Raw genomic sequence first — 136,628 nt, 5'->3', positions numbered from 1 at the left:
GGTTGTCGGGATGGTCAGATATAAAACAAGACCTACTTTAACTAGAAGCTGCTGAAACACAGGTGACACTGTCTATGCTCAAGTGACTCATGGGGTTAAAGACTGCCATTCAAATTAAGAAGCTTCTGGTCTAAATCAGTGTGCGGGAATGGTTTAGTTGTGTGATGAAACAATATGTTATCTGGAAAAAAAATGATAATTGATGTCTGTATATTAAAAAAAGTTAATGTTCTGTCAGTAAAACTGGTGCATTGCAAATAGTAAACTAAGTTATAAAGCTTAAAAAATAAAGATGACCATAATATTCCTAAATCGTGGACACAATTGGGTTTTCCAGCAGGACAACTACCTAAAAACCAAAGCAGAATTGGTTTTGGACTAGCAAATATCCACTTTGTGTGGACTGTGTAAAACCATCAAACGTAATTAAAATCTTATCAATTTGTATGCTTAATGATTCGACTTTTCCTGGTGTGTGACATGGCGACACACATCACTACACACCATCAGGGGCCTAGGGACCCGGGATTAACATGACTGTTTGAACAGAATTTAGTATGTTCTTTCTGTATCTGCCTTTATGTCACTTTCCAAAAACAGGCAGAATAACTAGATAATCTAAATCACCCTATATGACACTAAATGAGTGAATGAATGAGAGATTTCTCCTGCATGTTTATGTTTACTCTTTATCACCAACCACTAATCAATAGAAATATTACTCATCATGCCAATACTAGCCAGAGTGGAAATAATGATCTCTGAGCTCCTCATTCATCATTGTGTGATTGATTGTTGTAATTCAATTTCACTGTCAGCAAAAAATCAATTTCACCTAGAAAATTTGAAAATCAAATTACAGCAAAATATTCTTCAGGGTTATTGGGTGAATGCATATTGAGTTTGCTTGCTGATATTAGGTTATGACTGGACAAAAATAAAATATGAAGTTGAGATCTTTACACAACTGACATTAAACTAAGTAGTTTACCCTATTCAGGAGATTGTAATAATGTCAAATTGTTTGCTAAGTGCAGTGGTTCAAAACTGTAAACAGCCAACAATGATTATGCAACACAGTACAAATTTTTATTTATGATGCTAATAAATAATGTACATTATTTTGTTCATATTTATAACTGTAAAATCATTGTGTGCAATTACAATGATATAAATTGGATACATTACATAACAAACACAAAAGAGATTACATACTTGTTTCTCCCTACTGCTACTTACCATGTGCAGTGCATGGTCATTAGAGTTTTAAAACATCATTTTCAATGAAAGAAGTCTTATTTAAAGTCTATTTTATTAACAATCCAGTATCCTAATGTTGTTTAGAAAGCAGCCTTTTGGTACTACCACCATTAGCTCCTTTTTTTTACTAATGTGCATTAACAACCAGTATATTTAAAACACGGTACTACTTCTGTGTTTGACCATCTTTGTTCTCAAAATAGTTACAATTCTTGCTGTAAATCAGCTGGTTGACCACATTCCAGTGATGCTTGATTGGATTTAGACATGAATTGTTGATGCAAAGCAGGTTGGATCCATTGATTCATGCTGTTTATTCCGAAGTTCCTTTAGACTGTTGTTTTTGGCTGGTAGAAGTGGAACTAAATGTGGTTTACTGCTTTTGTAGGTCATCTCTTTAAGGTTTACTGTTTTGGAAAGTCGACCTAGTGTAGCAAGCTGGCTTTTTCAAATGGACTGAACACTGAACAAAAAAAAGTCAAGAAATAACTAAATCACAACTAAAATAAAAGCAATAGCCCAAAGATGGACATGGAGGAAAGACAGGTAACCACATAACTGTAGCAGAAGCACTGCACTGAACGTGATCATCAGGAAACACAGAAAACACAAATATTTGACCAAAAAACAAAAAAGCACTTTGGTGTAACCCCGTCAGCTACTCAAGCCACCAGTGAGTTACCAACCAAAATGCTTGCTAGACAGAAATGTACAAAGTACCTTACTTACTCTCCCATTCACTAGCTTATATCCTGTGGCAAATTATAGCAGCCAGTCCACAGAGTGGAAGAAAGAATGAAGAAACCCATGAAACTATCTGTATTTCTCTTCCCATCTTTGCAGATGCTTCATTTTTGTGGGATGTAGGAATGGTGATGATTGTGGTGTTTGTAAGGAATTCAACATTCACTAAGTTTATTGCTTATTGTTCTCTGTACAGATGTAATTTCTGCTTTTGATTGTAACGCAACTATTTTGAACGTTGGCTTCTTTCTTACCTTTCTTATCATTAGTCTGAGAGCATGTTTTAAAACCTTGTGTGTTAACTATCCAGAGAACATTTTGGGTTTTATAAACTGACTACTCACAGATCCAACTAGTTCTTAGAGAGTATCACCTTGTCCATGATTACTACTAATTTTTTATTTGCAAATAAAGATCAAATATGAATGGGGCAAATAAATTTTCACGACAATAATTTGAAAACTGACTGCAATTATTCTTTGCCCAGCTACCATAAAGCACAGCACAATACATACACAGATACACTGCTCTGGATCATAAAGGAAATAAACTAGACCTCTAAAATTCATGAGAACAGAAAGCTTAATTCCTCACGGCAATTTATTTAATGAAAGTCATGAATAATAAATGAAAGAAGTATAGATTTTTTTGTTTGGAATGTTACAAAGGGTCCCTGTAGACATTTTCGGCAGAATATGACACTGAATCATAATGAGCTGAATTCAAAGCAGTTTATCATGTGATAATTTAGCATCACTTTTAAATTATTGACATTACAAAATTTGAAAAGAGGTTTGCTTTTGTCCAAGAAATGGTACTTCATATCTGTTAGCCTTTCACATCTTAACATAACATTGTTCTAATTTCATGCCTTGACTGTTACTTTTTCAGTGTTCTATATATTATTATTGTTAATAGGCCACCTGACTTCCTATGAGACTATGCTTTTCTGCAGGTGGGAATCCACTCATAATAGACTTTGACCTTACCTCAGAAAAGCTCAAGTCTTTCTGCATTTTATCTTCATCCCCAGTCCCTCTTGCTTCCAGGCCTACATATTTTTCCCACTCGCCTGGAGCTTTACTCCTGGTCTTCTTCCACCCTGTCATCCAACATCCTGACTTCCTATTTACACACTGACATGTTTTCTACCATCCATCTTAACACTGCTACTAATTCCTTCCTCTCCTTTGCTTTTGTCCAAGAAATGGTACTTCACATTTGTTAGCGTTTCACATATCAACATAACATTGTTCTAATTCCATGCCTAGACTGGTACCTTTTCAGTAACCCTAGATGTTATTGTTGTCTGTAGGCTACCAGACATCTAATGAGACTATGCTTTCCTGCAGGTGGGAATCCACTCATAATGGAGACTTTGACCTTACCTCAGAAAAGTCTTTCTGCTTTCTGTCCCTCTTGCTTCTAGGCCTACATATTTTTCCCACTCACCTGGAGCTTTACTCCTGGTCTTTTTTCACCCTGTCATCCAACATCCTGACTTCCTATTTACACGTTGACATGTTTTCTACCATCCATCTGAACACTGCCTTTTCTCTTCAATTGACCATCTCTGCCTCCTCTCCCTTAAACCAGGAAAGTCTTCCTGCTCAGCAACAGAAGAGAATTAAGAGCAGATGAGAGAACGTGGATAAAATCTAAACTTAATGTTGATCTCTTACCACATTTTGATCTTTTTGTCACTTCCGACACATCTCCATTACTGTTGATGCCATATTCCTTCAGGAAAAGATTATCAAAATTATGACCTTCTCCTATAACATATCTTACAATTCCTATGCTTTAAAGGAAAAGTTTGATGGTTTTTTAAAGCTTTAGAATTGCACTGCTTTTCCTGCTTTTAAAAATAGCCAAACATTACTGTTTTCTTTCATAGTCCTTTAGTAATTAATAAGTTTAGTTATTAGCGTGTGCTTTGGCTATTTCACATATTCTGGGTCAGGAAATGGATTGTTTCTTAAATTATGAATTTATAGAACTTTTAAGTGATGAAACAAAAATGAATGCATATAATGGATTATTGCAAATACAACAATATCCATTGTAATACAAATTTAATCATGATTTTAAACTAACAACAAACAAATACTGATGTTTTGTTCATTTGTTTATATGTTATTATATACACCATGCATAAGAAGTAAAGATATAAATTATTTTTATCAGAATAAAGATTTATTTTTTACATAATACATAAAATAAAATAATACATAATACATCAAATGTATTGTATACAACATGCATACATTTTATGTATTATGTAAAAAATTAATTTTTATTCTGACAAAACTTCCATGTATTGTATGATACGTATCTTTGTGTTATGTTAGCTGCAGTAATGATTTGCTTTAATTTTAAATTGGAGTTAATATATAGCACAGCCATAGAAAGATATTTTACCTCTGACTCTTAATCAATAAACACATTAAATAATTGATCAGTGTACATATTTAATCCAATAGACTTGTTCAATTGCAAACACTACAGAAAGATACTTTAACATTTTCTGATAACATGGTAAAGAAACTATATTTAAGATTAAGGTTATATACACTCATTAAGCATTTAATTGGGTACACGTATCTGGTCTGTACATTCACTGATTATTTTCATTATACAGATAAAGTTTATGGGCATACGCTTACTGATTGCATGCCATCTTTTGCTCTGAACACTTTGTCTCCATCACCCCAAATCCCCACATCCAAACCCCACCCCCACCTTGATCAGTCAAAAGGAAACCCTATAAGGCTCACACTGACCAAATCTTATTTGGATGGTGGACCATTTTCAGAACTGCAACAGCCCTAATATGGTTAGAACATAGTAGTATGTGTTCTTGGGACTTTAAACATCACATCGTCATTGCTGGGAGGAGACTAGGGCACCAAACAAAAACACAAAGCTAAAAGTGTCCTGTGATCAGAAATGTCCATCGATAAAAGATTAGAGTAAGATGAACACAATATGCATATATATACATATATGCAATATACCATGTCATTGTCACTGCAGTGCTGAGAATCATCCACAACCTAAATGATACCTGCTCTGTGGTGGTCCTGTGGGGGTCCTGACCATTGAAGAACAGGGTGAAAGCAGACTAAAAATTTATGCAGAGTAAAAGATGGACTACAGTCAGTAATTGTAGCACTACTAAGTGCTTCTATACTAAGTGCTTCTAAGTGGAGCTGATAAAATGGACAGTGAGGTTAGAAACAAGGAGGTGGTTTTAATGTTATGGCTGATCAGTGTATATATATATATATATATATATATATATATATATATATATATATATATATATATATGTATCAGATAAGTATATCTAATAAAGTGCTCTGTGAATGTAAGCTATGGTGTTAGAGGAAGACTAGGTTAAAGATTCTGTACATGACATTCTGTACATACAAATTTGTAAATCTGGCTGGATTTTGAGCATATGTTTCTGACCTTAAAACATCACACGCTATCACAGATTGACACTAAATACTTAATCACTACTTGATTTTCACTCAAATGTTTATTAATTTGGCATTTGAAACCATCTGTGTGGCATATTTATGCCTCTGACCATTGAGTTTATTTGGATCAACACATACTAACCAGAAAGAGTACCAAATCTTAATCTCCAAAAGTTACATACTGCTTATATAATTTCCAAACTACCATACGTTTACAGATTAAAAAAACACTTCAGTTCTATTAGGCTAATTACCAATTAGCAGTATGTATCTTATAAAAATTTGTAAGACTTTAAAGCAGCATGAGACAAGTAACAATAGTTTCAAAAGGCCAAATAGTGGGTTACAGAAACTAAAAAATTAAATGTTTTAAGAAAAGTCTTAAACATCATAACACGTAACACATAACACGTGGAAAAACAGAACAGTGGTTGCAGGTTAAAGCGCATGGAAAGGGATTGATGGTAATTTTAAAGCTAGGCCACAACTGTACACCACAATTGAATAAGCATCTCTACAAGCCAGTCTGAAAGTATACTTTACATCATGAGCTTCACAAGGTTGAAATGCATGATGAGGCTATCATTTGAAAACCATAGACAGTTGTGTAATGTGACATAACTTGGTATAAGAAACACAACACTTGGACGCCTGAAATGTAAAATAGTCTGAGGCGTAACAACATTTACCACGTGATTTACCAAGTGATTGGTCAATGTGGTTGTATACCAGGCAACAAATATGAGTGAGTATTACAGGATTAGATGCACCCTATTATGCAAACATTCTTATCTGATGATGTTTTTGTATTTCAGGATGACAATGCCCCCCATTCATACTGTTTAAATTATTCTGGTTTGATAAACACCAAGATGAAATCTTGCACCTTTCTTGGCCTCCCTATTCTCCTGATTTAAACATCATTGAGCCTTTATTGGATGTTCTAAAGCACAGATGACGGCGTAGTTTCACACCTCATTTATTCCTAAAACAACTGAAATAGTATGAAAGCTGTTCTGGAGCCAAAGAATGTCTCCTCCATTTATTGTCACAGGTTGCTGTTTTGTCCACCCCCTTTAGGCTTGTACTAACACAGGATCCATGTAATGTTCTTTTCCATTTTCAATAGTAATTACAATGCATGATTATGCAGCGCTATACAACTCTCAAAAACATGTGAAAGGTGGATCGAGTAGCCATCTGTATACAGCCTCATATAAATGAGGATTATTTTCCATAAATCATCCTCGCAAAGTAACCAACATGTTTGATATTTGAATTGTTGCCTCTTCAAAGAAACCACAGTACAATTCCACTCAAGAAAATTATCTAAGTAAGCTTTTATCCAGTACAATAAAAATCCACACTGTTTATGTTCCTTCCAGCATCAATCTCATAACTCCAAACTCCTGCATCGTTCAAAGTGTGGCTCTCTGAACGAACGGCAGTGCTGCATGGCGCCATTCCCCACCGAGTTCCTCAGCTGCTTCAGCACCAACCACAGCAGGAGTCCCATCAGCAGCAGCAGGAGGGTAAGAAGCCCTAGATATATGCACACATTCCATCCCCATCCCACCGCAAGGGGCATTGAGGTGGAGGTCACCAAAAACCTCCTTGGGACGGGCATCAGTTTCCAAAAAGCTGAATACAGCCTCTGCACGTCTTCATGGGTTTAAACTGGGATACATTTAGGTAAAAAAAAAATCCCAAGTCTATCCTTGAGCAGACACGGCTTGCATCTGTTGAGCCGTTTGCACAATGAGACCTGTTCTGCTTTATGATCAGCATCACTCTACATCTGATGTTCCCTCCCCCTGTGACTGGAGAACATTTCTCCCCCCTTATTTCCCAGCAGGTGCAAACACACACACACACACACACACACACACACACACACACACACACACACACACACACACACACACACACACACACACACACACACACACACACACACACACACACACACACACACACACACACACACACACACACACACACACACACACACACACACACACACACACACACACACACACACACATGAAGAGGTCTCAACATGAAGAGGGAGAAAATACTTGAATATTATGATGCCCTGGGCATCTAGTAAAAAAACAATTAAGCCATGATTGTGACTAACTAAGCATAATCAAAATGGCACAAAAATGTATATGCCAAACATAAATTGTGCATATTGTTCCATTTAAGGAATTCTTCAATACTTGTCTATTCTTTCTCAGTAACTCTGTCATCCTGACCAGGGTTGCAGTGAGTCTAACAACAACCTGGAAACACTGGGAGCAATACATGTTTGGACATGCTACCAGTTTATCACAGGGCATTAACTACTCACTAAAGCATAGCCTAAAGACAACCTAATCCTCACTTTGATAGGGTACAGTGCTGAGAACTTTGATAGGATGCATACTATCATCTTCCAGAAGTAACAGGAGATCTGGTTGCCCCAGCCAAAAACTGGGTCATGACTGCATTTTTAGCAGGACTAATCTAAAACACACATCCAAATACACACAAAACTAATTTAATAACAGAGAATTAAACTTTTTCCATGGCCATCATAGTCCTCAGATCAAAACCTCTTTACGAGAGGTTTCTGGAAGGATTCTGATCTTATGCTTATTGCTCTGGACTCCTTAAACACCTTAAGCATTATAAAAGAAGACTCAGTAATGTTGACAATGAAGACTTATTTTCTTTTTAATTTTAATGTAATTTTTACCCATATTCACAAAAGATGTTTGATGTTGACATTAATCAACAAATATAAAATTAACAAATAAAACCAGCATTTATTGTAGATACATTTATAGAAGACCACTGCCGCCCTCTGGGAGAGAAAAAGCAGCATTCGCACTAAGATGCAAAAACAAAACGCAGTTGGGAGCATGCGCACTGCACAAATGTACTACCTCTTACGCCAAAGCTAATCAACAGTAGTGGTGTGCGATAGTGCAAAAATTGGTATCGATCCGATACCAAGTAAATACAGGGCCAGTGTCGCTGATACCAATACTAGTAGTTTATTTACAAGTAGTTTATTTTCTTTCATGTAGGGGAGAGCAGTGTGTCTTGATTCATGAGTAGGCCATTTATTACTATAATGAACTGATAATTCAGCACGTTTCTCCCGTTTCATCAGAAAGTAAAGACCATAGCTGTGTCCGAAATCGCATACTTCCATACTCAATAGTACGCGAAAGCAATACGCGAGAGCGGTTAGTATGTCTTAATACATAGTATACATAAAAAGGTACGCGAGAAGTACCCGGATGATCTACTTCTTGGGCAGCCATGTTTGAGTATGCAAACGATAGCTGCGTCCGAAATCGCATACTTCCATACTCAACAGTACACGAAATGAGGACGCGAGAGCGGTTAGTATGTCCGAATACATAGTATACACAAAGAGGTACGCGAGAAGTACCCGGATGATCTACTTATTGGGCAGCCATGTTTGAGTATGCAAACGATGCACACTTGCGGTCCGCTAATGTATCCCATAATGCAACTGGAGCTGCGTAGGCGATCGAAGCGGAATAAGAAACAAGAAAGATGGCGGAAAACGGAGAGTCCTCTGTTTACAATTGTAAGTAAGATAAATAAAATAAAATTTTTTAAAGATGAATAAATAACAAAAAGACGATAAATATCCAAAATTTTGGCGAGTGGGGTTTGTAATGAGTCTGTAACTATGGTGACATTACGTCATCACGTCCTCACGTCATCACTTGACGTTGGTATTATGGCGGACGTAGTATGTACGGGTGTTGTGTGCATACTGCATACTTCTGTACTGAAAGTATGTACTTTTTTTACAGGTCGAGTAGTGCATACTTCCTCCAATCTAGTACATACTCTGTAAGTATGCGATTTCGGACGCAGCTGATGCACACTTTCGGTCCGCTAATGCATCCCATAATTCAACTGGAGCTGCGTAGGCATTCGAAGCGGAAGAAGAAACAAAAAAGATCGCGGAAAATGGAGAGTCCTCTGTTTACAAGTGTAAGTAAGATAAATAAAATAAAAATTTTATTATTGTGTACAACCCTAAATAACGTTAAATATCCAAATATCCATTTTGCCGAGTGGGGCTTGTAATGAGCAAGCGGTCTGTAACTATGGTGATATTACATCATCATGTCCTCACGTCATCACTTGACGTTGGTAAGATGGCGGACGTAGTACGTAGAGGTGTTGCGTGCATACTGCACACTTCTGTACTGAAAGTGCGTACTTCTTTACCGGCCGAGCGGTGCATACTTTCTCGAATCTAGTACGTACTCTGTAAGTATGCGATTTCGGACCTGAATGGGTTCAAATCTGCCAAGGAACACATTGACTGGTCCAAAGAGAAATGGCTCAACATTTTGTGGACTGGTGAAATCAAAATGGTTCTTTTTGGGTCTAGTGGCCGTAGACAGTATGTCAGACGACCCCTGAGCACTGAATTCAAGCCAAAGTTCACTGTGAAGGTAGTAAAGCATGGTGGTACAAAATGATGATATGGGGATGTTTTTCATACCATGGCGTTACGCCTATTTATCACATACGAGGGATCATGGATCAGTTTAAATATATCAGAATATATCAGAAGAAGAAATGTCCTTAAAATGGGTGTTTCAACATGACAATGACCCAAAACTACTTGGTTACAGACAAACAAGATTGAGGTAATAGAGTGGCCAGCCCAATCCCCTGACTTCAATCTCATAAAGAACTTGTGGGCTGATATCTGAAACGCGTTTTTTGAGGCAAAACCCAAAATTGCTGAAGAACTGTGGAATGTAGTCTAATCATCCTGGACTGGAATACCTGTTCAGAGGTGCCAGAAGTTGATCGACTCCATGCAACACAGATCTCGGAAACAATTGTTATGCCACTAAATATTAGTTCAGTAATTTAAAGTAAAGTGAAACCTCAAACATTTTCAGTTTATAGATACATTTTTTGAGTTTTTAAAGAAAAATGCTGCACTGCTATCATTTTGAACAGCCTAATATTCATTTTTCTTAACTTTCTGTAAAGGATTAACACAAACTGGCTAAATTTTGTGAATGTTCTGATTTAGAATTTAAAGTGTAGTATTTTCAGTGCATTTGCATTCATGGAAATAAAAGTTATTATAATGATTTTGCACTTTATTCACTTTTTTAGTATTACTGCTATTTTTTTGAACACCACTGTATATAGTAAATCTCCCCATCCAAGCTAGCAGCTGGACAAGTTACCTCAGCAAAAATCCACATGATGACGCAGAAACACCACAAACATTCTAAAAACGATTAATTTGGTCATATTTCCTTTTATTGTCAAAACTGTCATAAATAACAAGTACAAATTATTATTTTCATATATGGAACTGCAATAAATTATTTCATTTAAATGTAAATAAATGTCGGTTGTGATTCAATAGTTCATTACTAGTTGCTCATAGATAGCAAGGTGACCTCACCGACACGCCACTGTGTATTATGTATTGTTTTTGTCAGCGGTTTAATGAAAGTAGCAGCAAAGAGACTTGCATTAATTTTTTTATTCTTTCGTAGCAGTGAAAGTTGGAGAAGCAGACACGAAATGAGAGGAAACCATACCAGACAAACTCAGCTAGGATGCCAGGGATTGTTGTTTGGATAAATAATCATGTTAACAGCATTGATAAGCTAAGTTGGTTGTGAACGGGTGGAACAGCGACCATGTTGCGCTTGTAGCGGTAAATGTTTGTATTGTTCACGCTGCTTATTTTGCACAGAGTACTTAGTTTTTGTCTGTGTCTATTTACAAGTACAAATAAAGTACATATATTTTACATAATTGTACTTTATTACTGTCCTGATTTGCACACACTCTTAAAAGCAATGGTTCTTTAGTCGAGACGATGGTTCATTTGTATACTTAAAGGCTTCTGTGCATTATGAATTGTAGGCTTAATTATTATCAGAAAAACAAATAATGCAAACCACATGTAATGTTAGTTCAGATTTTGTTTTGTGTTCTTGATGCCACTTAAAGCTAGCAGAAGCGTATAACAATCTCCCTGCTGAAACTTTTTCTTGAATCTAATTAATATTTTTTCGTTCTTTTTTTTTATTTCTGACAGATGATGGTAAGTATTTAAATACTTTTCTTTGCACATACAGAAATATGGGGCAATTTTATGGAAATTATGGTGTAAATTGTACATAGCTAAATTCACGAAACGACCCTAATACGTAGGTCAGTTTCATGAATCGGAGCATGCGTAGTGAGGCTCTCATTCTGTCTGCGCATGCGTAGTGATGCTCTCATTCCGAGTTCGTGTTTTGATGAATAAGTGCTCTTTTTTGACTTTGTGCTTATAAATGTAAACAGAATGACATTTGTTTTTTATTTTAAATTAACAATGACATATATTTAGTCACGTTTAAAAATGTACATATTTATTCACCCAGCAAACACAACTCTGAGTAGATACTTTACTTATCCCGAAGGAAATAACGACATGAGGGTAACGTTGTATGAAAGCAAAGCACCCAGAAACAAGAAATCGGACAAAATGTATGTATTACAATAATACAATGCTTATACAAACAAAAATCACTGCTAGTGTTAGCTTAGTCGCAGCTAACACTAGCGACTAAGCTAACAAGTAGTCGTGTTGTTTTCTTTGGATATTTACTCACAGCTGTTATGTCTTTTGTATAGTTAGAATACTGCACACGGAGCACAAGTCATTATTGTATATCTTTCATAATAATAGTTATGTGTATTAGTTGTTTAGGTTTTAGTATATCAGCTGTGAACTAGTAGGCTAGGCTGACACTTTCACACGGCTGTTCTATAGGGCTGCAACGATTAGTCGACGTAATCGATAACGTCGACTATAAAAAATTTGTCGACGTGGAATTTCATTGTTGACTAGTCGTTATTGATGCAATGCACTAAAGGGACTGCAGGGGGCGCAGCATCGCTTCCATGGCGCAGCGGGGAGTTTATGAAGACAGAGAGGCAAAGATAAAGAGACTGAAACTTTCTAAAGTATTTCAGCCAAAATAACCCAAAGAAACGAGCTGGACGCAGACACTACAGAGCAGAGTTATGGTTTCACACCAGCAACACGGTGAAACACCTTGCAGCCGTGATGACCAGTGTTATTACGGTAAGTTTTTACACCGCTTTGTGCTTTAACCAACGTGTTAATGCTAGAGTACTTGTCGGAAAACTATCTAAGAGTTCGCTATTTTTCAGGTTTGTTAGCTAGCTAACGCATTAAGTGCAATAGTTAATCAGTCATTTATATGAGTAACGTTATATAACTTAACATTATAGCCTAACGTTACCCTGTCTCGTCTTCCATATTTTTTGCTCTCGTTAATGAGAGCATTCATTCGAAATAATAAGCATCATCCACTTAATGATAGCTAGTTAGCTCAGCAGATAATTCAGTTAAGATATTTAACCTGTTATGGTTTAGTTGGCATAGCCAGTACACTATTTGTAATAAACTATGATACATAGCCTTCAGTTTGTGATAATTAATATAGCTTTCTCTTTTGTGCTTTCTATTAATAGCACTAAGCAATGGAGTGGATGAGAAGAGAAGAGGTTCATGCACCCTTCAGATGGCTGAGATCTTCACAGACAGCATTCACATGTTTCTCAATATGTTATAAATGTTTTTGACTTCCAGTGATAACTTCTGAAACATAACAGTTTCTAATGCTGTCCAAAGCTTTATTTCATTGAATTTTTTTTATTGTGATTGTGTATTAATGTTTCAAATATATTTAATTAAACTATCAAGCTTAAGTTTCATATTGTGGCGCCGGCGAGTAGGAAGGCGAGCGTCGGGGCTGCGAGTGAGCTGCCCTTGGCAGTTCACTCAGTGGATTAGGACAGACACTCATTCATACACACAGACATTCATACAACAGACAAACATAAAGGCTACTTACCAAACCCTCACCGCAGCCACCCCACTCCCAACAACGGGATACACGGCTACGGTGAGCTTAGACACCACTGCCGCAAGGCTTTCTGGGTAAAGCCTGTGCCGGGCCCCCAGAGCAACGCTACACTACTCATGTTTCATGGGTCATTATTTTAATTTGATATTGGAACTTAAATAACATAACAGGGTTTCATGTTAAGGCAGAGATGGAGGGTATGACATAAATAATCGCTGACTAGTCGACTAATCGAAAAAATAATCGTCAGATTAGTCGACTACTAAAATAATCGTTAGTTGCAGCCCTACTGTTCTAACCTTATTACTAGAGATAAACGGATCGATCCAAATGTCGATAGTATCAATAGCTTTACTTTTTCTCTGCTACCTTCAGTACGTTTCTCCCGTTTCATAAGAAAGTAGAAACCATGTTTGTACACACGCCGCTCCTCTCACATCTTACATGCACACCTTACTCTTGTCCTTCTTTCGGAGTAATGGCAGTTGGCAGACCAACTTTAGGTGCATTACCGCCACCTACTGAGCTAGAGTGTTAAGTGAGACTTCAGAATAGTGAACTGTTGTAAAAACCCTATCAAGGGTCACCAACACTGGTCGCCCACAGAGACCACGTGAGTCGCCCGCAGGGCATGTTCTAAAATAGTCTCTAATGACTATAGAGCTCCGTCTAAAAATTGTATTTGTGTTGCTGATCTTTTTGAATCAATTGATGATGCATTGATGTAGATTTGAAAATGACAATAGTGAATATAACATTTTAAAAACAAAAATGTTTGATGTTTATATGAGCTCTGATCTCGTCTGGGTGCAGAGTTTTATATCTCTAGCACAGCTACGATGGGGAGCGAGATGTAGGTTTCGCCCCGAAAAAATAATGTAAAAAAATATAAAAGAAAAGCGAAAAAAAACGTAATATTTTCATAATGATTGGGAGGAATGTGGAGAGACACTTCAGTGCGTGTTACAAAAACTTCCATGTACATCGCAGCTTTTATTAAATCGTACATAACTGAAAATTTGTACAAAACATGGGACCAAGTTCATGATTTTTTCTAAAATATTGCAAAGGAAGTGATAAGTACAAACGGGACATGATTTGAAGATGTGACTGTTAATGATTTCCTTAAAAAATGGTACAGAAGATGATCATTTGTAAAAAAAAAAAAAATATTTGGTTGATAAAAATGCTACAAATGTTCTCATTCATACAAAAATAAAGATTAATAGAGATAAATAACGTTACATGTTGAAATATATCTGTGTTTCCTACCATGGTAAATCGTTGTTAATAATTTTTCAGAGGAATCGTTAATATTAACATCTCTTCATATATATGACTATTTATAATAATAATAATAATAATAAAGGAGAACCGTGCGACTTTATGTAATTCAGTAAGTTTGTATTAAACAAGTAGCCCTTCGTATTATTCTGTACCCGTGAAAAGGTTGGCAACCCCTGCCCTAGATGAACTGGTACATCCCTGCACACTTCAGAAACAAAATCATTTGTTTATGTACCAGACCCATCCCTGGCCCTTGAGACAGCAATCCCTTCAAAGAAAATTCTTTGTGACCTTTTGCCATAAGTATATCAAATATGGTTTGTCTGTCAGTAGAATGTTCCACACAGTGAAGTAGTATATGCACACCTTACTCCTCCTGCTCTGCTGTGTTTTGTTGTAGTACCGTCACGTGACTAAGGAGAGAGAGGATCGCTGTGTGGGGATAATTTCAGAAAAGTGCAATAAAAAGGATGAATTATGTTTTGTAATTATATAACTGTTTCTGAACAAAAAACTCTTATCGTACTCTTATAGTAATAAATGCCCTACTCATAAATCATGACACACTGCTCTCCCCTACATGAAAGTAAACAAACTACTTTTATAAGTAAAAAGTCGATATTGGTATCAGCGACACTGGCCCTGTGTTTACATTTATAAGCACAAAGTTAGAAGCAAAGAGAACTTACTCATCAAAACACAACCAAGCGGAATGAGAGCCTCACTACGCATGCTCTGATTTACGAACCTGACCTACATTCGTGAACGTTTGCGTAGGGTGCGCAAAGTACGTAAGGTGCGTTCTTACTTTACGTACTTGACTGAGACTCGGCTACATTGCGGCACCCCGCATCTGGCCCGAATATGGCTGCATGTCGGCTGACAGAGACTCAAAGCAACTTTTTTAATCCAATATAATAGTTGTATATGTATGTGTAGAATTATTTTAGAGTCGCTTGATAAGCTTGTTTGACTTGAACCAGATGTACGTACGCTAAGCCATGATAACTGTTTATAACAATGATAACTGGCAAGTGATTTTTAACTATTACCTTAACGTTAATACATGGTGGTGTCAGATAGAAGCAGTTCACTACTTCAATACGAAAGGTTCCCTGAACGCATGCGCGAGGAGCCTCGCGCATTTAGTTCAGTTTAAATAAGAAAACCGTTATCTTTTACACTTATTCACTGAGGATTTCAAGGTAAAGTTAACAGCTGCTCTTTAGGACTAAAAACTTTCTAAAACATTATATTAAAAATTCTGATATACTGTAGTAACAGAACAATATATATAGTCAAATAATTTCGTATTTTTGATCATTTATAAATATATTGTGGCGCCGGAGAGCGTCGGGGCCGCGAGTGAGCTGCCATTGGCAGTTCACTCAGTGGTTTGGACAGACACTCATTCATACACACAGACATTCATACAACAGACACACATATAAGCTGCCTATCCAGCCCCCACCGTAGCCACCCCAGCCCCAACACTGGGCTACACGGCCACGGTAAGCACGGACAGCATGGCCGCAAGGGCTTCTGGATAAAGCCCGTGGCGGCCCCCTAGCGGTGACGCTACAATATTATAGCTATGTTTTAACGTTAGCCAAAAATGCTAGCTTGGCAGGTACGGTAAACTAACTATCTAGCCAGCTATACATCAATATGGCAGCAAAAGGCTATCAAAATAAGTTTAATACATACACCTAAAGGAAACTTACACTGATATTATGAATACGATATAAACCATCAAACAGGTTTATATTACACACATAATATTTTAAAACGATTACATTAGTTACCTATACCTACAGCTGTATGGAGCTGGTGGTCCATCTTTTTTGAGTAAGGGTTGTGATGTATATAAAAGGTTGATTACATTAGTTCCCTCTTCCTGGCAGTTCACAATATTATAAAAACTTTTAGTCATTGGCTGGCATAAATAACCCAGGAAACATGTTTACAAAGACAAAGCACATTATTATGCCTAAAGCACATATTTACAAGTCTATACATTTCCTTGATTGAATGATTTAACTAATTAAGTGTTTATATTTCTGCAGTGACTCTTTGTGCACCCCTGAGTCCAGCTTACTCAGCCACCTTGTGTTATTTGGCCTACACTGATCTTGGTAAGATGTTTACAAAAGCTGCTTTTCTCAACATACAGTTTGAAAGACATTTTCAGGATCGATTAGGGATAATGTATATGTTCTTCAGCCTACTAAAGGCACTGTTTATTCTGCTCTAGCACTGTTCTGGAAACTGCTTTTCGTGATGCCACTCCTGCTGCCTGAGTGAATCAATAAACCATTTTTAACCAGGTAAACATATTTAAATTACAGTTACTTTTTTTCTAATTCAACATTTGTTGACCATTAAAGGTTACATATGGCTGGGGAAAGCCTTTTAAAAATCTACTGCAGGCCAGAACTGGGCCATATTTGGCCCGATAATGGTTGTTCTGGCTAGCAGGTTGTTAAGTGCTGGCATATTGCTGGCAGTCATGGCTGGGATCCGGGCAGCCGTATACGGGCCACAATCTAACCGTCATTCATTTTGACACCGGGCCAGATCCGGCTGCCGGATGTGGGCCGACACAAAAAGTTCCGGCATGCCGGATATGGTCCAGAAGTGGGCCATAAATTTTTTGCTAGCTGGGAAGACAGCTCACTGTTTTCTAGTGGACTAGGAAGCAGCTGGTAGTGTACTTTTTAGATACGCTTTTTAGCACAGAAGTATGTGGTTTGTTATACAGCCAAAGATTCTACACGTTTCTACAACCACAGAGAATGCTACAGTAAAACACTTTCTGTATTTATTTATATATTTTGCGTCGCAAAATATGGTCTTTAACCCTGTCTGAAACAGTGTCAGTCTACCCGTTTACACAAATCAGTACAGAATTACAGTACTGTTTTACCTTTTGTATTTTAAAAGGAATAACTAAGACAAACAGATTAAAAATATAAATAAATAAATAACGAAAGAAACAGGCATACAGATTAGCCTTTATATTCACTTATTTACACGAGGTGGATCTAATATCAAAAAGTGGCAGTACGTTACAGCCATCAGCAATTTCCTTCAGAAGAGTTTATTCATTTTTTGGAATTCTCTACTTCATGTTTGACTGAGCTTTGTAACCGTATAACGATATGTAACCTATATTGCTTTTATTAATTTGTTCACAACATGTATATGTTCGCGAAAGAACTTGAGTTTTTAGAAATCTTAGAAACCCTGGACGTCGTGTTCAAGCATTTGTAGTGACCCCAAAAACGCATTTTATTTTCTGAATAAACAGTCCACAATAATAATAAACATATGTATTTTTATTTATGTATGTTTGTGGACAGGGCCTACAAATTTGGAATTAGATCTCAACATATTGACTAAATATTTTAACACATTAGGTTACGTTAATTGTTTCAAATGGCCTTTTTTGAGATTAAAAGTCACAATTTTGACACTTTCCCCTTTTTCTCCTCTAGGTGGTGTGATCAGGCTTCCATACACGAATTCATGTGACGCGAGAAGCAAAACAGCCCCCGTGATAGAACCCTTTTTACTGGGACAAATTCCAAATCGAGCTCTTTTAGATGCAAAGTGCACTTAATGGGTGCTATATACTGTACCGTTATTTAATAGCCTATGTAGGGTCCTAGCGGTATAGTAAGTCGTAATACAGTTCAAATTCAGCCTCGTCGCTATGGAAACAGTGGACTCAAAGATGGCAACATAAGGAAAACGTTTGCTAGCTACCGGACCTAACTATTTTTATGTTAAATAAAGTGGATATATGTTATACGAAGTATCTGGATTGAAATATGTAGCGTTATAAGTTTTGATTTTTATTACGTACAGCTAGTTAACTGTTTAGCTACTTTAAAAGACAAAAGTGTTTTAATAGCTTTCTTGGAGGTTAGCTTAACTAGCAGTCCTGCATGGTAGGAGGAAAAATAAATCTGTAATCCCCAGTTAATTCACTCATCCGCGCTGATCTGCCTGCCTTCTTTACTCTGACAAATGAACTAGCCTAATGTTTATGTAGTAAATATCAAATATAATTAATACTGCGGGTGGTTGTGATTTAGATTTTAAATCAGGAGAAGATGGAGCTCAATTTAAACCATGTTGATTACCTGCAGGTAAGTTAGTTTGTTTTACATAAACCCAATTCCCTTTTTATCAAACCTACAGGTTAGCTTTTTGAGATATTTTGAGTGTAAATTGTTCCCTGTTTACTGTATAGTTGGTACATGTGATTTTATTTTGCATGTTTCTTGATTAAGGAAAAAGAACAGAAATAATAATATCAGAAAAATGTACTATATTACAACCAACTCTATTGTGTTTGTGTACATTCATCTTTTACCTACGTTTACTATTTAACCAGGTACACCCACCATACACATAGGGGTTTCAAAAAAAAGTATTGGCCCATCACAGAACTATACTGGGTGCATTTTACACATTTCATACAAACTATACAATTTTCCATCACTTTTGTTTTGATGATGTTGGTGATGGTAAGTCCAGTAAGTGAGATCTGGTAACTGAAGGCTGTAGCATTTGCATAATACTTATACTCATCAAACCTTTCAGTGATTCCTCTTTCTTTGTGGATGGGGGCATGGTCATTTCAGACACCCCTGCCATGACTGTATCAAACAGCCTCACCATATTAATCATGTGATTAAACAAAATAACTTTGTTTAAATAAATTTGCAGTTATCCTTTCCTTTAAGTGAGCAAGTAATTACATCATCTTTATAAATAAAACCAGGTGCACCAGGTGCTGTGTACAAAATAATGTTTTTATTGTTTGTCTTTTTAATATTTATCACTATTTTATATTGTTATGTAATCCGGGCTTATACACTATATGGCTAAAAGTCGGCAGTTATAATGTAACCGCCAAACATAATTTCTCTTATTTCTGCAAGGTTGGAGTGACTTCTCAGAAAACTATGAAGCTTTTACCTGCAGCAGGACGAAAATCAACACAAAAAGTAAGTTTTTAAACCTGCTAATTAAAGTTTCTAATCTATTGATTGACTATCTAACACTGATGCCTGCAAAATGTTCCATAAACAAAGTTCATTAGGTAAAACACTAAATATTTGTTTTGTTGTTGTTTTCAATCAGTGTTTATAATTCTTATTGACATTTCTCTTATTGACATTTTTTTTTTTAAACTGAGGTCTGTTAAAGTCTGTCTTACCCAGAATCTTTTTCTGTGTTGTAATCAGGTTGCTATTGCAGATCATAATGGTGTGATAAACTGTTTTGGGATGAAAAAGGGAGAGGCAGTTGTAAGTATTAAACATGCATACACTTTTACATACATGCAGAAGGATTCCAAAATAGGAACTGACAGGCCGTTCTCCAGAGCGACAGACTCCAATCCAAGCAGAAAGCATCACAGTTACAGACTGAGGACCTCTGGCATTAGTACACAAGAAAACAGCAAGCTTGAAAAGCGTACACAGTATTGGCTTACAGTATTGGCTTACAGTATCGGCAGTTTATTCACATGCAGTTTTTTAATGATAAGTATTTTAGTTTAAAACGAAAAAGCTCTGCAGCAGTCATCAATTGTGGGCGTGAGAAGTTAAAAAGGGTGCTTTATTGCAAATGACACATAGAGCTAAAACCACAACAAGCAATGACAGTATTAGTAAATGGGAGAGTAGTGTCTAAAATACAAACCCAGTCTCCCTATTTTACAAGTCACTAGTTGCCATGCCCGGTTCTGTTTGGGGTTTTGTGAAAGTGAGAATCAGTTTCTTCCCCCCATCTCTGTGCTTTGCTTCAGACTATGCCATATAAGTAGTTAGTCTCCTTGGTGGTGCTTTGGAAAGGTCAGATTGAACTTAGAGGCAAGTTTAACGACACCGCCTCACTTCATAGAAAACAATAGCACAGCCAGCACAAAAGCAGTTTTGCTGTGTATCATGTGAATGCAGCCTTAAAAATGCAACCTCTGCTGTATGGTCAATGTGCCTGCACAAATAAAAGATGATTCACAGGGGGCATAGCATAATGCTTCTTCAAGTCAAAAGAGCTGGCCAGCAACTACACACGTTAGAGAGGGACACATGCTAATCTGCCCTTATTGGTCAGCGCGGAGTGGTGCATGTGGCAGAGGTGTTGCAATCTGTAAATGACAAGATTGAAAAAAAAACACAGAAAGCCATTAGATAGATTAACAAATCAAATCATGACACCTATTCAGAACTAAATGTCTATGGTTTTTGTTTCAGCCAGTGTTTAAAAGTCTGCCGGGACAGAAGATCTCCAGGCTGGAGCTGGGAGGTGCACTGGGAACACCACAGGAGAAGATCTTTGTGTCTTCTGGCTCTGAGGTTAAAGGGTTTACAAAAAAGGGCAAACAGTTTCTCTCTTTTGAGGCCAATCTGACTGAGAGCATCAATGCCATGTGAGTTATAATTGCTGTCCCATCAAAAGCTGTTATCAGTATATTTTTAGATGGACGCATGACATAAATTTGAACTCTAATTCATGTTGGCAGGCATGTTTCTGGGGCAGATCTGTTTGTCTGTGCCAGCTACATTTACAACCACTACAATGACTGCAAAGACCAGAACTACTATCTGTCAGGGGACAAAATTAATGATATAGTGTGTTTACCAGTGGAAACAGTTGGGCGTATTGTTCCTATTCTTGCCTGCCAGGACAGAGTACTGCGCATATTGCAGGTAATGCTAATACCTACCTTTTATTAATATGGTAGCATTGCAAATTAGGGCTGCAACTATCGATTATTTTTGTAATCGAGTATTCTATCGATTATTCCAGCGATTAATCGAGTAATCGGATAAGAAATACTTTTGCTTTAACAAAGAGCAAAAACAAATACATATTAGATTAAATAAGACATGTTTCTTAAACCAAACTGTACATTTGTATTCCTTGCATACAGGACAGTTTAACATTTTTAAAATGCAAAAATAAATAAATCAAAAATAAATCAATTTACTTTTAAAATGTAAACAGGCAACCTGAAACATCAGGTCATCAAGTCATAAATGATAATAAACAAAAATACATGAACATAAGCCTGTAATTTGTGCAACTTTCAAAACTCAAAGTTTCAGCTACAGCTCACGCAGAACATATTTTGTTGGGAGGTTTTGTGGTGTTTGTAGGGGGATAAAAATCTGTCAGGATTGTGTCTCTAGATGAGGTAGATCTGGTGTGTGTGTGTGTATGTATGTGTGTGTTTGCCTAAATCTTCATAAAAGCCTGTGGTGGTTGAAACGAAGTAAAGTCAGTAAACATGAGTAAAGTAAACACGACGCTCTGATGGTGTGGATGTTATACTGAGTTTTAGTTTTATCAGCTTAAAATGATCTCAAACTTTCTGTGGTTTTCTCTGTCCAGTCTCCTCCTGTTCGCTATTTTCTCTCTATATTTTGCAGTCCGCGCTATCAAATCTCGGCTGCGTCCTAAACTGATACGTTCAGTTCGCAGGAGCGGCGAACGTGTCCAAATACGTAGTGTTCATTAAACTGTCCGCAAAAAGAACCCGGATTAAGTCCTGTTAAATTCTGTTTATGTGTAAGATATTTGGGACGCAGCCCTCAGATTCTTCACGTCACCTGCACACAGCGTTAAACACGCTGCGCAAAAGTGAAAGTCTATGGCATGCATTTGGGGCCAAAGTCGTCCGTGTAAAACACCGTGAGCTGTATATGGTTGTGCGGATTAAACGATTCCTCGATGCAAAAAATTTGAATCGATGATTTTTAGTAATCGATTTACTCGAGTTACTCGAGGAATCGTTTCAGCCCTATTGCAAATAACAACTACAAACTTTTTCAAATCATACACACACGCAAACATTTTTTTGAGGGACAAATCTGGTGCTCTTAGTAAACTTGACCAATCAGAATTATAACACCGATCAGAATTATAATTGAATTATAATTGTGCCACCCAGCTATTACAACTGCAAACAAACATTTGTGATAACTTAAAATAAGATTTTCACATAACTGTAGAGCAATTTTGACTTTTACTCAGTCACTTCAAAACCTTCATTTTGTTTCTTTTAAGCCATTCAGAGGTGGACTTGACTATGTGCTCCAGATTATTGTCCTGCTGCGTAATCCAGTTGCACTTGGGGGTTTAGGTCACAAACCGATGGGCAGGAATTCTCTTTTAGGAGAGCAGAGTTCATGGTTTTATCATAAGTTGTCCAGGTTCTGCTGAAGCAAAGCATCTCCAGACCATTACACTTCCACTATCATGTTTGACAATTGGTAAGATGTTCTTATCATATAGAATGTGGTGTTAGATTTATACCAACTGTAAAAGGACCAATCTACTCCAAAAAGATCAACCTTTGACTCAATAGTCCATAAAATATCATCCCAAGAGTCTTGAGGGTCATCTGTTTTTTTGGCAAACAAAAACAAGACAAGCCTTTGTGTGTGTGGAGGTTTTTTTTTTGCCCAATGTCTTTTTTATTGTGAAATATTGAACATTGAGTAAGGCAAGTGAGGCCGGTAGTTATTTAGATGTTTGTCTGGGTTCTTTTGTAAACTTATGGATTAGTTTTGTACTGATTTATGTTACTGCTCTACATTAATGCCATGTTAAATGCTTTTGTATTTTTGTTTTAATTCAACAAAACTGCCTTGCAATTAAACCCTTTAATCTGCTAAACATTTTATTGGGTTGGTTTAAATTTGTTGGTAAAATGTTATCTATTGTTTGATGACAGACAATGGTTAAAAGAGTTGCATACCTAATATATAATTGTTTAGTGATTAAGTACTATAAACCTTTTGGTTCATACTATGTTCTTTTTTATATTTGAAGGGTTCAGAGCTGCTGTATGATTTTGAAGTTTCTGGGCCGCCATCTGTCCTGGAGCTTCACAACAGAAATGGAGGTCAGTACTAAAATCTTTCCTGATGCAACATTTATCCAATATTATCCATTACACAGCTTATGCAAATGACCTTATGATGCTTTGCGATGGTTGGCTGCACAGATGGGTCAGCTTTCTCCAATTTTCTCTGTCTCATGCCACTTGTAGCAGAAACAAAAATTACAGAGTAAATTTACAGAGTGATTTAACCATAAACCTATAAACCATAAACCATAAATCTATCAGTTATCTTGTAATATCACACTTGAGATGAATGTATTCCTCCCTGATTTAGCCTTTAGCCTTTTTCAATTTTCTTAGCACAGTAAGAATAATGACTCATTTGTGTACAGGTAAAGATGGGGAGGAGATACTTTATGGAACTACTGATGGTAAACTAGGTCTAGTGCAGTTAACCAGTTCAGCTCCTGTCTCTAAATGGGTTGTGGATAATGAGAAGAAAAAAGGAGGTAAGACAAGTTTTTTAATCATTACTGTTTTGACCTCTTGTCTTTTACCATGTATCATGTCAAACATGTTGCAAACCAGCACTTGTCATTTATTGTATTTTTTGTGTATGTGATGACATTTTAGGTATACTGTGCATTGATACATTTGATATTCTGGGTGATGGAGTAAAAGAAATCCTTGTTGGGAGAGATGATGGTACAGTAGAGGTCTATGGATTGGACAGCTCCAATGAACCCACACTGCGATTTGAGAATGTACGTATGACAAGCCTGTGCAAAAGAGTTCAAATCTGCATTTACTGCTAAACAAAGTGTCTGTCCTAGGCTGTGTGTGTTATTCTGTGTTCTGCTCTGTTCACAAGGTGTTGTCTGAAAGTGTAACGTCAATCCAGGGGGGATGTGTAGGAAAAGACTCATATGATGAGGTTATAACAACTACATACACAGGTGAGCAACAGTTTAACAGGTCTCAGTTACAAGTGGGTCTTCTTTGCGTATGTTTATTTGAGTATAGCATGAAAGCATTTACATAGCTTTAGGCTGCACAATCTTAGAATTTGAATATACAGTATATTCAGCTGCGCATGTATTCTGGTTAGCAGTTAGACTTTTTTGACTGTTCCTGTTCCTGGCGTGTTTAGGTTGGGTGTCAGGTCTCACCACAGAGCCTCAGCAGATGGAGGCAGGACCAGGGGAGGAGGTGAAAATGAGTAAAGAAACCCAGGCCAAAGTGGCTGCTCTCAGGTATTGCACATATGCTGCAGTGCCATATAATTAATTACACCTAATTTTCTCAGTTTTAAAATTTGGCATACTAGTTTTTGACCCTTGGGTAAAGTTTTATAGGAAAGTATAGAAAAGAGAAAACATAAAGGACAAGTTCAAATAAACAATTTGTTTATTGAGGACAACACCTATATCATGACTTTTTTCAACAGATTCAACAGAACTAATAGTTAATATACATCACACATTACATCCTTGAATTTAGTATAAGGATATAAAACATTTTAGTGTGACATGCAGAAACAGAAGAAAGCAGAAAGGGGCAAATACTTTTTAATGTCATTGTATGCTTTTTAATTTAATGTCTGTTTATGTGGATAATTAGGAAGTCCATAATTGTCAAATGATTTTTAATAATAACAGCAGTGGAAGTCACAATTATCAAGGTTGTATCGTTTTATTTTCATCAACCGCCTCAGAAAGGCTGGGTAGCAGTGGGTCAAGTTCCACAAGGCAACATTAGGTGCAAAGCAAGAATACCCTGGACAGGGATTTAGCCATTTCTCCCCTCAGACATAGGCCACTCATGTCTGTGTAGATGCCTGGTCGGCTGATTCTAACCCGGATCTCAGCAGTGGTGGGTTAGCGTAATAGACTATTGCGCCATCTGAGCACCATATCAAGGTTGCTGTAGTTCATATTATTTCATCATAAAGGGCATGTACAATTCTGGAAAATGAATCTTCATTCATTGTACCTCTTACTTGATTCCACGTAACTGTTTAAAATGTTAACAACAGGAATTTCCTAACAATTTACTCTGTATTCAATAGTTTACATTTAAACCAACCAATATTTTTCCACCCAGTTTAAATGTATCTTTAAATGAGAAAAAAAATTAAAACTAGAAATCAAACTGCTGAATGAATAATGAAATTAATGAACTATTGTTGGACCTACCTATGTGATGGTCCTGGTGGTGTGTGTGTTTGCAGGGCTGAACTGGAGCAACTGCAAGTGAAGGTGATACAGGGGAGGGAGAAATATCAGCAAAGTTCTCAGTCCAGCACAGCTGTGTCTGCAGTACCTGTCTTTAGCATCAATGATAGGTTCACTCTGTGCCAAGATGATGCCAGTTACAGCCTTACGTTGGAAGTGCAGACTGCCATTGATAACTTACTGCTACAGGTCAGTGCAGGCAGAACTTTTTCAACACAAATAGTAACTTATTTTTTACGCATTTATTCATTAATATAAGTATTGATTATGTGTAATTTGTAGAATTTATTTGACAAGTCTGTCTAGAGAAGCCCATCAAAAATCATCAAAAAAATGTCATTAAAGTATTAATATGTGGCTTGTACAGGTTAGGCTTGGATATATTCTGATTATCTTGATTAATTATATTTTTTCCTCAGAGTGATGTTCCTATAGACTTGCTTGATGTGGATAAGAACTCAGCAGTGGTTAGCTTCAGCGAATGTGATTCTGAGGTAATTTATTGCCATGCTTTTGATCATTCATGATGCTTTAAGCAGGGTATCAATCTAACCAGGATTTACATAATCATTACTGTTTATTAACTTTCCACAGCCAAATGGTAATTTTCTCCTCGCCACCTACAGATGCCAGGCTAACACCACAAGGCTGGAACTGAAGGTATTAGATATTTGCTGTAAATAGAAAAAATGATTCCTTGATGATTAAATAGCAGATTTTGTGTAATTCCGTACAGTAAATTACATTGATGTGGTTTTCCAGGTGAGATCAATTGAGGGTCAGTATGGCACGCTTCAGGCCTATATAACTCCTCGGCTGCAGCCCAAAACATGCCAGGTGCGTCAGTATCAGATTAAACCACTCTCACTCCACCAGAGGACCCATGGCATTGATCAGGACAGGTAAGAATCCTATACATCACATACACTATATGGTGAAAGTGAGTGCACACTTGACTATGAATGTATTAGAAATTTCATTAAAATCATGGGCATTAATGTAGAGCTACCCCACCTTTGTGGCTAAAAAAGCATCCACTCTTGGGAAAGGCTTTCCAAAATATTCTCAAGTGTCTTTGGAAATTTGTGCCCAATGAGTCAAATGTTTCAGAGGTTTTAAAAGAAGTTTAATGGGCTTTTTCCAATCTGTTGTCACAAATGTATATAAGTTATATTATTTTAGAATATAATTCGTTTTATACAAGTGGTTACAGTTGATTATACACCATTAGCAGATGGTGTGGCGGAAACACCCGAACACAATAATTAAAGTGGTGTCCAAATACTTTTGGCCATGTAGTGTAGGCCAGGCTTTGGTGAACTGTAAAAAGACACACTTTCCCTTTCACCCACTCGCTCACACCTAGATCAGTTACAGTTGCACATACTTGCATTTTGGGCAGTCAGAAAAAAACTGAGTAACAGGAGGAAAGCTATGTGAATGTGGGAAGAACATACCAAACTTCTCACAGTGACCAAAAGCATGATTTGAATCCAGATCCTCAAAACCTTTAAGGTGTGCAGCAACCACACTGTCTGCTGTGCCATAATTAAATATAGGCTTTTCTGTTTTTTAATTTTTAAAAACGAGGTAAATTATTACTATTCTTGCTCACATGGAAATTTTACATAAAACTGTAAAATTTACATTTACAGCAGATTTCATTTTCATTACCTACTTTATCCTGGTAAGGGTTGCAGCGGGTCCAGTTCCACTTGGAAACACAATACAAGCATAAGGCAGTAATACCTTGGACAGGGTGCCAATCCATAGCAGGGCTTGAGCTATTCCGACTTTTTGTGACAGCCAATCATGTCTGTGTATAGCCCGACCGGATGCATTTATCAAGGCAACTTATGCTGTGACAAAATACAATCCAAGCAACTGAGGGTTAAGGGCCTTGTTCAGGAGCTCAGCAGTGGCAGCTTGGCAGTGGTGGGTCTTAAACCAGTGACCTTAAGATCAAAAGTGCAGTAACTTAAACTGAACTAGGCTCTGTTTTGTAATGATCTGATGGACACCATCTTTCCTGCTTAACTTACATTCTTTTAAAACCTGTGCTGTGCTGCAAGTGTAAAAAGTTTGGGAACATGTATTTTACTTCTTTATTTCTGACTCCAGACCCATGAACACTTTGAAGCTAGTGGGACAGTTTAGCTTTGCAGAGATCCACTCTTGGGTTGTGTTCTGCCTGCCTGAGGTACCTGAGAAAACCCCAGCGGGAGAAAACATCACCTTCCACTTTCAAAACACCTTCCTGGGAACACAGCTTGAGGCCAGCTACTGGTAAGAAACTATTCTGTATTGTATTCTGAAGGATTTTACTAACACCTGTTTACACGTGTTACACTTGGGAAATCATTTGTTTAAATAGTTGAATGTATTCAAACTTTTGACTAAAATGTGTGATACACTATGCAGTACTTTAAACGATGATTAATCTTGGGTGCAATTAAACCTGCATTTGTATTGTTGGTAATTGTAATAGGCCGGTGTAAACGGGGTCATGCTGTCATGGCCAACAATATTGGCAGCCCTGCACTTCCTTCGAAAAAAAAGCACCACTTCTCTCAGAACAATGATGCATTTACAAATGTTTTGGTATCCACATGCTTATTTCTTTCTTCTATGTTAACAGGTTGCAAGTGTGATTTTTTTTTATTACCAGCACCTGTGACTTACCACAATCACATGAATCACATTTGATTTGGAATCATTTCTTACAGTTTTATAACGGTGCCAATCATTTTGTCCCGACCATGTCCAGAGTTTTGTGTAGAATGAAATCAGACTTGACTTATTAATTTTTGTCAACCACTTTTTCGTAAACAGGATCACGGTGGGAAACAAAGTACCGAACATCTAAGCAATAGTGGGCTGCCGTAATAGACTACTGGACCACCCAAGTGCTCAGAAATAAACGTGTGAATGGCAAAGGCTTTGTAATTGCAATAATTTTTAGGGACAAAAGTTCAGGGGTGCCAATATTTTTGCCATGGCTGTAGAAGCTGTTATAATGCTTCGAAATCATAGATTTAAAATGCTAATGGGCCAGCATGAATTGATAATATAATTTGTATATGATTACAGAGATGTGAAGCGTGATGTTTAATTTTAAGGTTTTATTTTCTACAGCAAAGGTGAAGGCAACTTTAAATCAGACAACATTTCCACTATATCCATACTTAAGGATGTACTTACTAAGGAGGCCACCAAACGCAAAATCAACCTGAACATTTCTTATGGTGAGTTTTTAATACAAGTAATTTAATGTTTATTTTTTTGAACATTTATTCATTCTAAAACCTTTTTGTCTCAACAGGAATCTTAAATGCTATAACACGAGTGTATTCACACAACCCTCCACTTGTTTAGTACCTAGTTAAGCCACCTTTGGCATCTATTACAGCAGTGGTGTTTGTTCCAAATGTTTTATTTTGTTTTGCCTAATGTGATTACAAATTCTTAAAAAGAGCCAAAGGTTTATGTTTTGAAGCCATTTAAAGGTCTAGTTAAAAATGTTTAATAGGGTTATGATAAGCCAACCAACCATTTCAGCGTTGTTCTTGGTCAGTGTTTAAACTTTCTTCCTGGTTTGAGCATTCTGACCAGATTACCAGGTCCTTCTAAAAGAAAAATTTATGATTTTACAGAAAATAATAGGCGGCACGGTGGCTTAGTGGGTAGCACTGTCGCCTCACAACAAGAAGGTCCTGGGTTCGATCCCCAGGTGGGGGTGGTCCGGGTCCTTTCTGTGTGGAGTTTGCATGTTCTCCCCGTGTCTGCGTGGGTTTCCTCCGGGTGCTCCAGTTTCCTCCCACAGTCCAAAGACATGCAAGTGAGGTAAATTGGAGAAACTAAATTGTCCATGACTGTGTGCGATATAACCTTGTGAACTGATGAGCCTTGTGTAATGAGTAACTACCGTTCCTGTCATGAATGTAACCAAAGTTAAACATGACGTTAAAATCCTAATTAACAAACAAACAATACAGAAAATACTTTTTGATGTAATTTTGACTTTGATTGGACACTCCCATCAGTACTAATATAATTTGCAATAGGTGCTCAGGTTGTGCAGTGGTCTATTACTCTAGCCCTCCAGTGCTATTAGCTGGCCAGCATCTACACAAAAATTATTGACTGTGTCCCAATTGGGGGGAGCCCTTTCGATGTATTAGCACACTGTTGGTATTCCTTGCGCCAGCCCCACTGCAACTCTGACCAATAAAAAAAAAGCAGTTAATGAAAATGAATGAATGAAATTAGCTATTTATCTTTTTTAAAGTAATTTAAACTGCTGAGCCACAAACTTCAGGTTTTGATTACCAACAAATTGAGTATCTAGGCAGGGTAATAGGTTGTATGATTTTAAAGCAAGACCTCTTTTTAAATTAAATTATTACTATTTTATTATGGTTTGTAGATCTGCGCACTGTTCAGTGGGATAAATATTTATCATGGCATTGTAATGAATTGATTTTTATAAGAATGATATATTGATATAAAGAGCACAATGGAAGACTTACTATGGTAAACTTTTTTGTCCTCCTGTAGAGGTGAACGAAGATTCAGTGAGACATACCTTGAGGATGATTCATCCTAAGCTTGAGTATCAGCTTTTGTTGGCCAAAAAGGTTCAGCTTATTGATGCTCTGAAGGTAAGCTCTTATAAAGTCTCCTAATTTAGACTGAAAAGTAACATGGGGTACAAATTTTGCCTTAGTTGTTTCAAGGTGAACTAAAATAGTAAATTATGTTTCACACCCTGCAATCACAGTATCATAAGTTCCTGGAAGAGGCAATGGTAAATGAGCAAGGTCTTTAACTGCTTGTGTTGCTGTTTGTCACTGACGCTTTTGATAAAACTGTCTGCTAGATGCTTTACACGTAAAATGTAAACAGATATAGTGGTTAACTAAAGGGCTCTTTGGATGGCTTAGTGGCACTGTCACTTCACAGCAAGAAGGTCCTGGGTTCCCAGGTAGAATGGCTATTTTGTGTGGAGTCGGCATGTTCTCCCCATGTCTGTGTGGGTTTCCTCTGTGTGCTCCGGTTTCCTCCCACAGTCCAAAGACATGCAATCAGGCTAATTGGAGATACTAAATTACCTGTAGGTATGAGTGTGTGTGTGTGTTTTCCCTGTGATGGACTGGCAGGGTGTTTCCTACCTTTTGCAACCCTTTGAATTGTACTGCATCCTAATTAGGATAAAGCGGTGGTAAAACAAACAATAAACAAATGAAATGAATAAAGGGCTCTTGAAAACTTGTCAGTTGTGTGACTAGAAGGAAGAATGGAAACAAGCCAGCCCAACTGTTTTTTAGATGATGTTTTTTGATGTTATACACTGGCTTTGATAACATTACATTATTTTAAGAATTCTATAATGTTGTGGCACATTAAATATTTAGTTTTCTTTGATTCCGTATTTTAAATGCATATACATTGTGTACAGAAGTTTCTTCCCTATGAAGTCTGTAATCACTTAATTGTTTCTTTAAACATGAAAATAGAATAGAAAATGTGTCCGTGTTGTCTAAAGTATTTGTCTTGTAAAGGAGCTGCAAGTGCATGAAGGGAATGCAGATTTCCTGATTCCTGAGTATCGTAACATCCTTGATGAGTCTGCACGTCTCTTAGAAGAATACAAGAAACAGCCAGCCCACCTAGAAAGACTGTATGGTAAGCAGTCTTTATACTGTAGATTGTGATCAATTAAATAAAAATTAAACACCAAAAATATCTATAAATTAATTCTTATATGTTCTTTTACAGGCATGATCACTGATCTTTTCATTGATAAATTCAAATTTAAAGGGCAAAATGTTAAAACAAAGGTTTCACAGCTTCTTGAAATATTAGACAACTATGATCTTAATTCACTGATGGATTTTTTCAGAGATGCTTGTTGAAATTTACAAACACTGTCTATAATCAAGGTCAACTATGCCTGTTTAGCATTTTTACATGCCACAGATTAGGTAAGGTGTTTCTTATTGTCTTAAAATATTGTATGTAACTTATATTATTTTACTCAGCTGTGTGTATACAGTTATTGCCGTGTTGTGTTGTATCAAGTAAGACTAAGATTTCTGTTCTGAAATAGTTCAGCTTTTTTTAGACATTCCTTTGCACATTTTTATAAAATAATATATGTCTTCTAATAAATGTTCAATATGTTTTCATTATTTAATGTGTTTCTAAGTGTCTTCATTTATATGGCCAAAAGTATGTACAACCCAAATCAGAAAAAGTGGGGACAGTATGGAAATGCAAATAAAAAATGCTGTGTTTGTTACATTGACTTTTATTTAATTGCAGATGGTATTAACCCAAAATATTTTATGTTTCTGGTCGAATATCATTTCATTTGTTAATACATATCCATTCTTAGATTTCAGGCATGCAACACATTTCAAAAAAGTTGGTACGGTAAAGCATTTACCACTTTGTAATGTTGCCATTTTTTATCACAACACTTAGAAGATGGTTGTCACATGCCAACCGACTAATCTCAGCAATACAGATCCTTAAGTTCCTCAAAGTGCCATTGGCCTCTTGGTAGCTTTGCTGATCAATATCCTCCTGGCTCAGCTATTCAGATTGGCAGGACTGCCCAATATTGGCAAGATGTTGGTGGTGCCATGCACTTACCACTTCTTGATCATGCTCTGAACGGTACTCAGAGGGACAGTTAAAACTGCTGAATTTTGTTTTTATCCTTTTCCTAAACTGTGCCTTTCCACAACTTTATCACAGTGCAAATCACCTGTCAATGGTGAACTTTGGTTATTATGCAGGTCTAGTAAAGGAATCCCCAAGAACAGCTGGTTTTGTTCTGACGTAATAACAACCAAATCAACCACAACTGATGTCCATTTTGGTCCAGTTAGCCTGGAATATGATCTGGAAGGTAATTGGTTGTACCTAGGCAAGTTTATAATAGGTAGCCTAAGGGCCTGCTTACTTATCCAAACCAAATATTTTACTAATTAAATTATAATAATTTAACAGATTTTTAAAAGTGTAATTTTCACTTTGATTTGATTTTATGAGGGCTAAAAGGTGTTAATACACCTGGAAAATGTTAGACATTTATTTTCTTTTTAGGGTTTAACATGACAAAGGCAAGGATTTTGATAGGGATTTTGATTTTGATGCCTGTCTATAGGCAAGCCGCAGCCTAGTGGTTAAGACACTGGACTAGTAACCAGAAGGTTGCTGGTTCAAGCCCCACCACTGCCAGGTTGCTGCTGTTGGGCCCCACCCTCAATTGCTCAGACTGTATACTGTAATGTAAGTCGTTTTGTATAAATGTGTCTGCTAAATGCCGTAAATGTATAGGCAATGCATGTTGTATCTATGATTTCCCTCTACATTGTTTGTAACAGTCAGTTTTAACCTCGACTTTAAACGGGTACGTTTTAAATTTTCCATTCCCTCCCTTCCCAGAGTGCCATTTTACCAGCCTGTTTGATTCTGCAATCTTTATATAGTTATTAAAACTTAGTAATTAATAGCATTTCAGAGCTACATGAGCTACAATAAAGTGGTCGATGACCTTACAAAAAGTGGTGGCTTTAAACCAAGGAAATACAAGTAATTTATTTTGACATTTTCATAAGCCAATGACAGGCACATTAATTATGATCGTTAGAAGCATCCAAAAGAGGGCAGGTCCTTTCTGTGTGAAGTTTGCATGTTCTCCTCGTGTCTGCGTGAGTTTCCTCCAGGAGCTCCGGTTTCCTCCCACAGTCCAAAGACATGCAGTCAGGTTAATTGGACCTAAAAGAAAAACTGTCCATGACTATGTCTGACATTAAATTTGTGAATTGGTGAATCTTGAGTATCAACTGTTTCTGTCATGCATGTAACCAGTAAACCAGTGTGTAAAACATGGCGTTGAAATCCTAATAAATAAATAAATAGAGCATATATTAACTTAATTTAACTCCATAGCGTGACAATAAATATGCATTTTTAATCATTGGTGCACAGTTTCTGTTGATATGCTGAATTAAAGCAAAAATGCTACGTTTTGTTTCAGTTATTGCTTTTATATGGTAAATGTAGCAAATAAAGATTAATTGTATATTACAATTTGTAGAAGTTTGTTCCCTCTAGAGGAACTGTTAATAGATTTTACTTAAAGAATCGGGGGGCTGGATCGTACATTTATCTATTGTTGCTCCCCACATCACATTTTAAATTTTCTCTGAGCCAATGACGTGACCTCAAACAACGACTTCGAGAGATGAAGTCGGGTACTTGCCGACCACCGTAGATTAGTGACGTAGTATGTGACCTGAGCGCTGATTGGATGGTTTCAATAGTCGCGGGCTACTTGAACTGAGAAAGTAACAATAGTGAATGAGGGTGTGATAGAGCAGCGTTGTACTGCTTCTGCGGCTTTATAATCACGCTATTATTCTTAGTGCTGAACTATGGCGCCTTCTGTCTAATTTACAGCTTGGATTTTATTGTTTGTTTTGCTTTGTTTATTTTTATATTCGTAAGACGCTGCTGTAGATTCTTGTTTTGTTTTGTTAGCAACAGTTCAGCTCTGTGGATTCACGGTATGTCTTCACAGTTTATTTAATTCTGCTTTGAGATCGTATAACATTAAATCACGGTGTAAGAGAAAAAATAATATGTTAATATAAAACAGCTTGGCTTTGTTTGTATCTTGCAGATCGAGTTAAAATGTCTGCACACGGAAGCGCGCTTGAAGGATCAGAGGAGGTTTATCGGGGCAACCAGGAGAACATGCCTGGTCGGTTGCGAGCTGTTCACAAGAACCGGGTGGAGAATCAGGAAAATATGAACCCCAAGCCGGCTAACAGGACTGTACTTGGCGCTCTTGTTAACAATCCACGCCGACAGCCGGGTCTGCGCGGTACAAAACAGGTTCGTTTCACTGTTTTTACAGCATGGTTAGGGCTGAAATCCAAATGCTAGTGTGCGCCCTGTAGTAGGTGCACTACACCATGTAGCTGTTGTAGCGCTTATTCACTATGCAGTGGACTTTGTGTATGGGTCCTCTCTGTTTGAGAATTGACCCGGATTTGCTAGACTAGCGTTATCCTGGCGGGATGGTTAAACTCTTAATTGTTCAGTTCACATCAGTTCTCCATTTTCCTCTCTAGTAAAATCTTACAATGTCTTCGGTTTTTCGACTTGGAGTCTGAATTAGTTGATTTTGAGAATAAGAATTCACTACGTGATTTACGCTTGCTTAATTTATATATGCCTCATAAGAAGCTTAGTATAAGCTTAGTATTTTATAGTAATAAAAATATAGCGATAAAATTGCGAAATATATTCAAATAAAAAACATAGCACATAAGGTGGACAAATTGGTAATTGCAAAGCCAGAATATAATACAATGCGTCAGATAAATAAAGCCAAACGCTCTTGCAATTGTAAAATGTAATAGTTTGTCTAAGCACATGAATAACTTGTTTTCCCCCACAATACCCTTTCACTTCAGTTATCTCGTTATACATACTGGCGCAATCGTTGTCGAGAGAGCTGTCAAACAGCGACACCCGAATCTTTTCTGTTTGCAGTGTAAACTGAATCAGTTTGTGTGAAACCGACTCCTTACTTTCGTGGTCCAACTGGATTCAGTAGAAGAGTCGGTTCACTTTTGATATTGATTTTCTTCTACCCGACGTGCTTGTTTAGGTTGGTACAACTCGAGTCCACTTCGTTAACCTGTCTAACGTTTCCAAGCATTAACCCCGCCAGCGAAGTTGGTTTACACTTTTTAAATTGGCAAAGTAAAACGTGTCAGTTGTGTTCGTTAAGATTAGTTTGTTAGAATGACTAATAGTCAGTTTTAATCTCGACTTAAAACGTTAAATATTCCCTTCCCTCCTTCTCTCAGTGCGCAATTTTTACTAGCTAGCCGGTTTAATTGATTCCCTGACTGCAACAAACCCATCTAATTACTTTTACTTGTGCAAATGTACATCTTAAAAGCAATAGGGTTTAAAATACTGTGAAGTACCCCCCAACACACACACACCATTACAAAAGACAATCACAATGTTTAAGCTGGCTTCAAAATCTGTTGTACAGAAGCTTAATCATGTAGGTGTTTGACTCTGGAAATCTATCACTTTCCTTGGGTGTCATTGTTTACCTGACTGCCTAATTGTTAGCTACTTGTGTAAATGAGTCTTAAGCTGGTGCTTTCATTATTTAAGCAGGTCCTGGGTTCGATCCCCAGGTGGGTCCTTTCTGTGTGGAGTTAGCATGTTCTCCCTGTGTCTACATGGGTTTACTCTGGGTGCTCCGGTTTCCTCCCACAGTCCAAAGACATGCAGTGAGGTGAATTGGAGACACTAAATTGTCCATGAATGTGTTCAATATGACCTTGTGTGTGATGAGTAACTACTGTTCCTGTCATGAATGTAGCCAAAGTGTAAAACATGATGATAAATTCCTAACAAACCTTGCTTTTTTTTTTTTTTTCTTTCTTTTTTTTAAAACAAGTGAGAATTGAAAACAAATGTTGCTTAAGTAAAGTTACTCTGATACAATTCTAACATTGTACAGCAAATAGATTTTTTTTTTTTTGTACTGCTAACGCCATTTGTATGTATGTGCTGCCAGTACGTTTACACTCAGCTAGTACATTTTAAAATGCTTTTGTTAATGTCTTCAAATTTCCTCTTCTAAACCTTGTATCAGTATTAGAATGTTAGAATACAGGGACATGGTGATCTTTCAGCTTTCTTCTTAAGTGCATTTAGTTCATGTTGGATTATAACCTTTACAATCTTCACTCTTGCTCATTTCCAGGGTGCGGCAACCCAACCACTAGCTTGTAAGTCTGAAGACTATGGGAAAAGCTGTACAGGAAAGCCCTCAACCAAGCAGCCTGCCTTTCAAATTCATGTTGATGAACCTGATGGGGCCTGCTCCAAAAAACAAGCATCAGCCAAACAAGCCACCGTAGACTGCTCTCCTCTAACACTTAACCCCACCGTGACACGGTTAAGGCAACCCCTCGCTAGTATTGACCTTCCCATGGATCTCAGTTTTGGTAAGTGGTGCATGGTTGTCACCCCCTGCTCTGCCCCTTTCCCTTGAATGTGTATTCTAATATGTAATGTCTTTTAGATTCTCCCATGGACATGTCTATTGTTGAGGGTGAAGACAGGCCTGTAAATGTAAATGAAGTTGCTGTTTATGCTGCTGAAATTCACACACACTTGAGGGAGATGGAGGTATGGTATGCTTTTTGTTGAATACAAATGCTTGCATTTTGTTACTTGCATGTGAATTTTCTCTTATTTTTTCCTGTTTTCTTTCCCTGTGGTGTAGCTTAAATGCAGACCAAAAGCTGCCTACATGAAAAAGCAACCAGACATCACAAACAGCATGCGTGCCATTCTGGTGGACTGGCTAGTTGAGGTCGGCGAGGAGTACAAGCTTCAGAACGAGACGTTATATCTTGCCGTAAACTACATTGACCGCTTTTTGTCCTCCATGTCGGTCCTAAGGGGTAAACTGCAACTTGTTGGCACAGCGGCTATGCTCTTGGCATCGTAAGTGGTTTTTTTTCTTTTCTTTTTTTTTTCTTTTTTTTTCCCCCCACCCTGAAGTTTGTATTTTTCTTGTTGCCATAGGTTTTTCTATACATGTTTTGTGTGTAATTACAGGAAGTTTGAAGAGATTTACCCTCCAGAGGTGGCTGAATTCGTTTACATAACAGATGACACCTACACGAAGAAACAAGTGTTAAGAATGGAGCATCTGGTACTAAAGGTCCTCTCTTTTGATCTGGCAGCACCAACGATCATGCAGTTCCTCACCCAGTACTTTCTTAAGCAAAGAGTCAGTAACAAAGTTGAAAGCTTGTCAATGGTAAGTAAAATTGCTTGTCTAAAGCCTGCTTGCCTGAATGGTCAAATGTGTGCTAATTTTAAGTCTTTCCCTCCTTGTAGCTTCTTGGTGAGCTGAGTTTAGTAGATGCAGACCCTTTCTTGAAGTATCTTCCATCTCAAGTTGCTGCTGCAGCCTTTATTTTGGCAAACTACACGATCACAGGGGGATCATGGGTAAGCTGTTATAGCATTTGTTTTGCAACGTGTTTAATTGCACTTAAATGCACTGCCAGTTAAGATCTCATGTACATGCCTGGATCTTAATGGAAATTAATTTTGGGTGGCTCAGTGGGTAGTGCTATTGCCTCACAGCAAGAAGGTACTGGGTTTGATTCCCAGGTGAAGAAGTCCAGGTCCTTTGTGTGGATTTTGCATGTTTTTCCTGTCTGTGGGTTTCCTACAGGAGCTCCAGTTTCCTCCTAGTCAAGACATGCAAGTGAGATAAATTAAGGATAGATAATTGTCCATTACTGTGTTTGACATTAAAACTTGAACTGATTAATCTTGTGTAACATGTAACTACCTGTCCTGTCATCAATGTAACCAAAGTGTGTAACACGACGTTAAAATCCCAATTAAATTGAGTAATTTAGTGTTAAATTGCTAGTGCCTAGATAAAATAAAGCAAGGCTTTGTCATGAGGCATCTGAGTGGTCTTTCTGCAAATATTGGTATAAACATGGGACTTTGGTCACAATGACTTGATCACACTTGGTCAAACTTTAATGCACTTTATTAAATAAGACCCTTAAACCATTGTGTTAAATTTGCAAACTAAAGTGGTTTCTCTGCAATATGTGACTTTTTTTTGTAATTAAAATATTTCATGTCTCAGTAAGTTGGAGATTTAAGCTTGGAATTTAAGTTGGAAAATCTTAATTGGAGAATTAAGAATTTAAATTTTTTTTTTTTTACTAATTGTTTTATTGGTTATACTTTCTGCTACTATATACAATCTACCTTTTTGAATGTAGAAGGTTTTTTGTTTAACCTACTTTTTCCATTACCACCCTATGCTATGTACTTTTCATTCTACAGTGAATGAAGATGTTTTCAAAACTGATTTACTAGGAAGCTTAAAGCTTCTCTTATTGATTAACTTAACTAATAATTAGTCTTTATGCCTAATAAACTCTTCCTGTTTTAGGTCAATTAGGATTACCACAATTATTTCTGTGTGCTAACTGCTAGAATAATAATTTAAGGCAATTTTTATTACTTTCTTCAAAGTCAAAATTTTACATACATTTCATTAGTATTTGGTACTGTTGCCCTTAAACTGTATGACTTGGGTCAAACGTTTAGGATATCCTTCCACAAGCTTCTCACAATAGTTGGCAGGAATTTTGGCCCATTCCTCCTGACAGAACTGGTGTAACTGAGCCATGTTTGTAGGCCGCCTTGCTCGCACCTGCCTTTTCAGCTTTGCCCATACATTTTCTATAGGATTGAGATCAGGGCTTTGTGATGGCCACTCCAAAACATTGACTTTGTTATCCTTAAGCCACTTTGTAACCAGTTTGGCAGTATGCTTCGGGTCATTGTCCATTTGGAAGACCCATTTGCGCTCAAGCTTTAACTTCCTGGCTGATGTCTTGAGATGTTGCTTCAGTATTTCCACATAATGTTCTTTCCTCATGATGCCATCTATTTTGTGAAGTGCACCAGTCCCTCCTGCAGCAAAACAACCCCACAACATGATGCTGCCACCCCCATGTTTCACAGTTGGGATGGTGTTCTCAGGCTTGCAAGCTTCCCCCTTTTCCCCCAAAAGTAACGATGGTCATTATGGCCAAACAGTTCAACTTTAGTTTCGTCAGACCACAGGACATGTCTCCAAAAATTAAAGTCTTTGTCCCTGTGTGCATTTGCAAACATTAATCTGGCTTTTTTATGTTTCTTTTGGAGTAATGGCTTCTTCCTGGCAGTGGCCTTTCAGCCCATGTCGATACAGTACTCGTTTCACTGTGGATAATGACACACTCTTACCAGCTTCAGCCAGCATCTTCACAAGATCTTTTGCTGTTCTTGGGTTGATGTGCACATTTCGGACCAAAGCACGTTCATCTCTGGGACACAGAACCCGTCTCCTTCCTGAGCGGTATGATGGTTGGACATTCCCATCTTGTTTGTACTTGCGTATAATTGTTTGTACAGATGAACGAGGCACCTTCAGGCATCTGGAAATTGTACCCAAGGATGAACCAGACTTGTGCAAGTCCACAATTCTCTTCCTGATATCTTGGCAGATTTCTTTTGACTTTCCCATGATGTTACACAAAGAAGCAGTGTGTTTCAGGTGTGCCTTAAAAAACATCCACAGGTGTCTCCACTTAACTCAGATGTTGCCAATAAACCTATCAGAAGCTTCCAAAGACATGACATGATCATATGGGCTGTCCCAAATTGTTTAAAGGCATAGTAATCTTAGTGTATTTAAACTTTTGACTTTGAAGAAGGTAGTAAAAATTGCCTTAAATTCTCTCTTTCATTATTCTGGCAGTTAGCACATAGAAATAATTGTGGTAATCCTAATTGACCTAAAACAGGAAGAGTTTATTCTGATTTCATGTGAGACAGTGAGGAAAAACATGCACATGTGTCTTTTTATATACTGTATGTAAACTTCTGGTTTCAACTGTGTCAATTTATTTAAATCGTGCATCTTTAAACTTTCAGTCCAAGGCAATGGTTGAACTGACGGGCTACACGCTGGAAAACCTCATGCCATGTATCCAGGATCTCCATCAGACATACCTCGGTGCTTCTCAACATGCACAGCAGTCTGTCAGGGAAAAATACAAGAACTCCAAGTATGTGAAACTGCATCTTTACACTTATTAAACAGTGAGGGTGAAATGTAAATTTGACTAATGTTTATGTATTTATTTATTTTTATTTTTTTCTTGTAGGTACCATGAGGTTTCCTTGATTGAGCCACCTGAGAGACTGGTACTGAATTAACCCTGACTTTTTTTGCACATAGATTCCAGATTCTAAAAGGGAATGTGTAAACGTACCCAAATGTTGCACATTCCGATATCATCTACTACTGGACACCATAGCCTTCATGTCAAAAATATGGACAGCATGTTGTATAACCTTTTTTTTATTTACAGTCCTGCAGGATTGTTTTATGCTTGATGTAACCATATATTTTGTACAGTTGGTAATCAAGCTTTTTTTTTTTTTTTTTTTTTTTTTTTTTTAATGAAAACAGTGGTATCTTTACACATTTCAGTGTAAAGACTTTATTCCCTTTCCAAGACATCTAATAAATTTTACCACTGGTTTTATAATACTGCCTTATGAAGTGTTTTCCTTCTTTCTATTAAATGATTAACATCTTGGGGTTGAAATAGTAGTAACATGCACCAGTGCATGTAGCTTTTGGTGAATAACTTTGGAATTCTACTACATTTAATGTTTGTTTGTAGCTCTGAAAATAAATGACTGGATTCGCAGTTCCTAAGAGGTATCGCTTATAACCTTTAAGTTGCTACTAAATAAACACTAGTCTTATTAGAGTTGACTGCTGGTGGAATCCATGAAGTTAATGTTTTCCTACTTGGAATCAGTTATATTTAGGATTTATTAATGCAGCACATGACCTTAGACTTGATACCCTAGCTAAAAAAGTGTGGTGGCTCTCTGAGTAATCGGCATACACTAGCACTAATGATTATCCTTGCATATTTCTGAATGTTAACTAGTCATTCAAGCAAATGGGGAACTATATTGCTTGTCACGTGGGCCATACTGTTGTCCAGAGTCGTTCATTAGTTTATGGGCTTTTTGCTGGGTCAAAAATGCATACAGAGAATTTTGAACTTGATTTATCATGTAATTGCAGCATGGCATCCTGATATGACAAAAGGTAGGGCTATATTTACTACACTTATTGTAAAGATGTAAATTTGCCGGGGTGTAAAATAACCAAACAATGAATCCATGACTTGCCAAAACAAGTTGCTCATGGAGTAGTAAATACTGCAGCATGGGAGGGTGACTTGTAGGTCTGAGGATTTTGAATAGCTGTAGATTTGGACTTTGGCAGTTTTGGTATGTTTGCCCAATTTCAACATGGAATTCTCTGGATCCTCTGCTCTTCCATTTTCAAAAACATGCAGATGATTACTCAAATTCATCTGGGTGTGACTGAACAGTGGTGCAGTGATATGTAGTATTAAGCTAATTGACATGTCAATTTTTGGGTTTTTAAGAGTTCTTGGATCTTGGAGAACAGAACATAAAGGTTAGAGCCAACTGTCGTCACAAAGATTTGTCATATTAATCTTGTCTTAAAGGTTCATAGGTTCTCTTTTGGACTCTTCCTGATTAAGCTACAAGTTTTAAATTGCTCATCTTGTTACTTTTGCCACTGTTCCTTGGGGGCTGACTCTCCATACTTGTTTATACATTATACAGAAAGTGATGCCACTGGTCTAGTTTTCACTTAACAGCTTTTTTACTTTCAGCATTTTTACATGCTACAAAGTCAGAAACATAAAATTAATTTTATATCTGTTAGCAATAGGTGTGGTGGAAACACCTAAACTCATTGGTGTTCACATACTTTTGGCAGTATAGTGTGTTTTGCTCAGTAAATATGCTACCACTAAAAATACAGAATACTCTAACTTCACTGCTAACACTGCGCAATGTGCCACACCACTTTGTGAGAGAATAGTCAATCTATAATACTTTATTGCTTTGAAAACTGATTGAAAGAAAAAAATATTTTAAGGTCTTTCACCATGTACAATACATCTTAGTATGTTGAAAGCAAGGCCAGAAACCACTGCTGAATGTGTGACCTTCAGGCCCTCAGTGAGCACTGCACAGAAAACTCATGCTTCTGTGATTATAGCCACATGAGCTCAGTAATACTTTAGAAAACTATTGGCACATACCTGTATGTTAAAAATGCCTATGCAAAGAGTAGCCAGGTATCAGTTCTATGCAGAAACACCACTGACTTCTCTGGGTCCAGTCCATCTCAGCTTGGCTAAAAGACAATCATGTGCTATGGTCAGATAAGTCAATGTTTAAACTCCATGCTTCATATTTCAGCAAGGCAATTCCAGATCTCATTTTGCATGCTCTACAAAAGCATGGCTTCTTAGAGCACCTGTGCTCGACCTGCCTGCAGTCCTTATCTGTCTCCTATTGAAAAAACATGGTGCATCTTAAGAATAAGACAAATGTGACATGGAGTGTTGAGCCGCTGAAGTCTTGTAGCAAACAAGAATGAATATATAAGGATTTATATCTTAATGCAGAGCTAGGTTTTATTTTAAATAAAGTCTTTATCAGTTAAATTATTCAGCAGATGTACAAAGGAAATGATTTTTTTTTTTTTATTAATATTTTATTAACACTGCCATGTCACAGTTGTTCAACCTCTACATAATACTGCTAAATTTAAAACCTACTGCTACTGTAAAGTTGGTTTATAGAATGATTAAACCATTGGGAATTGTTTTAGATATGATGTGGTGTTCAAAAAAATAGCAGTCCAACACCATTAACTTGATAAATCAAAGTTTTTAGTAGAAATGCTATTTCTACATAGCAAAAAATTTACTTGAAAGTGTAGTAGAGTATTGAAAACAAAACAAACCCAACAATTAGGAATAGACATGCATGCCGTTCATTCTGAGTAATCGAAGCATTGATTGAAAGGGGGTTGTTCAAAATAATAGCAGTGAGGAGTTCAATTGGTGAAGTCATTCATTCTGCAGAAGAACGGGTGTCAATTTTGGCCCTTATTTAATTTAGGAGGGTGGCAAATGTTGCACAGGTTGGTCATAGCACATTTCCTTTTGAAATACTGGGGAAAATGGGTTGTTCCAGACATTGTTCTGATGAACAGTGTACTTTGATTAAAAAGTTGACTTTAGAGGGAAAAAACATACAGAGAAGTGCAGCAAATGATAGGCTGCTCAGCTAAAATGATCTCAAATGCCTTGAAGTGACAACCAACACCTGAAAGATGCAGAAGGAAGCGTGAAACTACTGTATGAATGGATCAAAGAATAGCCAGAATGGCAAAGGTTCAGCCAGTGATCACCTCCAGAAAGATCAAGGAACATCTGAAGTTCCCAGTGAGTACAGAAGATGATTAAGTGAAGCCAATTTACCAGCAAGAACTCCTTGCAAAGTCCCGTTGTTAAGAAAAAGACGTGTCCTGAATGGGTTCAAATTTCCCAAAGAACACATTGACTGGTCCAAAGAGAAATGGCTCAACATTTTGTGGACTGGTGAAAGCAAAATTGTTCTTTTTGGGTCTAGTGGCCATAGACAGTATGTCAGATGACCCTCGAGCACTGAATTCGAGCCAAAGTACACTGTGAAGACAGTAAAGCATGGTGGTACAAAACTATGATATGAGGATGTTTTTCATACCATGGTGTTACGCCTATTTATCACATACGAGGGATCATGGATCAGTTTAAATATATCAGAATACTTGAGGAGATCATGTTGCCCTATGTCGAAGAAATGTCCTTAAAATGGGTGTTTTAACATGACAATGACCCAAAACATCTTGGTTACAGACAAACAAGATTGAGGTAATAGTGTGACCAGCCCAATCCCCTGACTTCAATCTCATAGAGAACTGGTGGGCTGATATCTGAAACGCGTTTTTTTGAGGCAAAACCCAAAATTGCAGAAGAACTGTGGAATGTAGTCTAATCATCCTGGACTGGAATACCTGTTCAGAGGTGCCAGAAGTTGGTCGACTCCATGCAACACAGATCTTGGAAACAATTGTTATGCCACTAAATATTAGTTCAGTAATTTAAAGTAAAGTGAAACCTTAAACATTTTCAGTTTATAGATAAATTTTTTGAGTTTTTAAAGAAAAATGCTGCACTGCTATTTTTTTGAACAGCCTAATATTCATTTTTCTTAACTTTCTGTAAAGGATTAACACAAACTGGCTAAATGTTGTTAATGTTTTGATTTAGAATTAAAAGTGTAGTATTTTCAGTGCATTTGCATTCATGGAAATAAAAGTTATTATAATGATTTTGTGCTTTATTCACTTTTTTAAAATCACTGCTATTTTTTTGAACACTACTGTATATAAATACTACACAGGTGTGTTGCAATCATAGTATAAACTAAGGAGCTGTCAAAAAAGCTAAGAGGAGATTATTTTATTGCATCAAAAGGGCAATAGGAGATTTACAAAACCAGAAACATTCCTAGAGACACCATTGGAAGTATTATCTGGAAGTTCCAAACCTACAGCACAGAAGCAAACCAGCAAAAGGTAGAAAAACAAAGTACTAAATCAGGGGACTGATCACTTTTACAACACTTATTCTACAGTATTTGTTTTCTAGAAGCGTTTAATTTTTTTCTTATTACTTAAATGTTGTAAGGAAAAATGTGTAAATAAAGCTGGAGAATATATAATTTATACAGTGGTGCAAAAAACTGTAGACTATAGAAACACACATAAACTGAAAATTAGTATTACAGTATTGTGTTTTGGGGGGGGGGGGGGGGACTAAATCCTCACAACCTTCACATTAGATCAATTTTATTAATTAACCTTACATTCACAAAAATGACTGTTAACAGAAAATGGACCAACTAAAATTCTCACAGATAATAGGTGGTAATGCAGTAACTTTGATCAATTCATATTCAATGCAGCATTTCATTAAATGACAGCAGGTTTGCACTACAAGTGAGTAGTCAGCAGTAGATCTATATTAAACAATCATTTTTAATTGATTTAACCTGTTAAAAAAGTAAACTACTCATGTAATAAAATCATTAACAGTTTCCACTTTTCCTCAATTGCATTATCAACTTCTCACAAATCTACAAAAAAATAAAAATAAATCAACAAGTTACAAGATTTTAATCATTCAGATCAACAAGTAGAATTGACACAATATAAAAAAATATTAAGACCATTGAAAGAAAACTAGTACACACACATAACAAGAAATCTCAGTTCCCTGCATGGCAAGATCTAATAAACTAGCAATTATTTACTTAAATAGTTTTGAGTTTTATTTATCCCCATATGAACAGCATCCACACATCACTAGTTTATAAATAATCCTTTAAAAGTACTGAATAAAGAGCTGCACCAATTATTTACTACACTTGGAGTACATCGTTTTGAATGTTAACGCATCTTCGCATTTTAGCCTTTTGAATTCGAGTTCCTCCAAAAGCAAGTGATTTCCATGCAGAAAAAGATCAGCAGTGAAGCCAGTTCTGATCACTGAGACACCATCAACCTGCTAAGGAATCAGGCCTGGAGTAACTCCCTCCTAGTCACTGTGTAGGAGCATGTGTATGGAAATGTTTGCACGAGTAGATCAGTGCATCAGGTTGTGTTGGATTGGTGAGATGAAAGTACGAATATTTAAACTCCTGTGGGAGCCAGACGGCTAATGAAGGCGATACTGTTTTGGCACATCCTCCTGAGGAAGATAGGGCAGGCAGGCTTCATCATGAAGTGCTCCAGCAGGATCCTTAGCTCTGTAAACAGGGTTCTAAAAAACAACCACAAACATTAGACCAACTATTTTTATAGTCTACATTCATACACTACAGTGTAAATAGCCTGATAGTGAAATTTTGATGCTGCTTAGCCTCATTGTACACAAAAGATGATTGGGCTACTTTGTACAAAAAAACCTCTTTGGTATTATTTTACACAGAAGGGAGCTCAGGTGGCGCAGCGGTCTATTACACTAGCCCACCACCATTGAGATCGGGGTTCGAATATCTATGGTGCTATCGGCCGGCTGGGCTAAAGAAAATTTTCGAACATTTGGTGGTTTAAATCTACAGCAAATACAGAGCCTCAATGTTTTAAAGCAAAAATGTACCAAAAAGAGTTGAACTTTTATTCTTTAATCTTTTTTTATTATGTTTTTTATGTTACAATAGCTGTGTTCTAAACTAAAGAAGCACATTGAACAGCAAACTCCCATGATAGATTAAGCAAATTCAATGTGCCGATATTTCTTATGTTTATATTCAGGGAAAAGCACATGCGTACTTCTAATCCAAGTTCAGAATTAAGAATTTTGATGGTCAATATTTGTCCAATGCTTGGAGTAATAATTATTAAAATGTCAAAAACTCTGGTATGGAACAAAAACCCAAGTTTGAATTCCAGTTTAAATCTATATCTGCACTCCAGATACAGATTCTTGAGTCTCCTGAGGGCCATTAAAGATAACTTGTAAGTAGAAGAAAATGCTTACCGACAGTAGGGGTTTCGTCTAGAGGAATAACGCAAAGTGAGGAATCGGTAGTAAATAAAGGGCTGTAGCAGGCTGCCCTGTCCACTGTAAAGAAAACACACAAAGGTTACTGTGATTATTGTGCCAAAATAATCTTAAGGCTGCAACATGCTTTTTTTTTTTTAGAAGTTCAAAACCACTGGCAACTAATTCCAGGCAGCAATCTCACATTTACTAATCCTAGAAACTCACATCTGAATGAATACCATTGCAGAGTTTGTTTTAAACTAAAATGCATATCATACAAAACTGCATATGACTCAACTGTCAATACTGTCAGTGAATGTTGTTTACTGTTTTCAAGCTTGGCGCTCAGTGGCACAGCCAGCACAAAGCAGTTTTACCATGCAGTGTAAACACAGCAAAAAGAAACAATATACGGTCAGCCTCGCCATTAATGAAGCACTAAACACTCATCATGTGAATGCAGCCAGTAATTAAAATCTCTGCAGTCTATCCAACAAGAGAAACTGTATTTGCTTAACCCATCTGATTACACTTTCTTTTACATGAATGGCCTTAAACCCCAAAAGGGTAAACTGTTGCACTGTTAATATCAAAAATAAAGACATAATCAGAGCTAAAGCTACCTTAGAAGCATAAAGACAGTGGCTGGCATCAGAAAGATCTCATTGCAGGCAATGAACTTGAGAATGTTTTGCTGATTGGCTGTAAGCTTGTTTAGGAAGTTTCTCACGAACTGCAGGCTGTTGGGTCCCATAGTCTATAAAAAAGAAAAATGTAAGTTTGATAACTGTATGGTCAAAATATTTGATGGAAATTTCATGTAAGATAATTAAACAGCATATGCACTTACATCAAGAACCTTTTTGGTGTAGGTGGTTGCATGAAGTAGTGAGAAGAGGAAGACTGGGAAAATGCTCACTGCAAACTTCTATTAAGGACAAATTTCATTTCATAAAACAGGAAAATCTGTTGCACTTTTTTTCTGCTATTCTAGCATCAAGAAGAAGAACATATGACTTGCATGCACTATATTTAAAAACAAATCAGCCACATAGTAAAAAAGGATACTGGTTATGGGGTAGGAGTTAACCAGGATCAGTGAGTAGAGAAGATAATGGCAGCTGTCCTCCTGCAAAGCCTGAGAAAGAAAAGCTCTGCTAAGCTGGAAGTGGGGTAGCCTTTGGTGAAGACGCAGAGCACTTGTCAAGGCGTTGGCCAAGAGTGCCCTCTGGTAAAAATTAGCAGCAGCCATGGGCCTAAAAAACAGAAGTAGTTTCAGGTTTAGCAATGTTGGATCATAAATAGCTTTAAAATGCACAATCTCTTTTAGTGGTTAACATCAACTTCTATTTAAGTATGTAAATAATTAAACAACAACCAAAAAAATTATTTGTTTGATAAATGCTGTCAGGTAAAAAGTGTCACATAAACTAGTTATCTGGTCTGGTCTGGTCTAATCCCACAGAAGAGCTACTGTGTCATAAATTGCTTCAAAAAAAGATAATGCTGGCTATGTTAAAAAAAAATGTCAAAATACAGATTGCACTGCAGCTGGTGTGAATATGGCTTGCTTAGACACAGTCAAGTGCCCAAACTGACTACTGTCCACTGCTGAAAGCAGCTACAATGGGCATGTGAGCATCAGAACTAGCCATAGAGCAATAATAGAAGGCACGCTAGCCTGATGAATCATTTTTACTTTGACATTATGTTGTCGACTGAGTGTGAGCGCATTAGATAGGACAAGTGTCAGAGAGAGTGTATAGTGATCCGGATCAAATCAAGGGTTGTGCAATCTGCAGTGGATTCACAATCAAGGAACTTGAAATTAACTGATTTAAACAAATTTAATAAAGCAACAAACTCAATAAAAGTTCAGGTAGGCAAATAATTACTAACCCGAGCAGTGGAAGAATGAACATGATGGAGCAGTAGACTGTAAAAAGACGTGAGAGCCACATAGCCGTCTCTAGTTTGTTGCTCAAAAGAAATTGCTGGAAGACAAAAAAAACATTCCAAATTTAACAAAATTAATAGTAGACTATTATAATAAGGCTGGATTTCTGAATCAGTCTTGATAAAAATTAAATTAAGTTAAATATTTCCTCTTACCACAGGCCCTGTTTGTGGGGGAGGAGGGGGATTCTGCTGTTCTGTGTCTGCCATCTTTTAGGAAAAAAAGGAGTGTCACAATCTTCCCTCTGACAAAAGAAATACTATAATTAAAATCAAGTAGCCCAACAGTAACTAGCATCTGGCTTTATCAGAAGTGTTTCACACGGTTTTCATGTAGCTTTCAAATGTAAGCTCTCAAGACATTTTCTTTACAGCAAATTTTGGTACAAATTCTGAAGCGGAATTCATAAGACCATGGCTTATACTGAGTCAAAACACTCAGGGGGGTTGCTGGAGCCTATCCCAGCTTTCAATGGGCACAAGGCACACAGTAACACCCTGGATAAGGCGGGGCGGGGACACACACACACACATTCACCAATAGGGCAATTCAGTGTCTCCAATTAACCTGACTGCATGTTTTTGAACTGTGGGAGGAAACCAGAGCTCCCGGAGAAAACCCACGCAGACTGGGGAAGAACATGCAAACTCCACACAGAAAGGACCCGGACCACCCCACCTGGGGATCGAACCCAAGACCTTCTTGCTGTGAGGCGACAGTGCTACCCAGCGAGCCACCGTGCCGCCCTGAGTCAAAACACCTAATGCATTTTAAGGAACAAAATCAAAAAAAAAAAAAAAAAAAAAAAGGTTTAACATTTTGAGTCTGTACAAACTTTGCAAGAAAAAGTGGCACACTATTTCAGGATGTAATGCATCTGTAAGGCAGAATAAATGTTGTTTTTACAATTAGAAGAGGCTACAAGCAAAGAATATATACTAGGATAATTGTCTAAGGAGGCAAATCTGGACTTAATCATGGTATATATTAGCAGATTGGACATAAAGGTAATGGTAAAACCTGATCAGTACTGGCCACTTCTTTATCATTATCCAGTTAAAGACATTGCATATTGTACCTATTTAGACAAAGTAATTTGTTGTTTAAACCTAATTAACTTTGTAAGCATACAGTGCTGTTAGTATTAAGACTGAATAACCAATGTAACTACTACCTGTAACATAAGTTGATTGATATGTATTTGATCTTTATTTGATGAATGTTGATCTGTACACCATATTGTTTAAGCCTCGTCTCCAACCACCCCAGGCCTTAGTTCATAATCTTATTTGACCATAACTTTTAAAATACAGTTGTGGCATTTGATTGATTACACAACGACTTCAGACTTAAATGTTATAATTAAAGATGCTGAACTTACTGAAGTTACTTATATGGATTGTCTGTAGTTAGTGTAATAATGATCTCAAATATACAACGTCCAGCTAGGGCGTAACGTGACGTTGTTAAACCACTTACATCTCATATAGTGTCTCATATAGTTGCTTTTTTTTATACATAGTAAAGCACTACAAATAGTTTAAAATAAAGAAATGCCTCGCCTTACGTAATACACTTTATGTACAACAAGAACACCTTAATGTACAATGAAATCAAGTCAGCCGTGTGAACTCTCTATTAAGGTGGCTTACAGCACTGTCATTTACTATCATTGATTATTTCATTCGCCATCAAACAAAGGCTCTGATTAGATGAACTCTGTTTCGTTTAACAAGTTAAAACCATAAATAATAAATCGTAAACGCGCTTTTATCTATTTCCAACAATCTGAATACAAAGATTTCTACGTGGTCGAAAGAACAGACAGAAACATCTAGAAACCATCACGGTTGCTAGGAAGCTAAGCTTACACAAATGAGCATGCTAGTTATCTCAAAACAGGAGATTATTTCATAACACATCACTACAAACATTCGGATTACATAAAGAGACATTATGATATATAAATACCTGTAATGTTTCCGGTGGTAATTTAAATAATACACATTCAATAATACAAATTCACTCGTTACTATATTAGTCACCGAGAGCTCAGTCACAGTGAAAACGACGCATCAGCTGACCTTGCAACTTCAGCTTCTTCTTCGCTTGTTTTAGAGCCTTTTCAACCAAACCTCGTGCTTTACCGCTTCCTACTGATGGTATTTATATTGCAACAACTGTATGAGATGCTTGCAGCTTGCAGACAAAGGGAACACTTACTCATCCCAGTATAAAACCCAATCAATTAAACTTCAGGGATATCAATCTGTCCATTTATGAAGCATTAAGTTGTGAATCAATTTGACCTGTTTTGATGCAAATAAAAGTGACAACAAGTGTACTGAAAAAGAAAACCCCCCAAAAGTGAATGGTTTTACAGGTGGTGACCACACTTTTCATCTCTAGTTGTGCATTTTGCTAGAGTTATTGTTACTACTAATAGTATGAGGCGGTACCTGCAGTTTATTCAAGTTTCAGATAGTCCATCTCCTCCAGGATGGCACATCCATACATTCGCCGCAAGAAGTGTTGCTCTGTCTACCACACAACCTCACTGAAGCGTGTCACTATCTGGTCTTTCTTTTCACCAGCCAGTGGTGGACTCCTACATACAGAAGTAATACACACAGAGGAACAGTCTATACTAAGTACAGTACTGTGAAAAAGTATTACCCACTTTCCAACTTCTATTTTGCGAATTAGTCACGTTTAAATGTTTCAGATCTTCCAGCTAATTTTAAAAGACAACACAAGTAAATATAAAATACAGCTTTTATGATTATTCTGTTAATTAAATATACAGATTTATGCAGAATGTATATCACTCAGTGAAAATATAAGTGTCTCTTAGATGCTAAATCAACCAGTAAAGCAAATTCAAATTACCTAGCACAGTTAGGTTATGCAGCAGATCATTGAAAGCACATAAGCATGCCCACCTCTGAATGGCTCAAAAGTAACAAAATTTAGGTTTTGATGTAAAAGTTTTTGCTAAATTCAGTATGCCCTACGCTAAACAATATATAACTAAAATGCTGTATATTTTTAAATGGGTTTGCATAATTTGGTTTATCTGCATAGATAAAATGTATGTAATATTTATTTATTAGAATTTTAACATCATGTTTTACACACTTTGGTTACATTCATGACAGGACAGGTAGTTACTGGTTACACAAGATTAATCAGTTCACAAGTTTAATATCAAACACAGTCACTGGCAATTTTGAATCTCCACTTCATCTCACTTGCATGTCTTTGGACTGTGAGAGGAAACCAGAGCTCCCAGAGGAAACCCACGCAGGAATGGGGAGAACATGCAAACTCCACACAGAAAGAACCACACTATATGTTCACTGGTAGCATTAGATATTTTAAAATACTTATTTCAGTCTATTTTATAGCTGTTGGCTTTTAGTGTAAAGTGTTGAGCAAGATCATTTAAAAAGTACATCAGAAATGTTTTGTTTCTTTTATAGATGTCAAAGGTAGACTTCTACATGTGAAAATAATATAATGACAGGTAAGTTTTTCTTCCCTACATAAAATATTAAAACTTAGGAATTTACCATGCAGTGTAAAACCCCCTGTACACACACATACAGGGGTTGGACAAAATAACTGAAACACCTGGTTTTAGACCACAATAATTTATTAGTATGGTGTAGGGCCTCCTTTTGCGGCCAATACAGCGTCAATTCGTCTTGGAAATGACATATACAAGTCCTGCACAGTGGTCAGAGGGATTTTAAGCCATTCTTCTTGCAGGATAGTGGCCAGGTCACTACGTGATGCTGGTGGAGGAAAACGTTTCCTGACTCGCTTCTCCAAAACACCCCAAAGTGGCTCAATAATATTTAGATCTGGTGACTGTGCAGGCCATGGGAGATGTTCAACTTCACTTTCATGTTCATCAAACCAATCTTTCACCAGTCTTGCTGTGTGTATTGGTGCATTGTCATCCTGATACACGGCACCGCCATTGGATGCACATGGTCCTCCAGAATGGTTCGGTAGTCCTTGGCAGTGACGCGCCCATCTAGCACAAGTATTGGGCCAAGGGAATGCCATGATATGGCAGCCCAAACCATCACTGATCCACCCCCATGCTTCACTCTGGGCATGCAACAGTCTGGGTGGTACGCTTCTTTGGGGCTTCTCCACACCGTAACTCTCCCGGATGTGGGGAAAACAGTAAAGGTGGACTCATCAGAGAACAATACATGTTTCACATTGTCCACAGCCCAAGATTTGCGCTCCTTGCACCATTGAAACCGACGTTTGGCATTGGCACGAGTGACCAAAGGTTTGGCTATAGCAGCCCGGCCGTGTATATTGACCCTGTGGAGCTCCCGACCGACAGTTCTGGTGGAAACAGGAGAGTTGAGGTGCACATTTAATTCTGCCGTGATTTGGGCAGCCGTGGTTTGATGTTTTTTGGATACAATTCGGGTTAGCACCCGAACATCCCTTTCAGACAGCTTCCTCTTGCATCCACAGTTAATCCTGTTGGATGTGGTTTGTCCTTCTTGGTGGTATGCTGACATTACCCTGGATACCGTGGCTCTTGATACATCACAAAGACTTGCTGTCTTGGTCACAGATGCGCCAGCAAGACGTGCACCAACAATTTGTCCTCTTTTGAACTCTGGTATGTCACCCATAATGTTGTGTGCATTGCAATATTTTGAGCAAAACTGTGCTCTTACCCTGCTAATTGAACCTTCACACTCTGCTCTTACTGGTGCAATGTGCAATTAATGAAGATTGGCCACCAGACTGGTCCAATTTAGCCATGAAACCTCCCACACTAAAATGACAGGTGTTTCAGTTATTTTGTCCAACCCCTGTATATAGAACCTATAGTCAGGTAACTGAACATGGTTCTTCAGTCTAGACTGAGAGGTTGAGTGGAGAACACCTATAGACTTGAAGTGACTGAGTATTTTGATTGACTTATTTGTTTGTATTTCTTTAAATTGGAGTTTGTTTATTTCTTTCTTAATTTTTTTTTATTATTATTTATTGATTATTGAATAGTGGGGTTTTTTTTTTACCAAAGTGTGGCTAATAAAAGAGGGTTATCCCTCATCTGTGGCATCCTGACTAAAGTAGCCTCCTTTACCATCACCGCACGGACGGCCGTCCATTAAACTCACACACACACTTTAAAAAAAATTAATTACAATATTACAATATTACTTCGTGTAAAAGCCATTGTATATACACACACGTCACGTAGTTTTTCTTATCTTTATAAAATAAAAAAAAGCTATTAGGATAAACGTTTAACCATGCAGGATAAAAGAAGCCCCTATACACGTGCACACGTAAAGCGTTAAATATACTTTTAGTGGGTTTGTAATTGTCCAACTTGTATTTTATTCAAATAAGGTACTATTTACCTACTGACCGTTTCCCCCGAGGATTTAGCGTGCTGTTTTTTATTTGTAGACAGCCACCTGGTTGAGAATAGATAGGTTGTGTATATAGACGGTAGTGGAAGACTGTCTGTGTACCGTGTGTAGTGTGAGAAGCTCAGAGCTGCAGAGATGCAGAGATGCGCGCCACGTTGATTAGCACAGCACAGGTTAGACTAAACCCAGCTCAACACACGCTTACTGTTCATCTACTGCCTCATGTACCAGAAAAACCAGCATTTACTCTTTATACAAGCCGGAGAACGACTAAGAAGGTTAGTGCTTTTAATCTGATTAAAACACGGTGAACTATAGTTACTTGGTTAGACCAAACGCTTGGAAGTGAATCCTGATATACTGTGATTGTTTTCCTAATCAGTTCTTGTGGTTGCCATTTATTGCCCCTAAAAGTTCAGCTGGTTGTCTGAATTCGATTACAAAAGTCTTAGTTACTAGTCTCTAGTGTTTTTTTAAAGCGCTCTCATTATCTGTCTTTTGGACTCGTATGACATGCACTTTCAATGGCTGACTCCTAGTATGCAAAGGTGTCTATCAGCTAGCAGTTTGCTCATATTCAGTATGTTCATTTATTTTATAGCTGATCTGTGTGTGTTAGAAATGTTTCAGTTCGAGACACTGCTGCTAAGAGAGCTGCAGAAACAGCAAAACAGAGATGAGTTCTGTGACACTGTCCTGCAGACACAAGGTGAGGCTCTTCATTTACACTTGTGGTGTTGTGCCTGACATTCAGTGGTTAGTACCTATCAAAAAGGGCCTAAGGATGGACAGTTGTTGGTGACCGGGTCATGGCTGTCCAAGGCATATTAATATGCAAGGGGGGTGAAACAGGGGCGGCTCGTTCCTTAGGGCGATCGGGCGACGCACCACCGAAGGGCGAAAGGGAAGACATTTTTCTATCACATCACAGCTGTGACTGTTCTGGACAGTCTGTCTTGCCTTGGAATATCGTAGTCCAATCAGCGTCGAGTTGTGTTCCGTACAGTACCGCCCCTTTTTGGGGCGATTTCAGTCTGACTGAAAATCGCCCCAGATTGCTCTCATAGACTCTCATGTTAAGGCTCTTTTTTTCTAACTGCAGGTGCTGCAATACATTCTGAATGAGTTCCGGGAGGGCTCGCACTTACGTGCTTGCGTCACACGTAACCTGGTGTCGCGATCTCGCCACCATGATTACCTCAGTTCGGAGCAACTCCATCGTGTTATCAGGATAAATTAGCAACTTAAGAATTAGGGCCAGAATGTATCTCCCCAATTGTTTAACTGTACTTCTTTATTCATTGCACATTAGCCCCGATGTGCCCCCCCCCTTCCAAAGGGATTTGGCAGGAGCCGCCACTGGGGTGAAAGCTAGCCCGTCTGGTCCGATCCCAAAGAAAGGCAGTAGTACCAATTGTTGAAAAGACTTAATGCTGGTTAAAGGTGTTGACCTGACCTAAATTATCCAGATCGTAATCTGATGAAGCATCTGTGGGATGTGCTGGAAAAACAAGTCTGATCCATGAAGGTGCCATCTCACAACTTGCACTTGAATGAATTGCTGCTAATGTTGTAGTGCCAGGTACCATGTAGTATGGTTGAATTATATACTCACCTAGCACTTTACTAGGTACACCTATCTCTTATGTAAGTTTGGGGCAGTTCGGTGGGTAGCACTGTTGCCTCACAGCATGCCTGGGTTTGATTGCCAGTGGAGCGGTCCGGGTCCTTTTTTTGTGGAGTGTGCATGTTGTCCCTGTCCTCCGGAAGCTCCGGTTTTCTCCCACAGTCCAAAACATGCAATCAGGTTAATTGGAGATACAGAAATGTCCATGGCTGTAACCAATAGCTACCTGTCCTGTCATAAATGTAACCAAAGTGTTTAAAACATGATATTAAAATCATAATAAAATAAAACTTATGTACATTCATTGTTTTTTTTTTTATAAGCCATGTAATTGTATGTGTACAATTAGGCCGCTGTTTTCATTATTTGCGTGTATTTATGTGTGTTAAAGACATTAATTCTGTCATGTACAATTACAATAGAGTAAACTACATTGTCAGATCAAAATGTCTAAACTATTTATCATTTAAGTAATACAGTATTCATACCCCATTGTAACTGTAAGACTGGCTTTCAGTAACACATCACCTTGCCAACTTATTAAATTGGTTTATAATCACATTTGTTTATAATCAGCACCTTCATATTCTATGGAAACACTATTTTCAGTGATTTACAAGTATAAATAGAACATCTCTTTGTGAGGTTTACCATTATGAAACAAACAGAAAATATGAGGTAAACACCCTAATATTCAGTCATAATTTTTACATCTTGTATGAATATTAATAAACATCTTAAATTCTATTGAATTGTTGTTTAGAACTGAGATCTGAGATGCATAAGATATCAGATGCACTCAGTGTTTAGTCGGTCATAAAAAGGTGAATAAAATATTAGACCAAATCCACAGTGTCTAGGTCAGGCCACCCTCCTAAAGTGGGAACAACATAGAAAATAAGTATTTGTAAATTGGACAAATTGGTCTCATCATGTGAATAATATTATAATAATGAGACATATCCAGAAACACTGGATGGGCATGGTGGCTTGGTGAATAGCATTGTCACCTCACAGCAAGAAGATCCTGGGTATGATTCCCAGGTGGAGTTGTTCCCATGTTCTCCCTGTGTCTGCGTGGGTTTCCTCCGGAAACTCCGGTTTTCTCCCATAGTCCCAATACATGCAAATGAGGTGAATTGGAGATACAAAATTGTTCGTGATCATGTTTGACATTGAACTTAAACTGATGAATCTTGTGTAACCAGTAACTACCTGTCCAGTAACTAGCTGCCCAGGGTGGCTCAACCAAGTACCCAAAAAACAACTTATGTTGACACTACTAGGGCTGGATTCCCAAACAAGCATGATCATAGACTAAAATGTATAGTTTGTTCTAGAACTGGCATTTATTTGTCTCACTATAAAACTGAGGACACACATATGAAGATAGACAAAACAAAAACAGAACATTAAAGACAATGACTTGATTTATATATATATATATATATATATATATATATATATATATATATATATATATATATATATATATATATATATATATATATATATATATATATATATACACATATGTACACATATATATATATATATATATATATATATATACACACAGAAATGTCTACTCTCTCGTTCTGCAGGTGTATCAGTGCCAGTACATAGCTGTGTGCTGTCTGCCTTCAGCCCTAGGCTCTGTGGCACTTTATCATCCAAGCCAGTGCCCATGGCTGGACAGAGATGGCTAATTGAGCTCCAGGCTGTAGATTCTCATACATTGCTCAGCTTGGTTAGCCTGATCTACTCAGGTCATTTTAATGGAAATCAAGAGCAGGTCTTCTCAGCAGCACAATCACTGGGAATTGAGTTTCCTCAGCAGCACCAAAAAGAAAGACAAGCTGGCAATAAAGGGCAAAGACAATACAGAGAGGATGCTGAATACACCAAGGTGGATGTTCGAGAGGGTGATGAAGGAATGGCAAAGAGAATGCAAACAGGCAGTGTAAAAGAAATGAGAGAAAGTGGCACACAGACCGAGGATGGGACACAAACAAATGAAAGAGAGACACCAACAGAAATGGAATGTGTCGACACTCAGAACTTTCAGACTATTCCAGTGTATTTGATTGATCAGTCAACACACTTTGTAAATCAAGAGCCTTTCATTTATACCAATGCCCAAGATGCCACACTGGAAATACAGACAATCACTGGCCATCCAGAGAAGATACCTGCTACCTACGATATCTTAGCCATGGCCCCTGAGACGAGGGTCTGTCACACAGTGAGCGAGTCTGCTTTCCAAATCAATATGTATTCCTCAGACTACCAAGCTTGTACCCCTGTTCCCTCCAACCCTCCACCCACTTGCAGCACCTCTGTGGACTTACTAGAAATAGGGGGCTTGCCAGCCAGTGCAATTATGGAATTTGAGCAGATTGAAGGCAACACCACAGGTGTTAATAACAATTTTCTGCACTCTTCTCACAGAGGGAAAAAGGAGCAAGGTTGTTTAAGTAGAGGTGCTAAAGAGTTCAAGAAAAGCAGAGCAAGGTCAAGAGGTGGTGGGAGGGTAACAGAAGTGGGAGGGAGAGGATGCAAAAGGCAAAACCACATGGAAAGATGGGGGTGGGTGGCAGGATTGGCATGGATGGGGCAGGGTGGGGGTAGAGTTGGCAGAAAGATGGACACCAGAACCACAGTGAAGCAAAGAATGAAAGTGTTCCAGAGGCGGCGAGGTAGAGGGGCGTTGGTGAAGGGAGGAGAGACAAGAGGCTGGACAGGCATACATGCAAGCAATGAGGGAAAGGTAGGTTCATGAAAACACGTTAAGAAGCATTAATTGTAAATTAAGGAACATTGCTACTGTCATTAAAAAATACCAAGACGTGTATTCACTAAGCAAATTGAAAATATCTCTCATCTGCCATTCCATAAAATAAGCAGCAGGTGGTGCAGCTGTTTGAGTGGGTGCCGTGCATGATTTCTGAGGTTCAAGTTTCCTTTTACCTCTCAAAAACAACTCCATATGCCGTCCAGAGACTTGCTAAAGTCTTTGTACATGCTCTCCTGTACATCCAGTTTGGAACGGCTGTGTAAGAGAACAAGCAGAGGTTAGAAGCAGCTTCTGGACAGTCTCTGTCACATGGTGTGATTAGCTAAGTATCACCTGTCATTGTATTTGTGATACCAAAATACAAGTGCTGGAAACGATGGTGTTGCCCATCCTTTCAAGAAACCACCTGTGCCAGAGCTTTATTGAAACCAGTGCTTGTAAGAATTGGCTATTACCAGTGCCGGGCGTGGCTTTTCCTAGTGCCATGAGCAGTGACACCACCAATGCCTATGACCCCATGCTGCAGGTTATCCCCTGAGTATTGATTCCTCTGTTTAAAACAGATGTATGATTACATCTTGAGGGATGCCTTTGTCCATGTTGCCACCATAGATGGAACGGTGGTGCAGCCAGCTACACTACAACCCCATGGTGGTTCACCCAGGGATGAATAATTCATGATAAAGACAGTGGTAACTCAGTGGTGAAGGTAATAGACTAGTAATCAGTAGGTTACCAGTTCCAGCCATTCCCCCTTTGTGTGTTTATTTATGTGTGGGTTTTGTGAGCAGGATCAAGCAACAGGCTTGAGAGCTGACCATCCTAAGCTTTTTGAAACTGCTGAAACCTGTTGTTCAGAATTATTGTAAATAAAAATTACAATGACTGAAATGTCTTACAGACTTAAATTTATTTTGTGTCACACTGTGATGGATTGGCATCTTGTCCAGGGCATTTTTTTTAGAGTGTTTCCACCTTGTACTCAGTGGTTCCGGGTGGCACCACCCTAATCAAAATGAAGCAGTTAATAAAAACCTAATTTATACTTTAATTTTATTGTATTTTTTTATCATGCAAATAAACTGTTCATTTAAAATCTTTGTTTGGATTGAAATTTCAAATTGCTAATATACAGCAATACAGTGAATCTTCACTAGTGGCCTGCATACTTAAACATTTTGGGGTTTTTTTTACAGGATGACCCTAGTCGTCCACGCAGGCCAAGAGGTCGTCCTCGTTTACGCCCTCTTCCTTCTGCATCTCGTAGTTTGTATGATCAGAATCTGGTTCAGTCTCCAGACCTCACTCTGTTACATACCGTGCCATTTCTGCCAGCTTCTCAGGTGGAGCCCACTCCACACATAGACTCGTTTCTGGATGACATTATGGCAGGACTCCACTCTCTTCCTCTCGTCCCTGCAGAAAATCAACACGGCTTTATGAGCTCCACAAATTCCAATGTTCAATCTGTTTCGAACATCGCATATTCAGTTCAGTCTCATTCTAATTCTGCTGAACCTTCAGAAGTCAGACCTCCTGAAGGTGAGTTGGGAGATATCCTGGATCATTTTCTGAGGACGTTTGAGCAACATGTTGGTGGATGTAGTTTGGATATGGGAACGGAGACCTCACAGGAGCAGTCAGAAGATTTGAGTTTGATTAAAAAAGTGAATGGCATTCAGCTTGATAAAGAAAGTGAAGACTCACACCCAAGCACAATTCCATGTAACAACAGTTTTAAAACATGCACTCAGCTAGAACCTCCCCAGTCATCCTCAAATCACCAACAGATTCTACATGCAGATATTTCGCAGACCTCCATTACACTAACACCCAGCAATCAAATGCAGTATGGGTCTAGTTCTGTAAATCCAACTGTACCAGAACAAACACAGTCTTCAGGATTAGAGCAGCAGGTTTCATCTTGCCCCAGTCAGGGTTTAGAACTTGAGAAACCATCCGAAGATCAGAACATCAAGAAAGAACATCAATTCCGAATGATGACCAGAAGTCAAAGCCTGAAGAGAAAACTTGACACAGATTTAAATATCTCTAAGGTTTTGAATGAGAAAGAGTGCAGCAACAATACATCAGACCTCACAGAAAAGAAAAGCCCAAGGATGGTGTGCCTTTGTTGTAAAGCTAAACCATGCAAGAGCAAAGAGAGAGTGAGTGATCCTAGCATGGACAAAAACAAAGAAAGGCAAAGAGAAATGCATTCAACAAGGAACAGTCTTAGAAAGAGGAGTCATAGGGAAGTTAGATCTGAACCAAAACCCGACAAGAGGACAAAGAGTCTAGGAAGTGGAAGAGATGGAGTAAATGGTGATGGCAATAAAAGGATTATTGAAGATAGAAGACATGGGTTTAATAGTAGGATTTTTGAAGAAAAATACAAAGGAAAGAGTTGTAATGAGAGTCTGAAAGAAATAGGCTTCAAGAGTTTAAATTGTGGTAAGAGGACAGGAAGACTTGAGGATGATGTACAGGTGGGATGTATCACAGCTGTGCCCCAGACTGGGCAGTTACCCATAAAGAACACCATAGAAAAAACCTATGGTGAGTTAGCCACTTCAGCATTGAAAAAAATGGAAATTCTCCTACAAATCCAGAATGAGAACGAAACAAAGCAGAAAAGAGATAAAAAACAAATAAAAAAACATGTGAAAAAAATGGCTAATAGACCAATCCTGGAACTAGGACCTGAAAAGCGGAACATACCCTTCCAGTTGGATCAGCCTTTAAATTCAGGTAGGATGAATTTTTATCTTTTAAAATAAATAAATGTAATACAGAGAAGACACTCTGTATTACATTTATATTGAGTGCATCTATTAGAGTGAAACTGATGCAGAGTTTTTACTTTTAAAGCAAAACCTGTTATCACAACCAGTCATTATCGACTCTTAATACATCTTCGTATCACAGTTGGTTGTCTTTTTAGATCTGTATTACTTTTTTCCACTGTATCAAATTCTGCCAAGTTAGTTGGTGGGTGATGGTGTACACCTGATGTACATTGCTATACTATCACATATGGGAGTTACGGATATTTGTTTTCTCAATTTTATGGCAAACATACCATTTTAATATCACTGACTTCTGCAACAGCTCATTTTTTGTGGTCCTTGTAGTAACATACTGATAGACCCAACAAAGAAATAAGCTGTATATCTTTGTGAAGTTATTAAAAAAACACACAAAAAATTAATTCACTAACTGAGTCAGTTTGCAAAATAACATGTTATAAATAATAATTGTTATAAATTAGGCCATTGAAAAACCCTAACCTTAGCCTGATATGGTAATTCTACATTCAGTCCTTACATATTGAAACCAGTCTTTTTCTTTTGGCTTTTTCTGTATTTGAGGACACCGGATGCCTATCCTAACACAACTCTTCTACTGGCACTGAGAGTGCAATGGCTTGTCTGTTTTAGCTTAAAAGGATATTAGCCAATCATGTACGTGCAGCTGCCCGATCGACCCAGGATCCCTGGATTTTAGTGGTGCTGGGAAGACTTTAACATGCAATTGTTTTACATATTTTTTTCCCCCAAATAAATTCTAACTTACTTAATTCTGTTCATAATTTTTAACTTTGTTTTACTGAACCAAAAACTCTCCTTCAAACAGAGTACTGGTTGTGCAGCGTTCTATTGCAATAGCCCACCATGTAAAGTTTACAAGTGTTCATTTGGTATTCATTTACAGTGTGTCTGTCTTTTGCAGCCAGAGAGGAAGTAGACATCAATGGCAGATCTTCCCTCTGTACTTCAGAATCATCACAAAACACAATAGACTCATGCCTGAGTGAGCTTGTTTCACCCCAGAATGCACTTTCACCCTGCAGTGAACTTCTTGCATCCTCTTCCAAAAACTTGACGCTCAAAATGACTGATTTAACTCTGCTCCCAGGGGCAACACCTCAGCCCACACCAGCAGCACAAGTCTCAGACTCACTCCCTGATCTTTTGACCTCACGTACAGAAGAAATGCTCCAAGCTTCTGAAAGTTCAGACGGGGATGAACTGGATGTGCTGGCTGTGTCCAGCCCAATGTCTGAGCTGGCGTCAAGGTCAGCTGTAATCTGGGAGGCTGGGCTTAGCACAGAGGAGGAGGAGGATGTTGAGATTGATATAGTTGGAGTGGAATTTAATTAATCATTTACTTCTCTGGTAAGTGCCATTTTAGTTGTGCCATTTTTTGTGTATACACCAGTATTAAAAGTATGTGGACACCTGACTATGAGCTTGTTGGAGAGCTTAATTCCCAAACTACTGGCATTAATATGGAGTACCCCTTTGTTTCTATAACAGTCTTCATCATTCTGTAAAGGGTTTTCCATTAAATTGTAAAATGTGTTTATGGGGACTTGTGCCTGTTTAGTCAAAAGAGCAATATTGAGGTCAGGTACTGATAATGAACAAGAAGGCCTGGCTCGTAATCGACATTTCAAATTATCCCAAAGGTATTCAGTAAGATTGAGGTCAATCTGTGTAACCTGTCTGGGCTAACGGAGTTCCTCCATATCAAGAATGTCAAACTATGTCTTCGCGAGACACACTTGGTGCACAGACCAATAGTCATGGAACAGTTCTGGAACAGAAAACAGCCTCCTCCAAACAGCATATCATTTGTCATTGATTGTATGCACCTGTTTGGAGTGGTTGTGGCTAAAAAACCTAAACAAAAATTAGAGGGGTATCCACATACTTTTGGCCAATGACCGTATGAATGGTGAACACAAGGACAGTGGGTAATTAGTTCAGCCAAAATGTCTTTGATACTCTCTAACTGTTTTCTTTAGTAATATTTCAACTGTACACAAACCTAAAAAGGTAGCATAACACAACTGACAAAATTGTACTGTGTAAATTAAATTGTTTGTTTGCTTTATGTCAGTTTCTTTATAAGTAGTATATAAAAATTGATTGGATATTTTTTTAGTTATTCAGGTAGCGCAGCAGTCTTAATGAACTAGATCACCACTGTTTTGACCTATACACTGATCAGCCATAACATTAAAATCACCTCCTTGTTTCTACACTCACTGTCCATTTTATCAGCACTTTGTAGTTGTTCAATTACTAACTGTAGTCCATCTATTTCTCTATATACCTTTTAAGCCTGCTTTCACCCTGTTCTTCAATGGTCAGGACCCCCACAGAACCACCACAGTGTAGGTATTATTTTGGTGGTGGATCATTCTCAGCACTGCAGTAATGACATGGTGGTGGTGTGTTAGTGTGTTGTGCTGGTATGAGTGGATCAGACACAGCAGCACTGCTGGAGTTTTTAAATGCTGTGTCCACTTACAGATGGACTACAGTTAGTAATTGTATAACTACAGAGTGCTCCTAAATGGTAAGTGGAGCTGATAAAATGAACAGTGTGTGTAGAAACAAGGTGGTTTTAATGTTATGGCTGATCAGTGTATACTCAAGTTGTTGGAGATATTTTTTTCTGTTTCTAGTGCATTTAAATATCTTTCCTTTTTTTACCTTTCAGTTACACACCATAAATCTGCAGTGGTCAATTTTTTGAAGTTACCAGGAGAATGTAAGTCCGTCTTTCCCTGCATGTTAATCTGAATCATCACTTCTAAGTTTGAATGTTCCACATCTCATCGTGTCATCAAGTTTGTTTGGTTTTTGTAGTCTGGTGTGCTAAATAACTCTCTTTATTTCATCTTGTTTGTTTTTAAGACCGTATTAACAAACACAGAATCGACTAAGTTAAAGATGCACATGGTTTGCTTCAATTTTGGACATAGTAAGAAAAGTAAAAGAATGTTTTAGTTTAACATTGATTTTAGTCGGTTTTGAACTAATTTCAAAAAGTCAAAAGTTTACACATACTTGTAAGGGGCAATTATTCCATTCTTTTTGGTGACAAACTAAATGAAACACTTCTATATTCTAACATCATTTTACAAGAAGATTTTTTTTCAGCATTGTGGATTAATTTTAAATAATTCCTTTGGACAGGCCTTGCATGCACTACTACAGCAAATCATGCACTGTTTTTTAAAAGTTTTACATTTAAGTTCTAATTTAATTTGGCTTCATTAAAAATGTAACATTTAAAGCAACTTATTGGTTTGGTGGTGAATAAAGGTAATAATTTTATTTAACTGTGCGTATAAATGCATGTAGTTTGACTGCACCTGTTACAACGTACATAAAACAGTGATTTATTTGCCAAACAGAAAGTAAATTAGTGTGAATGGTCAGATCCAAGAACCACCAAAAACAGCTCTGCCATAAATTATTAAATTATTGGAACATAGGTGACACCAACAGTCAAGCAGGCTTTATAAAAATGGTGCCACACAAGAAAGAAGACTAGATATTCCAATCACTCAGTCACAGGGAAATAAGTTGCATAAATCATAAAAACAGAACTGACTTGCCATGCATGCTCCTTACAAATGTATGTAAACTTCTGACTTAACTGTATGTGTCTGTTGCATGTCTGTTGATGTGCCTCTTAATGTAAAAATGTTTAACAGTTATTACCTCATCATTTGATTTGGTTGTGTTTAAGATTAAAATAATATTTTGTAATTTCATCATTGTTGTGTTAGTAAATGGGGTTAAAAAGTAGAGTACAACCTGTGTTTACACCAGCAACAACATTTTCTACAGGGTACTAATTGAACATTACTAGTACAAATGGTTGCCAGGTAGTTGCATCATCAGTGTCTGGTATTCATCTTAGTTACAGATCGCTAATGTGTAGGTGCAGAGTTGTCAAACATTATTACATGAAGCTATTTTGAAAAAGTCAGAGAAACAGCAAAGCACCTAATGTCTGCTTTACTATGTAATCTGGCAACCCTGCTCATGAAGACAAGCAAAAAATGGCAATTTTAATGTTTGCCTACTTCAAAATCGAAAATGTTGTTAGACCACATAAGTATTGATTGCCAGAGTGTTTGATCACTGTGCAGTATGGTTACACTAGCCATCAGTTGATAAACTAGTATGACTAAACTGACCCAAGTACTGTATTTGTGTTTTAATCAACAGAAGTTGGGTAAGTGTAAAAACCACCTCTGTTACACTAGGCTTACATATTGCTTTTATACAAAAAGGTAGTCAGTAGACTTATTTTTTTTAAACCCCGGTTACTTGCCAACCCCATTAAACACTTTCAAGATAAATTGAAGCCATTGATAGTGAGCCAGGTCTTCTTGTCCAAAATCAGTGCCTGATCTTAATAATGCTTGACTGAATGTCCACGAGTCCTATAGACACATTTCCTGAAGAATTGAGACTGTTATAGCCACAAAGGTGAAGCCAACTTATAAACAATATCAATGTACATGGTTTTAGAATGAGATGTCCTACTAGCTCAGTTACAGTGGGGTCAAAAAGTATTTAGTCAGCCACTGATTGTGCAGGTTCTCCTACTTAGAAAGATGAGAGAGGTCTGTGATTTTCATCATAGGTACACTTCAACTATGAGAGACAAAATAAGAAAAAAAATCCAGGAAATCACATTGTAGGATTTTTAAAGAATTTATTTGTAAATTATGGTGGAAAATAAGTATTTGGTCAATAACAAAAGTTCAACTCAATACTTTGTAACATAACCTTTGTTGGCAATGACAGAGGTCAAACGTTTTCTGTAAGTCTTCACCAGGTTTGCACACACTGTAGCTGGTATTTTGGCCCATTCCTCCATGCAGATCTCCTCTAGAGCAGTGATGTTTTGGGGCTGTCGCTGGGCAACACGGACTTTCAACTCCCTCCAGAAATATTCTATGGGGTTGAGGTCTGGAGACTGGCAATGCCACTCCAGGACCTTGAAATGCTCTTTACGGAGCCACTCCTTCGTTGCCCGAGCGGTGTGTTTGGGATCATTGTCATGCTGGAAGACCCAGCCACGTTCCATCTTCAATGCTCTCACTGATGGAAGGAGGTTTTGGCTTAAAATCTCACGATACATGGACCCGTTCATTCTTCCCTTAACACGGATCAGTTGTCCTGTCCCCTTTGCAGAAAAACAGCCCCAAAGCATGATGTTTCCACCCCCATGCTTCACAGTAGGTATGGTGTTCTTGGGATGCAACTCAGCATTCTTCCTCCAAACACGACGAGTTGAGTTTTTACCAAAAAGTTCCATTTTGGTTTCATCTGACCACATGATATTCTCCCAATCCTCTTTTGGATCATCCATATGCTCTCTGGCAAACTTCAGACGGGCCTGGACATGTACTGGCTTAAGCAGGGGGACACGCCTGGCACTGCAGGATTTGAGTCCCTCTCGGCGTAGTGTGTTACTGATGGTAGCCTTTGTTACTTTGGTCCCAGCTCTCTGCAGGTCATTCATCAGGTCCCTCCGTGTAGTTCTGGGATTTTTGCTCACCGTTCTCATGATCATTTTGACCCCACGGGATGAGATCTTGCGTGGGGCCCCAGATCGAGGGAGATTAACAATGGTCTTGTATGTCTTCCATTTTCTTACAATTGCCTATTGTAGATTCACTCTTCCCAGCCTGGTGCAGGTCTACAATTTTCTTCCTGGTGTCCTTCGACAGCTCTTTGGTCTTGGCCATGGTTGAGTTTGGAGTCTGACTGTTTGAGGCTGTGGACAGGTGTCTTTTATACAGATAACGAGGTCAAACAGGTGCCATTAATACAGGTAACGAGTGGAGGACAGAAGAGCTTCTTAAAGAAGTTGTTGCAGGTCTGTGAGAGCCAGAAATCTTGCTTGTTTGTTATTGACCAAATACTTATTTTCCACCATAATTTACAAATAAATTCTTTAAAAATCCTACAATGTGATTTCCTGGATTTTTTTTTCTCATTTTGTCTCTCATAGTTGAAGTGTACCTATGATGAAAATTACAGACCTCTCTCATCTTTCTAAGTAGGAGAACCTGCACAATCAGTGGCTGACTAAATACTTTTTGACCCCACTGTACGTGGCAAAAAGTGCATCAGATTAGTATCCCCCACCACTCTTCAGTAGATTACATGCAGTCAGCTTTTGAAATGTAAAGATTACTTTGTCTGTGCTAATTGTATCTGCTTGCTTTGACATCGTCCTGAAATTTTGACCTTAGAAACTACTCAAATTATGAATAGCACTGCAAGCATGTAAAATGCTGAAGATTATTTGTTATGTTGCATATATTAAAAATAGTACTTTATACCATTTTTAAAGGTCAAAATTACCATGCGTTATTTTTATCCCAAGCACTTAGTAGTCTTAATTGCCGTTTCAATAACTAGATGATGCAATTTAATGCAATGTAACTTAATGGAAATGGTTTACAAACTCTACAGTTCTTTTATCTATTTGTTATTTCCAAAAATCAGTTTTGGCCTTTTTGTTTTGACTGTGTGAATGAATCCTAGGCTTTGCATCCTGCATCTTTAATTCATGTGGTGCTTCTGCTGATGCTGTGCACACAAAAACACACAATCATTTAAAAGAAATGACTTTGATAAATTTGAGGTAACATGCCTTTATTATGTAGGTGTTGTTCATTATACTTTATTCTCCTGTTACACATCACATTTGAGCTACTCTTAACCAGTGACCTATCTTCGATAAGCACTGTTGAGTGCTCCACCTCAGGAGATGTAGTTTAGCACCTGACATTAAACTGTGATTGACACTTCAGCGCAGAACAGTATGGCTGTACAGGGTGTGGTTGTGTGTAGTGGTGTGTATAGCAATGTGCATGAGGTTGTGCTGCTGCCATTAAAAAACACTGATGAGATAAAACCGAGAGTGTATAAGGTGTGGTGGTCGGTGATGTCGGTCATGTAGACTTTGCACTGTTAATGCCGGATCCTACGGATGGACTGGATCTGAGGAGTCTGACTGTGAGAGCCCCAGTTCTTCCAGTGCTGGTAGTCTCCATTGTGCCTCTCGCACTCCATGATGTACTGCCTGCCCCGGTAGCCTGGGAATTCGTAACACACAAAACTACACAGAGAGAGAGACACATTTCAGAGTGTGACTGACGAGGTTAACTGGGGTAATATAGTCATAATATAGAGAAAGTAATATAGAGACTATAGAGAAATACATTGTAGAATAAGAATGTCTGCTTTTTTTAGTGTTTGTGTTCAACCTACGCGCCACACTGCACATGCATGGAACCCACTTCCATGCCACACCAGCCCATAGCCTGCAGAGATGGGTAGTCATCACACAGCTCAGCACTGCGACCCAGAAAGTTCTCCTTTTCAAAGATCATCATACGACTGCTTTGGTGAGCCTAAGGAGGACACATGGGTAGAGTTGCATTACATACGATGGTTTTTAAAGCTGTAGTATGTACTTAAAGATGTTAGGGATTCTCTCTGGTGGACATATAATATTGCACACTGGTCTCATTTTACCATCCTTTAAAATATGTAAAATGTGTTTTATTCTATTATGATGTAAACCGGCAGTGGTAGCTTATTGGTTAAGATTTTGGTCTAGTGATCGGATGGTTGCTGGTATTAGATCCCACCTGCCCTTAAGCAAAGTCCCTAACTCTCAGTTGCTTGGACTGTGTTTGTTCACAGTTTTAAGTTGCTTTGGATAAAAGTGCTGAATGCCATAAATGTAAACATCAAAAACCAGTGTCAGTCTGATCCAGCATGTATGGCTGCATTAATATTTTAGACTTTCCAGTGTGCATAAATACTGTATATTAGGATATATTAGTACATACCAATGAATATGGGGTTTTTTAATACAACATTACATACCAAAGTATTACATTTTAGTCTGGCATATTATATACAGTATAAGGAAAACCACTGTTCAATCATTTTTATTGAAGATACAACCCCAGAAAAAGTTGGGACAGTATGGAAAATGCTCATTAAAAAAAGCTGTTTTTCTTACATTTGCTGTGACTTATATTTAATTGTGGACAGTATAAACCCAATATATTAAATGTTTTGTCTGGTTAACCTAAATTTATTTCTTAACTTAGTGGTGTTCAAAAAAATAGCAGTCCAACACCATTAACCTGATAAATCACTGTTTTTAGTAGAAATGCTATTTCTACATAGCAAATAATTTACTTGAAAGTGTAGTAGAGTAATGAAAACAAAATAAACCCAACAATTAGGACATGCATGCCACTCATTCTGAGTAATTGAAGCATTGATTAAAAGGGGCTTGTTCAAAATAATAGCAGTGAGGAGTTCAATTGGTGAAGTCATTCATTCTGCAGAAGAACGGGTGTCAAATTTGGCCCTTATTTAATTTAGGAGGGTGGCAAATGTTGCACAGCTTGGTCATAGCACGTTTCCTTCTGAAATACTGGGTAAAATGGGTTGTTCCAGACATTGTTCTGATGAACAGCGTACTTTGATTAAAAAGTTGATAGTAGAGGGAAAAACATACAGAGAAGTGCAGCAAATGATAGGCTGCTCATCTAAAATGATCTCAAATGCCTTGAAGTGACAACCAACACCTGAAAGACGCAGAAGGAAGCGTGGAACTACTGTTCAAATGGATCGAAGAATAGCCAAAATGGCAAATACTCAGCCAATGATCACCTCCAGAAAGAATTAGGAACATCTGAAGTTACCAGTGAGTACAGAAGATGATTAAGTGAAGCCAATTTACCAGCAAGAACTCCTTGCAAAGTCCCGTTGTTAAGAAAAAGACGTTTCCTGAATGGGTTAACATTTGCCAAGAACACATTGACTGGTCCAAAGAGAAACGGCTCAACATTTTGTGGACTGGTGAAAGCAAAATTTTTCTTTTTGGGTCTAGTGGCCGTAGACAGTATGTCAGCCGACCATCGAGCACTGAATTCAAGCCAGAGTACACTGTGAAGACAGTAAAGCATGGTGGTACAAAATGATGATATGGGGATGTTTATCATACCATGGTGTTACGCCTATTTATGGCATACGAGGGATCATGGATCAGTTTAAATATATCAGAATACTTGAGGAGATCATGTTGCCCTATGTCGAAGAAGAAATGTCCTTAAAATGGGTGTTTCAACATGACAATGACCCAAAACATCTTGGTTACAGACAAACAAGACTAAGGTAATTGAGTGACCAGCCCAATCCCCTGACTTCAATCCCATAGAGAACTTGTCTTCTGACATCTGAAACATGTTTTTTTGAGGCAAAACCCAAAATTGCAGAAGAACTGTGGAATGTAGTCTAATCATCCTGGACTGGAATACCTGTTCAGAGGTGCCAGAAGTTGATCGACTCCATGCAACACAGATCTCAGAAACAATTGTTTTGCCACTAAATATTAGTTCAGTAATTTAAAGTAAAGTAAAACCTCAAAATTTTTTTCATGTTATAGATAATTTTTTTGAGTTTTTAATGAAAAATGCTGCACTGCTATTTTTTTGAACAGCCTAATATTCATTTTTCTTAACTTTCTGTAAAGGATGAACACAAACTGGCAAAATTTTGTTAATGTTTTGATTTAGAATTGAAAGTGTAGTATTTTCAGTGCATTTGCATTTATGGAAATAAAAGTTATTATAATGATTTTGTGCTTTATTCACTTTTTTAAAATCACTGCTATTTTTTTTAACACTACATCCATTTCTGCATTTCAGTTATCATAATGATGTAATTTTAAACAAGTGATATCAACAATTTGGTGATTTGGTATAAAACAAGTATCCAATTAAGTCTTTGAGGAGCAAAGGAGGATCTCCAGTTTATCAACAAACGAGATAATAAATGTTTACAATGTTCCTCAATAAAAAACACAATGTTTTTTCCAGGGACATTTATGTATTTTTCAACAAGACTAAAAATGCAAAACTACATGCTGCACACATTACAAAGACATGGCTGAGGACAAAGAGAATAGGGTTACTGGACTGCCTGCAGTCCTTACCTGTCCCCAGTATGTGAATGTGGAAAACTTTGGAACGAAAAATGTGATGACAGTCCTGTACTGCTGCACAGCTTAAGCTGTGTTCGCAGCAAGAATAGGACGAAATAACAACTGAAACACTTAATCACTTGGTATCTTAGGTGACAAAATGTTTTGTAAGTGTTGTGAGAAGAAATGACAACATTACAAGTGGTATAAGTGGTAAATGCTTTACCATCCCAACTTTTTTTGGAATGTGTTGCAGGCCTGAAATACAGGAATGGATGTACACTGATCAGCCATAACATTAAAACCACCTCCTTGTTTCTACACTCACTGTCTATTTTATCAGCTCCACTTACCATATAGAAGCACTTTGTAGTTCTACAATTACTGACTGTAGTCCTTCTGTTTCTCTGCATATCCTTTTAGCCTGCTTTCACCCTGTTCTTCAATGGTCAGGACCACCACAGATTAGGTATTATTTGGGTGGTGGATGATTCTCAGCACTGCAGTGACACTGACATGGTGGTGGTGTGTTAGTGTGTGTTGTGCTGGTATGAGTGGATCAGACACAGCAATGCTGATGGAGTTTTAAAATGCAATGTCCACTCACTGTCCACTCTATTAGACACTCCTACCTAGTTGGTCCACCTTGTAGATGTAAAGTCAGAGATGCACGCTCATCTATTGGTGCTGTTTGAGTTGGTCATCTTCTAGACCTTCACAGGACCTGGTCACAGGACACTGCCCATGGGGCGCTGTTGGCTGGATATATTTTTGGTTGGTGGACTATTCTCAGTCCAGCAGGGACAGTGAGGTGTTTAAAAACTCCTGCGCTGCTGTGCCTTATCCACTCATACCAGCACAACACACACTAACACATCACCACCATGTCAGTGTCACTGCAGTGCTGAGAATGATCCACCACCCAAATAATACCTACTCTGTAGTGGTCTTGTGGGGGTCCTGACCATTGAAGAACAACATGAAAGGGGGCTAACAAAGCATGCAGAGAAACAGATGGACTACAGTCAGTAACTATAGTACTACTACTTACTACTATAAGTTCTCCTATATGGTAGGTGAAGCCGATAAAATGGACAATGTGTGTAGAAACAAGGAGGTGGTTTTAATTTTATGGCTTATCGGTGTATATTAACAATTGAAATGAACCATGAAATATCATGGGTTCATGCTGCCTGCAATGAAATGAAAGTTAAAGTAAATGTAAGAAACGATGCGTTTTTATTCACAGTTTTCATACTCTCCCAACTTTAGTGTGGAATATAGGCATTTGTGGATGTACTTTCATGGCTCATATCTACTTTAAATTTACTCACATAATATCTTTTAACTTTATACTTATAATTATGTATTGGCATGCACAAAAATTCTAGTTTTTTAGGCTTTATATTTGGTTTTGTTGTCTGGTTAAAACATCTGCATTCAGTGTTTTGGTCAGTAAAATGTTCCACTAATATGTCCATGTACATCACCATTTGTTTTCTTCAAAAAAGTTGTGATGCCAGTTTTTGGTAGTGAACATGTATGTTTTAAACATATTCAATTTAGTAAACTTGAATGTTTTGAGCATATTGAATGTATGTTTAAAAACACTTACAGCACAGTATATGGGCCTGAAAGACATGAACCTCTCGATGTGGTAGGCCAGGTTTCCACAGTAGGAGTCCCAGTGTGGGTACTCTCCTCGCTCCAGGATAAACTGCTGCCCCTGGAAATCATGATGCTCATAACCCACCCATCTGGGGTGAGCAAGAGCCACTTTATTAACACCTATGTTTTTTTTTTTAAATGCTTTAGGGAAAGTCATGTTATGCTATTTTTTATTTGCAGGAAATACTGTGTAATGCCAATAACTACTTTAGTCCCCATCCAGCCTCTACAGTTCTTGGGAGTTTAGTTCTTCCCCTTATGATACAGACACAATTAGGTTTCTCATCTTGCAAATTCTGTATTTTTAAGCTCTAACATTACTCAGCCTTTTCTGCTAATAAAAAAGTGACTGTCCCCTTCAAATATTAGCCAATGCTAGACTGTCTAATATCTTTTACAATAAGCAAATCAATCGAATTGTATTGAGTACAAGCTCACTAACTACATGTCTGCACACACTTACACGCCACTCTCGACACGGATGGAGCGGATATTGTCGAAGCCGCACTGCTGGATGTTGCAGCACTCTGAGGTGAACTCCTGACATTTACCCTGGAAATGCTCCTGCTCAAACACGGTCACCTGCAACACCACAACTACAGAGGTCAGGTATGGATAAATGTGTGTGCGGTGCACATAACTGTAGTGTGATGTCATGTTTATTTTACCTTGAAGAAGGGAGTCATGCCCATACCAGAGTTCACCATTGGGTTCATCATTGAGGATCGGCTGAATCGGTACATCTTTATTTCTAAAAATGAGGAAAACAGCAGTCACTAAGAGAATCTGTCATAAATACACATTCAAGTGCAATAAATTATAATAGAAATTTAAATGTTAATAATTGTATTGATATAAATATCATTAAGTAGAATCAGCTTATTACAGTGAATCAATTTTTTGTTAATTGATTCACTAGTGATCAGCAGGTACCTGGTTTAAGTCCTACCACTGCCAAGATGCCCATGTTGGGCCACTGTTTAAGGTCCTTAAACCTTGATTGCTTTACCTTAAATTATTTGTCTATCTTTAATATTTTGACCATTGTAGGGTGGCGAAGTGGAGGAACTTCAAAATCTATATTTTTCTTTTGGACCACAGGTTGGTCTTTTTACCAGTAGGGAGTAGTCTACTTATGAACAGTAGTAAGTCAGACAAGTTTGGTGTTCCTAGGTCATTGTTTAGGTACATTAAGCCACGTTAGGATGTTTTTCACGTTAAGCATTTCAGATTCTCCCCTCAGATTCGCTGACTGCATGGCCAGGGTCCCTTTATTTACACATATACACTTAAAATACAAATCACATATAAATATATAATTAAATAAAGAAATGATGTCTAAGAAAACATCATTTAACAGAAAGAACACAAAAATAACAATAATAGGCCTAGTATAAAATATTATAAAAGGGCTAAACAATATAAAATACAAACAAAACAAGATATAACAGCAACTTATATCCAACACACAACTGAAATTAACTTTCAAACATTAAAGAATTGTTTTACACACACACACATATATATATATATATATATATATATATATATATATATATATACTGTATATATTAGTAAATGTACTATATTTCTATGCACCCCTTTATTCATAATTTATATCATTTTAATGTATTAAACCCTTTATTCGTGTCTTTTAATTAACTAATTAATTAATTATTTTACACTTTAAATGACCTCTGTGGGGGGAAATATGTAACAATTAAATATGCATTGCTTTGAAGAACATGAGGATTTCAGCATCAACTCAAATGCTTCATCTGAAAAAAAACAAAATCTTCCAAGCCAAATATAATAAAAAAAATAAAAAAAACGCATAAATTCTTTAAATCTTAAAAAAAAGACCCATTTACAACACCTGAGCCTTCAAATTAAAGCCATATAATTAGAATTATTAATTATTATATTAGAATTAACTAATAAACTATACTGATAAAGCAATTTTTAAAGAAGGTTTTTATGAAAGTGTATTAATTTATCATTGGAATTAGGTGTGATTTAAACGCAGTTGATGTTGTTTTGTAAATAAAGATCAGTTTTGCTGTACTCTGAACTACAGTGTGGTACTGAATCTCAGTTATAAGTGAGTTCTTGGTTGTTGGCACTCTTACCGTGGGTTTTGCTCACACCTCGCGCCTGAACCTCTGTATCTCGCGTGGACTTTGCAGAGCACCTGGCGCGCTGGTTTTATACGGAACTCGGGAGCGCGCGCTGGACAGTACGTGCGCGTTCTTGCTTTGTGCACGCGGAGCAGCACCTTTGCCACAAGCTCAGCACATTTTCTATAGAGAGCCATTTCCACAGCACAGCATTCCGGGTTAAGCACAGAGAAGCGGGCAAAGCGGCCACACAATGGCACGTTAGCTCCATACACGTTTACTAGTATGTTCTCGCAGATCAGCACTAATGCAAGTGAAGTTCAAATAACACAAATGAACCTGGCTTAAGTTTGGAGTTGAAGTTTGGAGTTCAGGGTGCAAACTGGTACAGGTGTGTAGAATTCAGCTTAGTAAAGCGTTCAGCCAGAGCATAAATGGATGCAAACATTTTATATAGGTGGAGCTGTAAGATTTTATAAATGAAAAAGCAGTCCAAAAACAGTGTGACACCACAAACTTTGGTATTATAACAAATATATTGGGCAGTTATAGCCTAGAGGTTAAGGGACAAGACTAGTAATCGAAAGGTCACTGGTTCAAGCCCCACCACTGCTAGGTTGCCACTGTTGGGCCCTTGAGCAAGGCCCCTAACTTTAAATTGCTAAGACTGTTTACTATCACAGTAGTGTAAGTCACTTTCGACAAGTGTCTGATAAATGCCGAAAATGTAAATAAAATGTTAATATATTGTGACGTACACGCACAATATCAGTCACTATATTAGGGACATAGCGCAAATACGGGGGTTGAAATTTCTTTGCTTATGTTTGTGGCCTATATTGTACACTGTTAATATAATCATTTTGGTCTATGTTCACAAATGGGTTATAATTATAAGTGAAACGTTAAATTTGATGACTATTCTAATTAAATTGTATTGACCAAAAGCCAAAACTGACTGTAAAACATTGTTTTGTTCATTTCATGTTATGTTTATGCTTAAGTATAAAAACATTTGTTAAAGTTAAAAAAAAGAAAAGAAACTAATTACAATGGGATGAAAGAATAATTCAATTTTGATGTCTATCCCAGTTCCAAAACCAAGTACACATGAGTTACATTTGAAATCAAAAGTTTATATGCAATTGTCAGGGACATACCTGTTATGGCAGTCTTGGACCTTTAATGAATTCTGCAACTTATAACTTATAAAAAATTGAAACACACTTCTTTGTGTGGGAAAATAATCATTTAAAATGTTCATTAAAGTTAAAAAAAAACATATTTATTTGGTGGTGTAGAATGTTCTATAGTGAAATGTAACACTTATTATTATCGCTAGTTTGACTGCACACATGAAAAAAAGAACAAAAACTCTGAACCTGACCTTAGCAAGAGACCACTGTGTTATGTTATTTTTTTATCGATGCAGTCAAACTAGCCCGATTTATATGGACACAGAAAAAGGCAACAGCTGAAGTCAATCATATTTATTAAAAATATAAACATAGGAGGTTATACCACAAAGTTCAATGACGGTTTATAACTTCTACACCACAGAACTGATCATTCAAATTGTGTGCATTCATTCATTCATTCATCCATTCACTGTCTGTTTTACTGCTGTTTTATCCTGATCAGGGTCGTGGAGGGTCTGATTTATTATTTGAACACCCTGGAGGGAGGGCGGCATGGTGGCTCAAAGCAAGAAGGTCCTGGGTTCGATCCCCAGGTGGAGTGGTCTGGGTCCTTTCTGTGTGAAGTTTGCATGTTCTCCCTGTGTCTGAGTAGGTTTTCTCCAGAGCTCCGGTTTCCTCTCACAGTCCAAAGACATGCAAGTGAGGTGAATTGGAGATACAAAATTGTCCATGACTGTTTGACATTAAATTTGCGAACTGATAAAACTTGTGTAACAAATAACTACATGATGTTAATATCCTAATAAATAAATTAAAAAAAAATAAGAACGCCCTGGACAGGTCACCAGTCCATCACAGGGCATTGTATGCATTGTTGTAGCTATCCTCTTAACCTGTTTTGTTTTTCCTGTTTGTTTCAAAAAGTATGTTTTAATTATGGAGTCACAGATTTTCTATTTAAAATACAATTGTTCAGCATTTTAACACAAACAATTTAGTGCTGAGAATTCCAAGAACTATCTATGCTATACTGAGTGCAAAAATGAGGTTAGATTATATTAGCTTAGTGAAATTATACATTAAGGGGTCTTTGTTGTTTTGTCCACCGCTTGTACTAAAAGCATTTCAATCATATAATTAATCTAATCACTGGTTATATTGCTTATATAATTATATAAGCCTGTTTTAGCCACTATGTAATACAGTGCCTTGCAAAAGTATTCAGCCCCCTTGAACTTTTCAACCTTTTGCCACATTTCAGGCTTCAAACATAACGATATGAAATTGTAATTTTTTGTGAAGAATCAACAACAAGTGGGACACAATCGTGAAGTAGAACGAAATTTATTGGATATTTTAAACTTTTTTTAGAAATAAAAAACTAAAAATTGGGGCGTGCAATATTATTCAGCCCCTTTACTTTCAGTGCAGCAAACTCACTCCAGAAGTTCAGTGAGGATCTCTGAATGATCCAATGTTGACCTAAATGACTGATGGTGATAAATAGAATCCACCTGTGTGTAATCAAGTCTCCGTATAAATGCACCTGCTCTGTGATAGTCTCAGAGTTCTGTTTAAAGCGCAGAGAGCATCATGAAGACCAAGGAACACACCAGGCAGGTCCGAGATACTGTTGTGGAGAAGTTTAAAGCCGGATTTGGATACAAAAAGATTTCCCAAGCTTTAAACATCTCAAGGAGCACTGTGCAAGCGATCATATTGAAATGAAGGGAGTATCAGACCACTGCAAATCTACCAAGACCCGGCCGTCCCTCTAAACTTTCAGCTCAAACAAGGAGAAGACTGATCAGAGATGCAGCCAAGAGGCCCATGATCACTCTGAATGAACTGCAGAGATCTACAGCTGAGGTGGGAGACTCTGTCCATAGGACACAATCAGTCGTACACTGCACAAATGTGGCCTTTATGGAAGAGTGGCAAGAAGAAAGCCATTTCTCAAAGATATCTATAAAAAGTCACCTGGGAGACACACCAAACATGTGGAAGAAGGTGCTCTGGTCAGATGAAACCAAAATCGAACTTTTTGGCCACAATGCAAAACGTTATGTTTGGCGTAAAAGCAACACAGCTCATCACCCTGAACACACCATCCCCACTGTCAAACATGGTGGTGGCAGCATCATGGTTTGGGCCTGCTTTTCTTCAGCAGGGACAGGGAAGATGGTTAAAATTGATGGGAAGATGGATGGAGCCAAATACAGGACCATTCTGGAAGAAAACCTGTTGCAGTCTGCAAAAGACCTGAGACTGGGACGGAGATTTATCTTCCAACAAGACAATGATCCAAAACATAAAGCAAAATCTACAATGGAATGGTTCACAAATAAACGTATCCAGGTGTTAGAATGGCCAAGTCAAAGTCCAGACCTGAATCCCATCGAGAATCTGTGGAAAGAGCTGAAAACTGCTGTTCACAAACGCTCTCCATCCAACCTCACTAAGCTCGAGCTGTTTTGCAAGAAAGAATGGGCAAAAATTTCTGTCTCTCGATGTGCAAAACTGATAAAGACATACCCCAAGCGACTTGCAGCTGTAATCGCAGCAAAAGGTGGCGCTACAAAGTATTAACGCAAGGGGGCTGAATAATATTGCACGCCCCACTTTTCAGTTTTTTATTTCTAAAAAAAGTTTAAAATATCCAATAAATTTCGTTCCACTTCACGATTGTGTCCCACTTGTTGTTGATTCTTCACAAAAAATTACAATTTCATATCGTTATGTTTGAAGCCTGAAATGTGGCAAAAGGTTGAAAAGTTCAAGGGGGCTGAATACTTTTGCAAGGCACTGTATATACTGTAGTTCTGGCCATTTAGTGTATGGATCTCTTTTTCCATTTCTGTTTCTCTGTATCTCTTACCCACTGGGGTGCTGGTGAGAGGTTTGGGTGTTAGTGAGAGGTTTCTTTTGTGTGTATGTGCTGGACTCTGCAAGTTTTATTGTTAACCAGTAATCCCCATACACTCAGCACCAGGGTATAAAAGCTGAGAGCCTGACCTGGTATGTACACTGTCAAAGTGAACTCGTGCATCCCTACACACTCACTGAACACACAGGTAAGACAGCAACACACACGACGAACAAAAATACACACATTTATACATTACACATTTTACACATTTATAAGCCAACAGCTTTAAAAAAAACTAGGTTAATAATAGAATGTTAATTATATGGAGTTAATGTACAACAATGAGCATAAGGCAGGAGTGTCACAGACTGCTGTGCTCATAACATAACAAAATTTTTCAATGTAATTATTTCTCTTTACTTTTCCCTTTTTATTTCTTGGATCTTTTTCTCTTTTTTTTATTTTACATTTTGGATATATCAAATTTTCTTGTGCATTTGTGTTTATTTTACCTGAGGATGGTTACTGGCTAGCAACGGCCTCCTCTGACTGTGTGAAGCCACCGGTTTTATCTGTACACGATCAATTGAGTCTGTTGAGTCCAAATTTGACATGTTTAAATTAATTTACAAATCAATTTATGCTGTGAACTAGATGATAACCATTTGGCTGCTTCTGTTGGGGGGTGCCACAGCAGATCATTTGTCCACATTCATCAGTATTTGAGTTGGCCCAGTTTTTACACTGGATTTCCTTCCTGATGCGAACCTACTATTGCACTGATATGTGTCCCACCAATGGCTAGGTTCACATTACACCAAGCACATTGTTCAGTTCATTTGTACTGCTGTTCCTTTCTAGGCATCATGTCATCCAGTGGAGATAAAAAGAAACCCTCCCAGACTGACGGCAAGGCCGGCCCGAACAAGAAGTCTGACATAGGCTTCGGCATGATGGCCTACAAGGCAAATACCACACACATACTTGCCTTTACTCACACACTCAGTCTTGCAAGCAAAAATACATACTAACAGATCTGTGTCTTTGTCTATTAGATGTATGTTTTTGACCAGGAGAACTTCCAGGGCCGCATGATCGAAATCAACGCAGAGTGCATGAACGTATGTGAAATGGGCATGGACAGGGTCAGATCTCTGCGCGTGGAGTGTGGCCCGTAAGTGTACTCTAAATCTGTGGTGGAATCTTCTAATTTGACTGATTTAAAAGTATAATGCATATGCCAGTGCACACACACTAACTTCAGCATACAATCATGTTTAGCTACCTAATCCAATCACAAAAGCACAGTTAATGCATAAATGAATGCATTAATTACTTCTTTTACAGTGGGGCCAAAAGTTCTCTTACTTAGAAAGATGAGAGAGGTCTGTAATTTTCATCATAGGTACACTTCAACTATGAGAGACAAAATGAGAGAAAAAAAATCCAGGAAATAACATTGTAGGATTTTTAAAGAATTTATTTGTAAATTATGGTGGAAAATAAGTATTTGGTCACCCACAAACAAGCAAGATTTCTGGCTCTCACAGACCTGTAACTTCTTCTTTAAGAAGCTCTTCTGTCCTCCAATCGTTACCTGTATTAATGGCACCTGTTTGACCTCGTTATCTGTATAAAAGACACCTGTCCACAGCCTCAAACAGTCAGACTCCAAACTCAACCATGGCCAAGACCAAAGAGCTGTCGAAGGACACCAGGAAGAAAATTGTAGACCTGCACCAGGCTGGGAAGAGTGAATCTACAATAGGCAAGCAGGTTGGTGTGAATAAATCAACTGTGGGAGCAATTGTAAGAAAATGGAAGACATACAAGACCATTGATAATCTTCCTCGATCTGGGGCCCCACGCAAGATCTCATCCCGTGGGGTCAAAATGATCATGAGAACGGTGAGCAAAAATCCCAGAACTACACGGAGGGACCTGATGAATGACCTGCAGAGAGCTGGGACCAAAGTAACAAAGGCTACCATCAGTAACACACTACGCCGAGAGGGACTCAAATCCTGCAGTGCCAGGCGTGTCCCCTGTTTAAGCCAGTACATGTCCAGGCCCGTCTGAAGTTTGCCAGAGAGCATATGGATGATCCAGAAAAGGATTGGGAGAATATCATGTGGTCAGATGAAACCAAAATGGAACTTTTTGGTAAAAACTCAACTCGTCGTGTTTGGAGGAAGAAGAATGCTGAGTTGCATCCCAAGAACACCATACCTACTGTGAAGCATGGGGGTGGAAACATCATGCTTTGGGGCTGTTTTTCTGCAAAGGGGACAGGACGACTGATCCGTGTTAAGGGAAGAATGAACGGGGCCATGTATCGTGAGATTTTAAGCCAAAACCTCCTTCCATCAGTGAGAGCATTGAAGATGGAACGTGGCTGGGTCTTCCAGCATGACAATGATCCCAAACACACCGCTCGGGCAACGAAGGAGTGGCTCCGTAAAGAGCATTTCAAGGTCCTGGAGTGGCCTAGCCAGTCTCCAGACCTCAACCCCATAGAAAATTTGTGGAGGGAGTTGAAAGTCCGTGTTGCCCAGCGACAGCCCCAAAACATCACTGCTCTAGAGGAGATCTGCATGGAGGAATGGGCCAAAATACCAGCTACAGTGTGTGCAAACCTGGTGAAGACTTACAGGAAACGTTTGACCTCTGTCATTGTCAACAAAGGTTATGTTACAATGTATTGAGTTGAACTTTTGTTATTGACCAAATACTTTTTTTCCACCATAATTTACAAATAAATTCTTTAAAAATCCTACAATGTGATTTCCTGGATTTTTTTTCTCATTTTGTCTCTCATAGTTGAAGTGTACCTATGATGAAAATTACAGACCTCTCTCATCTTTCTAAGTAGGAGAACTTGCACAATCAGTGGCTGACTAAATACTTTTTGGCCCCACTGTAAATGTTTTCAGCCAACTTTAGATACAGAAGCTTGTGCATGGATTTAACTGCACTTGCTTTATTTTCATTTCACTGTGGTACAAGCTAAAGCAATTTTTTATAATATCCACTTGAAATTGTACTTGCAGTGTGTCTGGATTCATCATGGAATATGTCTTTGTGGTATATGTTTCTATCAGTTCTGTTAATATACATTTTATTTGCAGTTTTGTGGGCTGGGAGCAGATGAATTTCTGTGGTGAGATGTACATCCTGGAGAAGGGTGACTATCCTCGCTGGGACTCCTGGAGCAACTGCCAGAAGAACGATTACCTGCTGTCATTCAGACCTGTCAGAATGGTGCGAATACAATTGCAAAACACATTTTCATTCATTTGAATGCTTTTAAGAAACAATTTAATTAAATCAGTTATTTTCAATGAAGATATAAGGCATGAGCACTTATGGCCAACTGAGTGTGGATACCCTTCCTAATTATTGAGTTCAGGTGTTGCAGCTACATCCATTGCTAATGTGTGTAAAATAATTTATATTAAATTCCCCAACAGTTTGGGGAAGGCATTTCAGAAAAATGATGAAATCAGTGTCCAACCTGGCGCCTGAGAAGATGGAGCAGCAGTCGCACCAGGGTCCTCATAACGTGATGTTAATGCAACTGGCCTTAAGATATTTAGCGCACTAGGACCCTCTTGGACACAGAAATGAAGCATCCCTCTTTTTTGTCATGAGTTAAAAATAGTACAAATTAAATCTACTTTAATATGTATACTTGGGAATTACTTCTCTGTGTATCCAGGACCCTGAAAAGCACAAGATCTGCCTGTATGAGGTGGGTGACTACAAGGGCCGCAAGATGGAGATCATGGATGATGATGTGCCTAGTCTGTACTCCCATGGCTTCACTGACAGAGTGGGCAGCATCTTTGTCAGCTGTGGAACGTAAGTGCATAGCCATCAGGTACACTACACAATGTCAAGTTTGTAATGTAACAGCCATAGAGTCTAATTTGTTATACAGTAAAAGAGAAACCCATATTTTAAATATTATTGTTATTTAATATATGTTCATATATTTTACATTTTTAATAGATTTATTTTATATATTTGAACACATTTGACTTTTACGTTAATAAAAAAAAATCTATTAAAAGTGTATAAAATAAAAATAAAAACTATCAAGGCATCACACATTAATAAAATGAGTACTGTTGCAATGCTGCTGATGGCAATAACACATCTGAGATGTTTCTGGTAGAAAATAATTCACCTTAATAGTTTCCTTTAGTTGTATTCAATTCCTAGAAGTTGGGAGTGTTCCTCTGATTGTTTTGAATTTTAAACCCCTCAGATGACCAACCAGAGAGGTTGAGATATTGGTTAAACAATGCAAGTATGATTTTCTTCCTTTTAGAAACCAGCTAAATTAGGCCTAAGCTGTATTAATGTTTGGGAAGACCAATGGCTCAGCAAGTACTGTTAGTACAGCACACCTCTGCCTTTGCTTCTTTTCCCCTATGGCCTAAAAACATACCAGCAAATGAACTGACAAATCTAAATTGCCCTTAGGTGTGAATATGTGAGTTAGTCTTTGCCTCCTACTACTAGACAGGCAACCTGTCTTGGGTGTATTATCACTTTATATCCAATGTAGGCTAATAAAGTGGTTACCAAAGATGAATGAATGAAATGAAATTAATAAATATTTAAATTACTGAAGCTGTTAGTATTGTTGCTGCACAGCTCCAGTAATCTAGGTTTGATCCCTGTCTTGAGTTACTCCATGTATCTATTTGGTCATGGTTTCCTCTTAACTCCTGAACATGCCAATAGGTGGAAAATGCCCCAAAGAATAAATAAATGGGTAAGCGGGTAAGTGGGTGATGTGCTGCCACTAACTTGTACTCTCTGAACTGTACTATCGGCCAGTCTGGTGACTACATACAAAGATGATTGGCTAATCCATGGCATCCCTGCAATGGATTGGTGTCCTGTCCGGGACACTACGAACCCACCATGACCATGACCAGTAGTGGTAAAACATGAAATGAAAATGAAAGTTGTAAAATGAAGTGTACACAGTCATGAAGTGCACTGTTCTTTCTTTAGTTGGGTGGGTTACCAATACCCCGGCTACCGTGGCAGCCAGTACCTGCTGGAGAAGGGTGACTACAGACACTTTAATGAATACGGTGCTCGATGCCCTCAAATGCAATCCATCAGACGCATCCGTGACATGCAGTGGCACCCACATGGCTGCTACACTATGGCCAGTAAGTGATGCTTAGGCCAGGAGCGGAAGAGACAAAGTGAAAGAGAACCCGAGGGCCGTCGGAGGAAGGAGAGGAGGAAAGACATCTGAGGACACTGTGCCCCAAAATATGTTTTACGTTACTGGACCGTGTTTAAGGGTGACATACTCTCTGGTTTAGACTCTGCATTCTGGTGGAAAGCATCAAGATGATGGAAAACACCCATGGTTATATTCTTTAATTTCCTGTACAGAATCCTGGACACATTTTGAATAATAAACACAATATTCATACCAACTACCTCTCTCTTTTTAAATGAAATCTTAAATAAAATTTTTAATCAGGTTTATTAAACCTGGGTCAATTTGATGATTTTTGTATTTTTCTATTACTTTCATATGAAATAACGTATTAATTAATTTACCAGCATATATTTATTATTGATCTTTAATAACTTCTTCATCCTGATCAGGGTTGCACTGGGTCTAGATCTCCCAGAAATTTGGTGGAGGGCAGGACTACACTCTAAGCAGGAAAACATTACATTGCTGGTCAACTTTACTAATTTGATAATTTACTCCCTCACCTACATTATTCATGTTAATTGTGTTACTATTAAATTTTCTTGACAGGGATCTGAAATTATTATAAAAGATAATATTACAATAGTAATAATAAGATAATGATAAAATAATACCAATAATAATACCACTGTAAACCAAAAGCTTTACAAAAAAAGTATACATTAGAATATAAAATAGCATGCATCAAGATTAAGAGAAGATTTAAGAGTAAACAGGTAGTTATTTTGCTATTTAAAGCCTGTTTTCTTTAAACGTCTGTGAAACTATGGGCTAGTTTCAGCCTCTGAAGGGCAGAACTTTGGGATGGATATTTTTGCTGGACCTGGCAACCTTATGCTAATGCTACTTAATGCTGTCTTATCATGAATGCATTAATCTCTAGTAACCATTGACTTTATTATTATTATTATTACTGTGTGATGGTTGAGTAACCAGAATAATACAGAAAAATTATTTATTAAGTGTTTTTAATTACAACCAAACAAAATACAATTTACAAACCCTATCAATTTTAAATTATCCTAGCAAAAATATTAACAATTAGACAGTTAATTTCTATATAACAGATCATTTAGAGAAGATCACTCATGGTGTCCTGTCAACGTGACATCATTCTCACAAACTCTGAAGAAAAGAAAGAGAAAATCAGGTAATTTTAAAAATAAATATCAGCACACAAAGTTGTGACATTGAATAGGCACTCAAAGATGTTTTGGGCACATGTATAACAAAGGGCTGGGGTAGTTGGCAGGACAAGTGTGCAGATGTAATAAACATATTTAAGTGTATTAAATTAAAGAAAAGTAGTAAAAATACAGAACTAACAATGGGGACAAGGATGGAACACAGCAGGAAAAACTATGAACGTGAACACTGAAATAAACTAAGCCCTACGGTAAGCTATGCTAACTGCTAATGGCATAGCTGATCGGCTTGTCCTTATGCTAAGCTAACCGCTAATGTTAAATGCTACAATGAGCTGACCTAAGCTAACAGAAACTCGGAGGGACACAATAAAATTAACAGGACAGTGAAAATAAAGTTGGAAATAATAAGGAAGATCATGATCAAGCAAAGCAAACATTTGATCCATGTCTTCTTACTGTGAGGCGACAGTGCTACTAGCAATTCATTATTATTATTAGCAGAAGTAGTAGTAGAAGTGATAATAATATTTATATACAGTATTCCAATTTGTACTCAATTTCCCTGTATACTCTGCTGCGACCTCTGCTGGTTGAACGACAAACACTGAGAAGCACCGCAGGCTAGCACACGCGTCCTCTGACATATGTGGAGACTCCGGCTGCATCTTTACACCAGCTGCATCTTTACACCAGCAGCTTCATACAGTAATACTGAGCACGAAATAAAAACCATGCAACCATCCACATTTCTCCACTGCTCTAGTCAGATTTCTGACCAGACAGCAGGAGTTGCTGTAGCAGTAACAAGGAGGCAATTGCCTATTTCGGTCTTTCCTCCTGTAGACACAACAAGTTGGCACTGCCAAGGCTGGGTATGCAAGTTCATTTTTTTTTTATGAAAATGCTCTGGCTATGCAAGTTTAAACCTTACAAACCTAAATGGAAGGATTTTGGTTGGTTAGAAGAGAGAAAAATATAGGGCTACATTCCTTTTAAAAATAAAAAGGTTTGACAACCTTTTTACTTTTGTCTTAGTTACTTCCTAGAACAGTTCCGTTATAGAATTGACAAGGTATCTGTATGCTTTTAAGATTCTTTTTTTTATGCAGTCTGACCTTCAAAGTCCACCTGACCATCTCCGTTGAGGTCCACATCTCGGATGATCTCATCAATATCTCTCGGATTCAGCTGTTCACCCATCAGTTTCTTCATGGCCTCCCTAAGTTCACTAAGGCTGATCTGCCCGTCGCCATTTGAATCAAACTGCATACCAAGACATCACATGCAAGTAAAAAAGTAAATATACTTTTTGAAAGAGCTGATCAAAAAAAATGCTGCTATTACAGAAAATGCTTTTTTACCAACAAAAGAATCTTCTCTTAGCTGCTGTTACAGGTGCTAAGTAATTAAACCCTCAATACACAGCAGCACTGTTATCAGTAATCTCATGTCCTACATGACTTGTTGATGTTCTGCTGTGAAAAAAAAATCCCAAAAGGGATGTTATGTCTAATTTGTGCAAAATGCTTATGGTGCAATTGCATTACAGTCAGGTGTGACAGCATATTTTGGTGACAGCACACAACAAGTGGATTGTAGATACCATACACTGTCACAACCTTTGGCTTGTTTTAAGTGTGAATATCTGCCAATGATGAACAGTCTAAAAAATGTAATGATGCTAATGAAATAAATAAGAGATGTTTAAGAGATGTAAGAAGTAGAATATACAAACTGTTTAATACTGTGCATAATCAGGACTACACTGTCATTCTCATTATCTATATTAACTAGTTTTGAATAATATACCAAAATATTTCACGTTGAGTTATTTTATGCACCCTTTAAAAAAGTCCTATTTTTTAAGGATATGATTTAGATTTTTTTGTTGACAGTTGACAACTGATGCTACAACTGATGCCCCCCCTCCCAAATTATATAGCAAACAAAATGTTGTTCTGGCCCCAAAAGACGTAAGCTCAGTTAAGATAAGGTATTTGGCAACTGACAAGTTCTCTGTGCTACAGAACCTTTACCCTAAACATGTGCAGTGCAAGAATGTGAGTGGGACGTTGGGGTATGTAGGAACCTCTTTGAAGGCATCTTTTAGCTCTTTGATTCCAATCATGTCTGCTGTTTCCGCAAGCACTTTAGGTCCCATTAGTTCCACAAAGTCCTCAAAGTCAATTTTACCCCCACCTACAGGACACAGACACACAAACATTTAATCTGGACATAACAATAGTAACCACCTTTTTTGGCTGTGTTTAAAACCACATTCAGCTTTACTTAAAAGTGTGTCAAATTCAAGGTCGTAATCACTATATATGGGGGAACACATACCCCAATATACAAATATGCTCAAAATGCCCCCCAAGCCGTAAGCCGTAGCCTAGTGGTTAAGGTACTGGACTAGTAATCAGAAGGTCACAGGTTCAAGCCCCACTACTGCCAGGTTGCTGCTGTTGCGCCCTTGAGCAAGGCCCTTAACTCTCAATTGCTCAGACTGTATACTGTAACTGTAATGTAAGTTGCATAGGATAAAGGCGTCTGCTAAATGGCAAAAATGTAAATGTGAATGTAAATGCAATATACTGATGTAAAAATAACAAAGCCCATTTTCAGAAAAGTTGGTCAGTGGTGGTGATGCACTTCCATATCATACAGATTTTGCATCTTTCACTGAAAACAGACTGGATGGTCCTTTTCATCTTTGGCACAGAGAATTATTTAAGGAATAGAGTTCAGGGAGTTTCAGGTTGCATTTCCTTATGCATTGGTGGGCTGTGTTAAGTGTGTGAAGTACTTTCAAGCCCATGTGGCTATATTTATAAATGAATGAGAGCTCAAAGGTCCCGCTCATACAACATTGATTTCCGGCTTTGCCCATCTTGGACTGAGATCTCTCCAGATTCCCTGAATCCTTTCACAATATTATGAACAGTAGATGGTAAAACTAAATTATTTCCAATATTAAGTTCTTTTTGAACTGTTTGGCAACTCTCCCCTGAGGTTTGGCACAAAGTGGTGAGCCATGATTCATCATTGCTTGTAAAGACTAATCCTTCGGTGGATCCTTCTTTCATACCCAATCATGATTCCCTCGACTGTTACCAGTTCCTGCTTGCTGTGAAACGCTATAACATGAATATTCTATAAACGTTTCACTCTTACTCTGTCCCTTTCATCAAATTTAAAATGTGTTTATATTCACAAAGTACAGTGAAGTTGATCAGTAAAAATATTGAAAATCTACGTTTCTACATCTACTAATTGTACTTTTATCAGTTAATAATTGTGGGTGTTAAGTCTCTTTTTTAAGTGAAAAAAGGCCTAATTTAAAGAGATAAATATTCTAGAAAAACCTAGAATGTCTCATTCTACAGGGTGATTCTGTGTGTTTGTCTGGTCACTCACCGATTTCCTGACTCAGTTCAATAAGTTCCATTTCTGTTGGCATGTATCCCATGGTCCTCATGCATTCGCCCAGATCCCTACAGCTGATGTATCCTTTGTTCTTATCAAACTCTTTAAAAGCCTCCTGCAGTTCTAAACACACAGATATACACACAACAGGGTTATTCTGTAAAGTAGTAAGTTTATGCTGCAACAAAATGATTAAATACACAACTCTCTCAAGTACCTTCTATTTCTTCTGGTCGAAGCTCCCTGTCCTGTTGCATAAAGGCAGAGAGACAAAAAAAAAAAACATTATTAAAGCCTTGTAATCTTTAAAGTAAGCTTTTATTTACCTTTTCACCATTTCTCACTCTTTAAATTATAGTCCAGCACAGTGGTGCAATGGATAGTGCTGTTGCTTTAAAGCATGAAGGGTTTTTTTCTTGTGGAGTTTGCATGTTCTCCATGTGGGTTTCATCCAGGTGCTTCGGGTTTTCTTCCACATGTCCAAAGACATGCAATCAGATCAACTGGAGCTACTAAAACATTGCCCTGTGTGTGTGTCTGCGAGGAACTTGCGACCTGTCCAAAGGTGTTTCCTGCCTTTTCGCACTATAAATCAGACCCATGGTGGTAAAATGTACAATAAATAAATCAGCAAAAAAGCAAAAATATATGTTTGGAAGTCCTAGGTGGTTTATTTTGAACCAGTTTTTTCACCTATGCACCATGCATTAGTTTTGTAACTCAGTAGATTAGTGGGATGAAGTTGCATGGCAACAGCCTTAGATAAAGAGGTTTAGCTGGTTAATCTTGAGAAAGACACTAAAAAACATCATATATCAACATAATAATAATGCTTATTCCTTTTTCCATTAACAATTTTACTGTATATTCTCATTCATACTACTTACAGTGGATTACTCTTAGTTGACCCCCCATTCAATCAGCTGTGGCTAAATGATGTCTACTGTCATTTATTATGTAATTGTAATGCGACTTTATTCACATAAAACAAATCTCTTTTTAACACTGGCATTGTAAACAGTACATGAGTAACATCCTCAACGCAAATGAAATTTTAATATATTTGATACATCTTGTGTAACTACACAATGGGTAGTTCTAATTAGACAGAGTACCTAAAGTTTTACTTCAACTGTATGTACGACCATTTACATACAAATAAATGTTTGCTTTTTTAATTACGTTCTTATTTGTACTGATATAGGCACATATTTATAACACATTGTTAGAAATTGTCAAACAAGTCCTTACCTTTTTGAGTTTGTGTTTTGCTGGATTGGTGCAGTTTCCCATACCTTTTGTCCTCTGAGATCTGTACTTTTCTCCTTCTTTTTTGCCTTTTTATATTATATATTTTTATACTGCCTTATACAATAAACTAGTTACATGAAGCAGACCTTTTCTCGTATAATGCAATTTAAAAAATCTTCATTTTAAATTGTGGTTAATGAAAGTAATGAAAACATCATTACTGACTATCTCATCTCCAACTAAAAATCTCCAAGACACTCCAATTAGTCTCTGATAAAGCAAATATTATAAACTATAATGGAATCTGCATTTTGTCACTCCCTGTCTCGTCCTTTGTGCTCTTATTTGTGCTCTTACTACAGATTGCAGGCTATACAAATGACGTACAAGCTGAATGAGATGTTGCTAAGGGGCTGAGAGCAAGAGTATTAGACCGGAGTATTAGAGGAGAGTATTAGATGTATCCCTTATTTTAAAATTAAAGATGCTTAAGATGAAGATGTATGGGTAAGAAAAGGGTAGGAAGTTAAGGCAAGGAAAGTGTGTGTGTGTGTGTTAAGGTGTAAATGTGTTTGTGTGTATGTCTGCCCTGTGATGGACTGGCTTTCTGTCCAGGGTATTTCTGCGTGCCTTGTGACCACTGAGAGCTGGACTCCAGCACCCCCTGCGACCCTGATTATGATAAGAGGCTTAGAAAGTCGCCTCAATTATTAATTATCCCTGTTATTAATTATATTAACTATTAACTAATTAAATTAACTATATTAACTATTAACTGACCAGTACCTGCAGAAATATTACACCTTCTTCAGCTTCACAAGAGTTAGGCGCATTCCACAATGTAACATTCTCCCGGCAGTACAGTTTGGTTGGCAATGCACTGCACTTTCACGCTTTGCATTTGGGCCCATTAGCGCAACAGCTCCTGGGGTGCGTAGTCTATTTTGGATTTGGCTTCCTGCCACAAGATGGGGCAGACGAATGTAATTGACCCGTTCTATCAAAAGTCTCAAAAGATTATACAATAAGAAATATTGTAAGCTTCCTCTATACCCAGCCTAGCTTAGCTTACAGTAGACTAGGTAAAACCTAAACTGTTTCAGTTTACAATAACACTTATAGTTGTCTGGGGCAGCTCTTGTAGGACAGACATTTGTTGAACTTTGGGAATTGTGGCATCCTATGACAGTGCAATGTTGAAAGTCATGGAGATCCCAAGTAAAACCTAATATTGACAATGTATGTGATTTTTATTGCATTCTTGTTTTTCAGTTACAAATATATAAGGCTAAATAGCCACTCATTAAAATGTGTGTCTTTGCACTTTTGGTAATTTAATGTATATTTCAATAGGATTTAAAGTCATATGAGTATTATTGTCCATTATGTTTAATTACACAAAAACTGATCAGGTCACAGTTTCTACCCCCTGCTAGAAGTAATAGCTTTCATTTGAACTAGAGTAGATTGGCTCATAAATTTGGGGAGATGCCATTAAATAACTATGAGGAGATTATCTTTCCTAGCAAGGTGAGTGCTTGAGATTAGATTTCTGTCCGCCTGTCCCAATGGTGATTAACAGCCATGTGTGTTTTTGTTTTAGATCATTCAGTCAACTTGACTGAATCAGCTTTGTTATAAAGTATTTAGATGGACAGATCAAAGCAAAAACATGGTTAAAAAGTGCTTTGCAAACTTGCACTATTTGTGAGCATGTGTAAGGTCAGGTACTGGTGTTGGGTGAGAAAGCCTGACACAATCAACATTCTCGTTCATCTTAAAGGTGTTCAAAATGTTGAGGACTGCAGGCCATTAAGTTTCCTCCACAACAAACTTAAAATGATCAAAATAGGTTGTCATGGGCTTTTGCCAAGCAGCATAGTGCTGGAACATGAAAGAACCTTCTCCAAAAAGCTGCCACAAAGTTGGAACCATATAATTACTTGATTATTTGACACACCTTTTAGCTGCAGGCATGGCTAAAGGTGGGGGCATCCACATACATTTGGTTATAGAGTGTATATATCAACCATACACTATTTGGACAAAAGTATTTGGCTACTCGACCATGAGCTTGTTGGACATCCTTGTTCAAAATCATGGTCGTTAATTTGGAGTCCCCCCGTTCACATTCATAACAGCCTCCCTATCCTGTAATAAGACTTCACAAAATTTGAAGTATGAATTCTTGTGTGGCCCACCTGTGTAGAAACAATTATCAAATTATTTTTACTGTCAGAGGTGTTTGAGGTGTTTGCTATGGATCTTTAGCTTTGTTTAATTATGTTTTGTTGACATATGTAGTCCTTGAGAAATTTGGAAAGCACCTTTAACAACATCAATGACCTTTTTAAAAATGAAACCACCTGTTCACTATTTATTAACCAAAAGGGATCCCATTAAAACCCCACTGACCAGACAATGTTTGGGTGATGAATCTTTCTCAGAACTTCATTGACACTAATATGGTAGTTACACGGTAGTGTGTTGTGCTGCTCTGTGTGTTTCAGGTGCAGCAGTGTTGTTGGAATTTTTAAATACTGTTTAAATCTAGTGGCCTCTGTGTTAGAAACGCATACCCTATTAACACCCGTAGTAGGTATACAGTTATTGAGACTAGTCTGTACTTTTATCAGTGGATACTTTTTGATCACAGAATATTGTTGGCTTAAAATATTTGGTTAGAGCATTATTCTCCCTTATTTTTCTATTGTGTGATCAGTGGAAGGCCTGTGTGAGACATTTTGATTGACAAATGGGATTTAGGAGGGTAGATAGATGTACCAAATTAAATGCTCGAGAAGTGTAAACTTTATTATAGTGTCTCAAAACTTTTTTTACCTATCAGTTTTATTTTTGTTTATGCTTATACATTTCTACTTTGTTGATTATATTTCTAAGCATATATTTATATGTATGGTATGTATTTAATATGTTATTTATAACTGTACATATCACACTAGCATATTAAGTACAAATAGCGTTAAATATGTCTTGTTAAATCATATCAACTCCTTACAAGCTGTTACCAATGTAACCCTACCAGTTGCACCATTCTGCCAGTTTACATTTATATGTACAGAATGTCATGTGCATGCATCTTAAATTAAAAAGGTTGACTATATCCTTATAATCCTACCTGGCCAAACACTGAATCCACAATTGGTGTTAGGTCAGATTTCTTGTTCTCTAGCGGTTCCTCAGTCTCAGCAACCACCACCTCGTCCTCCTCCTCCTCCTCCTCAACTCCTCTTCCTCTGGACGGAATAGATAAACTCTGTCTCCATCCTTTACCAGATTTGTCATTGGTTAATGTGTCAGACATGCCAGTTTCAATAAGCTTCTTCTGTTTTTCCACTGTCTTTTTTATAGCAGCTTGTACCTAGAAAGAGGCAGTCACCATCAAGTCAAAGAACTTGATCATTTTTCTCCAAGTTCAAACATTTATTTTTTAAAGCATTTTAAAGCATAGTGACCCTGCAGTTAAAACTAATTAGATTAAATGTGCAAAAAGTAATATCATTACTCATATTAGCTACTTTAACCTGTCATCGGAATATGATGCCTTTAGAACAAATTTCAAATATTTAGTGAACTACCGCTCTTGCAGTTTAATGAAGACAAGTTCTTAGTGAATTCACATTTTAAAAAACACTAAACTTGAAATCCAAATTCTTATAGCATTAATGCTATAACTCTGGGATACATGATCATTGTATTGGCAGAACATCAGCTTTTGGTAAAACTAGTGTTGGTGTAATGAGAACACTATAACAGTATAACAATATGCCTGCTGACCTGAAACTTAAGTTCACGGTACAGGGATACATGATCCATTGAGACACACAAACTTGGGTGTTGGTTAAACTTGATATCTCAAAATTGGTTTAATGTGAGCACCCACTACTGGCAGAACTCACGATTTAGAACTCGCTGAAGGTCTAAGTAAAATTAATTATCTCTAAATATGCTCATTCCTTTTTTTTTTTTAGATTACTAAGAGAACAAGTGTTGGTAAAACTTGAGATCTTAAACCAGAGACAATTTGATAGTTCTGAGTAGGCTGAGGATAAGTATCCAGTTTTAATTTGACATTTACACATTACCATAATATCTCCAGACAGATCTCCAGACTGGCTTTACATGAGTATCCATTATTGTAGAATTTTGTCAACTCCATATTTAATTAACTAAGGTACACATTATAAAATTTAAGACTTTAGAATTTACCTAAAGTAAGTACTTATTGGTGGTAGATATAAAAATTATTAGACTGGTTCAAAATAATGATGCAATGTTGGTAACACTTAAGATTACACTTTTTACACATTACTTTTTTGACATTACAACCATACCATTAAAAAGTAACACCTTTAAAATTTAAAAGTGTAAAATTAAATTGAAAACTGTCTATAAGACCTTTAAAAAGCACAAAAAAACATAATCATACAGAATTACTGCATTAAACACAAAATATGTTCGCACCTGTTTTGGTGATCTCTCTGGTACAACAGTCGTTCTGTTACAGGCGCCTCCACCTCCCTGTCCTTCTCGAATAAAAATGAACATCGCCTCAGTCTTGGCACTGCCTCTCTATTCGTGTAAGCTAACACCTCTCCCGCCCTTCCCTTACTGTACCTATCTGAAGTTTTTGTGAAAGCTGCTGTTTTCTTGTGGATATTGTTTTTATGCCTTTAAATACAGAAACATTTTTTTTTTGATTGTTAGATTGTTATTTTAGAATTTTATTTGTTGTTTCAAATGTTCTTTCTTTTGCCATATTTTTTATTACTTATTCTGCATTTTCTCAGCTATAAATTTATTTGCTTAACAAGAGTTGTCTTTGGTCTGCTGCCATTCTCTCCTTCTCTCTTTTTCTGTCCTGTCCCTCTGTCCAGGTTTTTTATCCTGTAGGGCTGAAGGATTAAGTATCTGTTCCTCCCAATATTTACTTCTTCCTGTGACATTGTATCCATCAGATACCTGCTTCTCACTTTCCTTATCTTCTATACTGACTCGCTGTTCGTCAATCATTAGAATGAAGTGTTTATTTCAGCTGATGTGGTGTACTCAGTGACTTTAAAGTCAGCTGTGGCATCAGTGGCTGATTAGCATTTTGGATCCAATTTCTATGTTAAAAAAGTTAATAATAAGAGCAAAAAATACATCTTCCCTTCTAATAGTAGATTATTCAGGTCTTTGTGGTGTTTTTTTCTAGGATCTTGTATTGCATGGATGATATATTGTTGAATGTTTCAATTTGCAGTGATGACCTTCGGATAATTTCAGCAGTAAGCATCTTTGTCACACTTATTTAAAACCCTACCATGACATTGTAGATTTTTACTGATTAGAAGAGCAGTGATTACTAATTAGGCCTAATTACTAATTATTGCTATTGACTTTGACTGTACTTATCTAATTTAGAGGACAAACTGCCTTTATTCCTATTTTTGACACAAACAGTTACTATTTAATGGTTAATAAAATAATGTGGCATAATAAGGTGATGTCAGAAATGCATGCACAAATCATCAAACAATTAAACATGTATAAAATAATATGACGCTGGCATTTTCTTTGGAAAGGGGCACTTAAAATTAAGGGCAAGTTTATCCCACATTGTAAGTAAAACATAAAATTGTAAATGAAAAGGTAAAAATATTAATGACAGAACATGCGTTACACCATAATGATATTGCCACGTGTATCCCTAAACCTTTTTCAGAGCAACCCCCATCAACGTTCACAAAGAGCATTTCAGCAATTACCACATCCTATTGAATAGAACTGTTTAGAATTTTTCATAATAATGTAGCAGAAAAGAAGGACAAGGTGCCTAAGTGGCTCAGTGGTCTCCAGGTTCAAATCTCAGCGGTGCTATTGGCAAAAGGAAAAAAATATAGATATTTGCTATCAAGAGGTAGATCAAATGAAAGTATGCACCTGAATTTACAATTAAACAACAACCTGTCATAGTGATCATATATAACTCGTTTCACATTTCAGATTTCACAGTTTCAATACAATGAATGGAAACTGTGTTATGCCTCAAAATATACTGCACTGAAAGAGTGATTATGCATATTAAAGATATGTTATGCTAGAAGCTTTAATGTTGGAGAGCCATTTGGACCAATGCATTGAAGAATACCACACACCTGCCCAGTCATTTACTTAATTACATCAAAGTGCAATTTAGAGTTACCACACCACTTTTTTCATGTTTGCAACCAAAGTACCCAGAGGAAACACAAAACAACCTGGTGCAAAACAACCCACTCTGCCTGCACTCCTGTGCTGCCCTCCCTGTTCCATGTTAAAGAGAGATGAAGAAAACAACTACTTGTTTACTTGACAATGCTATTGAATTTCAATTAGAAAGAAGGGGGTAGCTAAGAAACGAATCAAGAAGATGGTTAAAAGCACAGGATATTAATGAAGAGAAATAGGAGCTTGTAATGGAGACAAGGTCAGTCGTTAATTAAATGTGTTGAAGATTTCCACATCAATGGCTTGCACATTCATTAATGCCATGGCATTTTAACTGCCAAGTTACTTTAAAGTAATTGGAAATGTATTATGCCAAAGCTGCTGGAAAAAATATTTACTCCCAAAACCATTGCCAAGCCAGTATTGTCATGTTATCTGTTTTATGCTCTACTGCTCCACAACAACATTCACAACAACAACCAGCCTGTCCATCCATTTGGGCCTAAAGTGCCAAAGATTAGTGATATTGAGCATTTAAGTTTCTGTGCTCGGTGGGTAACAGTCGCCTCACAGCAACAAGGTCCTGGGTTCGATCCCAAGGCAGGGCGGTACTGGTCCTTTCTGTGCAGAGTTTGCATGTTCTCCCCGTGTCTGCGTGGGTTTTCTCCAGGAGCTCCGGTTTCCTCCCACAGACCAAAAACATGCAGTTAGGTTAATTGGAGACACTGAATTGCCCTATAGGTAAGTGTGTGTGTGTGAATCCATTACACCTGCCTTGTGTCAACAGTTCAGGCTGGTAGATTAATGAAGAGGAAATGTGTTTTTAAACAGACACCAACGCAGAAATGTTTGAATGCACAACCTACCTTGGACCAGTTGTTGAGTATGCGGATACCTTTATGACCATTTGCTGATCTTAAAATGTTTGGTTTCATAAACAGTGTACTTCAATTCACAGCATGTACTGTATATGAAGCTGACAAATCTAACATGATGCAACAATGCAATATGGATGGAAATCTAAAAGGAATGTTTTCAACACCATGTGGAATACAATACACACGAAGTATTAAAGGTCCTACCAAGTATTAAAATGGTGATTCTAATAATGTGGCCAGAAGACACCAAAAAAACTATATCTGTATCCCTGTGTGGTTCTACTAGGTACTTTGGTTTTCTTCACCTTCCAAAAACATGCCTTTTGGTGTCTGGAATAAATATGTAAAGTAAGTACAGTGGTGTTCAAAAAAATAGCAGTTTGTGTTCATCCTTTACAGAAAGTTAAGAAAAATGAATATCAGGCTGTTAAAAAAAATAGCAGTGCAGCATTTTTCTTTAAAAACTCAAAAAATTTATCTATAAACTGAAAAAAATGTTTGGGGTTTCACTTTACCTTAAATTACTAAACTAATATTTAGTGGCATAACAATTGTTTCCGAGATCTGTGTTGCATGGAGTCGACCAACTTCTGGCACCTCTGAACAGGTATTCCAGTCCAGGATGATTAGACTACATTCCACAGTTCTTCTGCAATTTTGGGTTTTGCCTCAAAAAACGCGTTTTAGATATCAGCCCACCAGTTCTCTATGGGATTGAAGTCAGGGGATTGGGCTGGCCACTCTATCACCTCAATCTTGTTTGTCTGTAACCAAGATGTTTTGAGTCATTGTCATGTTAAAACACCCATTTTAAGAACATTTCTTCTTCGACATAGGGCAACATGATCTCCTCAAGTATTCTGATATATTTAAACTGATCCATGATCCCTCGTATGCCATAAATAGGTGCAACACCATGGTATGAAAAACATCCTCATATCATAGTTTTGTACCACCATGCTTTACTGTCTTCACAGTGTACTCTGGCTTGAATTCAGTGCTCGGGGGTCGTCTGACATACTGTCTACGGCCACTAGACCCAAAAAGAACAATTTTGCTTCCACCAGTCCACAAAATGTTGAGCCATTTCTCTTTGGACCAGTCAATGTGTTCCTTGGCAAATTTGAACCCATTCAGGACGCGTCCTTTTCATAACAACGGGACTTTGCAAGGAGTTCTTGCTGGTAAATAGGCTTCACTTAATCATCTTCTGTACTCACTGGTAACTTCAGATGTTCCTTGATCTTTCTGGAGGTGATCATTGGCTGAGTATTTGCCATTTTGGCTATTCTTCGATCCAGTCGAACAGTAGTTCCACGCTTCCTTCTGCGTCTTTCAGGTTTTGGTTGTCACTTCAAGGCATTTGAGATCATTTTAGATGAGCAGCCCATAATTTGCTGCACTTCTCTGTATGTTTTTTCCCTCTACAATCAACTTTTTAATCAAAGTACGCTGTTCATCAGAACAATGTCTGGAACAACCCATTTTACCCAGTATTTCAGAAGGAAATGCGCTATGACCAACCTATGCAACATTTGCCACCCTCCTACTCTAAATAAGGGCCAAAATTGACACCCGTTCTTCTGCAGAATGAATGACTTCACCAGTTGAACTCCTCACTGCTATTATTTTGAACAACCCCCTTTCAATCAATGCTTCGATTACTCAGAATGAGCAGCATGCATGTCCTAATTGTTGGGTTTGTTTTGTTTTCATTACTCTACTACACTTTCAAGTACATTTTTTGTGATTTATTAGGTTAATGGTGTTGGACTGCTATTTATTTGAACACCAATGTAAATGCATAAATGTGTGTTTCCCTGCAATGAACTGAAGTTATTTTTGTTTGCCCAGCATTTCCAGGTGGTGCTGGACCCACTGCTACCTTAAAGCAGTTAAATAATTACTCGAATGCAACAAATGTTCTTACTTCAACTGGCTTACCACCAGAGGGTGTGCTTCACATACCACCAGAAATACAACACTTTAAGATGGAATGTAATAAGGAGTACTGCTGGAGAGAAGCTGGTCATTAGCAAACTCTGTGAAAGCTTTACTCATCATTAGCCACGTTTAGCCTGAGAATATATTAATTATCTAAACAATAGCTTAGTGGGAAAAGAATATGTCCGAATACAACTCTGAATACAATTTCTATCTGATTGAAACAGGTGGGTAGTCCTTTAAACAAACCGTTTATAAATAGAGGAATAATAGCCATGTTAACACCTGTATCCAATTACATTACCAATCAGAAAATATAAGTATGTTATGTGCATTTCATTTCTGACCACCAAGTCATACAAATCTTTGAATTCCTTCAGTATGACTCTCTTCCACCAGTCTTTACTTCACACTTTCATCCACAGGTTTTGGGTCATTTGCGGTGGGACTGGCATCCAGCTTGTGTGCCTCAGAATGATGCAGGACATGGCATCTTTCTCTCTCCCCTTCTTTAAATAGATGTGAAATACATTTTCCTGAGTCCACCATAACTTTAAAGCAATTAAAAAACAAACACACCAACTGAAAAGTCAAACATACTGCTGCTCCTCTTACTCTGACTGGACTCATATACATGTACATGTACATGGTTTTGGATCGGATCACCTGTAGCATGCATGTAAGCAGCAGAGGTTTTCAACAGACAGTTGAGTATAATAGCTATAATCTATGATCGGAATTAATTCAATCAGATTGAACAAAATCTCTGTGTGTAAACACAGCCACTGAGCACATACATTATTCCACTTATCTTATAAACTTTATATGATGTTGGTCAATTATGCAGGATTATAATAACATGAAAACCAAAAGTCATTTGCACAACACATTTACTTCCACATATGTAGAAAGAACATTGATAAATGCTCTACTGTTCTGAATCAAGACCTTACAATCAACCAAAATATGCCTTCAATTGCTAAAAAAAAACCATCTTCTTGTTTGGTACTAAAATTTAAAGCTGCAGTAGGTAACTTTTGAGTAATTGGAGACTAAATTCTTTACAACTGTTCTCAATGACTTTCTAATACCAGTCAAGCATTGCAGATTTTTGCTGGCCATGTGCACAATTTACTCATCTTATAATTGCTAATTTCAAGACAATGTCATAGCAAAAACAAATGATTTTAACTGTTTCTATGAACTTAAAAATACGTTTAGTGGGCTTCTTTGGCTTTCACAGCCAACAGATCCAGGTTTGAACCAACCTTAGCTGTGCTACCAGCCAGCTGGGCAGCCACACAGACATAATTGGCTATGTCTGTGGGGATGGCCTGCATCCCTGCAATGGATTGCTGTCCTGTCCAGGGTATTCTGCCCTGTGCCCAGAATTTTGCAATGGAAACCAGACCCACTGTGTTCCTTACCCGGATAAAGCGATAATAAAAGCCTCTGCTATTTTTAAGGCAAAAGACAATTGCAGATGATTGCAACATATGGTACTGTTTGAACAGGAGGTTGAACAGTCATTCTTTTTGCTCAAAAATTTTATAACTAAAATTTAATTTCCGTTATGCTATTTGTTTCTAAGATTATTTTGCTTATCTTTACAGGGGTGTCAATAACTGGATCTGACTGTGTTTTATTGTGAGCCTGTGTTGCGAGATGGACTTTAGCTATTTATCAGAAAAATTAGATTTCGCCTTTCGAGTTACATACTGCAGCATAAAAAACAACTATAACAAGGTTTAGAAATTAAAATAGATGCATGTGTTATATGGTCATCACAAGTACTTGTGTCAATCCCTAAAGTGTCTAATACAGAAAAAATATCAAATTTGAGGATGCAAGAATATTTGTGATTACTGATCTTTGAAGGATTCACTTCATCATTACCCTGTTTTTTAGGCGCTGGAAAAGCACTGCTGGCGCTTTACCAACTCAGTGTCACAGAGTGTCTGATTTTCTTCTCCTTTTTCACCATTGTGGATTTGCTGATGACGCTTCATATACTCGATGCGACTGAATCGTTTGCCGCATGCTCCACACTCATATGGCCGCTCACCAGTGTGAATGCGCTGGTGCCGCTCCAAGTTGCCCAGGCGGCTGAAACTGCGACCACACTGTGGGCACCGATGTGGCCTCTGGCCCGTGTGCACCATCTGGTGCCGTTCAAGGGAGCGTGAGTGTGTAAAGCATTTGCCGCAGAGTTCACAGCGGTGTGACTGCTCACCTGCCTGCACACATTCATGGCTTTTCAAGTTCCAAGCATGACTAAAAGCTTGGCCGCATGCCGGGCACTGAAAACGTTCCTCTACCAATGAGCAAACATGTTCAGCCAGATCAGAGGCGGAGTTAAAGCCACCACCGCACTGTGTACAGTAATGCAGGAGGTCAACCTCCGGACCCGACTCTACCTCCTCCTCGTCTCCCTGGCTCCCACTGGTTGATGTGAGATGTAGTTCAGAAGGGTCGGCTTCACGATTTAAGGAAGCGGACCCTTGCTGAGAGCTACACAAACCATCCAGGCCGATGAATTCCACGCCTTCAGCTCTAGTTCCAGAATGGGAGTGGCTGGTCTGGGCCTCCTCCCTCTCGCACTCTGTCTTTAGGGCAGTCTCTAACCCACTGAGATCATCAGCACTGTTCGTAGGTTCTGCTGAGAGAGTGGGCTGCTGGTGCCACACTTCACCCACAGCTAAACTAGAAGCAGCAGCAGAGACAGCATCCAGCTCTCCTTAACACATCAACACAAAAACAACTTATCAGTAATTTATAAACATCAAATGCACATTTCAGTATGTAATATGTTAAAACCATGCATAAATTAATGTTAAAATTGTTAATAAAACAATAAAATTCACAATTAAAAATGTACTACCTAAAGATATCATTTGCTGCTTAACGAATCCTGTGAACAGAACTAAATTACAGATGCAATCGGACCCCCCCTTATTAAATGAAGTAAACAGAAAAAGAATAGTAATACACACAAGCAATTTTGATAACCTGACAATTTTGAGTTTGAATGAAACACATCTATTTGTCATGACAACTGCTATCCATCCATCCCTCTATATTTCCATCCATCCATCCAGCTATAATCTGTACAACTGAACTGAAAACAAACTAAAAATCTTTTAAGGAGGTTATGTGGTTACATAAATATCAATACCTTTAAATTAACACTTTGTTGAAGCCTCTTTTGATTTTATGACAGTGTTCAGTCTTTTTTGGGTAAGAGTCTATCGGCATGGCACATCTTGACTTGGCAATCTTTGCCCAAGCCATAAAGTCCAAGGATCTCTCTGTGGAACTCCTTGATCAAATTGTGTCAAGGCATCAATCAGGACAAGGATATAAAACAATACATAAGGCTTTGAGTGCCTTACAAGGAGCACAATGGCCTATTTAAGAAGACTTGCACCTGTAAGAATTTTCAAAGGAGCTTTTACAAGGTATTGAATAATGGGTCTCTATACTTAATATGTTCTCAGTATCACAGCATTATTTGTAATGTTTAGTTTACTCATCTCGCATATGAACTCAAATGGTCACAAACTGTTATGAATCACAAGGATGAGATGTTATGAATCAGAATTAATGAAATAAGTCATCTCTAAATGCTACTAAATACAAAATATACAATTTTTTTTGGATTCCTATTTCACAGAAATTGACAGCTACAATAACAGAAAAAGGGAAGTGCTTTTCAAGAGGCAGTTGATAAGCACTATAAAGAAGCAATAGCACTACATAACAGCTGTTAGGTTGAATTCAATACAGGAGACATGATTACTGGCAGGGAACTACTTCCAAAAATTGGTGAAAAAAAGAGTTAAAAAGAGTTAGCTTTATGGGATAATAGTACCTCACTGCTTCTCCATCACACTAGTCACACTCACCATGTGCTGAGCTGCTCTCACTGATCTGTAGCGCCTCCTGCAGCAGCCTCACTGACTCGCTCCTATAGCCTCCATCCTGCTCACACTCGAGCTGAGAAGAACAACACAGTACATGCATTACACACAAGTTACAGTCTATGCTGTTCACTAGGTTACAAAAAAAACTGTCTGTTTGTCTCTACAAAAATGGAGTGGGTACAGACACCAGGGGGGGGGGGGGTCATTTTAATTTTCGAATTAAAAATACTTTCAGTGCATTTGACCACTTTCAATTTTTAAATGTATGTATTATCAAAGACCGATATTTTGACACTCTAACATTTTGATTTTTGCTAAGCTTTTGTTGCCAATTACAGCTTCAGTATGTCTTTTTTTGTTCGGCTGCTTCCGTATTTAGGGGTCACCACAGCAGATCTGGTTTTTTTTTATGCTGGATGCTCTTCCTGATGCAACCCTCCTATTTCTATCCTAGCTTGGGATCAACACAGAGTGCACTGACAGGTGCACCTCCCAAAGGCTTGGCCTGTTTCAGCCACAAATCTTTACTTAATTTTATGACACTACAACGTTTATAAGTTTGACTGTGGCATTTAATCACACAACAATAATTTCACAATGAACATATTAGAAATATGGGCATTAATATGTATTAACTGTTCTGGGATAGCTTGCCACAAGATTTTGTAGTGTGGCTTTTGGGAATTTGTTCACATTCAGCCAAAAGAGCATTTGTGAGGCCATGATGTTGGAGGCCTGGCTCACAACCAACATTATAATTAATCCCAAAGGTGTTTAACAGGGCTGATGTTAGGGCTCTGTGTAGGCCACTAAACTTTCTCCACATCATACACTCCAAACCATGTCTTTATTGTCTACTGTCTTACATTTTGCACATGTAACTATACTGTCTGATTGCAATATATCTGCTCTTTTTTTGCACAATGTACATACTTTTATTCATAACCGATTGCAATATATCTGCTCTTTTCTTGCACAATGTACATAACTTTTATTTCTTAATTTGACTTTATATTATTATTACCTATTTGTACCTTGTTACATCATGTGTGGACAGCAAAATAAGAATTTCATTGTACAGGGAAACACGTTTCCTACTGTACATATGACAATAAAGCTTTGAACCTTGAACCTTGAACCTTATTGACCTCACTTTGGAAGCATTAAATTTATTTTCAATACTGACAATGGGTGTACCAAACTAGGAGGGGAAACACATACATAAGCCCTATTTAACTACTGGTGTTTGCTTAATTTTTGTCTGAATAAAATATTGGATGATATTACTAGTTTTATTTTCATCAGTAAGTCCCTATTAAATATCAATTAATTCATTTTTGCTCAGTAGTTTCAATTTGGAGTTAGCACAACAATCTTATTTTAAATGGTCTATTTAGGGTCTTTCTAATTATAATTTCCATATGAACATTTTGGTTCCTGCTGTTCCTCCTCGTTTCTGCAATATGTGTCTCACCGTCTCCCTTGCTTTCAGTCTCATACTCTCTTTCTCTCCTCCCTCCCTCTGCCTCCTAGTCCTTATCTCACTCTGCAGCTGCTTCCTGGCCTCTCTGATTGGCTGCCCACCTCCTCCTTAACGCTGGCCACCTCCTTCCTCTCCCCGGAGACGCGTCTCCTCTCCTCCTTCGGCTCCTCTGCCTCGCCTGTGGTTGGTGGATGCACTCGACTCACGTCCCTCCTCTCATCCTCGGCTCCTCCAGCCCCCTCCTCCCACACACCACTGCTCCACTCCTTGGCCTGTTTGCCTCCTGAGAGGAAGAAAGACGGAGGGAGGGGTGAGGGAGGGAGGGATAGGAGATCAGGAACGGGGGAGGGAGGAGGACAGAGAAGAGAAAATGGAGAACTGAGGAGCAGGCCGCCATTATGCTTTTTCCCTTACTCCATTTTTTGCAATAAGCCCAGATAAAGTTGTTGCGCTTACTGGGCTCCAGTTTGCGCCTTTTAGTTCCAGTCTCGTCTGAGCTGAGAAGACCAGCAGCTCGTCGACTGGCAGCCCAGGCCAAGCCGTACTTCCGTTCATTTTTAAGCTTGTTTTCTGTGAGTCGAAGGCGCAGCTTTAGAGCCTCGTTCTCCTTTCTGTTGAGCGAGATCTCCACCAGGTAGTCGTTTACTGTGTCCTCGAAAAGTTTGGTGATCTCACAGGCTGAGGCACGGACCAGGCTGTCCATAACGGCGGTCAGGTGCGCCTGAAAGGTCTTCACTGTGTCATCCATGGCACTTTAAAAAACTATTTCATACACACAGTTAGACACTACCATGGTCATTCAATATGTAACTCTTACTGCAACAGTTTAATACATACCCTGCAAAAATATTGAGCTGCTGTGTAATCCAAGGCTGAGCCAAGATCCACAAGTTTTAATAAGTAGTAGGTTCCATTCCATACAGCACCTATTAAAGACACAATGTCATTTTACAAGATATTTTAAATGTAATATAAAATATAACAATAAATGCTGGTATTCATAAATGAAAAATAAGAGATAATGAAAAGATACAAATGCATGAATAAACTGGACAGTACAGGATGCATGCAGTATAATAAATAATAAAGTCAAACAGTCTTTCAAGCTCATAAACTGTCAGGTTTCTTGATAAATAACTTAATATAATGTTTCATTTGCTATTTTCTCATCAGTTTGCATTTGCACACTTAAAACCTATATTTAGTGTAGCTAATGACATAAAATTGATCCTTAATGACAACAACTTAAAACAGAATTATACAAGTACACTAAACTAACTTCCCACCCACAAAATACCTTTAAATAAGACACTTTACAGTTGCCCTGCACAACTGTATGCCACACACAACACATATGACAACCAAAACATCTACATCTACCAAATACAACTAAATTAATCTGTTTAAACCCCGTAACCCACAAAACGTCTTACATTAAAGGAAGATTCACCCCACCGTTACGGTGCGCCCCTTCACAACTCAAGAACAGTTGATTCTCGCCTACGATACGGGCTGCGTCCCAAAAGAAATGATCCTCCCGATATTTTCACGTTATGTGATGTGTTACAAAATGCCACCTACTCCCTGCTAAGTGCACTACATGTTCAACTTACGAGTATTTGATATTGGGTCACGATAATCAACTGCGCATGCGCATTTGTCTTACCGTAAATAACTGAGAACAAAGCTGGCTAATGGGGTTGTTCGATTCCAAACTTGACTCTGATTCAAATTCTGGATCCGGATTCAAATCCAGGTGTGTGTGTAATTTCTTTAACGCTGTCTTTTCGTTTTCTTACCCTGATTGCGAACTCCTTAAATCTAGAATATAATGTAATATGTAAAATGAGACGTCCTTGCTAGCTAGAGCTACCTACTAATGATATGTATTACCAGATGTATTGAATGTCACTGGCATTATTTAAAATAAGCTTATTGTTATTATATAAAAACTCAATATGTAACACAAACTGATAATAAGGTTGTTGCAGCAGCACTGTTTACAGCGAATGTACAGCATCATAAAACATATTTACATGGGTAAATAATAATTATTTATATTGATAATATTATTATAAAACGGATAGTTCCGGTCCTAAATCTGATTGGCTGAGCCGCGTTCGAAGCCGTTGTAAAATCCCAGATATACGCACACCTATGACCACCTCACATCATTCCATATTAATACGCCACTGAAAAGAAAAAGTACAAACTTGGTTGAACACTATTTTAAGTCATGTACAATACATGGAAATGGATCGTGCGTTACTGCTATGATTTTATCTGCAAAACATCCTTCCCAGTGATAAAATCGCAGTAACGCACAGTCTCTCGTGGCTTTTTGCTTTAATAATTCCAAGTACAGGGAGAATGGGCCAGGGAAATTGGTAGAGCAGGACTGGAGTGAAAGCTTGTCTAGAGTTCCACAATGCTCTATTAACTCAAAGTATAGATGAATACAATTCAAAGTGCTTCACAGATTCTACTTTTCAAAAACCAGATTAAGTCAAGTATATGCTTCTGTTTCTCCTTTGTGAGATGAATGCAAAACTGCAAAGGGCACTCTAGCTCACCATTTTTTGTCCTGTTTTGTCCTGTACTGTACAGCTTTTGGACCAATATTTTCTCACTGTTGTCAGATGCATGTAATGATCATATTTATCCCAATTGTTGCCCTAGCACTCTTTGAATACTCTGACTCAGTGAGCACTCTTTCACAAGCACAACAGCAGGTTCTTATCACCGGCATGGTTGCAGCTAAAAAATGATTCTTCTGAACTGGAAATCTTCTCAGGCTCCATGTCTCAGAAGATGAGGGTTGCTCAACTAGAACAGTTGAGGTAGCTCAGTGCATTTGCACTGGGGCGATCCCTTTCTGTTTGGAAGGCATTTATGGATGTACTTAAGAGGCCATAATCTTATTTTATTTATTTATTTATTTGAATTTTTTTATTATTATTTTTAAAAAATCATTTTACCCCTTTATCTCTCACTTTAGTGCATCCAATTTTGCCCCGTCAATCATCCTCTCACTAATGTTGGCCCCTGCTCCTGATTGGGGCTGACGAGGCTGCTCCACGCCTCCTCCGACACGTGCACAGCAATTGACCGTCTTATCACCTACACTTGACGAGTGCAGCGCGGCAGAGCACTGCGCACGCACGGAGGATCACACACTCCACCGCACTCCTTCCCATCTCCATGCAAGCGCCACCAACCAGCCATCAGAGACATAATCGCACTAGTTTTGAGAGAGAATCCCCCTCCGGCTTAGTCCCGCCCCTTATCTGAACAACAGGCCAATCAGTGTTCATGTAGCCACTCAGCGATACGAGGTATTCGAGATCTCAGCTCTGGTGAACAGCGTGTGCTTTACCGCTGCGCCACCTGAGCGGCTTCTTATTTTATTTACTTATTTTCGAAATCGAAATCATTATTATTTTTTTAACCTCCTTAACATATACATATAATACATATTGCGTATTTATTTATTAAGTAATTAGTCTATTTTTTTAATGCATTATTTATGTATAGTGTGGGATTTTTTGTTAATATTCATTGTTGTTCCTGTTTGAAAACTTAAATAAAATATTTTTAAAATATATATTCATTCCAGGTGTATAAATTACAACAATGTATAATGTAATCACTACCAAACTGAAAATGAACTATTTTATTAAAACTTTTTTTATTCAGTTTTAATTACAGCTAAGACTGCATGGTACCGAATCTTTAAATTGCCTCAGAATTTGGATTTGGAATCGACTGTGACTCGACTCTGAAGTATCTAAATCCAAACAACTCTTGCGATACACAGCAGCGACTGTCAAGAGATGGATTGAACGACTTATTTCCTGACCAATCCGCATCCTGGTTTTCATTACGCTCTAGCAAATCAATACTCAGAAGGCGGGCTCTATCGGAATACGGGTGGGGAGAACGCAGACCACACAGTAAACGGTTCCTCCTCTGCACTTGGGCACTAGTATATTTAATAGTGATGGGCTGATGAAGCCTCGTGAAGCCTTGACGCTTTCCATCAAATTGGTTCGAGAAAAGGTTCATTTCTCGAGGCTTCATTTGCACACAAACCCCCCTGCTGGTCAAAACTATTATTGTCATTTCAACTGATGTGATGACCCCTGCCTCCCATGCAAGTGTTAACATGGGAATAATCACTGCCAAGAATAGAAATAAAAACATCTTAATATGATTTTGTGTGGTTAATTCATCCATCCATCCATCCATTCATTCATGATTTCATATATGATTTTTGTTAAGTGGGAAAAAGTAATATAGGTCTATTCATGTTTAAATTTTAGTGGTGTTTTTATAGGATTGTGTTTGTGAATACTGGTGAGATGGACTTTATTCATTTTTATTTAGAAACAGTATTTTTTCCACTGTGCTGGGACTCATGGCGCTTTAAATATGCTCATAAATCGCGCCAGTACTCGAACCACTTCCTGAACCGGCGAGCACACGTCATCCGTGACGTCACTTGTTCTTAAAGAAGCAAGCCTCGATACGCGCTTCACGAAAGACTTCCTAGATTTCTCGACACACGCTCCGAAGCCTCGGCACAGTACGACCCATCACTAATATTTAAACTGTATTGTACTGTACTGTATTGTGTGGTCTGCACGGTTGATCGCAAGTTGATCGCAAGTTGATCGCAAGTCTGTCATCATGCCGATGTTCGTGGTTAATACTAATGTCCCGAAGGATGCAGTTCCTGCTGGATTAATGTCAGATATTACACAGGAGCTGGCTAAAGCTATGGGAAAACCTGCTAACGTGAGTTCCTTGAATCAATAAATGAATGAGTGTATGAGTTAGGAATGATCTGCACTGTTGACCTCCTTTGCTCAGTCACATTACAAATAACCTGTTTTATGTATAGTTGGTTATTAGTGTTACACCTCTGTGGACTACGTGGACAGCATGTGTTTCTTTTAAATGATTAAATAAGTACATGTGTGTCTTTTGTTATTTATTTAAGTAGTACGTATGCTGAAGTGGGTGACGCACAGCAACATGGGTTTTATGACAATTTAAGACTTCACTATCATTGTATGTGTGCGAATGTAAACATTCCTCTGCTACAGTTGACCAATAGCTTGTAAAGGAGCAATGACACTGTGGCCAACACAGAGATTTGGAAACATGTATAAAGGACTTTAGCTGCCAGTAACCCAATAATATCATTGGCTGTTTACTGGATAAAATTGATTATTCTATTTCAAACGCTATTAAATAAACTTTAGGAGATAAAAAAAATGCACGGGGAGGAATTTTAGGACTAGTGGTTACAAGGTAAATTACAATATATTTTATTTACCCCCAATATAAGATGCTAACCATAGAGCATAGGGCTTGGAGGTATGACCAAAGATTTGTATTACGGTATTTTTAAGATTCTGGGTGTTTCACGGTATATCATGGTATGTTTTATTTATAGGGCCGGTGATAGCTCAGTGGTTAAGGTACTGGACTAGTAAACAGAAGGTTGCCGGTTCAAGCGCCACCACCACCAAGTTGCCACTGTTGGGTCCCTGAGCAAGGCCCTTAACCCTCAATTGCTCATTATCATGTCATAAGTACATATAATATAAAACATTTTCATTTAGGTAGGTAGGTAGGTACCAACCAAAGGGAAAGTCAGGAGTACTATAAGTTTTTTTTTGGCCTCACAATATATGATGGAGTCAGTATGTGTGAAACAGGTGCAGTATATACAATGTTTATTATTAATTTAATATTTAAGTATAATACAATTACCGCTCTCCCTTTAACAAATAAAACGACGTTTGCAGTCTTCCAGTCACCACTGATAAAGTGCACAGTTTTATCGTAATACTGAGATATGACTCCACTGATTGTACAACTTGATCACAGGTCTGTTGTAGAAATGTGGACGACTTTACATATCTACAGCTTGCTTCAGTGTTGTTGGTACAACGTTGGTATAGCAATTAAACTAAAGTATTTTCAAAGCCGGTATACCAAATGAACTGTCATACTGCCCAGCTCTAATTGAGCATAGGCGTTTGTTATGTTTTTATTTGTAAACAGTGAACATTAGGGTGGAATGAACTAGCTCGAGGCATGTAAACAACTAAGCCCAGCTCTGTGCTTTTCATATGGTGTTTTTTTAGTCTTATCCTAATCTTGCCTTGATTACACCTGCTTTTAAAGTTGTGTTTTATAATGTTCTCAATTAAGTTTTAATCAGTGCACCAAGTAGGATTAATTGCTGTTCTGAAAGTAATTATATATAATTTGAACCTCTTTGTCAGTGATCCATAGCTGCATCCGGAATCGCATACTTACAAAGTACGTACTAGATTGGAGGAAGTATGCACTACTCGGCCGGTAAAGAAGTACATACTTTCAGTACAGATGTGTGCAGAATGCACACAACACCGCTACGTACTACATGCGCCATCTTGCCAACGTCAAGTGATGACGTAAGGACGTGATGACGTAATATCACCATAGTTACAGACTCATTACAAACCCCACTTGCCAAAATTTTGGATATTTATCGTCTTTGTTATTTATTCGTTTTTTTATTTTATTGATCTTACTTACACTTGTGAACAGAGGACTCCGTTTTCCGCTATCTTTCTTGTTTCTTATTCCGCTTTGAACGCCTACGCAGCTCCAGTTGCATTATGGCAGGGGTGTCAAACTCACGGCCCGCGGGCCAGATCCGGCCCGCCGCGTCATTTGATCCGGCCCGCGAGAGCTTAAACGACTGTATGATTGTTGTGATGGTTCGAGTCGTTACAGAGACGCGCTTATAATTTAATGCGCTCCTGCGCCTTTAAGAGACAACGTGACATCGTAATCATGGCAACTAACTTTAACGTTCGCTAAGAAGCCATGTGACTTTTACGGCAAAAGAACGCGGGGTAGCGTAGTCAGTAATGTAAACAATAATAAATAAATACAAATAATTATATTGCAATATAATACCCAAGCATTGTCTGTAAGTAGTGGCGTTTATATTCTCAGTTGTTAGTAAATGTTTAGTGAGTATATCACAGCGTTTTAGTTACAAATTTACCGTAATTAAATACTGTTGTTACGTTACTATAGCAATTAGTATCTTTACACACAATTTTAACTGGTTATTTTACGTTTGGTTAAATCTCATATTGTACCAGATGTAACACTTGACTACAGCTGCGTGCTTTTACTGTATTAGGTTCTTTATTGTTTTTATTGTTTGTATTTTTACTTCATTTTGATGCACACAGTGTATCACACAGCTGGGAAGCAAATAAACCGACTGTATTCTGAAGGGAGCTGTCTGTCTGTCTGTCTGTCTGTCTGTCTGTCTGTCTAGCTGAGAAAGGGGGATAAACTATTAGTGAGGGCAGAATGATTGTCTTAAAAATACACTGTAAAATCCTAAATAAACTGCATCTTTCAAAATGCAGGCTGATTTTGTGACCTGCAAAGTGACACATCCCGCCAGTAGATGATGTTACACATATTTACACATGATCCTAAAATGTACAAGAAGATAAGTAGGAAAATGAAGCATAAGGAGGGAATTTAATGAAAGTGAAAACAAGTTTGTGCTTCAGGAAGAGAAAACGGTGCATCTCTTGTGTTATTAGGCCATGTCTGTGGTAAAGTAGAACAATATAAATGCAGAATTCAGCCTCCAAGAAAAACAGCAATGTGACTGCAATCACAGCAGGATACGTTACAATCGGCCCTTCGAGGGCCACCATAATGCTGATGTGGCCCTCGGTGAAAATGAGTTTGACACCCCTGCATTATGGGATACATTAGCGGACCGCAAGTGTGCATCGCTTGCATACTCAAACATGCCCAAGAAGTAGGTAATCCGGGTACTTCTCGCGTACCTCTTTATTTATACTATGTATTCGGACATACTAACCGCTCTCGCGTCCTCATTTCGCGTGCTATTGAGTATGGAAGTATGCGATTCCGGACGCAGCTCATATATTCTCCGTTTCTGCAGATGACATCTTGGATTTAAATGTCACATGTTGGGATAGGGAAAGATGTAAATGCTGGTTATAAATGTGATCCTAATATGTGTTCTGTTTTGTTTTTAGTATATTGCTGTGCACATCACCCCAGATCAGATGATGATGTTTGGAGGCAGTGGAGACCCTTGTGCCCTCTGCTCTCTCCACAGCATTGGGAAGATCGGAGGCTCACAAAATAAGCAGTACTCCAAACTTCTTATGGGCATGCTTAACAAACACCTTGGCATTTCACCGGATAGGTATTTAAACATATACAGACTTCATTTAGTGAAAAGTTAGAAAAACAAGAATTTGATCTCTTATTCCTCTTGAAACTTTATTTTACTGATAAAAGTGCAAAAAAAAGATTTCCAATATTTTCACTAATCAGCTTAAATGTATTTTATAAATATAAACAAATTAAGATTTTGATATGTGCAACACACTCAGAGTTGGGACAGGGACAAAATAAGAGTGAACAAATTCCACAACAAGCAGGTGAGTTGGTAACAGGTAAAAGTATCATGATATAAAAGTTAGTTGAAAGTGAGCAATTGTAAATGTATTGCAAAAGTGTTTTACTATTGTAAAATGTAAATGTAAAATGATTCAGGGAATCAGGAGAAATCTTATTCCGTATAATACACGGCCAGTATAATATATTGTGCATTAATTCCGTATAATATATTGTGCAGCATGAAGAGAAGAAACAAACCATGGTGATCACAGACTGTTGAGCAGCTGAAGTCCTGTTTTAAGCAAGAATGAAATAAAATTCCACTTAAAAATGCCACTCCGCATTCTAATTTCCCAAACCATTAAAAAGTGTAATCAGTAGAATAGGTGTTGTAAAACAGTGGTAAACATGCCTCTTTCCCAGCTTTCTTGAGTGTTTTGCAGGCATCAAATTCTTAATTTCAGTGTAATTCTGAAAGAGTTCTTAACTGTGTTTCAGAATCTACATCAACTTTGTTGACATGGGTGCAGCAAATGTGGCCTGGAACAACTCCACTTTTGGATAAAGATCAAGTTCTAACCAGAAAAAAAACATTCCTTCAACTAGAAAAAACTAGATACACAGCACTTAATGTAGATCTTTGAGACTACACAGACTGTTTTCATAAAATGTATTTGTTGCCATTTTAGTGCATAAAATGCACAATAAATAGTAAATATAACTATAATCTCTTTATGTCTGAATTTCTGGTCAGGGTGGCATGAATTCTTTTATAAATTAGGAAAGAAAAAAGTGCTGCTTTACTGCTGTTGTGTGACAGCAATTTTAGAATACACTCTCTACACAAACTGTATAACAGTCAGAAAACTGCAGTTTTACAATACAATAAAAGATGTTGTAGCTTTTTAACCATTACTACATATATGAAGTAAAAAAAGATCCAAAGCATGCCACCTTTTGGTAAAATGGGTTGTCTGGCTTATATAAGCAGAACAGATTATTTATTACCAGAAATTTGTTGATTGTTAATAGGTCACCTGAATAAGGGCATGCATTTCTGCAGTTATATGAAGATGAAACTAAAATAAGTGAAAAAACAGGCTTACTGCCTTAAAAACCTTAGTAACCTTAGTAACAATTCAACTCAATTTTCAATTCACTGTTAATTTTTAAATGTAATTTGTTAATAAAATTTGGTTCATGTGATCTGTTAATCAGTATCTAGCTGTTTATCTCTCCGTCCATCTCTCTGTCTATCCAACCAGAGTATTTTGTTAAATGGATTTCTAGAACAAATAACACAGTCACACATTTATAAGGCTTTATGGGCAAAAAATAAGTTTTTTGATAATCACATTTCTGTTCATTTAAATAATTTAATTGCTGATAGTGGTGATATTACCAGTTATTAAATTAAGGGAGCATTTTTTTTGCCATTATTTGCAAAATGTTTGCAATTTCATACATTTATTTAAAGATAATAACTGTTAATGTGGTTTAGTTGAGTGCTAGAGATCTAGCTCCTCTCTGTAACCCTTTTCAAACATTTCCAGTCAACAACTTTCCCTTCAGCTTTGCTGAATTTTGGTTAGATATTGGGATTTTTTTAGTAAAAACATTCAAGATGAGTAATAAATATTCTACAGATCTGACTTGCACCAATCCTGGCTGTGTTTAATTAGCTAAACAGGATACAAATTGAATTTGGTAAAATCTTTTTAGCATTTTCATCAACTGAACAATCATAAGTTAAATTGCATGGATTAGTACAACAGGGTAAATAAAACCAAGACAAAAACCAAAGACAAAATATCTTTTATTTATTAGGATTTTAACATCATGTTTTACACACTTTGGTTAAATTAATCACAGGACAGATATCTACATTCATCAGTTCAAGTCTGTAATGTCAAACAAACTGACAATTTTCTTCTATGTACCTGAGCTTCCAGAGGAAACCCATGCAGACACAGGGTGAACATGCAAACTCCACACAGAAAGGACCCGGACCGCTCCACCTGGAAATCAAACCCAGGACCTTTTTGCTGTGAGGTAACATGTTGTATACGAATTATAACACAGCAAGGAAAACACTTTGTACAAACAACACTACAGAATGAATTAAACTTAAATAACAAAGAACTTGTTAGAAATACTGTAATACAATCATGGGCTAAAGTAGTTTCTTACACTGCTTAATGACTACAATAACGTTAGAATGAAAACAATCAAGGACACTTTCAGCTACTACCTCTTCTTTGAGGGAGACCTTCAGATTATATTTGTTGGATCCCATTTCCAGCAGAGTATCACCCAACCTGATGGCTATATCTTGTTTAGCAAATAGCTCTTTCAACTGATTTGTACCATTGTAGCGAACAACCTCAGTGGTTTTCCTCTTCATACCATGGTCTTCTCCATCCTGTGGAAAAACAAACACCTGACTGTTGAAGAGCCTAGGTACATAATGAAAGTATAGTCATCATTGCTTTTAATCTGAATAAACGTGATAATAAATGTACGTGTAGGTACATTGGAGCTATATACCTGATCAATTTGGTTAACTTATGTAAAGAACTTGGATTTAAGTAAAAGTAGTAAAAAAAAGTAATAAGTGCAAATTTGAGTCCACCTATTTTAAGTTTTTTTTTGTAAAAAGAAGATGGAGGACTGAGAGAAACCCATGCCGACACAATAAACACACGTAAGTAGTCCATTTATCTTAAACAATACTGTGGCGCCAGCGAGTAGGAAGGAGAGCGTCGGGACCGCAAGTGAGTTGCCCTTGGCAGTTCACTCAGTGGTTTGAGACAGACACTCAATCATACACACAGACATTCACACAACAGACAAACATACAAGCTGCCTATCCAGCCCTTACCACAGCTACCCCAGCCCCAACACTCGGCTACACGGCTACTGTAAGCCTGGACAGCATGGCCGCAAGGGCTTCTGGGTAAAGCCCGAGGCGGCCCCCTAGTGGCGACACTACAATACTATTAGTCATACATTTTTTACAGAAACATTGTCCTATGATCGGAGTCAGTATTATAACGTTATACCTACACGATGTTTATCTTATAATAGTGTTTACTAACAAGTATGTTTTTGAAACCAGTAATAGATTATTATGCTTAAAAACTTACAGACTTAGAGTCTGGTTTATGTCTTATGTACAATAATAACGTAATACACTTACATTATAATAATTTTATAAATTAACATTCTGATAATGCAGATTTTATACACGAAAGTGCTGTATAATAATTAGTTGTACATGCTTTACTGGCAGGTTTGGGAGCAGTAGGGGCTAGTACATTTCTAATAGGCAATAAACCATTTTAACACAGTTAAATGGAAAGATCAATGTGCTTTCACTAAACTTTAAGTTTATTTTTATTTGGTTTGTGGTTTTGTTTATTTCGTCTGCCGCTATTTAATTTGTGTGATGTTCCTTTTCCACCGATAGATGGTGCTGTAATTATATATTTTGTATTTTTGTCAAGCTCATCATGTTAAAACCTGAACTTTTCAGTTTGCTTAAGTAGGTTTGTTAGGAAGCAGCTCTTAACTCTTAATTATCTGTGTGTTTAATTGATGAATATAGAGATAACAAAGCATTTGCAAAATAATGTAGTTTACATAATAGGCTAATTTTTAATATGTATCTGCATTGAGCTCTCTTGACAACAGACTGAAAACAATAGGGGTGTGTTTGTTTGCCATGGTTCTAAACGCTTTCTCAGCATGCTACCATATGTCCAACCAGTGATGCAGGGGCTTTCCAAAAGTGAATTACTGGTTCACTCACAAATATGTCTTGCAATGATGGCCTTCAGCTTATTATTCACCTGAAATTGAAATTACCTGAAGATGCCATTTTAAATAATAAAAAAAAAACAATACTTTATAATTATTTCTTGCTTTTGGTGCATAAAATACAGTATAATAAGAAAAAGTCCAACTACTGTTACCTTTAATAACTGTGTTCATATAAATCTTTATGTTGGGTGACATTTAAATATTTAACTCTCTAATTTACATCCACATGTTATAGGTCGTCCTATATTCTAAGTCCTATATCTTAACACTCATTAAAGATGAATTGAAATTGTCTAATTATATTAAAGTCCTTATTTATATAATTAAACTATGTGCTATATTAATCGTTGCACTATGTGGTGTACCATGATGTCTGTATTAAAGTAATTGTGATCATTAATTGGAACTAAAAATTATTAGGATCCACTTTTCTATAAGAGTGTCTGTGGGAATTTGTGACCATTTAAAAAGGCAGTGATGTTGGATGAAGGGAGTCTGGCCTTTAATCAGATATTAAAATATATTAAATAGGAACATATTAAAAAGGAAGTACAAAGACCAGCTGGTGTAAAATTAGCCATCTCACCATTATCCTTTCTGCCCTGTGACACTTCCAAGCTGGTCAATATTTAATCTATAGTGGTGCTAATGACTGTGAAAGCCTGTTACTTGTTTCTTTTTTGTCTGTGAAAGAAAGGTGATAAATGTAACGTCCAATCGAGTAATTCCTGCATGAGTGAGACCCAATGACTAAATTTTCTTTTATAAAAAGAGTTTGTAGTTTTTTTTTGCCTGATTTTATTTGTCATTAAATGCATTATGGCTTCTCTACAATATCATGTGTACTTCTAGGTATACGATTCTAAAAAATTGGCTAATATTAAATAAATCTTTTATAATAACCAATTTCTACCTGTGACAAATGTGAGCTAGCATATTTAATTAGCAGTTAGCTGGCCTGGTATTAAGGCAAATAGGCACAAGTAAAATATCTTCTCATTAAACTGTAACACGTTTGTCTTTAATATATTAAGTCATTAAATAGCGATAATGCATGATACAGTGGCACAGCTGGAAGAGTGGGGGGCTTTAAAGCAAAATGGGTTCTGGGGACCTGTGTTTAATAACTGCCTCTGAACACTGGCTGTAAAAAGTTTGAATGTTCTCCCAAAAATCCCTGTAAGAAACAGTGGTATTTTACAATTAACTTAATAATGTTAATTATACATATAATAATTATTTACAAACAACGTGTAAAAATGAAAATGAACATACTGAAGAGAATGTATGGTTTGATTAGGAAGACCAATGAAAAGGGTGTTGCAGTAGTCTAGGGTGCATATCAATGGTCTAACCAGGACATAGCATGTAAATCATGAATAGAAGAGGGCCTATAACAGCACTGGATCACTGGAGGAAGATATGTGCCTGCCTGAAGTGACAAAGTGAAATATGTTGGTGAGGTCTGAGGTAAACCAGAAAAGAGCATTGTCAGTAATGCCATAGCTGAGTGGCAAGAAATAGGTATGTTGTGATTAACTATATCAAATGCATTTACAATTTACAAGGAGGAGAATACTCAGCACACCAAGTAGCAAGTAGAAGATAGTTTAAAACCTGCAAAAGTCTAAGTACTGTGCATTGTATGGAATCCAGACTGAAAAGGGTAAGAAAAAGCATTGTTTTCAGGTACAACAGCACTTAAGTGGCTACCACCCTTTCTAACAGCTTAGCTAAAAAAGAAAGGTTAAAAATTGGTTGGTAATGCTTAAAGTGTCCAGACCAGGTTTCTAGATGTTTTAGAGTAATTCAAATGTTTTAAGGCCCTTAGGCAAGAGCAAGAGACATATTAATAAGATAAGAAATAGAGCTGAATAGAACTGAGAGGCATTTTTTAAAAGGTGGAGATGAAGCGTAATTGAGAAGACATGTTCAAGCATTGGATTTAGCTATTAGCTATGTAACTATATTGGGTGCTGATGAAAATTGATGGTAGATTTTGTTATTTTTGTCATTAAAAATTTGTGGAAAAACTTCAGTAGTGTTAGAGTAATTGATTGTCGGGGTCTTAATAAGTTTATTATTAGTAGCAAGTATTTTGGGCTTGTTTTAAGAGCTATTAATAACAGATGAGATGTATGCCGAACAGACAGACTTTAAAGCAGTACTATAAATAATCATGTGGTCTGTATATGCTAACAAATAAACAGTGAAATAACACTTCAGATGCCTACCAGTGGTTTTCCGAATATGAAGTTCAGGGGTTAAATCATTGGGAGAAAGGGGCGAGCAGGAACCTGTGTAGTCTTTTGGGGAGCTACTTGGTCTAATATCTCAGAGACAATACTATTAAAGAGAGACAGAATGTCATCAGGACAGGACAGCTAAGAAAAAGAAGTAAGGAGAGAAGACTGATGAAGAGCAGAAAAGGTTTGAGGATAAATAGCTTGTGGTCAGCAACACCCACAAGGAAGCCAGATACATAGGTAACAGATAGACCAGAGGAACAGATTAAGTCCAGTGCGTGGCCATGTTAATGTGTGGGAAAATCAACATGTTGATGTGTCAGGCTAAACAATTCAGGATAGATTCGAACTCGGTTGTTAGTGAGCAACTAGTGTGGATGTTAAACATGGATGTTAAAAATGCCAAGCTGGACAGGGTGAGTTTCTCACAAAGCTCTAAGAAGAAGTTTGAGAAAGCTGTTGGTAGGTGATAGATTAATAGGAACAGCACCTCAGGAAATTCACAGAGTTCTGACATTAGGCAAACCATCACAAACAACAGAGAAACCACCATTCTCCCCGAGGCCTGGGCTTAGCTAGATATTTAAAGCCACTAGGTGCCGGAAGAAGGTCTCCAGGTTATTGCCATGTCTCTGTAAAAAAAAGCCATACTGATGTTATTCTGGACCATTAGTTAATTTAGTAATGGAGCCGTGTCTGTGATAGATTGACAGTTAAGTAGCCCAAGCTTGAGTCCATTTGACGTGTTGGAGCAGTTTGGCAAGGACAGTGAGGTGGAGTGGGGACTAGAGCGAAGGGCATCAAAATTAATTCATGGAGTGCTGTATAAGACGCCGTGAAGCACAGGTTTTGTCCATTAGGCCAAATAACAGGAAATGCAGAGTGATGTGATGAGCGATAAACAGTGAGTCGAGATCTGTGGGTGTGTGGGTGTCAAGTGTCAACTTACATGTAGCACTGTCAAGGTGGGGCAGCAGACAAGATTTAGGGCATGTACCTAAATTGCCACAGTCCAGCAGTGATGGGCAGATAGATCAACCGCAACTATTCCAGTGTAAAAAAAGTACAGCAACCATGTTAATTTGTTATTAAGGGAAAAAGCCAATCAAAGGGTCTCCAACATAAAACGCTAAGTAAACTCACCATGCTACATTGGCCAGCCCACTAACCTAAACACCAACCAGCCAGCAAGAACAGTAGTGGTGCTCGAAGCAACCTTACAGGCCCCTAACTGGCAGCTAGAATTATGAAGAATGAGTGAAGCTACAGGTAAAGATTAGATGGAAAAGGGGCTACATAGCACAGAGTAATCCACGAAAGTTGCAATAGAAGCAATGTATAACAATGAAGATAAGAAACTGAAAAGGCTAACATTCCAGCAAGTAGCAGCAACAACAGATGTGCACAGTGTACTCTGACCCAGAATTAAAGTGCAGCCCAAGAAAGTCCTGGGTTCAATTATATTAATTAGTGTCAATTAATTAGTTATTAGTTTTAATATTAGTTAGTAGGAAATTAACATTTCTTAAAAATCTGTGTTTTAACTGTTGGCAAGATAAACATCAAACTTTTCTTTGAAAATAACAGACTCCATCTCATTCATTAATTTCTTAATACAGGACATTTTGTTGGTCATTAGCTCCTAGTTTACCTATTACATCTCAACATCATCGTATAGTTTAGTGAAAGGAGGTGTCAGTGCTCTGTGTGACATTTTCAATAAATCACTGCACATGCAGTAAGGAAAAGGATTAAAACATAAACTTTAGTGCATCAAGGTTCAGGGAGAGGTTTGGGAGATGACAGCTGTTTGCACTTTCTTCTAGCACTAAAGCACTAAGAACAAACTCACGCCTGTCTTAAATGAATGTTCTATGTTTTATGACTGAAAGATTTATGGAGGCGCAGGCGCTGGCATGGTGAAAGTGGTTTGACTAGAGAACACTAGGTCTAAGACAGGTGAAGTGAAGAAAGTGACAGCTGTGTGCACTCCACTCTGCCCTGGACATCTCTTCTGGGACAAAGCAGGTCCCAGAGCATGCTTCTACCAAATCTCAGGAGTGCAGAGTTGGCATACAGCAGATACCAGAGCTGGGAACAAACCGACTGTAAGTGTTGAGGATTTTTTTATTACTATTTTATGTATGCATTGTCTCAAATTTTTCTTCCAATTTAGTGTAGCCAATTAGTCTTCCTCTGCTGGGGGACCCCAATTGCGTCCAAGTAGGGTATATTCACCTGACACACACTTACTCTGATGTGTGCACAGTCCACCAAGCCCTTCTTATTCGCCCATACTTTGTTGGATTTTTGTGAGGTCATGCATTGATACTATTAACCAGGGTCCGTATGACCCATTTTTTAGTCTGGTCTTTTCCCAACTAGCAGATTAGTGGCCAATTTTGACTGCTAATTGTGACTGCTAGGGGGCACCCATCCACTCTTGAGAGTTCAGAATCCCAGCACTGGTGAGCTAGCGTAATATTTCGCTGTGCTATCTCTGGAAGCCCTTTGTTGAGAATTTTCTGGGTTAAGATTTACATTAAATTTCTTATAAAGCAAGCAAGTTGGTTAATGATACAGTTTTTATGTGCTCTACAAAATCTTGGAAAAGCATTCAGCTCCTTAAACTATTTTTATATATCCTTTTTCTTAGATGCTACATTTCAAATACAGGAAATATTTTGTTCAGTTTTAATCTATAAAACAGTGTGCATCAAGTCAAGGCAAAAGATAAAGCAACCCAAGCAACCCTATCAATATACTGATAGTCAACACTTGTAAGAAGTGTGTTTATCAGCTGTTATCAGCTAATCAGAATAAATAGCCAATCTTTTTGGAAGATGTGTGGTGATTGATGTTGTAAAGAGCAGCATTCCAAATACAAACCCCATTTCCAAAACAGTTGGAGGACTTTCTAAAAATGCAAGAAAAACTAAAAATTGTATTTTGTTAAATCACTCGAACTAAAAAAAGAAAAAGAAAAACATTTAAAGAATGTGACGCCTGCAACACACTCAAAAAAAATTGGGACAGAGGCAAAATAAGGCTCAGGTTATACAGATAACCCAGTTCTAGAAAGTTCTACAATTAGCAGTTTAACTGGTAACAGATGAGGTCATCAAGGTTGGATATAAAAGGAGCATCCACCGAAGTGTTAGTCTTTGCAAGCAAGGATGGGGCATATTTCACCACTTTGTGCCAAACTTTGTGAGAGAATTGTCAGTCAGTTTAAAGACACAAGATTACAAAGAATTTAGGTTTCACCATTTCCAGGTAAGAATATCATGAAAAGTTTCAGGTAGTCAGGAAAATGTCTGTGCTTAAAGACCAAGGGTGGCCACTGCTGCTAAATGTGAGTGACCATCAATGCCTTAGGCAGTTTTGTTTGAGAAACTGTAATGCTTAAGAGCGCTTTGTGTCATTTAACACAGTCCACTGCTACATCAAGAAATGCAACCTAAAACTGTTTTTTAGTGGAAGCCATATATTAATAACACTGGTGAGTTCTCCAGGCCTGAAGTCATCTGATACAGACCAAAAGCCAGTAGACAGTAGAAAGTAGAATGTTCTGTGGTCAGAGAAGTTCATGTTTTAGCTTGTTTTTGGGAAAAACAGATGTTGGTTTCTATATGCAACAGATGAAAAAAGAGCATCCAGACAGTTACTAACAAAAAGTGCATAAAACGGCATTAGTGATTTACTGAGTATAAAGCATTAATCAGAAATAAGAGATGGAGAAAAGAAACTGCATTAAATTCAGGTGACATTAAATGCACATAATTTGCCCATTATTATCTGACATTAAGCAGACCTTGAGCTCTGAGTCCTTCAGCAATCTGCATGGTCTTAATGGTGAGGCTGGATAATAAGGACCATTGTTTCTGGACCAGATGTAGACGTCCATATAAATTAGCAGTGCCAACAGGAGCTATTATAAAACGTTGTACAAAGTACAATAGGTTAGAAAAGGTAAAAAAAAAAAGTCTTAGCTTCATGTAGAAGATGATTTGTGTGTTTATATTTACTGTTACCTTCATTTTTATTATGATGTAGCATGATTGGTGGTTTAACTCAATTACCATCTGTAATTGCACAGATCCTGAACTTATCATTCTTTATTTAAGTGGTAGTATTACAGAGATGTTACAGCAATACATAATGTTTTTATATGCATATTTAAGCAATATCAAGTGGGAACCCTAGGAACTTAGATCTAGTTTATGTTCCAAATTGATTGATGACTAGAATGGTCACAGTTACAACAGTAATACAAACACTTCAATTAATGTTTAAAATAAACGTTAATAATTAGTTTGTTCTTGACCCAATGATGCTGGACATTTAGCATATGAGTCTACCATATTAGGTGTTGAGAAATGCAGGGCTCTTGGATGTGTGTAACTTATTTGACTAACAGTAGTGATGTAAACACCTCAAAGACCCCAACCCAGGCCTCTCTTCTCACCTTAAACGTTCTATGAACAGAATGTTCTGGTCAGTGCCTTCTGTACTGAGGCTTTTTTTTAGCACAGGTTACTGGTTAGAGATTCCAGTCCTGTGTAAATGGTAGCTATTAAGAAAGTCACAGTATAAAAAGTGAGCCACCAAGAGAGACAAGGACTTTTCATATAGGGATAGAAAGAGTATTTTAGAAAACATATGGTAATCACACTATTGTTTTAATGGCCCAAGTGATGCCCCAGTGCCCAATGGCACATTTAGACATTTTGTTTAATGGGAGGAAGATAAAATGTCCAGGATTTATAGAAGTTCATTATGGCCTACCGGGTATTTACTTCAAACAAAAACAATGAATGATGACGACATTTTTTGTGCTAGGCAGAGAAATGCTGATAACCTTTTTAGATGCACTTCACAAGTAGTGTAGTGATTTTTTCTCTTATTTATGGCTGGAGGAGGAATAACAAATAACACTTTACCTCATTTGGACTTGGTTAGTCATTACAACTGCAGCTACAAAAAGTGTTTTGTCCACAGAACTCCTATTTCTAATTTTTAATTGCAACTGTAACTATTGGTACTGCTGTTTTTAGGCTATTCTGCATTTTCTGAGTGACTCATGTCTTCTATTTTATTATCAAAAAAGCACATTGTAAAACTGAAGACATCTCTAGCCTTAATTTATGTCAGTGTTCTTGACTTCACATGACATGTAGTGCATATACACATCTAGAAAAGCCAATCACTGAAAACATGTGCAACAATCAGTGAGCTGTGAAATGTAAATTATTTCCAGGTCACAAACATTTTCTTAATAGAGGAGACACAATTCCATTAAAATATGCATCAGTTACTTACATGAAGACCATACAATGAGAAAAAAAGGATACAACCACTTTTGTCCGACCCTTCTTGCTATGAGGCAACAGTGCTAGCCACCTTGCCACCCCACTGAAAAATAAGGATGGAAAAAAAGTCTTTTTTTAAGAGAGGGCAATTAAACTTTGGTTCTAGACATCTACAGATTACATTTTTATTATGTACCGCATCTATTTTAACTATAAAGAATTTGGTTTGTTAGACTTAAATAGAAAAGACCTCAATAAATCTTTCAATAAAGATTCGAAACAGTTTTTGACAACCACCAGAAGGGAATGTCTCGGAATCATGTATGCTACGTATTCTGATATCTCATAGAAAGACATAAAAATATTTTTCATAGCCACAGAATACATTTGGCAAAGAAAACACTATTAATTATTGCCTCTGCCTTATCTGCTCATTTCTTATATCTGAACATTATTATTGTTCATTATCACTTGAATCATGATCAAGATGATGATTAAAATGAATAAAAAAAATGCTAATTAGAGCTTCATTCTAATTTTTAACATAATTTTTAAGTTTTAAATCAACATCTCATGTCACTCTGCTTCTTTGTTCATGAGCTAATCCATCATGATCTCTGAGTATAGAGTGTGGTCAGTTAAACATGGCCACGAATAAAGGCTCATTTTTCACAGATCCAGCAGGCCTAGTATTAATGAGCTATTATGATGTCTTCCTTTCATAAGTGACAGCAACATATCTATCCTGCCACTTTTAGTTCAATGCCTCTAATGACGTTCTATTACAGAGCTGCTAACACTGCTGATTTGAGTGATGACAAATAATGAATTAATGAACTATGGTCTCTGCTAAAAATGTCAAATCTAGAAACATGACTTAGAATCAGAGATGAATTACAGTTTCTGAATTCTGTCAGTAAACATAAATGGACAAACATTCTGGGACATATATATTACACCTTACATCCTTCTCTAAATCCATAGGCATTAATATGGAGTTGGTCCCTGCTTTGCAGCTAAAACTACTTCCACTCCTCTGGGAAGGCTTTCTACAAGATTTTGGAGTGTCTGTGGAGATTTTTTGCCCATTTATCCAGAGGTGCATTTGTTAGATCAGAGAATGATGCAGGGCTTGGCTTGCCATCTCCATTCTAGTTCATCTCAAAAGCATTTGATGGGGTTAAGGTCAGGGTTCTGTGCAGGCAAGTTCTTTCAGACCAAACTCACCCAACATTAGACTATTAATTCTGACTAAATAAAAATAATATCCTTTACAGTATGTTTAAAAAAAAGCTCTCATGATAAGGTATGGTCTTGGTTGGTATGAGTTCTGGTCTTCTTTTTAAAAGGGGTATAGGTTAGTAAGAATCTTTGTTTTGGTTGGTTTGAGTCTTGGACTTCCCTTGGTCATGTCTTGGTTATGGATCTTTATCTGGTTTGAGTCTTTGACTGTATGGTCTTGATCCTATTTTGGTTTTGACCGGGATGGTCTCGACTAAAAAACTAAAGAAATAGGAATGAATCAACTGGAGCTATAGAATAACATTATCCATTTTATTTAATTAAATCTTCTGGGAAATAATCAGCATTATTTATGTAAATGCCTAAACTCAGTAAACACAAACTGTTCCACTTTTAATGATGAAATCCTCTGTAGTGCTCTTACTTACAGTATTTCCAGGGTGATATGGTATTGCATATGGAGCTTTAGGAAGAAAATATCAAGTTTAAAGCCAAGCTACTAAAATAGCACACTCACCCTCTTAAGGGGCTGTTCCAGCTGCTTACACGGCATGTTGCCACATTTTTCTCTCAGACAGGGATCACAAATAACGCTGCTAAAGTACACACTCCAGCAAGGCTACAGACTAAGCATTCATACACTTTATAACCCATTCCAAATCAGCTTTAACACCTCCACTTTATCAGTGCTTTGCTATCAGTCACTGCGCCTAATAAGATGCAGAACTTCAAAGGCAGAGTAGGAAGCATTAAAATGTTAGGGCTTAGCAGACTCATGTAGAAGCACAGCCTTTCTGTCAGTCCTGTTTGGCTTTCTGAAACTCAGCTGTTTGGCTGTACTTTGTGTGTGTCACTCTCTCACAGGAGAACAAGAGTGGCTTCCTGTGGTGCACTGGCATTAGAAATCACCATTCCCCACAGGTACTCAGAGCTGAATAATGACTCAATGTAACTAAGCTGTTTGGTTTCCATAAGTAATACGAGAGGTGCTACTGTTTAATAGTGTCTGCCATTGAATAGAAGCTGCTGGAATATGGGTGATGCTGTCCACAGCCAAACATCCTTACATCGACATGGGCTTAGAGGCTGACTGGCAAGAAAGAACACCATGCACCTGCTTTTTCTTTATTCATGTCATAAACCATCATTAGTCAAGCTTTAGCATGCCAATTCTGGAGCATACCAGTTTCTAATCTTATGGGAATGTAAGCGCTGTTCACTGTGGACAGTATTACCCATATTTCCTTTAGGCACAAAGCGGCAGTTTTAAATGATACAGTCAAACTGTCCTTATTTACATGGGTAACTTAATAACTGCTATTTCAAAACGTATTGCATATATCTTAAAAATCAAAACTAAAAGGCACTACAAAGGCCAGATGCCCCACATTTCTTAGCATGAGCCAAATCTCGAATGAAAAAAACATTATGTAACTTGTTTATTTAAGTCCTGAAAGCAATTAGGTGAACACTGAGCCTGAATACATTTATAGACAATCTTTTTTTATCCAGATGAATGCTTGATTAAATATCAAAGAGTTCAACAAAACCAGTGAGACCATCAATCAGCAAGGGAGGAGGAGCTATTTTTGGAGGTCCCTTCAGTCTCAGGTGCTCCGTCTTGAACATTCATCATCTGACACTTAAATTAGCATCAGGCTGACCCCAAGGATTATTCATGAAGGGGGATGAGCCGTCACATACTCTTTGAAGCATCCACCTGTAGGTAGCAATGCTCAGGGCATTTTTCGGATAAAATAGTCCAGATGTTTATATGAAAATAGAACAAACACTATTAGGGGATGACGTGTTATTAGATTAATTAAACGCACACACACACACACACACATTCAGAAATACATATATACTTACATACATTGTGTACACCGATCAGCCATAACATTAAAACCATGTTTTTAAATTTGTTTCTACACTCACTGTCCATTTTATCAGCTCCACTTACCATATAGAAGAACTTTGTAGTTCTACAATTACTGACTGTAGTCCATCTGTTTCTCTGCATGCTTTGTTAGCCCCCTGTTCTTCAATGGTCAGGACCCCCACAGGACCACTACAGAGTAGGTATTATTTGGGTGGTGGATCATTCTCAGCACTGCAGTGACACTGACATGGTGGTGATGTGTTAGTGTGTGTTGTGCTAGTATGAGTGGATCAGACACAGCAGCGCTGCTGGAGTTTTATGCGGAATGCGGTGTCCACTCACTGTCCACTCTATTAGACACTCCTACCTAGTTGATCCACCTTGTAGATGTAAAGTCAGAGACTATCGCTCATCTATTGCTGCTGTTTGAGTTGGTCATCTTCTAGACTTTTATATGGTTGGTGGACTATTCTCAGTGAAAGTGAGGTGTATATATATATATATAGGAAAACTTTAAGAAAATTTAAGAACCACCTAAAATAAATTAAATTAGAAGCTGCTGAAATATAGGTGAGATTATCTACATTTAAACAAGCTTTAAACAACCGTGGGCTTAGAGACGTCCATGTAAGAAAGAAGCGCCTGCTCCAAAAGTACCTCAAATTAAGCTTAACGAAAGGAGTTTTGGCATGAGCCTCTAGCAACGTAAAGCTCGATCACAATAATAAATTTTACATCAAACAGTAATTACACTTGGAATTGTTTGTGACAAAGCAGGGAGAAGGGATTATTTCACATTAAATAATTTAATTTATTATGAATAAAACATTCCTGCATTCTTTGCATTTATTCAAAGACTACACACTAGCACAACACTGATCCTCATGACAATGCACTGTGTGAAGCTGCAGTCAGTTTGATGTCTGGAAGAGAGAAAAAGGAGGGAAGTGAGAGTGTTACAGTTTTTTACTGAAACAGATGGAACTAAAGTGGCCTCCTTACAAAGGTGTCAAATGGTCATCTTTTTTCCATGCAGCTGTTGCATGATGCTGAGAAAAGAGCAGTCATGTGTACTGGAGTGAAAGCCTGAAAACCTACTACACCACCAGCTAATGTTATTTATGTAATACTGAGCAGAAAAAAATTACATTATGCCTTTTTATGCTCCAAAGCAAAATGAAACAGTCCAATTAGGCCAATTTTAATGTAAAAAGGCTGTGAAATGCCAGTTTTGATTATTTGCATATTTTGTATATTTGCATAAAATATATATAGTTGTTATTATACATTTTTATATTTTATAAATGCTATGATTCCAGTGTGTTTTGCTAAGTGATATTTGGACTCATTATGCCTAGATCATAGAGAAGAGGTAGCTAAATGGATAAGGTACTGGATTAGTAATGGTAATCTTGTTGGTTACAGCCCCACCACCGCCAAGTTTTACTGTTGGGGCCCTGATCAAGGCGCTTAACTCTCAATTGCTTGTACCTATCACAACTGTAAGTTGCTTTGGATAAAGGCATTTGCTAAATGCTGTAAATGTAAATCTAAAATCAAGCAAGACTATCTGGCAGGCTTAGAAAGATAGAAAAGAAAGATATCCTTTATTTGTCATATATACATATACAGGTGTACAGTACAATGAAATTCTTTCTTCGCATATCCCAGCTGGTGTTGGAAGCTGGGGTCAGAGCACAGGGTCAGCCAACTTACGGCGCCCCTGGAGCAGACAGGGTTAAGGGCCTTGCTCAAGGACCCAGCAGTGGCTACATAGCAGAGCCTGGATTTGAACCGCCAATCTTCCGGTTGATAGCCCAAAGCTCTACCCACTAGGCTACCACAGGCCCCCTTACCACAGGCTTAGGGGGCCTCAGTGAGTCTAGAGAGATGTTCCGTTGCATTTAATTGAGAAGAGTGAAAAAGACTCACACATGATAGGACGAGAAATATGTCATATAGATCTAATTTAAACTGCCTGTAGCCTATGTTGGGTTTTTGAGAATGGACACACTTTTGATCTGCCCACCACAAATGTGCAAAGGTCAATGGACGACAATTACAAAAGATTCAGATTAGGTTGTTGATGCAGATCTCCTGAAGTAAACCAGGGTGAGAAAGCTCTCACCGCCAGCTCACCAGAGGTAAACCCACTACATCAACCAAAATCATAAAATATTAAGATAAAATACCTCAATATTAAGATAATATAATATAATAATATACCTAATATATGGATTCATCAAATTTTTTCTGAGCAAGAACACAATATCTTTGTCATCCTTGCTGAAAGCATAAGAATAATATCAAAACCCTTGTCAAGGGGGTTTCCACCACTTTGGCTGATGCTTGGAATCACACAAAAAGATTTCAGACTTGTATGAGGCAGCTCAGCTGTGGAAACCCAATCTATTAAGCCTTTAACTAACTGTTCCTGTGAGTATGTTGATTTTAGGGGCAGTTCGGAAGACAGCATTGGTACGACTGAGGATCGCAATAATTTAGTTACTCCTACAAAGCTGAGAGCTGACTTGTTGACAAGGTGATATCATATGCCTGTTCCATATAAAACTTTACTTTAGTGACTACTTTAGCATGACCATCATTTTCTGCCAATGTTTGTATATACAAAGTGAACAGCTATATGCTTGATTGTGTGAACTTGTTGTCAGTTGCCAAATATACTAATTAGGAAGGAGTCCATATACTTGGCTGACAGTTGGAGATGAGTTCTGATCCTGGGAAGCGGCTCTGTGTCCTGATTAAAGATACTTAAAGGTAGATCTAATTAGGTTGTTGTTTTACACCACATTAAAGGAGGTGCTGACAAATGACATAACAAGCTGCTTCAGAGCCGCTCATTAGTCGTGCAATTAGAAATGTAATTATGGGAAGCTACCAGTCCAGAGTGGGTGATGGAAAAAGGTGGGAGTATAGACATAATTGTAGCTAATAGGAAATGTTGTTAATTTAATTTGTTTTTGATAATGAGATTGGAAACAAGTGACAGTGCAAGCTTAGTCCAGAGATTCCTACCAGCAAGGATGTTCACAGCTAATAGGATTTCATAATCTCTTGTTGACATACTGTAGATATTGTTGTCATATTGAGTGTGTTTACATGCCCAGTAATATTTAGGATCAGGTTCTGGTGGTAATCTGCAAACTCTATTTCGTTTTGTATAATGCAATAAAGGGAAGAATCTGTGATTTGGTAATTCTCTTGAATCTTTATTTAACTGAGAAAAAAACAGAAAGAAAATATTTGCAATGTTTTCACTGTTTAATTTTACAGTATTTTGTAAATACAAACACATTTAGAGTTTGATGCGTACTTACCCAGCATTCCCTCTCCTTTCGTTTTAATTACTTTTCAATAGTTTGAGAACTAAGGGCACTAATTGTTGCAGTTTTACAAGAAGTATTTTTGTTCATTCTTGCTTGATACAAGACTTCTACAATCTGTGGTTACCGTCATCTGATTCATCTCTTCATGCTGCAGCATTCATTTTCAATAGGAGACAAATCTGGACTGCAGGCAGGTCAGTCAAGCATGCACATTCTGTGTGTACGGATTTAGTACATACGGAATGAGGCCTGGCATCGTCTTGCTGAAATAATCATCAACTTCCCAGAAAAATATGTCACGTTTATGGCAGTATGTGTACCTCTAAAGTTGCATTATATGCCCTGTGTCAATGGTAAATTCACACATATGCAAGTTACCCATGCCATGGGCACTGATGCACCCTTATAACATAACATATTGGCTTTTGCACCTTTTACTGATAACAGTCTGGATGGTCCTTTACATTTCTGGCAAAGAGAACTCCTCATCCATTTTTTATGGAGCTGGATCTGACTATAGCTCACATTTCCACTGTCTTTCAGACCATCTGAGATAAGCTCAGGTTTAGAGAACTCTGCACAGTTTCTGCATAGAATTGATGTATGGTTCAGATTGCATCTCTTGCTGCAGTGGCATGCTGTGTTAAGTGACAATGATTTTCTGAGGTATTCCCAAGCCATGTGGCTGGCTAGTGTATGGCTATATTTATCACAGTAGCATGTCGTTTTTCATGGTGTTATCTGAGAGCTCAAAGGCGACATATTTGACAGTGGTTTCTGGCTTTGCTCTGAGATCTCCGGATATGAACAGTAGCTGATTGGCAGTTCAAATCCTCTTTTTATACCCTATGATGATTCCCTCACATGTTACCAATTTACCTGCTAATCGTGGAACGCTGTAACTTGAATATTCTAGAGCTTTTTACTCTTATTTTGTCTCTGACCCAACTTTTTTCAAGCAGGCATTCCAAAGGTGTATTTACAAAATACAATGATGTTGATTGGTGAAAACACTGGAAATCCTTTCTTTCTACTTCTGTCAGGTAAATAAAAATTCAAAAAAATAAACAAATCACAGATTCTTACGTTTTCAGAAATAAGGGTTTGTAATTATTTAAACAAATTTATGTTCTTTACTTAAACCAGTGCATTTCTTTCTGCTTTAAACTGACAGTTTCCAGTAGTGCACTATGGAGTACATATCAGTACAGTACCATAACCATTTACTATTTTATTTACACTTTTCAGTGCTCTACAAAGAACTTAGAATTAGAATGCAGCCATCAGTATGTTCACACACATGTGCTGTTGCAAAAAATAATAGTAATTAGAATACCTGTATACATGAAATGACACGATATGTAAAAAAAAAATCAGAAACTATACCCATCTAAATAATGCTTTTAAGCATTCATATAATGTGCTAATTTGAGAAACTGCTGTAATTTGGTGTAAGATGTATGAGTAGTGGGAGCAAGCTTGAGTGTTGGTAGTCATAATACATTTCTCAAGACTGTGACTTGTTTACTGCACCGTTCATCTTTTCTATTTTTCATTTTTATTTAGAGCATCAAGTACTTAAAGGCATGCTGAAAATGTCAGACAGCTACTATTTGGCTGTCTGCCGTTCCCTAATTCCTGACAAGTATAGTTTAGAGCTTGCTTACATCTTCTGCATTGTTTTCATGTTTCCTCCATCAGCTTCAGTTCAGCTTGAAGTTTTAAAACATGGAGTACTCAGGCTAATGTCAATCTTCTATTCCCTGTATGACAATTCTCGTTTGTCATCCAGCAGTAGTTAACAATCATTCACTTACTGCTGCCTCAGCTCATCTAAAATCTGGGGCTATGTGTATGACAGTCTATATAAAATGCAGAGAATTTTTTTTTTATATTTAGTCTACATGGATGATTTATTAATCAGAATCTGAACACACAAACCTACCTCTTTCTTAGAGTGAAGTGCTGAAACCACAATTTATGAAAAAGTGTACATATTAAAGCCCCTGTTTATCCATACAAGGTTTAAACACTTCCACAATTAAATCAATTAACAGACCTATGCTTAGTCCTAAATATATTATAGGTAATGTCATAAAACAAAGAGTCAACAATAACAACAACAAAAATCTAAATTTAAGAGCCTAATCTTTGTTAGCCCTCTTTCATGCTGTTCTTCAATGGTCAGGACCCCCACAGGACCACCACAGAGCAGGTATTATTTGGGTGCTGGATCATTCTCAGCACTGCAGTGACACTGACATGGTGGTGGTGTGTTAGTGTGTGTTGTGCTGGTATGAGTGGATAAGACACTGCAGCACTGGTGGTCCTGACCATTGAAGAACAGGGTGAAAGCAGGCTAAAAAAGTATGTGGAGAAACAGATGGACTACAGTCAGTAATTGTAGAACTACAAAATGCTTCTATATGGTAAGTGGAGCTGATAAAATGAACAATGAGTGTAGAAACAAGGAGGTGGTTTTAATGTTATGGCTGATCAGTGTATATATATATATTATTGTAAATACAATTGTATTACATTGCAATTTTATAAAATAAAATTACTTTCACTGGATATAAACATATTTCCAATTAATTCTGTAAATTCTTTAATTTTTTTTTACTCAAAAGTATGTTTACCATTCATGAAATTAAGCAAATGCTTGTATCTAAAATGACAATTGTGACCATATATAGTTCATGCATTTGAGGATTAAGACACATGCTCAACAGTGGCAACCTGGCAGTGGTGGAGCTTGAACCAGCAACCTTCTGATTACTAGTCTACCACTGCCCTACCAGTGTTTACCACCTCACTAATAAATATTTTTTTATTATTCGTTGTTCAGCATCATTTTCTTTACATACACACACTTTGACCATGTGATCTATTTGACTGTTTTGTTTGTGACAGTAATAAGAAGCAAATGAATATTCTTTTGTGCTCACTTTCAGTTCTGTCGCTGATCATCTTCTGATTTGATATGCAGATTATTAAAAAAATTGGTATGTATGAAAATCTCATACATAAATCCTAGTGTTTAACATTTCATTCCATACCCAGCCATCCATAAGAGCAATAAGTACTGACTAAAGCCCTGCAGTGAAAAGAAATCTGAAATCCTGCAGAGTCGAACACTACGGGGGTTACAGCGATTCTGAATGCTTCAGCAGAGTGCCATTTCCCCGGAGGACACTAAAACTGAGTTGTGATTAAAAGGAAGAATAAATCTTGTAATCTGAAAATGGCCAAGAACAGCCTGATGTCCTTTACTTTACATACTACGATAAAAATGTGCTGAGGCTTTAAACCAGTGATTACAGAGATTTTAATTACATATGCATCAGTAACTTAACTGTTGTGTCAGTATACACAGATCAGCCATAACATTAAAACCACCTCCTTGTTTCTACACTCACTGTCCATCAGCTCCACTTACCATATAGAAGCACTTTGTTTTCAACAATTACTGACTGTAGTCCATCTGTTTCTCTACATACTTTTTTAGCCTGCTTTCACCCTGTTCTTTAATGGTCACGACCCCCACAGAGCAGGTATTATTTGGGTGGTGGATCATTCTCAGCACTGCAGTGACACTGACATGGTGGTGGTGTGTTAGTGTGTGTTGTGCTGGTATGAGTGGATCAGACACAGCAGTTGAAGTTTTTGAACACCTCACTGTCACTGCTGGACTGAGAATAGTCCACCAACCAAAAATATCCAGCCAACAGCACCCTGTAGGCAGCGTCCTGTGACCACTGATGAAGGTCTAGAAGATGACCAACTCAAACAGCACCAATAAATGAGCGATCGTCTCTGACTTTACATCTACAAGGTAAACCAACAAGGTAGGAGTGTCTTATAGAGTGGACAGTGAGTGGACACGGTATTTAAAAACTCCAGCAGCGCCGCTGTGTCTGATCCACTCATACCAGCACAACATACACTAACACACCACCACCATGTCAGTGTTACTGCAGTGCTGAGAATGGTCCACCACCTAAATAATACCTGCTCTGTAGTAGTCCTGTGGGGGTCCTGACCATTGAAGAACAGGGTAAAAGCAGGCTAAAAAGGTATGTAGAGAAATAGATAGACTACAGTCAGTAATTGTAGAACTATAAAGTGCTTCTATATGGTAACTAGAGCTGATAAATAGGACAGTGAGTGTAGAAACCAGGAGGTGGTTTTAATGTTATGGCTGATCGGTGTATATACACACACCAAGTAGTTGTCTTTAAGTTCATTTGGACCTTTCGGCACCAAAATTTGTTCAACTCACACCTCCTTCCTGCACAACTCAGTATTTGGCATCCAATTTTTTTTCTATTTGCATACACTTGTTGGCTGAGTTGCTAAGATGTTCCCATTGAATCAAGAGTCAAAAAACCTTAAACATCACTACAGGTGCAATAATTAACTCCTAATTAGGCAGTAAGCCAATTAGAAACTTTTAAAACTCATTTCATCAATTTCGAAACAGCATATCATTTAACGAGACAGCCAACTCCATGTACGTAAACTTTTGACTAAGTTAAAAATAAATGTCTTTAATCAGTTGTTTTAAAATTATGATATGGACAAAGCAGATGCCCTAACTGACTTGCCAAAATATACATTTGAACACAAAATATTGGATTTAAAAGTCTTTAGTATCTTTGTGTCGGCGCCAAACCCACCTCCGCTGTTTGCATGCCAAAAAGCTGTATACTGGCCTCATCTGACTATAGAACATGGTCCAACATGTTCCCACTGACAATTCCAGTAAAGTCTAGCAAACTGTAGGTGCTTGAATTTGATGGTTGATGATGGCAGCTCTTCTTCTGTCAACTCAACTTCAGCTTATGTCAGTGATGAATAATTGTAATTTCAAAGATGTTCTGACACCAAGACCTAATGCCTGTAATACCCCAGCTGTGATCCTTGGACATTTTTAGACATACTTCCTTTTGCAGGCAAGTTCTTAATCATTACCCAGATATAAAAAATTTGTCATCAACAGTTCAGCTCCTTTTTTAAAGTCTTTTCTTGATTTTTGCAGCTCAACAACCTGTGATGCTTATCATTGCTGTCGTCTTTGGTCTTTTGTATAGTGACTGACAAGTAGGAGAATAAGGCTAGTGTCATCTCATATTTATACCTCAGTAAACAAATGGTCATGGTTGACTATTTAAGCATTTTATGACATGATTTTGGTTATTATTTTTTCAATTATTGTACTAGTAAATGGAAGCTTTGTTAAAATTTCAATAAAAAAATCAACAAATGTTTTTACAGCCCGTCCTGCTCATGTTTCTTAGCAGTGCTAATATTTGTAGACAGGACCACCGAGCATCCAATGAGCATCTGTCTGCTAGTT

General features: G+C 37.6%; 9 protein-coding genes and 1 long non-coding RNA gene across 16 annotated transcripts; 6 read left to right on the top strand and 4 right to left on the bottom strand.

The window, feature by feature from the left end:
* The first annotated feature begins 17,422 nt into the window (after nt 1-17,422).
* On the top strand, nt 17,423-32,144 carry bbs7 (Bardet-Biedl syndrome 7). 3 transcript variants are annotated; one of them, XM_062999983.1, is made up of 20 exons: nt 17,423-17,481; nt 18,238-18,894; nt 19,693-19,758; nt 19,999-20,061; nt 21,013-21,188; nt 21,282-21,468; nt 23,597-23,669; nt 24,002-24,118; nt 24,243-24,373; nt 24,481-24,565; nt 24,760-24,862; nt 25,840-26,032; nt 26,263-26,337; nt 26,438-26,503; nt 26,606-26,745; nt 27,965-28,129; nt 28,979-29,088; nt 30,401-30,504; nt 31,405-31,528; nt 31,622-32,144. In XM_062999983.1, the coding sequence occupies exons 2-20, from the start codon at nt 18,859-18,861 to the stop codon at nt 31,756-31,758; spliced, it is 2,151 nt and encodes a 716-aa protein (XP_062856053.1). In that variant the 5' UTR covers nt 17,423-17,481; nt 18,238-18,858; the 3' UTR covers nt 31,759-32,144. The 3 variants fall into 3 exon arrangements, with proteins under 3 accessions (XP_062856053.1, XP_062856054.1, XP_062856055.1); XM_062999984.1 differs by having other exon boundaries at nt 17,428-17,445; XM_062999985.1 differs by having other exon boundaries at nt 17,436-17,445; nt 18,841-18,894.
* A 2,115-nt stretch (nt 32,145-34,259) lies between these two features.
* On the top strand, nt 34,260-40,924 carry ccna2 (cyclin A2). Its single transcript, XM_062999982.1, has 9 exons — nt 34,260-34,422; nt 34,539-34,753; nt 36,657-36,900; nt 36,978-37,084; nt 37,182-37,405; nt 37,520-37,724; nt 37,805-37,918; nt 40,424-40,557; nt 40,657-40,924. Exons 2-9 carry the CDS (start codon nt 34,550-34,552, stop codon nt 40,706-40,708), a joined length of 1,284 nt encoding a protein of 427 aa, XP_062856052.1. The 5' UTR covers nt 34,260-34,422; nt 34,539-34,549; the 3' UTR covers nt 40,709-40,924.
* A 4,358-nt stretch (nt 40,925-45,282) lies between these two features.
* Nucleotides 45,283-51,074, bottom strand: tmem33 (transmembrane protein 33). Of its 2 annotated transcripts, none has more exons than XM_062999980.1 (8): nt 50,927-51,074; nt 49,111-49,199; nt 48,898-48,992; nt 48,067-48,254; nt 47,849-47,916; nt 47,622-47,755; nt 46,993-47,076; nt 45,283-46,272 (listed from the first exon to the last, which is right to left on the bottom strand). In XM_062999980.1, the coding sequence occupies exons 2-8, from the start codon at nt 49,162-49,164 to the stop codon at nt 46,143-46,145; spliced, it is 753 nt and encodes a 250-aa protein (XP_062856050.1). In that variant the 5' UTR covers nt 49,165-49,199; nt 50,927-51,074; the 3' UTR covers nt 45,283-46,142. The 2 variants fall into 2 exon arrangements, with proteins under 2 accessions (XP_062856050.1, XP_062856051.1); XM_062999981.1 differs by having other exon boundaries at nt 49,111-49,164.
* Nucleotides 51,075-57,689: 6,615 nt separating this feature from the next.
* LOC134318713 (uncharacterized) lies at nt 57,690-65,373 on the top strand. Its single transcript, XM_062999646.1, has 4 exons — nt 57,690-58,772; nt 59,996-61,550; nt 62,532-62,977; nt 64,311-65,373. Exons 1-3 carry the CDS (start codon nt 57,690-57,692, stop codon nt 62,960-62,962), a joined length of 3,069 nt encoding a protein of 1,022 aa, XP_062855716.1. The 3' UTR covers nt 62,963-62,977; nt 64,311-65,373.
* Nucleotides 65,374-68,264: 2,891 nt separating this feature from the next.
* Nucleotides 68,265-74,047, bottom strand: cryba1l1 (crystallin, beta A1, like 1). The gene is made up of 5 exons (XM_063000644.1): nt 73,973-74,047; nt 73,768-73,886; nt 73,252-73,393; nt 68,900-69,042; nt 68,265-68,747 (listed from the first exon to the last, which is right to left on the bottom strand). Exons 1-5 carry the CDS (start codon nt 74,045-74,047, stop codon nt 68,600-68,602), a joined length of 627 nt encoding a protein of 208 aa, XP_062856714.1. The 3' UTR covers nt 68,265-68,599.
* crybb1l1 (crystallin, beta B1, like 1) lies at nt 73,880-84,897 on the top strand. 2 transcript variants are annotated; one of them, XM_063000643.1, is made up of 6 exons: nt 73,880-73,913; nt 80,291-80,394; nt 80,485-80,603; nt 82,558-82,690; nt 83,148-83,290; nt 84,458-84,897. In XM_063000643.1, exons 2-6 carry the CDS (start codon nt 80,296-80,298, stop codon nt 84,627-84,629), a joined length of 666 nt encoding a protein of 221 aa, XP_062856713.1. In that variant the 5' UTR covers nt 73,880-73,913; nt 80,291-80,295; the 3' UTR covers nt 84,630-84,897. The 2 variants fall into 2 exon arrangements, with proteins under 2 accessions (XP_062856713.1, XP_062856712.1); XM_063000642.1 differs by lacking the exon at nt 73,880-73,913 and having other exon boundaries at nt 80,067-80,394.
* Nucleotides 84,898-85,690: 793 nt separating this feature from the next.
* Nucleotides 85,691-95,077, bottom strand: cabp2b (calcium binding protein 2b). 2 transcript variants are annotated; one of them, XM_063000639.1, is made up of 7 exons: nt 94,994-95,077; nt 93,648-93,890; nt 89,475-89,505; nt 89,249-89,380; nt 87,921-88,030; nt 86,947-87,094; nt 85,691-85,808 (listed from the first exon to the last, which is right to left on the bottom strand). In XM_063000639.1, exons 1-7 carry the CDS (start codon nt 95,075-95,077, stop codon nt 85,783-85,785), a joined length of 774 nt encoding a protein of 257 aa, XP_062856709.1. In that variant the 3' UTR covers nt 85,691-85,782. The 2 variants fall into 2 exon arrangements, with proteins under 2 accessions (XP_062856709.1, XP_062856710.1); XM_063000640.1 differs by lacking the exons at nt 93,648-93,890; nt 94,994-95,077 and adding an exon at nt 90,509-90,550.
* LOC134319456 (uncharacterized) lies at nt 85,850-105,176 on the top strand. The gene is made up of 3 exons (XR_010013509.1): nt 85,850-86,079; nt 86,941-87,119; nt 105,000-105,176. It is a non-coding gene; the product is annotated as an uncharacterized LOC134319456 (long non-coding RNA).
* On the bottom strand, nt 100,417-106,848 carry si:dkeyp-121d2.7 (zinc finger protein with KRAB and SCAN domains 1). Of its 2 annotated transcripts, none has more exons than XM_063000637.1 (6): nt 106,616-106,848; nt 105,787-105,875; nt 105,406-105,711; nt 105,051-105,232; nt 103,449-103,539; nt 100,417-102,280 (listed from the first exon to the last, which is right to left on the bottom strand). In XM_063000637.1, the coding sequence occupies exons 3-6, from the start codon at nt 105,695-105,697 to the stop codon at nt 101,448-101,450; spliced, it is 1,398 nt and encodes a 465-aa protein (XP_062856707.1). In that variant the 5' UTR covers nt 105,698-105,711; nt 105,787-105,875; nt 106,616-106,848; the 3' UTR covers nt 100,417-101,447. The 2 variants fall into 2 exon arrangements, with proteins under 2 accessions (XP_062856707.1, XP_062856708.1); XM_063000638.1 differs by lacking the exon at nt 106,616-106,848 and adding an exon at nt 106,383-106,441.
* A 2,613-nt stretch (nt 106,849-109,461) lies between these two features.
* mif (macrophage migration inhibitory factor) lies at nt 109,462-114,145 on the top strand. Its single transcript, XM_063000641.1, has 3 exons — nt 109,462-109,746; nt 113,049-113,221; nt 113,917-114,145. The coding sequence occupies exons 1-3, from the start codon at nt 109,639-109,641 to the stop codon at nt 113,981-113,983; spliced, it is 348 nt and encodes a 115-aa protein (XP_062856711.1). The 5' UTR covers nt 109,462-109,638; the 3' UTR covers nt 113,984-114,145.
* The last annotated feature ends 22,483 nt before the right edge of the window (nt 114,146-136,628 follow it).

This window comes from Trichomycterus rosablanca, chromosome 8 (assembly GCF_030014385.1).
Source record: "Trichomycterus rosablanca isolate fTriRos1 chromosome 8, fTriRos1.hap1, whole genome shotgun sequence".
Classification (NCBI taxonomy): domain Eukaryota; kingdom Metazoa; phylum Chordata; class Actinopteri; order Siluriformes; family Trichomycteridae; genus Trichomycterus; species Trichomycterus rosablanca.
This window is presented reverse-complemented; position numbering and strand designations above follow the sequence as displayed.

Coding starts and splice junctions, on each gene's coding strand:
- tmem33 (XM_062999980.1), bottom strand. CDS start 49,164: ATGGCAGACACAGAACAGCAGAATCCCCCTCCTCCCCCACAAACAGGG. Junction 48,993..49,110: donor CCCCACAAACAGGGCCTGTG/GTAAGAGGAAAT, acceptor TTTGTCTTCCAG/CAATTTCTTTTGAGCAACAA. Junction 48,255..48,897: donor TTCATTCTTCCACTGCTCGG/GTTAGTAATTAT, acceptor TCTGTTTTTTAG/GCCCATGGCTGCTGCTAATT.
- ccna2 (XM_062999982.1), top strand. CDS start 34,550: ATGTCTGCACACGGAAGCGCGCTTGAAGGATCAGAGGAGGTTTATCGG. Junction 36,901..36,977: donor TCCCATGGATCTCAGTTTTG/GTAAGTGGTGCA, acceptor AATGTCTTTTAG/ATTCTCCCATGGACATGTCT. Junction 37,406..37,519: donor GCGGCTATGCTCTTGGCATC/GTAAGTGGTTTT, acceptor GTGTAATTACAG/GAAGTTTGAAGAGATTTACC.
- crybb1l1 (XM_063000642.1), top strand. CDS start 80,227: ATGGCTAGGTTCACATTACACCAAGCACATTGTTCAGTTCATTTGTAC. Junction 80,395..80,484: donor TCGGCATGATGGCCTACAAG/GCAAATACCACA, acceptor TTTGTCTATTAG/ATGTATGTTTTTGACCAGGA. Junction 83,291..84,457: donor ATCTTTGTCAGCTGTGGAAC/GTAAGTGCATAG, acceptor TTCTTTCTTTAG/TTGGGTGGGTTACCAATACC.
- LOC134318713 (XM_062999646.1), top strand. CDS start 57,690: ATGGCTGGACAGAGATGGCTAATTGAGCTCCAGGCTGTAGATTCTCAT. Junction 58,773..59,995: donor ATGCAAGCAATGAGGGAAAG/GTAGGTTCATGA, acceptor TTTTTTTTACAG/GATGACCCTAGTCGTCCACG. Junction 61,551..62,531: donor GGATCAGCCTTTAAATTCAG/GTAGGATGAATT, acceptor TGTCTTTTGCAG/CCAGAGAGGAAGTAGACATC.
- cryba1l1 (XM_063000644.1), bottom strand. CDS start 74,047: ATGTACCGATTCAGCCGATCCTCAATGATGAACCCAATGGTGAACTCT. Junction 73,394..73,767: donor ATCCGTGTCGAGAGTGGCGT/GTAAGTGTGTGC, acceptor TGCTCACCCCAG/ATGGGTGGGTTATGAGCATC. Junction 69,043..73,251: donor TCAGGCCCATATACTGTGCT/GTAAGTGTTTTT, acceptor TGTCCTCCTTAG/GCTCACCAAAGCAGTCGTAT.
- si:dkeyp-121d2.7 (XM_063000637.1), bottom strand. CDS start 105,697: ATGGATGACACAGTGAAGACCTTTCAGGCGCACCTGACCGCCGTTATG. Junction 103,540..105,050: donor TGGCCAGCGTTAAGGAGGAG/GTGGGCAGCCAA, acceptor TGTTCTTCTCAG/CTCGAGTGTGAGCAGGATGG. Junction 102,281..103,448: donor TGAGAGCAGCTCAGCACATG/GTGAGTGTGACT, acceptor TGATGTGTTAAG/GAGAGCTGGATGCTGTCTCT.
- cabp2b (XM_063000639.1), bottom strand. CDS start 95,077: ATGTTCATTTTTATTCGAGAAGGACAGGGAGGTGGAGGCGCCTGTAAC. Junction 93,891..94,993: donor CAGAGAGATCACCAAAACAG/GTGCGAACATAT, acceptor GCCTCTTTCTAG/GTACAAGCTGCTATAAAAAA. Junction 89,381..89,474: donor TCGACCAGAAGAAATAGAAG/GTACTTGAGAGA, acceptor CTGTGTGTTTAG/AACTGCAGGAGGCTTTTAAA.
- mif (XM_063000641.1), top strand. CDS start 109,639: ATGCCGATGTTCGTGGTTAATACTAATGTCCCGAAGGATGCAGTTCCT. Junction 109,747..113,048: donor CTATGGGAAAACCTGCTAAC/GTGAGTTCCTTG, acceptor TTTTGTTTTTAG/TATATTGCTGTGCACATCAC. Junction 113,222..113,916: donor CTTGGCATTTCACCGGATAG/GTATTTAAACAT, acceptor ACTGTGTTTCAG/AATCTACATCAACTTTGTTG.
- bbs7 (XM_062999983.1), top strand. CDS start 18,859: ATGGAGCTCAATTTAAACCATGTTGATTACCTGCAG. Junction 26,504..26,605: donor CCACAAGGCTGGAACTGAAG/GTATTAGATATT, acceptor GTGGTTTTCCAG/GTGAGATCAATTGAGGGTCA. Junction 30,505..31,404: donor AGCTTATTGATGCTCTGAAG/GTAAGCTCTTAT, acceptor TGTCTTGTAAAG/GAGCTGCAAGTGCATGAAGG.